A 124,720-nucleotide genomic window follows, 5' to 3' on the forward strand; every position below is an offset into this window, starting at 1 on the left:
TTCCAGAGGGGGTGGGAATTACATTCTACCCCGGCATCTACCACAGATTCCCTAGGATGATTATTAAGTCATTAAAATTTTTCAGGGGTGCTCATTAATTGTAGGTTCTTCATTTTCTGGGTATCTGACTTGGAAGTCTGAAGGTTAAAACACAAAAACACTGAACATTCCCAGCTAAAATTGAAGCTGATAAAAATTGTGTCTTGTACTTAGTATCTAATACCAGTTACTTTGAAAAACACCCAGTCCTTGGTATCTCAGAGAGGGCATCCAAAATTAACAGATACTTTAGGTGTTATTTTTCCTTTGCTTCAGTGGAACAAGTATATGTCAATAATGAAACCTTTTCTGGCTTGGGTATTATTCAGATTTTGGAAGTACTGATATACTTACTGTCTTTGGAAATGATATGGAATAGCTCAGGAGAAAAAGACTGCTGCTGTCTTCTCACAGGGTGCGAGCAGCAAGCTGCAAGGATACCACCAAATGTGCAATGAACACAGCCGCACACTGGTCACATCAACACTCCTCCTTTCTGCACGCAGTTATGTCAAGGGATGGTAAAATAGACTACTTGGACAGTTAATTAAAGACTGTTACAATGTATCTGTGCAACATGGGAAAATTTAAAGCGCTATGGGCAAATTTGAAGGACTAACTTTGGGATCTTACGGTTGAGTGCTCCCTGTGTGAATTTATGTCCTTCTGTGTCTTCTGAATGTGTGTATATGCACATATCCTTGGGGAGTGTACATCTACGTATGTGTGCAAGAGAACACTAATTCTGTATGAGGAAACAGGTTTCTTTCAAGTTTCCAGTAGAAACTAAGAGAAAAAAAATAATTCCTGTGCATTAATCATGTTATTTTAGCTGCAAAGAACCTTTCAATCAAGTGTGACATAAGAGATAAAAATAAACGTGTGGTGTAGCCACTCTTGACATTTTAAGAGAAAAGGCTATGTTAGTCTTCCTAGGTTTCAAAGAAAACAGAAAATTTTCTAAAGAGGAGAAATAAGAAGAGTAAAAGAGACAAAAAAAGCTATTCAAACCTCTCCCATTTTCAGACCATTCTCATTCCAGGGGTTAAGGCAGATTCCTGGTGGCGCACTGTTTTTAGGATAAAGTCGAGTTCCTTGTGCCAATGCCAGCTGGCAAATAAGACTGGAACTTGGAGGTAAGAATGAAGTACCACTGTGCTTAGAAAGGCACAAACCCAACCAGCTTGCAGGTATTATCTTCCTTGTTTTCCTTGAAATATAAATTCATCTGTATACTGTGCAGGTGTATAATTACATTGCTTGGCAGCTCCTGAAAAACAGGATTGTTCTTATGTCTCTGTATGTGGAAACCTTGTTCCAGGTTAGTCCCCCCCCTTAGCACTTGTGAAAGTGATGTGGTTTGAAGGTTTAAATATCATGCTGGTAAGAACACAGATAGATCCTCTAATGGTGTAATCATGGCATCCAAGGAAATAGAAAGGAAACCTTGGTGCAGAAAAAAAAAAGAAGAGCGATATTTGTCTCTTGTCTGTGGGACACCCCACCTCCTCCATGCAACCTGAAATGCAGACTCATCTGAAGCCAGCAGAGTACTTTGCATTGTGGTAATCACAAAGCCTATTTCTGATTCCTGAGACAAATGTCTATAGCTGAAGTTCCCAAGAATTTCCATTCACAACCTCCGCTTCTGGTGCAAATCCCCTCTCCACAACATTCCTCTTGGTCTCCACTCCAAATCTTTCTTACTTTGGGAGCTGCAAGTCTCTGACCTGCTCCTAATTCATTTTTAACCCTTACTTTCATGCAGGAAACCTAAATCCATAATCTATTACAATACTTTATTTATTAAAAAAAAAGGCTGCTTCTACTCCAGCTAACATCTGTTTTAAGAAAGATTGAAAGAAAACGTCAAGGTCAATGGCAAAACTGCCACCACCCTCAACAAATTTGTGTTCAGTTTCTACTTAAGCTCAGGATAGATGCTTTTGTACCTAGATAAGTATGTATATAGACTTTCAAGAAAAAATCAAAAGCTGGATGCCACATCCTTGTAGTACATATTCCAGATGCTTCTCTGAGTAGTCACCACTGACATGAAGTTTTGTATATTTAAAACTCCAGGTAAAAGAAAAGTTACGCTAACAATCACAAAATTCAAATTTATTCACCAGAAAATAGGCCTAGAAGAGACAACCCTGGAGCTACATCACTTGTAAAATCCATATTCTTTTGAATCACATATTCCATTCTGTATATTCAATAACAAAATAGAAAAGGGGAAAAAGAAAAGGGGTTTTTTTGTCATGAATTGTACAGACAACATGGAAAAGTTACCAGGATTTCATTATGGGCTCACCCACAAGAGAAATGTATTCCTGAACTAAAAAAAAACAATCAAGCTTGTCCCTGTTTTATGAGATCAAAACCTATCTAGTTTAGCATCTCCTTTAGGATGTAGCAAATTGGGTGTTTCAGAGAAAGTGCAAGAACATTTCAATTGGTCAATGTGCACCCTACACATCTTCTCTTGATGTGACACAGTGATCAAATAGAGCTGCAAAGTCTAATGAAGTTTAACATGCTTTCCAAATTCTAATTACTTATGATGATTCTAGACTGTCTTTTTTGTAATCCATATACATTTCCTATCTTGCTATTAAAGATCTGGATCTCTGGTGAAGGCTGACCTACCAGTGCTTTCAGTGTACACCTTCAGATAATACAATAAACCTAACCATGAACCTAATGTGAACCAACACAGTGTCACCTCTTAGACCTTGCAGACAGCTCACAAAACTCTGCTGTTCCAGTTAGTCCCTCTGAAGAGCAGTGGAGCAAAATGACCATCACTCTAGACAGGTTCTCTGTGGCAACTCGTAACCATGTTGTTGGTGAGACTGAAGGCTGGCGTCAAGTCTATCTATTGGCAAGCCCTGAAACAGCAACATATTCACAGCATGGAAGAGATTCATCCCAAAAGCCTAGTGCAAAATCAGTGAGGGGAGAAAAAAGAGGAAAGAAATAAACATTTTTAGCACTCAAAACTGGGCGGAAAATGGAAATCTACATCAAGTAGAGTTAACTGAGCCCTGAAATGGCTGTTAAAAGTGCTTATAGGAACCCAGTACTCATATAAGATTTGCTAAGATGTCTTAATTCTTGCAATCAGTTTCTTGACATAAATATAAACTTGGTAAATCTGGGCAGGCTGTCATTCCTAATTTGCAAGGATAATAATAACAGGGGATTTTTTTAGTGAAGCATGAATTCTGTGAGCTCTCTAGTCTCAGCACATCTGCCCCTTCTCTTCTGCCAATCCAGCCACCTCGGCAGAAGTAATGCAGCACTGTCAAGGAAAAGGAGCAGAGAAAGGGCACAGAACGTTTCTCCCCTCAGTGTCAGCTGCAGCAAGCTGAAGCAGAGAGAAGAAGAAATAGATGGCATGTTCAAACAACAGGACCGTGGCCATGGTTCCTGTGGTAAGCAGCTTGCTCAGTCTCAGCACCTCAGCTGCTTGGGGAGAATGGCTCCTGGGGGCCGTCACCAAGTCCTCATTAAACAGGAAGAAATGAGTACAGAGTCACAGGGCCTCTTCCTTGCTTAAAATGTGATTTTATTGCCTCCTTTCGTCTGTTGCTCTAGGCAACTGCTTGCTTCACCTGCTCCTAAAACTGGGCCAGCTTGCTAGGGAGCTGCAAGAAAACACCCAGCTTTATGTTAGTATTTAAGTTACAGAAGATGTAACTCCACTAGGAGTCTTAGTTTCTACATGAAAGGGGAGATGCTGGTCAATTTGCTGACCCTTAAACTTTGATTTTTGACCTGATGTTAAACTTTGCCTTCCCAGCTCCTGCAAATCGCTACCATTCTGGAAAGAAGACAATAGGAAGGCCGAATGTGAAGCCCCTGCCAGAAACAGACTCTAAACATCTGAGGAGAACTGATGGGTATTTTAAGTACCTAGGTCATACTTCAGCAGCAGTATTTTAGTGCAAGGCAAAACGCTTTACCTGAAAGAGATATAAAAAAAACAACCCTCAGCTATTATGACCCTGTTACATACCCGATATAGGAAAGTACTAACTACAGGTCTGTCTTTACTTCAACAAAATCACTGAGCATGTCTCCACTGGTTGCAGTGAGACTGAAATTAGACCACTGTCAAGCACTTCTGCATGCTCCACACTATATATTAAAGTATTAGAGCGTGTCTGAATAAGAACAGAAATTTAGCTTGCAGACAAAATAAATTTGTTTCTCCTAGTTAAGTTTGTATCACAACACTGCCTAGAGCAGATCACTCAGGTCACTTGACCTTCAAAGGTCCCTTCCAACCCAAACTATTCTAGGATTCTGTGATTCTATTCTAGCTGACCTATAATGCTCAAGACTGAACTCCAAAGGACATGTCTCAGAAAGTCTCTTGTAAACTGCAAACCCTTTTTCATGCTGGGTTTAAGCCAAATAATGTGGTACATTTTCTACTGATCTCCATGGGTTTGGATCAGGACTACTGAGCTAGACTTCATACCTCCAGTGTCTTACCATTCCCTGTGGGACTGCTCAAGAAGGAGAACACTACTTACTCTGTCTGAATTTCAGGACAATCAGGCCATCAAGAATAACTTGGATTTACTCATATGTTTTACCAAGGGAGATATTCTGTAGCTTCATTTAAATATATCTGAACTTGAAACAAATGAGGTCAGAATAATAACCAAAAAACCCACCATTCAGACAAAAGGGAAAAAATATATACTGAGTATACATTTGAGTAAAGATATGAGTAGGAGCAAAGATTCCCTGCTACTTTACTGATTTGTGTTTTTTCAGTACCAAGCTACTAGCCATGTTTATATGAGGTCACTTACAGGATTACAGATCTGGCTTTATTCCTGTTCAACTTGATACTTCTTGCATTAACTTTAATGATAGACACTAAAGATGTGCTCCAAGTGCAGTAAAGTTCGTGTGAAAGTTTGGGGATCAAGTTTTCAGGCAATGCTCTGCAATCCTTTCTACAGCATGAGAATCTCTGCTCAGGTGACTTCCACACAACTAGTTTGGGACTCAGGTACAGACGCTGATTCTAAAATGTCACTTCTAAAGTAGTACATTTTGCTAAATGAAAAATCTACAAAATCTGTTACTCAACAGGATAACTTTGATGTGTGTTTTGCAATGAAAACAGCAGAATCTTCTTTATGATTTGTATTTGCATTTACATAACATTCTTTCATATTATTTTTCTTTTTGTTGAATTAACAAAATAATTACTTTTAATTTAAGGAAATCTAACAACTACTCTCCAAACTGAGTTAACCCAGAGTGCTTCCATACTGATAAAGTCTCAGGTAAAGCAATAAATAGTTTATCTGTAATCATTTCTCCATCCTCTCCATTTCAGCTTCATGGTACTTCATCCTCAGTATTTTTATATTAACAGGTGCTGAATCTGAGGACGTTGAGTCCCAAATGCAGGCAGCTTGAAGCTGGACAGCTGAAGAAATTACCATTCTGAAGCATCTGTCCACTTCAGCTTTTGCAGAGGTGGCAGCTACCGTGACAGGAAGCTGAGTCATGCATAAAGGCAATCCAGTTTTGAGATCAAAATAGTAATATAGATCAGCACAGGGTCTGAACTGCCTAGTGGCAGCCTGCAAGCTGCACAGACTGCCTGCTTCATGTGCAAAGCAACTATCCCTGCCGCCAGAGCAGTAACATTCAGGCAACAGACAGGGTGAGCAGTTGGAAATGATAGGCCTGGTCCCATTTCATTCAGCCTAGGTTCATGAGACAATATATTCAGTTGAAAGCTGAAGCTGTTGTCAACGCTGTCAAAGACAAAATTCCAAAAGAATTCAAATGACGCAAACTCAAGTTTTTGACTTATTAAAGACGACTGCCAAAAAGAGTCTCGAAAAACCACTGCATTATGGCTGGCATGGTAAAGGGGTAGATCAATGAGCCTCATCTTCAAAAGAAGCTGTCTGAGAAATTTGTTAATGATAACACTAAGGCAGCAAAAATATGAAGTTAGATTCTCTGTGTCCTTACTAGGAGCTGCTTCCACAAGCAAATTCGTATTTAAGAACTGCCTAATACTTCACGATAGAGAAACAAAGGAGATAGCCCAGCTGAGAGTTAGTCTCAGCAAAGTACATAAGACGTAATTCAGCCTACACTATAAATCATTTCTTTCGTGCATTCATTAACTGTCTGAAGCCTCAAGGAGCTGCTTTTCAGCTCTGTATTAGAGCAATTGCCTTTTCATCACGTAAGCCAGAAAAAGGCACATCTAAGCACACTGGCCATACAAAGAGTAAGAGAAGTGCAGATAAGATCAACAGTTTCTAAGCAGTGACATACATGAAGCCTCATATCCTAGAGAATCACATTTTTAGATTTTTTTAACCAAATTACATTATACCAAAGCTTTAGGCTTGTCTTAAATAGACCATCAGAGAATACCCAGAGAAGAGAAGTATTAATGTATATCATGAAAGTATATCATGAAAGGCTTCAAGTAAGATGTGCTCCTTACTGGACACTACAGAATCCTGAAGGAATATATATTTTGATTGAAAAGGGGATTTTCCCATGACAGTGGCCCAACCTCTCTGTCTAGTGTTGATATTTCAATATTAATGGTTGAAATGTACATTGCATATTTTTTGTCTTTGCAGATAGGCACACTGTCCCCTCACGTGCCCTGCTATCTTCACAGCACTTGCACGAGAATTAATATATTAAAATTCACCTCCGTTTCATTTGGTTGAAATCAGTCCAAAAATTTATGGGGTGCAGAACTAATAATGCAACTAATAAAGCAACAGTAAGCAAATGGCAACAAAATTACTCACATGCAAATGCACATGAGATACAAATTTGCATATTTCTTTAAGAAATCGGGTTTTTAAAAAAATTCTGCTCAGCAACACTTAAGGAACCCATCTGGTTGTCACCTTCGTTGCAGAAACAGAGCTGAGGAGTTTGCTTTTGCCTACTTTAGCAGCGTTACCTCCCTGAAAGCCAGCTCAGCCTTCCCTGTTGCTGACACTGCCTGCCACAGCAGGCAACTTGTCTGGCAAGGACCGCAGCGGGGCAGCGGGGAAAGTGAGTACCCAAAGGATGAGGGCAGGATGACCTCAGCTCTTAAATACTGTGTATAAATAAGGTTGCTTTATATACTTTATACATAGTGTAGTATGTATTTAATGCGTAAATACACGAACCAGTTTTGTGCCAGATATAGGGCATTAAACAGCCTATATAGATACTACCCACATTAAAGACATATCTCCAGCCTTTCAAGCACGCAGAAACACCTGCAAACCCCTCTGTGCAAGCCCGCATCTTCCTCCCAGGAAGGCACTCCCACGGCCGCCAGGCCCATCAGGCTAATTGAGGCCCCGTGCCCACCCCTCCCTTGTCCCCCCCAGCCCCTCCCCTCCGCCTTGCTGCCAGGTCCCTGCCCGCCCGCCCCTCCCTCGGAGGTTTCTAAACTCTGCGGCTCGCCGAGGCCCCGCCGCCCGCTGGGGCTGGGGCCGCCGCACCGCACCGCATCGCACCGCGTCTGGCCGCCACTCTCCAGCGGGGCCCGGCCCGCCGCCCCCGCCCGCCGCGGAGCCGCGACCCGACCCCGCCGCCCTCCTGAATATTTCATCGGCGCTGCCCGACGGGATGCCCCGCCACTGACTGCTGCAAAGGGACCGCATCCCGCCGGCTGCTCGTCTCGCTGCTTCCTTTCTCTTTCATTCTTCAAACCGGGGCTTTTCATTTATTCCGATAAATAAATAACTGATTACAAAAAAAAAAAAAAAAAAACAGCAAGAACATCCCTCTTTTGTATCGGAGCAGGTGGGACTCCTGTGCAGGCGATTAAAGAACAAAACACAAGAAGGGCTCTGAACTCTTCAGAACCCAAAGGATGAGCCGGCAGCAGTTTTCCTATAAAAATCCGATCCTGGGGCTGTGACACACTCGGAGGAGGGAAGGTGCCGTCAGCCTTGCCGGAGACGTCCCTGCTTTGGACATCGCAAACCCTCGTGGGCAGAGAGGGAACCCGAGAGACTCTCCGGCCCGACCGCACAGCAGCTCTCCGCGGGGCCGGGCGGCGCTGGGGCTCAGGTTGCCGCCGTGGGGCCGCCGTCCCGCCTGCGCCGCGCCCGGCACCGCTCCACCGCAAACTTTCTTCCTGCGCCCCCACGCCGCTGGGGAGCGGCGCGGGGGGCGGCCGACGTCTCGCCTTCTCGCTGCCCCCGCGCTCCGGTGCCGGGCGGCGGCCCCAGCCGCGCGGACGCCGAGGAGGCAGGCGGCGGCCCCGGGCAGCCGGAGGGTCCGCATGGCCGCTGCCGCCGAGCCGGTGGCGAGCGCCGCTGCCGCCGCAGTACTCCGGTGGCTGCCCTGAGCGGGGGCCCGGCGGCCGCCTGCGAGGATCGCCCTGCAGCGCGGCGGGATGTGGCCGGCCGGGGCGGGCGGCAGGCTGCCCTGCCCGCGGGACGCGGCGCTGCGGCGGGCGGCTTTCTCCGGCAACCTCGCGGCGCTGCCGTCCCACCTGGTGCCGAGCGGCAGGAGCGTCCGCGTCTTCATCAGCGCCAACCCCGAAGGTAACCCGCGCTTCGCTGGGCCCCGCCGCTCCCCGCCGCCCGCCCGCAGCTCCCCCTGCCGCCCGCAGCGCCCGTGCCGCTCCTCGGCCCTTCCCGCTGCTCCCGGGCGGCGCCGGTCGCTCTCGCTCAGGGGGTCCGCGGCGTGGCCGAGAGCGGCTCCTCATCCCTACCCTGCAGCCGGCCCCGAGGGCCGCCAGGGCGGCGCGTTCCGGGAGCGGAGCCGCTCCGCCCCACCGGGCACCGTGTGGGGCGGCGGGGCGCGGGACGGGGCGGCAGTGGGTGCGGTGGGGAGGGATGGCGGGGGGAGGCGTGTGGCAGCGCGTTGGGCGGCTCGACCTGCCGGCTGTCGGTGGGGGAGATCGGAGGGGGGTTTGGAGTCGCTGGTATACCCCGCTTCCGAAGTTTTATGCCTATAAACGACACATCTGGAAGGTACCGGGGGGGCGAGGGTGTCTCTTTTTTGCGGCGTCGAAGTAACGGGGCACGGGGTTTCGGACGTGAAAATGCGCTGCCTTCTACCTAAAGGGAAGCTTTTCTGGGGGGACGTCTTGTGTGGCTCTCCTGGGGCGGCTGGTTAATGGAGTTTCCGACTGATGTCATAGGACACGGAAAGCAGGTCTCCACCGGCTGAGGCTACAGCAAATGGGATCCTTTGATCCCGGTCACACTGCGCTTCGAAGGAAGCATGGACTGAAACCTGCAGTTTTAGCTCAATAAAGTCGGGATCGCATACTCGGTATCTGAACTAATTAGGCATCCTGCTACTTATAGCCTATTTTTAAAATTACCCTTTGATAGGAGGAATTTGCATACATTCAGGAGGTGTCATTCTGACTTGTAAGATTTAAGTTGCTGAAGCATATTCCTGCTTGAAGTACAGAAATAATAAACTAAGCGTTCACACCCATGACATTTCTTCTCTGTAAAAATGGGCTCACTGTATTCACAATTCTCTTTCACACCACCACCCACCACCTTCCCCCCCAACATTTCTAATTCAACAATACTGCCACCTTTTATGCAAACATCAGAGGTCTGAAAATCATGCCTGAAATGACAAAACAGTTGGAATTTTGAAGTGAAAATTGTCTTGGCACCAATACTTACGTGAGTATGACAAATAGCACTCACAAGCAAAAAAGTGGGCATAACGCTGCCTTGAAGAATTCCCACACCTCCAGGTCTTCCCAGTTGCTCTTGACACAAGGAAACTCTGCTCTCACATCCATGTCCCTGTTTGTTTGAAAATATGCCATTCTTTAAGGAGGGCATGAAAATGCTTGCAGTTTATTGTTGCAATCTAAGCAAAGACATATAAATAGTGACAATCGGGGGAAAAAATGTTTATTTAGCTCTGAAAGAAAATTGGTGTGGATTTTTAGAAGATATGTTATTCATTCGAAATGGGTTTCTGCCAGCATCGCCTTAACTGTGGAGCTACTGATGCCTCCGTATTTGATGTGAATGGCATTTATCATCAGGACAGCTTGGCATGTTAGCTAAGATGTTTGCTAAAAACCCCAACAACAATAAAACTAAGTTCATACTAAAAGTTGGGGTTTGAAGCCATATGTATCCGTTTGGAGGATTTTACCTTTGCATTGTTATCTCTGAATTTCACCTTTCAGAAAAACACTAGGAGGAAGAAAATAATTCAGTTGATTTATGATTATTTATATTAGCTTCTTTGTAGGATCATATGATCACAGTGATTAATGCTTCTCTTGTACCAAATTTTATCTGCAACATTGCTCCTGCCTTCAAATATGATGGTATGGGACAGGAATTTTGGAGTGGTTACAGATTTTTATTACCAACATAAGCCACTTATATGAACATTTAGGGACTCTAAATGATAAGAAACAACCATGACTATTTATCAATTATATCACTGGCACGGAAGTATTACTAGCTGCGTATGACCTTAAATAATATATGGATAAACAAGAAAAAGGAGCCTCCAGTGGGATTTAGATAGATAGTAAAGTACTTGGAAATAAAAATGCTGTTTGCAGTACCTAGAAGAGTTCACAATGCAAGAGTTCTGAAAAAAAAAAAAAGGTTAAAATTTTCCAACTTGGTAAACTATTTAGCATATTTAAGCCCTAAATCACAATGTATATTTTCATGACTAAGGCCTTTCTTGTTAATTTTCAGCATAGCAATATGCTTTATACCCCTTCTTGGTGCAGAGCATTCCTGAAAAAGGCTCAGAGCCTCCAGATTCCCAGTGGCAGAAGCGAACACCCTCTGGCTGGGCTCTGTGTGTATCAGAGCTGTGATGCCAGAGGCACTTAGGGATTAATCCTGCTAGAAGTCACAAGAAAACTTTATCTGCAACTTAAGGTGTACAATCTTAAAAGTAATTTTCTTAAATTATATCAAGTTAGTAAGTGTATACTGGAGAACTCTGGTGAATCAGTGTTTGGCCTGTTCTTTACGAACATACTTTAGTATAGCTGAAACGTATTATGGTTTTATTATGCAACTAGGAAAATGATTATTTGTAAAATTTCTTAAACAGAAATCCCTAAAAAGAACAGTAAATGGCGACGGTGAGCATGGGCAATAAGAACAAAAGTGCTTCGTTTACAGTCTCTTGTTTTCTAGAGGCGATTTGGTGGATCAGTGAAACTGTATTTTCCCCTAGTAGTTAACAGTATTATCTTGTTCAAATTGTTGATAGTAATTAATCAATGTCCATATCACTGAAGATTATTGCATCTTTAGAAACACTAAAGTTGCTTTATTCTTTGAATATAAATAAGTCTGTTTTCTCTTTTCAGTAGATATAAGCAATCAGACATATTTAAAATATGATTTTTGGTTAAAAGATTTTGCTTTAAATAATTTAGTGGTTTTCTTAGATATTTTATTGCTTCAAAGTGATAAGGAAAGTAAGTTATAATCGCCTGATTGTAATAAGTGCTTTTACTGTTACATGTAGTAATCTGTGGACTGTAACAGAGATCAGTTAATGACAGTTTCTCTGCTACTCAGTAATGCCTGTATAGATGCTTCCCATTAACACACAGTTTGTATTAAATACAACAGGTATAAACTTCCATATGCTCCTGTTACATGCGGCTGTGACATCAGCCCTAGGTAGGCTCAGAACATTCCATTGATTTGCATCACTACTTCAAGCAGAAAATTATTTGAGTTGCAAAGTTCACTATTTCAAGAAATTAGGTGGTGATATAAGGCAATAATACAAGCCCTGGTTGAAACTGATGCCTTAACCTGAGTTAGGAATTTGTCTTGAAAATGAAAACCTGCTAACTGGAATATACAGTCAAAACTCAGATCATTTTAAATTTTCTTGGCTTTTCTGAAAGTGGGGAAGATAGCCCTTTGCTAGTTTGACTTAAGGTCTTGTTTTTACTTCGATTAGTTAAGACATCAATAAGTTTTTACTCTGAGGTTGTGAAGGTGCCTTTCATGTCTGTAACTGAGCAGAGAATGCATTCACTTGAATGCATTCAAGAGACATATGTGTAAAGCCAAGTCCTGCACACAGGTGGTTCCATTTAAGGCACGATGATGATACCTTTATATAGCATCTGAGTGTGTCCTGACATAGGTGGTGATAGCCAGTCTTATCTCAAGGTGTAAAGAGGTTTGGATTTAACACTTCACGTGGCAAGGATGCTCCCTTTTGCAGCCATTGTATCAGCTGCATACAGCTCGCTCTCCTCTGTGCAGCAGCTCTGCAAACCTCCTGAGTTCCAACACAGGGTTGGTTTTTACTGAATCTTGACAGTTAATACTTTTTAGCCATTCCTAGCCATTCAAAACACTTCTGTTGTACAAACAGAAATAATCATGGTGAAATCATGAACAAGCTTTGTTTTAACAGCAGTTTTTAATAGAGAAATGCTATGTTACTCGTGGTTTCTGTGCCTCAAGTAAAAAAAACCAACTGCATATAAAAACCTAATTAATACTACTTTTGGCATGATTAAAAATCTTAAGTATGGAATCCTGTGTATACATGTAGGAATGTAAAATGAAGATCTTATAGGAGATGCTACTGATACTGCCACCACTTTAATGCCTCCACTGTACAAGCACAGTATAAAACTGATGTGTACAGTTAGTGGATTCACAGTGGATCCGCAGCAGGTGGATTCACCAGCTTCCCCACAGACTGCCCGCGTGAGATTTCCTCGCCTTACGCTAGTGAACGAGTTTGAGTTTTCTTGGGTTACTGTACAATTGTTCAGCTTAGATTAGTTTCCACTGACATGCTTCATCAAGAACATCATTGCATTAATTTGAAAAATATTCTAATAAAGTACAAAGGTTTGGTGCCCAATTTACATGCTTTCTCATGATACCTAAAGCAAAATTCTCACCTACAGTTAGTTTTGTTGACCAGATAAGGATTATTCCTATCAATAATGACTGCAGAAATTGATCTTACTAATGGTTTTGTTTGGAGCTATTGTTGTAGGCTGCTTTGCAGGAATTACATGTCTTTTTATGCAAGTTGATGTACTTCTGAAAGAGAAAAAAATGTTTGTTATATGCATCTGTAGTTTAGTGCTACTGAACATGAGGGTGAATAACTCATAACAGATGAAGAATTCTGATTGCTTTAATTACAAAGTTATTGCCATATGTGATAAAAGAAAGGTATAACTTTTCATTCTTAGGATGTTCCAGGTGTATTATATTATTTTTAGCTGAAATGCTTTTTCTCTTAGAAAAAATATAATTGAAGAAATTTTAATGTGGAAAAATACTAAAAAACCAGAATAATGCTTAGTTAATGATGGTCCATTTTGGCCAGCCCCAAAATGCCATATGGTGTCCCTACTTGGATACATTGCAGGAAGATCTTTTTTATAAAGACAATTTTATATAATCTGGGTGGAATTTATTCCTTAGCTACAGGAAAACACAGATGTTCAAGTGCATGAAATTGCAAGGGAGGTGTTGCGGAGATGTGGAGACAAATAACTCCAGGACTTTTTTTATGCTAAGTGTTAGTTCTGGTTACCTAACTTTGTACCTATTTATGGTTTTATGTGACGCACATCACTGTACTGTGTAAGAGCTACAAACCAAGCTACAACTGGGGGAAAAAAAATAAGAAGTTAAATATGTCAGAATTTGGGAGAGCAACATGGTTCAAGTACCTGCGTTTGGTATGGGCCTTGGTTTGAAATAAGTATTTCTTATTTCAGAAGGCCCAGAGTTGAGTGATATGTACAGTTCATTACGCTGAAGAGACACCTGCATTTTCAGTAGTTCTGCCTCCATGTGAAATTTCCTCTCTTTCCTCTTGTGCCGCAGAACAGCTCTATTGTTGGTGTGGTTGAGCAGAAAGCAGGATCTAACTGTTCTTGAAACTGTATGATCAAATCTCCTGCAGGCTTTAACTTACTTTGCAAAGCAGGGCCAGTAGGTCTCAAGCAGAACCACTATGAGGTAATTTTTACTGAGCAGATCCTCAAGCCTTTGTTCCCGTTAAAGGAAATGCATCTCTGGGGCCAAGGTGGACACTGATTTGGATCAAAGTTCATTCTGCTGGACAGATAAACTTAAGAAACTGTTGATAAACTGTATGAAAATAACTGCTCTTCATGTTGGCTTTTATTTTTTGTGGGGTCTTTACTTATGTAGTTTGGGGACTGGGCTAAGGATTTGCTCCAAATATGTACCAAATATGCAAGTGGAAATACTGAGAACTTTTGTTTACTTTTGAACAAATTTTTTAATGCACATATTCAAAAGGTAGGATGTGCCTTTAGGGAACAAGACTAAGATCAAGACGTGTGGGTTTGTTTGTTGTTTGTTTTTTAGTAAAACAGCAAGGTATTTGGTTTGTTGTTTGGGTTTTTTTTTTTCTTGATATTTAGAAATAAGCAAAATTACCTGAAACCCAGTCACCTCCCTGCTAATCAGCTCCCAAAGTTTGGATCCATTATTTATTCTATCTACTTAAAAAATAGCACTTAAAAATTTTAACTACGTGGCTACTGTTGTTTTTTAATCAGAAAAAAATTGTATTTTTCTATAATTTTTGTATATGTGTCTATAGCGTTTATACACACACATGCACACATATACACAAATCATGTAAAACAGTACAAACTGTATAAAACAGTATAAACGGAGGTATAAAATGGTACAAATGGCTGTATAAAACTCAAGCCCCACTATCACAGACAATTTTCGAACTTGCTAATTAGGACCCCTTGTGAGAACTGGGTATTTATGTTCAAAGGGCATCACTCAAGGTTGTAATTCTAGCATTACTGAAGAACAGCATAGGTTCTGTTAAAGACTACTGTAAAAGTAGCAGCTTTACCGAGGAGTTTAGATTTTATCCACACGTAAACTTGTAAATATTTAGGGTTGTATGCACCTGCAGCTTAGTTTTTATGACCATTTTTCTTAGCATTGAAGAAATAAAGCAGAGCAGATCCTACAATTTATTTTCTTCCTTTCTAACTTTGCAAATATAGTGTTATTTCTTCAGATGTATTTGCATGCTAGACTGGTTCCATATATTGTAGTTTGTGTATATATACATACGTATGTATGCATGCATCTTTTTATTAAACTAGAAATACAGGGTGGTCAAGATGCACCTGGGAAACTGGAGCGTGCCTCGTTCTTGTGCAGAGTGGTCATCCTTGCAATGACAGACAAAGAGGAGCTGGTGACCCCTCTACATTTGACCCAGTGTCTAGGCACAGTGAGGGACAATGAAACACTTGAGCAAATTCCATGTGATACAAATTTCTCAAATAGTGTGCTAGATAATGGACGGCAACAGTATTGAATTGCGTCCTTATTGTGCGTCCTCCCCTGAGCAATGCATGAAACCCAGCCCAAAGCAAGAGGCAGTGCCATGCAGGCTGTGCCACGGGGACCTCCCCAATCAGCCGGATCAAGGGCACTGGGCTGAGCTCTCAGCTGAGCAACAGGCTGGATTGCTCACTAACGAGGGTTTCAGAGGTTGTGGTTCAAGGATTCTGTGTATTCTGTGATGGCATTTCTGTAATTGCCTAAGAACAGTGTCATACAGAGGGTACATAACTTGACATCCTACCTCTAAGCTTATGCAGCAAAATAACTCCTCTTAGGCAAGTTACTTACGTACATGACTATGCAGGTGTATGTCTGTGTTCACAGATGTGTGAAGACACAAGAGAAAATCCTACATTAGGTTTTGAGTTTTGTTTGGAGAATTTTTAAATATTTATTACAGAAACAAAGCTTTAGATCAAGGAACTACTGAACCTCTCACTCAAGGTATGAGAGTAGTCCCTGAGCACCATTTTTTTTGTGTGTGAAATAAATTAAAAGTCTTTGAATTTTCATCTACTGAAAGAGTATTTTTTGATAAGGTATCCTTTCAGGCTGCAGTAATAATACATTAGTAATATTTAGCTACTAGTGATTTAAGGTTTTAATATATTGAAGGTGGTAGATATAAATATAATGTAGTCATAGATAGTTGTGTGTATGGAATACAGAGAAATCTGGCAGTTTTTAATATAGGCAGTGCTGTTGAAGTCAACTGCCTTATCTCCTTACTGGGATTTTAATTAAAGAAGGATATTAATAGACAGCATTAGGGAACCCAATTTAATCATGGTTGTGCCAGTGCAACTCTAAAATAACTCCACTGGCCCAGTGCTACTCTTATTAATTTAGGTTTTGTATCAGAGAGAGGCTTTTACTTGCAAAATCTTTAGTCAAAAGGAGAATAGGGCTAAATCACTGGTAGCTGGCAGCAGGGAGTGTAGCAAGGTAAAGAGGAGGGAGCCCCAAGTCAGTGCAGAGCTCCATGCGCATGCTGCTGTGTTGGGCAAGGAGGAGATGCACCATGTGCAACTCTGGTAAGCCACCCCATCCCCACCATAATTACCTGCCTGCCTTGATCTTTAACCTGGTCTTAAACTCCCTCTATAAGCATCTGCTGGTGCCCATTGTCAGAGACAAGATGCAGTGGTGGACAGACCTTATGCCTGGTGAACTACAGTCATTCTTGTACAGAATCTGGACATAGAGAAAAAAGTCGTCTTTATAGACTAGGTTTATCAGGCTGTTCAAAAGACAATCAGTGCCAGAAGCTGGCAAGACTAGCAGATGACCGGGCTTCTACACTGGGCTTGATCCGGAGACACACTGTTGCTAAGTGTCAGTCTTTGGGACTGATCAAATAGCTGAACAGCTCAGATATCAAATTATCAGAGCCTGAGAAGTAGTATGGTACCACCTGCTCCTAGTGTTTGCTTGGAGTGGCACAACTGCAGTCTTCAGTATAGTAACATGTGTCTTTAGTACGATTAAACATTCAAAAATGTTTACTAATAGAGTCCATATCACTCTACTAGCAATTGAGTACCTGCACAGTCTCAGCAATGCTTTATGAATCTCCATCCTGTCCTTCAACTGGTATCTGAATTGAAACATAGTTATTCTAGTGTATGTGTGATACATAGCAATGTTATTTGTAAAATTATTATTTAGAGTCTCTAATTTGTAACGTTTTACAAAACATGAAGATGAAATGAGAATTAATGACTAAGAGCTCTATCTGGACAGCCTTGGTTTCAGAGATCTCCCCAGCTGACACGTTTGCTATTGGCGGGCATTTCAGCAGCCCAGACCCTTTGATCTGATCATATTACTAAAGAGCATTTGCATTTCTTACAGCACTTCATAAGAGTACAAAATAGACGTTTAGAAGCATATAGAAGTTCAAAGTTAAAATCATTGGCAAAATAAATGGCTTGCGCAAACCATCCAAAACCCCTTTTTAGCATAGTGGTTTTAATAAATGTTATCTGTTAGTTAGTATTATTAATTTGTTCTGTACAAGATTGATGCCTTCCCATGTAGTGCAGGAAGAAATGACTGGCAATTCAGAATATTTGTAGCAGAATCCCTAGCACTGCCTGAGTGTACACTCGATGTTTATTCACAAGCAATCTCACTGACTGGATTTTATTAGGTTAAGATTACTTTAATTGATTGAGAACCATTGAATGACCATGCGGGCTTAATACTTTTAGGTGAGAGGAGTTATCCATATTTGTAGAGTTATGCACAGCAGCTATTATATGTGAGATAAACGAGAAGCAAATGCAGTAAGATTGGATTTAGTGAGTTAGACTGAGGAAACCCAATACTCCTCCTCTGACCCTGGCAGTTTCAGATACACAAGAAGAGATCACAACAGAGACAAAATGATAGAGATTGTATCTTTGTGTTTAATAATCTTTGCTTCCATTAATTTTTCTAGTTTACTAATTAGCCAATAGTCTTGGTACTTTTAAGAACCTTTGCAAGTCTTAAAATAAATTATTGCCCAGGGAAATGCCTAACCCTGCTAACTTCATTGGGAATTTTGTATGAGCAAGACTGTGTGTATTCAGCCAAAAAAGAGATCTCAAAAACCAAAAGTGGAAATATCTGTGGAGCAGGGGTACCTAAAAGCAGATCTCCCTAAAAGAGTAACTTTATCCAAAACGAGCTGTGTAATGATCCATTTTTGTCTGTCTTAATATAGAAAGAGAGGTTAACGGTGAAGACCTAGTTATCTGAATGTCCTTATTTCCATGGGATTATTAAAACGGAGCCATACTAAGAAACAAATAAGGAAATGACTGTTCGATAATCTAAAAAGCCTAAGGTATGGAATCTAATCTAAAGAAGTTCAGTGTGTGTGCAGGACTCTAGGGGTTATTGTATTACTAAGAATTTTTCCCACCTGCGTGTGCCAGCGTGACACATCTAGAGGATCTTGCTCTGCTCTCCTAACCAAATATAACATAAATCATCTATGACTGCTTTATAAGCAATTTGCTTAAAATGAAGGACTTAATATTTTTATTTTTTTCATACCTACTGTTGTTTAATAAAGGCCCCACAAACTCTAGAAAAAGAGATGAGAGGAAAAATATTTTCTTGCTTGATAATAGTGCTGGTGGCTAGATTTATAGTCCATGCTGTCCTGGTAAGACAAAGTTACTTGTTCTGATGAAAATGCCAATTTTTTCTCTTTCAATTTCCACCCTATAGTATTTCTAATAGCTCAGATGCCGACAGCAATGAGCAGTAAGCATCGATCCTCTTTTTAGGAGTGGTTACTGGAAAATACTAGGAAACTGATAAAATCATATTATTGTTTGATAATGGTCTTGATTTACTCGCATATTTATTGAATTGCATTTAAATGTGATGAAGAATTATGCAATGCTCTTGAAGCGAGTTATTGAAGCATTCCAGTTCATGTGATTCCTAATTTGGTATATTAAGACAGCAGCAAAGTTTGTACAATGATTTACTTTGAAGTGCAAGTCATTTATGAGATGGGATTATAAAGAATTAAGCAATCTGTGGTGAGTAAAATGACTGCCATTGAGTTAAATGACATGCCATTTAAACCAGGAATCTGTGGCCATAATAGAGGTCCAAAGGACCTTTGGCAGTTATTTCATCAGTCAATTATTTATTATTGTGCAAATCACAGACCGGCAGGCTGGAAGGGACCTCTTGAAGCCTTTGGATTTGTCCTTCAGACTGACGCAGGATCAAACACACTCGTGCCATTCCTGACAGAATATTGTCTAGTTCTTCATGAGCTGTCTCCAAACCAGTTAAAATACACAGGAACACAGACTGTACAGAATACTCCTGCACTGTGTCTTCTATAGCACTACCAGTAGTGCTTACAGCAACGTACACAGATACAAAATATGCTCCTTAGTCAATAAAAATGACCAAATGTAAAAAAAACTCCCTGAAAATTTCCTTTCTTAGAATTAGTTTCAATAACTTTCACTAGTGTATGTAATTACTCATAAATTTCCTAAATCCAGTTTCTGCCTTTTCATCCTTTTGCCATATCAGGAAGCCACTCTATGCATCCATGTGAAAGATAGGTAATATAAAGCAATAGACTCCCATAAAGATTGTATTATCATGGCTGTGTGTCCTGCAGTGGCCTGCTTGTTTCACATGAAGCTTTCCTGCAAAAGAGGCATGTTTGAAGTGTCTAATAGTTCATGTTACAGCTTTTCCTTTGGTGATTTATTTATGAATGGGACAAGGAAACTCATTTACAGGATTTCTTATTTTGCTGGTGATTTATTCTCACGTAGGATATTCATTATATTAGAGATTAATATAATTCGATCAGATTTTTTTAATGTCAGTCAATAAGTTAAAAATATTTTGCAAAAGAGAACAGAAGGCATGTAGAAGACATAAACTATAATTTATTCCTCCTTTCTTTAGAAAACAGAGCTAAAAATGCAAATGATCTGCTTACACTCCACCTGTTTTAGTTGTGAATGTCCTGTTTTATACTTTCTATAATCAACCATGCATAACACTATATGCTTGTACTGAGCAATTCCATTGCTGAGGTATTGTTCCAGTGTCAATACCACAGTCAGCTCCTCAGAGTCATTATGTAAATTCGAAATTGTTTCAAATAAAAGAAATTAGATCCTCAGTTGTGGATTCAGTCGTATTTAACTGTATGTAGGTGTGGAAGGTAAAAGATGGCTTGCACATGTTTTTATCTGTTCTGTGGCTAAAGGACAAATGCCTTCACAGGCACTGAGAATGACGGGTAGTGTCTGGCAGTGCAAGAAATGGAAATGATGTCAAGTTCACCCTTGGAGCCATCTTCTACACTGCCGTTGAGAGTATAGCATCATAGAAGATCTTTATCATTCTTAAAAGGGAATTGTAACTCATTGGGTACCATTATTGTGAAAATAAGAGCAAAGGGTTGGGGAAGATGGCTAAAGGCATTTAAAAGTACTAATTCATCCTTTTTCAATTACTAACTGCTTAAGGTTGTTAAACTGCAAATCTACTATTACCTTAGTATATATAAACAACCAAATATGGTTAGCAAGCTGAAGAGATTAATAAAATCTGGAACAAGAAAACAATATCTAGTAAAATCAAGGCTTCAGAAAAATATTTGACTCATACTAACAGATATAGAATTTATTAAAAATGGCCTTTTCAACTGGATTATATAATCTTCACTAAAAATAATGCTTAGATGAATCATTAAAATTGGAAAGGGTAAGGGAGAACTAGGATAAATCACTTTTCCTTTACATGTCAATCACTGTTTTCCCCTCAGACATTACATAATCCATCAAAACAAGCCAGTTTTGTGAATTACTTGCTCATGTTCAATGACTTTTAACACAGACCCCACCTGGAATACTCACTTTTAAGAACTGTTGTACCGCAATGCCTGGAAGTGGGTGGTTATTGCTAGGTAGCAGTTGTCTGTCGGCATGTGAAATAGTCCTGTCAGAAATGAGCTGATATTCTCCTCTTTAGGCAAGGCGTGGTTGAGTTTTTGGCATCCCTCCCTCACGTAGTCCCGTTGTTCTGGGCTTAATGCCCTGTTGCAGCTGCTCTCCTTTAATGGGATTGTCATTTAGTTTCTTCATCTTTGATAACTGTGTCTACAGCAGCCAAGAACTATTCTGACTCTGCAGTGATGTTATTTAATAGTCCTCTCCATTTAGCATGAAGAAAAAAAGTGTTGCAAAGAAAATTCCTACTTTATTGGTGCAGGTTTACTGCAGTGATAGCAGGCAGCATCTCTCACTTCTTCTGTGGGTGTCTGCACATCCACAAGTGTCACGTTTGAGACTTGTTCATCTTCTGGCATAGAAGTCTTCACAACTTTCACTTGAAGCCCATACAGTAGGCTACATGTATCAGTCATGCTTTTCCAGCCGGCCCCATTGACTTCAGCAGGTTTGTAGTGACCCAAACCATGGCCACATTCCACCAAACATAAGGAAGAGTCCGGTCTGGATTAGAACTTTGTGACTCGTGAACTTAGAAAGTTCAGAGAAGGGAAGGGCAACTTTACCAGAGCGCCAACAGTGCTTGCAGAGCTCATCTGTAGCTTTGCAGCTCTGCCAGATGGAAAGTCACGTAGGATTATTTATTGGAATTTCTTCAGAATGAGGTGTATTTAATGGGCCCGTGCTAGCCTGTACCGTGAAGTACGTGTGTGTGTGTTTATGAGCCTTGCTTTCTTGCGTTTTTTATGGTTCATCTCTGCTTTATGCCTTCTCAAAGCCTGTAACATACTACTTCGTTAGCTTCCAGCACTTGAATCTGCAGTCGAGTTAGGAGACAAAAAGTCTGTGACATCCTGTTGCTTTATTGATTGCCACTGCCTCATTACCTCAAGTGCTTTAGTAACATACCCTGATTGTTTTCTCTTTGGTCTAGTGATGTTAGAAAAAAAACAACAGTAAAGCTACTGCAGTACACACAACTTAATTGTTAAAAATGTTTTCAAGTGTTGTACAGCTCTTTTTCTGCTTTCTAGGTAATTCCATGATTTTTTTGAAGAGTGATTGACACCTCTAGATGAGTTAGTAGGATTTTTGCACATACCTTTGTTACTACACTGGCCCTTTTAATGTCTTCTGTTATGCATTTTTGCTCTGCTCACTCAGAAGTCCTCTTTTGGATTTCACAAGAAGTTTTTCTTTCACGTTAATTTTGATTTTAGTTGCAAATTCTTGTCCTTGCAGGCATTGCTGTTTTCCAGTGCTTAGTTGTAATAAGCTTTGGTGTTCTGCAGAGATAATTTTCAGACTTAATTTTGGTGTCTCTAAACATGCTGTGTCTTCAGTTTCTCTTGTCACATCATTTAATTGTATGACAATAATTGTTTGTAAATTGTTGTGTTTTCAAGAGTTTTTCCTAGTTTGCTTTATTAAATTAAGGAATTAGGTTTTGTTGGATTCTTCCACTTGTATAGCTTTCAGAATGCAAAATTCTCCCCCTGTAGAGATTCTGCCTTCAACCCATGGTGCTGCTAAAGCTCCCGCTGTGCATTGGCATTTGCATGCAGATGCATTTGCGTTTGCGGTCTTGGCCACAAATTATAGTCAAGGGATGCAAGGACGCCCAGGCAGCCAACCTGCAATCTAGGGACCATTTGCAGGATTGGGAAAGGAGTCCAGGTCAACCTAACTTGTTTAAGAAAATCTACACGTAAGGGGGCTGTGTTCCCAAGGGGTGATGTCAGGTTAGTTATTAGGATACATCATGAGATAAAATTCTGCTTAGGGTCCTCACCCATACCACACCCACTAGATTTAATGAGTATGTAGTGTTTGTTTATTTATTAGTTTATATATGGATTGAAGGATTTCATCCAAATTCTGTGGAAGTTGGTAAGGCATCAAAAGGTATGGGGTTTCAATACATGCCGCAAATGTAGAACTTCATTTAAAATCCACTGAGATTAACAGATCTTTCCATTGACTTCACCAACCTTTGGATCAGACTCCACATTTGCTTCATGTAAGCATACTGTACACATAATAGAACTCTCAGAAACTGACGTGTTTTAAACTGGGAACACAATAATGTGTGAACAATTAAAATTTGAATCTTGGTATTTCGATATAGGAACCACTTCCCCCTCTGTCCTGGCAGTTCTATACTGATGTTTCCCATAAATTCTGTATTTTAATGTGGGTCCTGACCCCTTTGATTTTACTAGTTTCCTCATTTTTTTATGTGTATAAATTGACAACTGGGTGTTATTGTTAAGCCAATAGGTGGCACTGGTTAATCATATTAACAATCAAGATGCAGGGTATTTTATAAGTAAGATGTCACTGTGAAATATGGCCAGTTATTAAACATTATAATTTAAAAAAAATACATATTCTATATGTGTTGTCTTAAATTTATCATTTTACAGAACTGGCAGTAGGGAACATTTCAGAGCAATAGGTTTTAAAACTACACTTCATTTTTCATTGGATGTTGTTTGATTTTGAGCTAAAAAGGAAGAGCTAATTGCTACAACTAGAAATTTTAGTCTTATAATTATGCCCTACATTTTGAATCCTGCCTCATATAGTTAGGTCTTTTGTTTTGCAAATGTGTTTGTTTAAATGTTCTGGTGTAGACCACAAATTTGTAGTCACATGCTGTCATTTCTTCACAACTGAGAGATGCATTTGAGGATTACTTACTATTTTAATGTTATTTTCCATTATTTCTTCTGACTTTCATGCCAAGCAGCCATTCCTTTGGGCTGAAATGCTCAGCCCACTGTTGTATGTATTTTTTTAAGAACTGAGAAGGTTGGGGAGATGCCACCAGTGTTATTATGCAGTATCCTGGTGGCTAGAGCGCTGAACTCTGAGCTGAAGGGCTGTGATCTCAATCCCCACACTGTCTGCACATCTTTTGAGGCAACTCCCACCATCAGGCTGGGTGAGGACAAGCAACCGTGTACAGCATCGCGGTGACATTGCAGTATTTTGCTTGTCAGAATTAATTTGGAGCATTACAGCCAGTTATGGGGTTTAGTTTAATCAAAGAATGGCCTTCAGTCGATCCAGTTTCTCAGTTGCCTTCTTAGGAAGCCAACAGAGACCCGAAGGTTGACAGTGCTGTTTGGGGAGGAGACAACTGGAAGAAGTGACCCAGACCAATCAGCTCCTGTTCCCAGTCTACCTAAAAAGAGTCTTGGGGAGTGCTGGATGCTTATTCTCATGCTCTTTACTCACAGAAACCCAAACAGAAGGAAATGACAAGATAGTCTTTGAAGTTAATTTTCTAGGAAGGCAAAGGTACTAGGTAGCTCAAATCATTTTCTCTCTTGTACCAGCTACATGATTCAAACTCATTGCTTTCAAAGTGCTCTGAGATTATCAAATGAAAGGTACTATAGAAATGCAAATGACTTGTTATCGTCGTATTATTTTCAGAGATGAGGTTTCCATAATATTTAGGGACATTTGTTACCTGCTGGTATTCAAAGCTTTTAGTAGCAGGGGTAATACACAGTGCTATTGTGTGTTATTCGTAAAAAAGGCAGTTTAAAAGGAATAATTCAGTTAAAGAGTCATGTGTGACAGAAACATACTACTGTTAAGAGACTTGGCAGCCACTTCCATATTTGATATTGCTCCTAAGTAATTTTTAACCTTATTTGCATCATATCCTTAGATAACTCAAGTGCATGATTTCTCATTGCAGTTAATAGACAATGGTTATATCCACTTTTTAAAATAATGCAATGCATTAAAATAATCCTATGGCAAGAATCTGTCCTACCCATCCATCAAATCTAAGCATTTAGAATAGTTAGAGGAAGCAAATATTTGGGTGTCTTAGTGGATGTGCATTGAGGACTAGATTAGAAGATGCTCTCTGCTCATCTGGGGCTTCCATAGTTGCACAAGAAATTCCAACGTTATGTGTTAATAAACGTATCTGTGTGCATTTCTGCAGGAGACTAAACTAGCACACAAGTAGGCTGTGAAAGAGGTGAGGTCAAGACCCCCAGGAAGCTTCTGTCCTGACCCTCTGCAATGTGTGGGAACACCAAGAATGGAGGGATGACACAGAAATTGCTTCTTCTGTGTATACGAGGAGCTGCTGTTTCCTGGGAGATGGGCTGGAGACGGAACCTGCGGGCAGCTCTTTGATCCTATATGATGTTCATTTCTGTGTTGCTTTCAACAGCTGCAAGGGCAGCTGCCGCGATTGAGAGACGGGATGGAGTTTGATGCAAACAAAATGTCCGCTTTGTTAGTGTGCTTCACATACATTTATACTTTTCCTCAGCAACGTGCTTCGAGCTGATTGGTGTTTCTGTTACCGTGTTACAGACTGATTGGTCTACACTGCACACTAAACATTCACAGACTGGCTGATGCTAAGACATTTTCTTTAACAGTTACTGCCTTAACTCAAGCAATCTTCCCTGTGCAAGAACAAGAGTCCCTCTTTTACAGGACAACCTTACTAACTTGTGAGCCTTGTCTAAACATAGAATCAACACTCTCCATTCCTTCTAATTAAGGTTCTCGCCTCTATCCTTCCCATGGCCTGTGACCAACAAGTTCCAGCACATTTCCTTTTACCAATTGATAAGTGCTGGGAGTTTTGCTGAGGCCTGCCAAATCCTGTCCCACAGGCAGCTTTTTTCTTCTTTATTTTTTGCTTTGGTTCTTCCAAGTTCAACTGCCTGCCTCAACCCATCAACAATTTTCCTGCCAGCTTGCATGAGCCGGGTAATGCAGCTTTCCTCTGTCAGCCAAACAGGGGCAGTGCAGTCACCCTCCCTGCCTAGGACTTTCCCCTGCTTGAGGGCCTTAGCTTGCATCATCCATGGATGAGGTTACTCATGAGTTACATTTCTGTGAACAGACTGTCAGCGTGAGTGTGCTGCCCCTTTCAGGGTGGTCAGGTGGGGCTCACTGTCCCCACATTGGCACCCTCTGTGCAACACACAAGAGCAGGGTGAGGCTGAACAACTTTCTTATTCAGCTGCATCAAGCCTTGGTTGAATAAGAGACACCGTGTGACTGCAGCCCACCTGTGTGAAACCACCATTCCCATCACTGTGGCTGAACTCAGACCAGTATGACCACCAGCACGAAGAGAAACTGTTTGGTCGTAGGGCAGAGTAACTGGTGCTTGAAAATGGGCAATTTCTGTTAAGTTTCCATGTTAACTCTTTCTGTTCACTTGCATATATGTTTTGAACTAAGCTACTTGCCATGACTTATTTTATCCCAGATTTGGCAACTGTTTGTAAATACACATCATTTGTTTACTAACACAAAAATGTAAAATGTACTTTCCCTATTAAAAATAAAACAAGTGACTTTAATAGCAGAACAGCTTGTGTTTGAAGGTCAGACTTTGGCATGGAAATAGTTCACGCTGAGAAACAGCACCTAGGAGCACTCTAATGAAAACTGGCAGTGATTTGACGGAGCTGCAACCCTTCAGAAATCACACCTCACACAAACATTTATGTTTAAACAGTGATTGCATATTATGTGGCAGAAAGGCCACAAATGCAGATGCGGCTAATTCTGTTCGGACGTCAGTGTTACACACAGACAGGGACACACAGAGAGAGGGAGGGCTGCAATGGTGCTCTCCGTCGATTCAAAGGGTGGAGTGGTTATGGACTGGCTCAGGAGGGCACCGTCTGCAGGAGTCAGCACTTGCAGGGAAGATGTGCATTCAGCAAGTCACTGTCTCACTCAAGACAGGCTTGGGTTTTGGCTTGATTTAAATGTTGGAGATTAATTTAGGGTTGGGGCTTTTTGAAGTCTTTCAATATTTTTGCAGGTGTAGTTTCATTCCCACAGTTTATTGTGGACGATCATTTGGATTTCAGAGTATCAGAATTAGCATTAGGAGGTATATAAAGCTCATCTTGCAGCTACTGTCTCATTTTGTCTGTTAGAAAAATGTCATTTGGTTAATCTGTTCATCTGCAGCAGCAGTCTGGAAGGTGGAATTTGCCTCTGTGACATTTTTGTTGTTAGGAGCTGCCAGCTTCACAGATTTGCTGTCACTGTAAATCAGGTTAGATTTTATTTAATTATACCAGCTTATCTGCCATCCATACTAATTGTTGTAGTTAATTGTAACTGTATGCTCTTCTGTTTCCTGAAAGTTTCACAACTTATTACAAATACAGAAATTCTTAAAATTCATTAAAATAAGCACAAGACTTAAATTCCAATTAGATAAGCACATTCCATTAGATTTGGAGGTTGGAATAAATACACAGGATGGATATGCCAAGTGCCTTATCCAGAACACAGTTCTAGTTGAAGGAATGTTTTACCTCTATTTATTTTATGAGGTACTAGAAATGTAGCACTACTCTTGTGGTGTGCTCTTTCATTTTCTGAACAAGACTCTACAAGTTATGCCACAGTGAACAGCATCATGTTCTAAACTAGAGCCAGTGGGGTTTTGCAGGGTAAGTCCTATGAGCATAAATGGAAAGCAGCAGAGTATGGTCTTATCTGTTGTATACCTCAGACAATATATTTCTCATTTATCATTAATAATGTTTACTCTTAATTTCTACCCTTTTCCAGTAATTTTTTATTTTTGCAACTTAGGCTGTTTTAGTTCCCTAGTAAGACTGCTCTGTCTGCTGTCACATTGATCATTTAAGTGACTGCAAACATTACCTGCGAATTGTTGCTTTCTTATGACAAAGCTGCAGTCATGACTAATTTTAGTTTAGAGAGTCAAGAATCATTTTGGTTTAACTCAGTAACTGAGTAGTAAGTTTGTTTTCAACGGAGGTTATTCTTCTAAGTTATGAAGATGTGTTATGGCAAAGAATATAGAATATACAGTCTTGTGCTAAAGGCTGATCCAACAGCCTCACTGACTGTGAAGGTAAAAAAAAAAAAAAAAGAAGTGGTATATTGCGAATGAGGCAAAGTACTCAGGTAGCTTTTATCACAAGGTACAGCAACACTGTGCAGAACGGTGACTCCAAGGTAGCACTGAGAAAAGTTGCTTTGGAGCCAAAATACTGCTGCATCGGCACAGTGCAAGCCTTAGGCTAATTATCCTGGTTAACTGTGTACTACATTCTGGAAGAAAAGGTTGACTGAGGTACTAAAGCATGAGAGAAAATTAATGACTGTGGATCCCAAGGAAGGAGCAACTCGTCTGTCCCTCTGTGCCTTATGCACTAACTTGGGTGGCTCTGGGCTGGGCGCACTGGTTTTTGCACTCCACTCTGAAATATTTGTAGGGTGTGTCTGTATTCATTCAGATCTGGAGTCCATTTCTGAGATGAATCTCTTGATAGTCACCATGTAATATACTTTGACTTATAGCATGGAGAGGGCTTGGTGTGCTTGAACTGGGTTTCTTTTGGATTAAAACCAGGAAGATAACTCCAGGATCTATTCTGATGCACTCCAAGTATTTGTGGGTGTTAGGACCAATCCAGAGTCAAATCCCCTGAAATACATAAGGCATGGACACTGTGTCCTTGGCACCAGTCATTTTACTCTAGAGGTTTGCTCCCATTGGCCCACACAGTAGCAAAAGTCTCCTCAGGCACTGTACGAGGAGCCTGGATGACTAAGCCAAACTTGCAGGTTCTTCTGAGAGACAGGGTAACTGCTGGTTGCAAGAGGGACTCGGGAGGTCGTCTGGGCCAACCTCCCTCTTGAAGTGCTGTCAACAGTAAATTGGTCAACCATGAACATGTCTAGTCTAGGCTTGAATAGCTCGATGGACAGAGGAGCTTCTCCTAATGTCCAACCTGAATTTCCCAAGCTGTAGTGTGTTGTCGTTGCCTTTGTTGTACTGACACTGCCACAAAGAGCTTGGCTCCTTCGTCTTTGTAACTGCCTAAGAAGCAGTTGTAGGCTGCAATTAGGTCCCCTTCACAGTCTTTGCCAGACTAAATAAACCCAGATCTCTCAATCTCCCCTTGTAGGCCATGTGTTCTTGGCCCCTGACCATCTCAGTAGCCTCTGCACGTTCCTCTCCATCCTCCTCCTGATTTGGGGTGCCCAGAGCTGGGCACAGCACTGCTGGTGCAGCCTCCTCAGTGCCAGGGAGATGAGGGCAGTAACTTCCCAGGAGGGAAGTGAGGAGAGAGAGTGAGGCCACATGCCTCCAAATGTCACCCAGACCAAGGCCTGTCTCATTGGCAGTATTCTAGTGGGGTAGATAAAAGCTGTGCACTGCAAATTAAGCTCTCACCTTGAGTGGTGTGCCTGCAGTCAAACAGAAAGCTTGCAAAGGAGCAAGGACTTGACTAATGCTTCTGGACTGTTGTCTTCAGAACACACTAGTAAAGTTAGTATATTTTAAAACATGAAATCAGAGATTTATAATGTTGTTGCACATAGAGAGGATGTTTTATGAAAACTACTACATCTTTGACATTTTTTCCCCCAAAAGTTTGTGAAGGAAGAACTGTGGTAATTCAGATAAAATGGATTAAGGATTTGGTGTATTTAATTAAATTATGGATTTCAAACTCTCCTAGAATTGTCAAAATAAAAAAATATTATAAATCTGTGACCATGATTCTATGAAGAGACCTCTGGCTTAAATGTATCAGCTGTGGCTCTGATAAACAAAACATTGTTAGATTTGCATACCTATCTCTGGTTTACAACAATATGGGGATTATTAGATCAGGTTTAACCTATTGTTTTGTTTCAGTGCAGTTATACAAATCTTGCTTTAACTGCAGTAAATGTTCTCCATCATTCATAAGTTAACACTTTTTCTTCATGTGGGCCTCAGATCTAGTGATTTACAACAGTTGTGTTTTATTTTTGAAAATAACTTAACAATGGTGGTGTCCCTCTATGTCTTAACTCAGTCAACACTGGTCACAATCTAGATGTAGCAAAATCTATCACATATCTTGGTCTTATTTGGAGAGACAATAAAATTCATTATCTATACAAGATTTCATTACTAACCAAATATACTACAAATTTGACAATATGTTTCTTGAGTTATATGTTTCATATAAACATGTTCAGATTAACTTGGACAGACAGAACTTACTAATAATTTTTATGTAATTGCCATGTTGTACTTTCATTATCAAAATACGTGCCATTTTGCATGGTGAGAATAACATGATGTCAGCACTGTGCATTTAGTATGATAGCAGGAATCACCTGGACCAAAAGATACCATAATTAATGCTGTTAACTGCTTTCTTCCTTTTAAGATAGTATCAGATTAAAGATGGTGAAGAAAGTTATATTGTTTGACGCAATGTCATTAATTCATGTTATTGATTTATTTCTAAGTGTAGAGTTCTGTTTCATCTTTGGTAGATCTCTTTGTTCCATGGTGTTTCTAATTAGTAAAATTCAGCTTCCTGAAAACTAAACGGAAGTCAAACTGATAAAGAAATTCTGACTGTGGAATTGCAAGATTAATTTGGCTATGCTTTATTGAAATATGCTGCAATATTAAAATGTGCATGAAGCCTTTATGTTGCACATAAAACCACATTTATGTGAAACATCACAAAGTGCGACATAAAGTTTGAAGATTAAATCCCGGCACTTGATTTTTATTAGGTTTGTGTGTGTGTGTGTGTGTGATTTAAGGGCTCTTTTTTATGTGATACATGTGTATCTCTGACTAAAAGTTCATATAAATATTGTTAGTAACATCTTTCTCCCCAACACAGATACAATAGCAGAAAGGAGCGCCTTACGAGAACATGTGTATCCTAAACTGCGAGAATTCTGCAGGGAAAACTACGGACTGGAATTTCAGGTAGGTTTTGTTGTGTCGAATCTTGCACTACTTTTTCTTGAAATTAACTCTGTTTAGAACAGAAAACTTTTAAAATATTGTAATTGTTGTCATATCATTGGTAAAATACAAAATTGCAAAAAATGTATTTCACGTGTTAATTGTACAGTTCAATTTACCTCAAATCTGACTGTACTCAGATGTACTTAAATTATTTTACAGGCACATTTGAGGTAAATTCTGAATAGATGAAAGAGAACACAGGGTTTTACAATGCAACATTGCACTGGTGCTAATAGCATATGGCAACAAACTGACAACTTTCACCTTAGAAATTTAATCGAACCACCTCTATTTTAGATTTTCAAAGTATTTAAAAAGAAATAATGTTACATCTGAATTACCACGTTCTAGAAACTATACTGAAGTTAATGCAACCTGTTTTTAATGTAATCATTGAAGTAGCACCATCTGTACATCCACATAATTGTTATATCTACTGTAACTATGGGTTTGTCTTCCACTGTAATGTGGAAAGATAATTTAACCAGGTGAATACTGAAACTGATTAACAAGAGGGATTGAATATGGAACATTTCTATTGAGATGATAAACAATGGAATTTGCTTCCTTTAATTTCAATTGTAAATTCCCATTGCTTCAGTCAGTTCATTTTTTCCTTTACATTATGGAAGACGTAGACCCATCCACATCTTTGATAAGACCCAATTGGTAATAAACATAGTTGCATTTTACTTAAAACACATGAATCTGGCATCACTGTTAAAGTCAATGGTACTTTTAAGTCAGGGATATCTTAATTCACAGTCTAGTGAAGTCATCCAGTAGAGTCCCATATATGTCAGGAGCCCTGGAACTGGCTCTCTGCTAAGAGAAAGAAATACAGTGTGTGATGCTGTAAAAATGTTCAGTTTTCCAAAATTCTGGTTCTACATTCTCCAGCCTTCCTCAGATACTAGTATTAACCTCCCATCTTAGTGACCCCAAAACTCAGCTCTCCAGAGTGTAGCTTGCTTGGAAACAGCAAATGCCTTTTATACAACATCCTGTTCCTCCCAGTGTGTTATTCTTGATGCACATGCAGCTGGTTTTTAATCAAAATAACAAGTTCTTAAATTAGGATTTAATTCCCTGAATCGCAGTGGAGTTGCTGAATCTGCATGGTGGTAAATTCCAGAGTGATTTTTGATTATGGCTATAAAAGAATTTCATCTGCAGGTCCTAACTCATCAGCTGATTGGGAAGTCCCAGCTGCAGTGATACATGCAAGGAATAGTAAAACATATTTAAATAATAAAGATTTTTTCCCCTGTGATTACCACATGATATTAATGGAAAAGATAAACTCCTTATTTCTCAGTCATCTTTGAGGAGACATCTCAGTGACAGTCTCCTCCAAGAGGATCATAATCCACTGAATTCGTGAGAGGAAGCATGTCTGTCTTCAAATGGATTGTGATGTAGTCGCTAGGGGAGGAATGAAGTTTACTTTAGTTGTTATTCATGGAAGCAAATTATTTTATTCTATAGTTTGAACACCAGGAGCGTCCTTATGTGATACGAGGTCTGAGAGACAGCTCCACTGACACGTTTCTGAAAACAGCTGGAAAGCTATCACATTACTGTGGAAGCAAAGTAGGAAAGCATGTACAAAAAATTACTAAGTGAAGGTAGTAGAGCATTTTGGAAGAAGCTCTGAGGTAGACTTTATTAAAACTTTTTTTTTTCCCTATTCCATTCCTGGTACACTGAGTTTCTTAGGTTAGCAAGCAAAAACAAGACTAAACTTTTTAGTGCACTGGTGTCAAGAAAGTATTATGTACTTTTCAAATACAGGGTTGAATTTTTATTTCCCTGTGCAGAACACATAACTTTTCATCCTGATCTGTCATTTTCTCCTGACCAAACATGAACTACCTTGTGTGTGACTACCACAGATGCTCTATAATAGAGGGTGTCCTGAAACCACCCTCTTCCTGGTAAATCGTGGCCCAAATGAAATGCGCCTGAGGACGTTCACTGCTCCAGCTTCCGCAAAGTCACCTGGCTGCATGGGGACGTCCTTCAGTTGTTGCAAAGCACAAGATCTGTCAGGCATCCTCAGGCTGGTGGGAGCTGTTAGGGAACATAACCACCATGTGTGAGGAACTAGAATGAATATATTCAATCGCTCTATTAATTTCTTTGCTCAATGGACTTTCTTTTCCATAAAATCAGAAAATATTTCTGAAAAATGGACATTGGTGAAGACAGTAAAAGTAAGCAAGCTGAGAAGAAGACTTCCTGATTGCATTTTGTACCTGAAATACAGGATTTTTTTTATGGGAGGCCAGAGAGGTTAAAGAAAGTAGTTGTAATAGAAATTTTTTGGAGGATAACTAACTATAGTTAATTAGCAGCATACTCTTTTCTTCTTGGGAACAATGAACTGTGTCAAATCACCTTCACCATGTGATATATGCTAGAAGGAAGGTGTAATTTTGCAAGAATGAGATTTTTTTTAGTGTTTTTTTTAGCACTTGGAAGTGATAAAGATAAAATTATTTCATTTCCTTAGAAAAATCTGTGAAACTGTAAGATTGGTAGGACAAAAATTGAAATAAGCAAAAGGAAACACTAAATTATGAACAAAAGGTCTCCAGTAGGTGACCAGTGTGGAACTGAACTCAAGCAGTGCCAGTCTGGTGTGAGTAGCTCTCACACAGAGAACAGCCCCACTGAAAGCCAGAGTGGGTATTTGTCACCCAGCTTTTCCAAGCATAAGCAAAAATGTACTTCAGCATCAGATTCGGTTGTCTTCTCGTTCCATTTCTTAAATTTTGTAAATATTATTTATTTTAGTTAGCATAAAGAATAACCAATAAGCCCCTCATTTTGAAATTCCTGGTGTCTTCAGAGGCTTAATGGCAAAAATATATCCTCTTCCATGACAAAATTATAACATGTTAAGCGATTATGTGCTGAAATTTTGTTAGCCCATAAAAATAAACTATGATTACACACTGAAGGCAGCCGCTGAGCCCCTACAATATCTGCTGTTCCAGAAATTTCCTCTTCACAATTACAGAATTAATGTGATTTCTGAATAGTTAATTAAAAGAGATATTGCTTTTATGATTCCGATAAACTTGAGCAGCACAATAAATTCATTCAACCAGTAACTCAAAAAAATTTTACTATATACCAAGATGCTCTAATTTTATGACTAGAATACTTAAGCTCTATCATGCATCATTCAAGTAATCAGACAGCTGAATGCAATGTGAAGTTCAATAATGAAGTCATATAGATAAAAAACAGAAAGGAGAGAGGAAAAAGGGAACACTTTTTTCCTAATGAGAATAAAAGAGAAAAAGAGAAGAAATCAGTGCGAATGAGGGAAAGAGGAAGGCTGTTTGAGATGCAGTTTTGTAATGCAAAAGCTGCTTGTTCCAGCAAAATTTTGGAACCCAGTTTCCATAAAAAAGAAAGATATTAAGTGTATTTTCTTGGCAGTGCAAGGTACAATGCATACTATACATTGGGCTGTTTAACTCATTATCAGACAGATGGTACATTACTTTTTGTGTTTGGCAACAGCGTGCTTAGTCCAGCAGACACTGACACCTGTCTCAAACTTTTCTAACAGTAAAAAACAATAACACTCTTGGTAGTGAAATTAAACATGGGCATAAATACTTGCAGGATTAGGTCTTAAACCCTGGCATTTATTGTTATGAGAAATTTCCCAAGGAGATTAACCAGCTGTAAACTGATGAATTAATTTTACTTTTACATCAACCCATTGTTAGTTCTTATATTAGGTCTTCAGGCCGATTTTATGATCTCTGTAGACAACAGCTAGTTTTATGATTCTGTTTCTTACGGAAACAGCAGAGTTCTTCCAGAGTACAAATAATATTACAATAAACAATACTGTAATATATTCATGCTTAATACAATTTTGATTTTTTTTTAACTATCTCTTTGGACCCCTTTTTTATTCAAGTTACATGCATGATGTTAACAATCAATAGTAGCTTACATGAGAGAGTAGTAGCATGTACCATGTTTAATTCCAAAACAGAAGCATGCTTATGATCCCTATTCTTTTAAATTCAATTTCCCACAGTAAGAATTCGGCCTTTTAGTTAAAATGTGTAGTGAAATCACACTTCATTATGTAATCTCTGCAAATAAGTTTAACATCCATACGCTGGTTTCTTCTAGGAGTTTGCAACTAATTACCATCACAAAACTGAGTCTGTAGCTACAGATGAGAGGTGAAACAGCAAACTGTCTGCCACTGCATATCTGTGAAATCTCTGCTTCCAAAGTAACAAAGACCAGCTAACAAAGGAAGTACAATATTAGAGAACCACACATATTCTTGCTTTTGAGCCATGTGCACAGGATGAGTTTATATCCTGTGGATAGAAGTGACACAGGATGTCAAGTCATGGTCTTGACTGTGATGCACAGCAAAACTGCCATTAATTTCCACAGAGCCAGGATTTTATCAATGCTTTTGTCATTATTGTTACCTATCCATTATATGCAATCTTGTAGCAAATAAAGACTACATCAAATCAAGATCTTGTCATGCTAATCTCTGCAAAAAAGTATGAATATGAAATGAGAGACTGTCCCAGGAGGGACTGTCTGGGAGGGAACATAAAAGACTAGATTTGTCATGTATTAATACCTAAGGAAACCCTGCCAGTGTCTGTAAGGACCGGATATAGACCCTACTGCCTTTTACTGCACTGCAGAGCAATGAGTAGCAGTACACAAAACGTTGACAAAGCTAAGTTTTAATTTGATAGCCAAAAAGGGCAAATGATAAAGTAACAATGTGGCATACTATGTTCCAGGTCATAGACTTATACTGGGGAGTTGAAGCAGACGAATGGGACAGTCCTGAGCTGCAGAAGACTCGTATGAAGCTGTTAGAAGATTGCTTGAAAAGTTCTGCAGGTCCATGTTTTGTTGTGGGTATAAAAATAATGTTTTACTTTACAACAAAAATACGGTGTTAGATATCCTAACATGCATGATTCAGTAACAAATGTATTCTCTTCTTTCTAAAATATTTTATATTCCTCACATTGCATCCAAATGTTTCCCTACATGGCACTGTAGATTGACAGTGATCACTCAGTATTAGCAGAGAGGAAAGAAGGATCTTTCCTGATCAGTCCCCATAGCAAGATGGGTTCAGAAACCACAAGGTATGACTGTGCTACTATCAAAACAGAAGTATGGACTGCTTGTTTAAGGAGGCCACTATTAATTCATTCTTGGCACTCCTCACACATGCATTGTTGGCCGGCCTAGCAGGAATCACAGAAGCACAGCAGCAGTGAAGAACTGTCTGCTCTGATCTGCACTTTGCTGTGCTGTCGTAAACCCAGGACAAGTTAGGATGCCAGATGTTAGTGTGAAAAGACCGGAGGTCACTGACAACATGAGGACCGTCTGAATCTTTGTGTTTTTCCTACTCTCTGCCTTCTCTTTACTGTTGCCAGAACAAGTGTTGCTTTTAGGATTCTTCAAGAGTCAGTAAAGCTGACAAAAAAAGATAGATCTTCACTGGCTTTTCCTGTTAGGCCTAAAGAAGAGACTGAACCAATTTTACAGGTTTATAAAGCTTTACATATTTATTTTAATGTCTGAGAGGTATTTTCTCTAGAAGAACCTGTTGTTTTACATCAGGCTCAACAGTCTGCAGCTCTCCCTCACAGCTTTTACAGCTGAAGCAGTATGATTTATGAAGTCATGCCAAACTTTGTGTAGGGTTATAATAGCTGAAAGGCACTGGAAGGAGGCTGTATATATAAAGTCCTGCTAGGTATACTTTTCCCGCTTCCAATGAATCATATACAATAGATTTTGCTGTCACTGATTTTATATTAAATATACAACTCAGAGCAGTGCATTTTTTTCTCCTCTGTGCTTAGAAAGATTCGTACCATGTTTTACGATATACACAGTTAACTTCAAAAATATTTAAAGGCCAGTTTAGTGTATGGTATGCTGACTGTATTAGTTGTCAGTGCACAGACAAAAAATAGATGACTTTTGGTAAATGCCTTTTCCCAGCTGCTTAGAGAGTAGCATATCCTCTTTACGTGTGAAGAATAAGGCTGTTCTATAACTTTCTGGGTAGATCTAGATAGAGAATCTCTCTAATGAGATTGGCTAGTCACTGGTATGTACTGCATACTTAGCAGCATCTAGTAAAGCATCAAAACAAAAGACAAGATGATTTGGGAAGGATGTGGATTTATTTTCTATTTGAGAAGTACTGTGTGCAAAGGAGACTTCAGTGAAAGTACCAAAATGGCCACAAGGAGTAAGATTTGCTATGGTCAAGGATGCTTCTCTAAAAGATAAATATTTCTGTTATTCAAAAATGTGTTTAATTCTTTATCAGCTATCTTGAGGCTCCATCTTTGTGAGAAATAAATGGGGGATGTGTCACAATTATTTTTCTGTGCATAGTTCTAGTACCACAGAGCTATTAGGATAAATCTGAAGTTAAATTAGCCTCTGTAAAACTCTTCATTTGTTTTTAAGATGATGACCAACATTATTTTAAGTGTTTGCAGAGAACAAAATAGATATCCTGCTTACATTAGATAAATTTAGTTCCAGTTTCATTCTAGTGCTGTAGAAGTACCAGAGCATACAGGGCAAAAGACAGACTCATTCCGTATCTATCCGTCAGGCTGAATGTTTTCAGTTAAACATGCCAAATCCTGTGTTTTGATGTTAGACTTCACTGGGAAACAATTTTAAGACCATGCCTTTGCTATTCCAAATTTTCTTTTGTGTTATATATTTGCTAAGAAAATAATTTAGAAAAGGTAGATTTCTCCTCCAAACCTAAATGTAGCAAAATGCATACTAACTCTTACACTAGTCCTAATAAGGCAGAGAAGAGTTCTGAAAGAACTGCAAGTCCTTGATTATTTTTTAAGGGAAGAATTTTGAAGATTTAATGAACTGAAACCACAGAATCCCATGGGGACAGAGGGGATACAAACCAGTGCCTGCTGTGAAGGCTGGAGATCATTTCTCTCTCTGCCAAAGATGAGACAAAGAGCGAGCTGTAGCATGTGCTGCTCTGTACTTTTATCACACCCTTACAACCATCTCTCTGTCTCTGTTTCATTCACCTCCTTGCCTCTCTCTGTTATTTAGTGTCAGAGCCCTGGGGAGCAAAGGCCATTCTTAGTGCTTGGCTGTAAAGTCCCTGGAGCTTGGATTACTGAGTCTGTGCTGGGTTTGATGTTCTCATGACACTTTTTCATAAGCACACACTGGCCCAGATCTCTAGAGAGTTTGGGTAGATTCCTTCTTACATGACTAAATTTAGTTTTCTGGGTTTATTTTTCTACCTTTTATCTTCCCTTTGATGAAAAAGAGTTGGAACAGAAAGGCATGGTGTTTTTCCTACAGCAGTGTCCGGTGTCCTTAGACATGGATGTTCTAAAATCTCTTGACAGTGAAGGAAACCTCGTCATGTACCGTTGCTGCGTATTTTAGCAGCTCAGAATTTTGAAGCTGTTAAGAGCTGCTTCCCTGATATTGTTCCTAAGGAAAGAAATCAAGCCAAATCAGAAATTTGAAACAGAACAAAACAGTTAGCAGAGAGGTTGCAGTGAGATGACGACTTCAGTATTTATTCTAGCTCTCCCAATGCCTAGACTGGCAAAACGACAGAAATCTCTTTATGCACGTTTGTTTTTTGCTTTGCTGTGCATTAGTGGGAAGAGGTTGATTTCATTTACAACACAAATTGAAGATGATACTACTCCAATAAGCATAATTACTTTTAATTTATAGTAATGTAACTAAAAACTGAGTTGGGCACTACAGGCTTTGGGCAACATCCCATTTCTTGAGAAAGTTCCATCTATCAAATGTGCCACTTCCATTCAGCTGTTGGGTTTTTTTTATTTATTTTTCCATTGCCACTTATTAAATTCAGACACAGATCTGGGATTAAATCAGACTATTCAGAATTAACTAGCAGATATGGGGTGATTTTAGAAAGTGTTTCTTTATGGTATTTTGTGCCTGCATTGTGCTATCAGGTGAAGAGAAAATGAAATTCAGCTCTTAAGTTAGTGCAATGCATAAATTGGAAGTCTTGAGCTTTTCTTCAGATATGAAACAACAAAATCCAAATTAACACATATTCATAAACACATAGTAGGAGACAGTTCTGATAAAAATTGGTCATTCATTTCCTGTGACACTATTTGGGAATGTACGGTCCCCCCTCACCTGCTGCCTGAGCTCTGTCAACACTTGGTGCAATCAAGAGAGAGGAGTTGTTAGGTTGTTTTGTTTGTTTGTTTTGCTGTGTAAAATCAGTGCCTATTATACGTGACCATTAGCCTTTACTGTAGGCAAATACATACTTACTATTTTTGATCTACAGAATAATTTATGAAGATGATACTATTTCTGTGGGGAAAAATACTTTCCATATGAATTTTATGCAGAAATCGTACTGCTGGTCTCTGGAATGCACATGGGGAAACTGAAATGCAGTATATTTATGAAATTGTGAACTGCTTAAAGTCTGCATTGCATATCAATACCAAAACCAAAATACATTCAGTGCATCACTGGAACCTTTACATTTTGTTGGGTTATGTTTCCTGGTAAATTCATAAGAGATAGAAATACAGGCAGGATAGTAGAGTAACAATAAAGGTTATATTATCATCCTCAAAATAGTACTGATCATGAACAGTATTTACCTGTTATGGATCTAGTCTCAACACCTTTAACAACTAATAGAAAGATACAGGTACCTCCACTAATATCTGAGTCATCTTCAGGATGACTGTTTCTCCATTAACAGCAAGGAGACACTAGGGAGTTAGACTGCTAATTTAGGACAGTGCTTGAGATCAGGTAAGGCTTTTAGCTATCGTTAGTCTGTAGTGATTATTTGCAGAAAAAGTTTACTGCCCTTTTGTTGAGATTCCCAAACTAATACTCCAGTACTAACCTGCTGTTGATTACGCCTTAGCACAGATGAGAGATCTGTCAGGCTTCTGTGCACTTCTCTGCAAACACAACCTGTAAGCTGTGGCAGTGGGTGCTCCCTTCCATCTGTGCGGCACCACGCAGTCTCTGCCCAAGCTGCCGTTCTTGCATGACCGTGTCCTGAAAAATTGTAAAATGAAAGGGAGAAATGAAAATGAAATGTTAGTTTGTTGCCTGTAACAAGTTGCTGAAGTAAATATGTTAGGGTTTGTACAAACCTAAGAGATTCTCTCCACCCGCCATTCAAATTTCTGGTCCAAAGAATAGTAAAAAACAATTTCTACCTACTCTGAACAAGTCATTGTAATTTACATTATCTCTCTCAAATTATTGACAGCTTGTTGCTAATTTCAGCATTAATGAACCATTAAAAGAGAGCTAGCATTATAAAATCAGGGTTCCAGTAGGATTTTAAAATAACATTAACAATTCACAATATTTAGCATGTCCTTGAATCACCCTAAAATTGAAGACTAAATGTGGTAAATTGAGGAGTGAAATGTTTTTTGCATCTCTGGATCTTTTTGTTCCTACAGTACAATGCACGCTGTAGTCACTCCATGAAGTACACTGCTACTTGGTTGTCTTTGCTTAGTACAAATGGTTGATAATTAATTCTGAGCGCATTCCAGCTCAGAGAAAATTCAAAATTATATTACTCCAGCTCTGCTGAATCTCCTCAACTCCCATTTCAGTTCTGGTGGTGCTTTAGGGTTTATTTGAAATGTGAAAACCAAATATATACAGGTTCTGGAACACCTGAGGTACATTTTGGTTTTGCTCTCCTGGGAAAACTTCCACACATTTTAATTTAGGGAGGCTAAAGCCAGTCAAATGTGTCTATATTTAAACAGGCAGTTTAGGGAGAACACTAAGCACCCAGTGCTCTTGGGAATTCAGAAGTTATGAGTGCTTGGTACATTTCAGAATTTAATTTTCCTCAAGGAAGCAACTCTATAAATAGTTTTTAAGCGAATGAGGAAAAATAGCTGGAACCAGACAAGGCACAACAGCCTACCTCTCCCAGTAAAGTGTATTCCAAGAAATAAATGTCAAACTGTGAATTTTCTTCTCACTCTGCATCTGATTCAAAACCTGTCCAAATAGGAACTCCCTCTGGGGTCACACAACATATCAGGAATGGCTCCATAGGACTCATTGGCATTAATCTGAAGTGTGTGCTTGCGGACACTAATCCTGTTTTAGATGGACTTGACCGACAGGAAGGATTTTTCTGTGAATGTCGAAGTAGAGCTTTGTATATTTTTTTGAAACTTCTCAAAATAGATAAAGTGGTTACATTTAAAAGACCTAGCATGCAACTTTTCTCTCAGCAAGCCTTGCTCTTCTTTCACAGTCTCCAGGCTAACAGGCAAAGGCTCTATATCCCTTTCCGCGCGGTTTGCCTCTGAACAACACAGAATGGAATCAAGAACATAGTGACATTATATGATTAAGCTTTTGTGAGTTCCTTGATCTGCTTTAGGACTGGAAATGTATTTTTCTGTGAATCATCTCTGATTCTCTGAATCTAAAAATGCTTACCCATTTTTTAAACATATCCCATTGAAAATAGCTACAAGATTCATCTGGGAGGTTTTCCATAAAACACAGAAACTGCCTGGTTTTTGGTGCAGTCTCAAAATAACATGCATTTTCAGCCTACAGTCAGAAGACTCTACATATTTTCTGCTAAGTCACTGTACTTCTTTTTCTTGACATAAATAGAATTTTTGGTGCTGCCTTCCAGAAAGGTTAAGTATTCTATTTAATAAAATATATATAATAATATATATATAAAAATGACTATACTAGTGAGAACAAGATTATCATAAGCTCGAATTTCTATCATTCTATGTATAATGTGTAGAGGAAGAAATAGGCTGCATCAGATTTGTGAGTTTTATTTTCTCTTGACCCTCAAGAGCTTTACTAAACCATCTTCTGAGGCAGCACGATAATCAACTAGAAGTAATGATCTGCAAGTGAATATGTAGATCAGAAAGCCAACAGCAGCATGGGGCTGGAAATCCTAAACCTTGCAATTCTACTTCTGTGTAAAGAAAGAGCATACTTTACAGTATTTAGCAGGCAGTTTTTAAGTCCGAAGAGATTCACTTCAAGGATCCTTTGGTTCTCCAGTAACAGACCCAGAGAGAAACAATCCAGCTAGCAGTACCTGGGGGGTTTTTGGTTTTGTTCATTTTGGTTTTGTTGTTTTGTTGAGGGTTTTTTTAGATTTTGTTGGTTGATTGGTTAGTTTTTTAAGATAATCAGTGTATTATTTCATAGGGTACCTTTTTTTTCAGTGAAAGAGATAGATACTAATTTATGAAAGTTAAAAAAGAGGGAGTATCAGTGTTCATCGTAGTGATACTGGTATGCATCCATAAGGTATTGCCTCTTTTTTCTTAAAATATTTGCTTTCGGCGTAACGTGTTTTTTTGGAGTTACTGCTCTGTTAGTATGCAATGTAGCAACTAATTATCATATGCTTCTTTCTTTCACAACTGCAAAACATCACGTAATGACTTTATATTCCATTCCACCTCAAAAAAAAATGAAGCAGAGAATACTTACTTAGAATGCTGTGGAAACTGCAATTAGTAGTAGTAAACTTCATGTTCTTTTCTTGTTAACTGTTTTGCATAGTGTAGAAATTACATATATGTTTCATAATGTCTAAAAATGATTTAGAATAGTAGTGCTACTCATGGCTGGAAAAATGGCACATCACCTCACCACATGTTCTGGCAGAGCAAATTCTCTGCATCTCAGTGATACCATCGCATGGCACAGGAAAGACTGTTTTTACTGAGAGAGGTGTCATGACCTGATGTTCTTTACTGAATTTCTTTCATTTCCCATGGGAATTTGCTACAGAATTGTTAAACGTTTGGCTGATGACCTGACCTATTACCTTCAGGTGGTATTTAGTATTTAGTGCTTATACATTTACCATTTATTTTAGATCTGATTACCTTTCAGTTAAAAATTAGTGTTAGAAAAGGCTTGAAGATCTCCCAACAGAAAGCTACTATAGGTAAGGTTTTATTTTAACCTATTTCATTCTTGAAGAAGTATGATAAGTAAAATCTAAGAGGATTTATAAAGGTGATTTTTTTCATCTATATTATAAATGGAAAACTAATATTGGGTAGTATTGAAGAACAATAGGTTTTAAAATGTGACAGTTCTGAAGGTGGCTTTATGAAAAGATGGATTTATATTTCATATAAACCAAATTATTAGAGTTGGCATTTTAATTGTAATATATGTTGATGTGAATTAACTGTAAAGATTGTTGACGCTCTGAATACTTTAAGTAATGCTATTTGTTATAAGCTGCTGTCAAATGTGTAAGTGGTGTGCTTCATGAAGCCAAGGAGAGCTTTAATCTCTGTTATCACAGTGCTTGCTTTAGTCTTTATACTGCAGTTCAGATCTCTTCCATATTTTTCTTCCTCTTCTTAACTGTTATTACAGTTTAGATTATTAGTTCCTTTCATAGGAATTAGTTCCTTTCATCCTGCAACTATGCTACTGTCCTTTCTAGCTTCCTACAAATTTATAATTATTTAATAAACCAGAAAAAACAGTTCTTCCTCTCCAAGCATGTGAAGAGTAGGGAACATATGCAAATAATTTAAGAACATACAGAAGGGACTGATACTTCCACATCGCTCTTAAGTTTACTGGGCCATAATACTGCTAGCATTTTTGGGGAAGGAATATTACACTCTTTCTATATGTGTCTTCTTGTGCAAGGAATTATCTAATAATTTCTTTTTTATCTTGGAAGGACTAGGTTGATAAAGTATCTGTTCAGAGAACACCAGTCACTAACGGTACAAAACAACAAGCCCTGAAACCTATGCCAGCTGGCTTGGAGAAAAGAATGTTTCATTACAATTGGAACATAAGGATACGGAAATCAACTACAAGTAATCAAAATCCAGGAGCTAGTAAAAATAAATAACACAGGCCGTTCCATGTGTAGTTGCAAAGCAAATTTGATGTTATGCAATGCTACTTGTTTCGTGTACTGTGATAAAAAGTGCATTCTGGGTGCTGTAGAGAGGTGGCACTCTAATCTGCTAGAGCTAATGTCCCTTATACTAAAAATTTGTCTTTGGGCCTTCGTTTATTTTATATTCCTGCAAAACATGTTTATTGATGATGGTTTAGGTACTTCACTACACACTACACAGTCATGGGTCATATCAGGCTCATGGGGGCTGTATTATTCTCTGCAAGTTGTGAAATCATTTTCTTGACACTTAATTACAAAATCAGATTTTCATTTGTTGAGTCAATGAATACCAATCTGTTTAGGTCTAATAATAAAGGGGAGGAAAAAGAAAAGCAGCAAAAAGAAATTTGCAGCAAAATCTCATGTCATGTTACAACTAGCTTCAGTTTTCGTAAAGTCTGGAGGGGTGTTAGAAACTCTGTTTTACCATCAGTGATCTCTGCCTCTGATAATCCTCATTAATTAACACTTTTTAATAGCTTGCTACTGGCTATATATGTTACCGAGAAACATGGCTTAAGTACGTTACACAAAAGCATAAATATGTAGGTCTATTTCCAATAAAGAGTGTATGTGTGTATAGTGGGATTTAGATAGCCTTTGCAGTCCTAAAAACCCCTCCTCAGCTGCTGCAGCTTTGGTGGTGACTAGAGAGTAGATGCCTCTCTAATAATGCCTTAGTTGCCTAATTAATCTCTTTTTCTATGTTTGACATTACCTTAATCCAAGGTCTTTGGCTCATCATCCCGAAACTGGAGTTTAGAAACTAACCATCCCTTCTGATAAACACTAGCAAGATCACATTTCCCAGAAAACAAAGATATGGCCCCTTCTCTTTAGAGGGTGCCTGAGTGCAGTGTGAGGCAGCATCCTTTCTCACATACGAAGAATACCAAAGAGGGCAGTAAGGTTTTTAACTCCTGGGGCTGGTACACAGAGGCCAGTGCCCTGTGCTCCCAGCTGGTGACACCGATGGGCTCATAGTATTTTCTTCCTTTCTGGCTCCATGATGCCTGTAACTCTGGACACATTAAGCAGCAACAGTAAGAGAAGCTTTTCTCCATTAGCCAGACTTCACCTATGAGATGCAAGACAGGATTTCAAACCCTTTCACAGTTCCCTCTTGCTTGGGTGAGTGTTGTGATTGTTTCACAAAGCAGGGGAGATTTCACCACCATGCCCTCCTCTGAAAGACAAGATTGATCTCCGTGCTGTTTCCAGGGTTGGTATGTTTCCCACTCACTGTAGGAAGGGTAGTGATTTCCACAGACAAAGTTATTGATCCCAGTCTGGACTGGGTGCTAGTCTTTCATTAAACCTAGCCCTGGTAGCCCTTGTTTGTTTTTCTACCCAGCCCTGCTGTTATAAAGTGTTATGGGACCTGTCAGAGAGCTGTCAGGAATCTGGACTGCAGTAGGAGTTACCTGCAAGGTCCTGAGCTTGATGTGAGAGGAAAAATGTACACACTTGTCATGAAATCTCCCACCCAATTTCAAAAAAAGAGCAAAGTGAGAATGATACATTTGTTTGGAAGAGAATCAGAGTGAGTAAGCAGCTCAGATCTATAGCCAGAGGTAGGCATAATCTACAGTCCTTTCTCAGTCCTACCTTTATTCACAAACCTTTTTCCTAATTTCATTCTTTTTGACTGATTTTTCCACCTGCACCCATGCTCAGGGAGAGCAAAGACCCAGCAATGACAAATGGTGAAGGAAAAGTCAACAAAATGAACTAAACTGATGCTTCGTGATCATGTACAAGACAGGAGAAGAGTGTGGAGGAAGACCATTCACACTTTCAGAGCCAGGAGAAAGGGGAGGTCTGATGAAGCAAAGTGTATCAGGGAAGTAGGTCATTAATTCTTCTGAGGAAGCACATTCACTCTACATGATGGACTGTTTGCTCCTACCCACTGTGTCCTGAGAAGTTGCTCATCAGTGTTTCATATCTCCCTCCTGCTAGGGAAAATCTTTGAGATTTAAAAATATTGCACTGTGGGTGAAATTCAGAGTTGAGGAATGAATTTACAGCTGAATTTGGCTCTTCTCTTTAATTTTCTGAAAGAGAGTCAAGCATCAAGAAAATCCACCATAATTTTCTTTTTGTAACTTAGGTCAGGGGTACAAACTGGAGCACAGGAGGTTCCACTTAAATGTGAGAAGGAACTTCCTCACAGTGAGGGTGACGGAGCCCTGGAACAGACTGCCCCGGAGGGTTGTGGAGTCTCCTGCTCTGGAGACATTCAAAACCCGCCTGGACACCTTGCTGTGTAACCTCATCTAAGTGTTCCTGCTCCGGCCGGGGGATTGGACTAGATGATCTTTTGAGGTCCCTTCCAATCCCTAACATTCTGTGATTCTTTGTGAATGTTACTCCCAGCAAGAGACTTCAGCACTTGCACCTCATCCTTCCAGTTGCAATGCCAGACAGTTTTCTTCCAAGGTAGTTCAACAGCCCTTTTTTGTTCTTCATGGAACTGAAACCAATACCTGTCTCAGGTTTCTGTAATACCTACAGCCTGCCACAGTGTACTTCTGCAGTGCCTCCAGGTAAAAAAGGATGAGAGAAATTAGGGCATGGTTTTGTGAAACAATGCACAGCAATATTTCTCAAGGCAAGGAACATAAATGCATATCCCAGCAAGTGGGGAGAAAAAAAATCTCAGCAAATGAATGTGTTTATTATGCTTTCAGTTTTCTATTAACTTCAATAATTTCAATTAAAAATTATATTCCTTATTCTATGTTTTGTACAATCAGCTGATATTCTAAAACTAAATATATTTACCCATAAGCTTCAACCAAAGGATTGAGGTATGAACATGATTGATTACTATCACAAAAGTCAAATGAAAATGTTTACTACTTCTCTATGGTATCATTTTTCCCTTAAAAACTAAACAGAACAAACAAGGTAAAGCAACAGTCCCATCCCTGCTGAAAGATAAACCATTGCATATCAACACTCAAAAGAGAAATGCTTATTTTTCAAGCTATCACTAGCCTCATTTTACAGACAGGTAATCTGAGGCAGTGGCAAAAGCATCAGGAAGTTACCAGTTTCCATACTGAGATGAAGCAAAAGTGGAAGAATTGAAGAGATCTGCAGCAGCTCAAACGTTCTGTCTGCTAAGCTGCCCTGCCTTACAACTGTTGGCCATAGAAGAAGAATGTTGTTCTGAAGGCACTTTGACATGTACATCCTAGAAATCACAGATTACAATTTTTTTGGCCTTCTTTTCAGTTTTTTTATTTCTAATGGAAGTATTTTTGGGAGGCTTAATTCCAGTGCAACATAACTTTTGTCCTTTGATCATTACCATGAATAGACAAGAAATGCAGTTAAATGTATTTAGTTGAAGAATGTTCTCTCTGTGCATGTATCTGGAGGTGCTCACACTGTTCTGCATTGTAGCTAAAAGGAAAAAAAGGAGCAGAGACAGCTATTCTCAGGACATCTCTTGGGCACCATCTACTCTGGAACTCCAGCTTCATAAAATTTGGTGTAGATAAAGTGTGTTATTACAGCTTTCTCTATCTTGGTTTCAGTTGGTCACTTTGGGTCACCTTAATGGCTTGGAGTTTGCCCTAACAAGGAGTTAACATATATACTCCACTGAGATTTTCAATTAATTCATATATTTGTTTCTCTTCTTATTGAAATCATTAGTGCATCGAAAATAAATCTAAGTAAATATACTGTTCTGGTTTCAGTTCAGATGATTCACTGTTGCCTAGCCATTAGCATTTTTGCTTTGAGTTTGAGAAGAACTGGCTATTGGTCCCTTAAGGAACAATAATAATAATAAAATAGGACATACTTTTCTGTTTGTTTCTGGTAATAAATTCTCAGTTTTGATTCAAATCATATTTATTCATCAGAAACATGGTTCCCACTAATCCTGTTATCTTGTTGGAGTTTTTTTTCCCAAAAAATGTCTCTGGCTGTGTCTGAACATCTTATATTTTACAACTAATTTCTATAGGATAGTGTTACAATAGTGTTACAGTATATCGGCAACAAATTAAAAGGACCCATAATTGTACTAAATTTCTTTGAATGGTGCGTTAAATAGAAGGCCCGTAAAAATTGATATCCTGGCCATTTTTTCCAGATTTTCAAGGCATGATTTACCTGTATATTTGCTTCTGTCAGTTAACCCCACATTTCTGCAGACCAGAGGGTAAATATACCTACATGTTATAAATTTTGTGTGCCTTACCTGACTTGAATGTGCTACCTAGGCAGGTTTGCAGATGCTAATGTGCTGTGTTACCACCTCCGAAATCAATATGGAAGACAAGACATAGAATGTAGCCAGTATACTTATAAAAAATAAGACTTGAAAACAATGGAGCATTTTTTGTAGCTATGCTAAAGTGATTCTGTCTTTAATTCATACATATATGAATACATATATATACATGTATATACACATATACATATATCAATATATCAATTGAAAGAAATTGATGAGTATGAGCATCTGATATAAATGTCACAGTAAGCCATGGTACAAAAACAAGATTTCTCTGAGCAAAATGTCTATTTGATTGAAATATATGGCTTTAAAGATGAGAAAAGTTTTTATTTCACAAGAAAGATTTAACTACAAGAGGCAGGAAGCCTGGAAGTGCAGGCTGGGGAAGCAGGGAGTTAAATCTCCAACCCCAAGATTCACAAAAGGCAGTGAAGAGCAAGTGACCGCAGGAGAGACAGGGATCCAGAGGACTGACTTCGTAGCCCTTGATTAGGGCAGTCATGCAAACTGTGGAAAGATGAGGTTCATGTTCCTGGTGCAATTAATATTCAGTTACTTATACAAAGCTATGTGATTTCATGTAGAGAGGAAGCTGCACCAGCAGGAGCTTTGACATGCTACTGTTGCCTCATCATTGATGCCCAGAAGCCTGATGAGTGGGTTTACATACTGGTGACCACAGACTTATCCTTCTTCCAGTTCAGGAGAGATTTTTAAACAGGCCTCTTGCTTAATGGGTGAGCTCCCTTGTTATCTACCTTGCTCTAGATTATGACCCACAAGCTACAGCCTGGTCCTCACCAGTTTTCTGCCCAAGGCCTCCTGGTGAGGCATGGCATGGGTTTCTACCAGACTACAGTCCACAGGTTCCGTGGGGATGGTAGAAGGACATCTCCCAGACATCAGTGAGAGCAGCTTTTCCTAACCCTTGATAACAGATGAACAACATAACATGCCAAGGCATTTTGACAGCACTTAAGTCCCTACAAGTTAAGCAGCTGCTGAAGAAACACTTGGTGCATCTCAGTGGCACCTGAATGCTGATGTCAAGTGCCTGCAGGCAATTTCAGCTCAGAGCATGAAGCATTCACTGAATCTTCGGTAATGTGAGATAGTCTCTTTCTCCTAATGGAGCTGTTCTACTTTGAATAAGTGATCTCAGTTTAAGCTTACGTTAATTTAGCAGGCTGAAATGTGAGCTACTCGGGACTTAGTTCATGAGTGGGCAAGGCTTTCCTCCTTTAGTAGTGAGCAGTTTCTGTAAGAGGACAGGGCTGAGAATTAGGAACAACAACTTCCACTACCCAGTTGTAGCAAAGGACTGAATCTCTGCCCAGGCTTAATTCCCTGCAACTAATTCCTGTGTTGAATGAGGAAAACAATACTTCCTAATCACTCATGGATCTTGCAAAATCAAATTAAGAGGTGCTTAGATCTGGATGCACCAAGATATCTTAGGTTAGAAAATTGCGGTTAGATTTAATTGCTTCAAAGATGATTTCTTGAATGCTTATTCTTCAAGAAGCTGGTAATCCAGGACTGCTCTAAGAAGAGGCAGAGAGGATATATGTATGTGCTTCAGTGTCACATACAAAAATTCACAAAGACCGAGAAGTAAAAGTGGCAGGACTGACCCCATGAAGCCCAGCAAAATATCATTGGATCAGATCATTCACCAGGTACAAAACTGTATTTTCAATGAATCTAAAGCTTTATATGTTGGTAAAACAGAAAAAAAAAAAAAAAAAGTTGCTCTTAAGTTGACAAGTATCTGGAATTACTTCACAAAACATTACAAATCTGACTTTTCAAATGACTTGATTTGCAAGTGTTGACATATAATCTATTAAAAAAAAGAGTAATGAAACCAATCACTAATGAATATAACTTGCTGTTATTTGACCACTAAATATTCTTTACTGGAATTAAATATATCTAAAATTTCAGCTTGTTCTGTATTAATATAACGTATGGTATTAGGATTCATGAACATTTTAGTGATGATGTCTGAACTAATTACATGAGATGCACTATGAATCCATCATATCAAGATCAAATCCAAATCTGGTTAGTTTTCTCCGTTTGGTCACTATTGTGACTGTGCCTATAAATTTAATATCTTTCTGTACCAAGAAGATCAGAGGGAAAAATATTTCCCATCTGTATCTAAACAGTAATTTTTTAATCTTCATTTTATAGCAACTTTAGCCTGAGGCTCAAAAAAGCTAACAAGACTACTGCTGAGGTTGCTCCATGTTAATTCTATAAAGTTTTGTTAGATACGAATGGTTGCTGAGGGTTTTATACATGTTTCCCAGCCTGCTGGCTTTAAACAGTTCAATCACTTTCAATCTAATGAATCTTTAATTTGTTGTTTTACTATGAAAGGAAAATGACTCGTCAGGTGGGAGATTTTGATTCACAAGTCTGCATATAAAACTGTCTCTTGGTACTGAGCATAGTGTAAACATTACTCTTCCCTTTAAAACATGATTTCCTATAATAATTATCAAAATGCTGTAATGCTGTTATCACAATTTGAAGGTTGATGTTATTACTGTAGAGTACTGTGATATTTTTCATGAAGGCATGAAATAACAGCTTTTTTATTTGCAGACTTAGTATGAAACAACATTTAAATTCCATTACTTCATTTTTCTATGAAGAAATTTGCATTTACCTCAATGTATAGGAAATATGGAGAGAGAGGCATATATTTCCAGAGGCTGCACAAGCCTCTGACATGGACGCAGTTCAGACACTGAAGCCTCTGGAGGAAAAATGCTATTCAGAGTGTCACCTTCTTAGAGGAATACCCCTTAATTCCTTTGAAGTATTCAACCACTGTTTTCCTCTTGGCTTCTGTTACCTCAGGAGCTCCTGGCTCATCTCTGTAAGACTTCGAGCGTGCTTCAGTGTGACCAACACATCTCAGGGCCACCAGCTGAGGACCCTCAGTGGCACCCTGCCCTTCTAACCTTGGCATCTCATCCCACAGCTTGTCACAGGCAAGCCTGGTATTGTCCCCCTCCCCATCATGTCTAGTTCAAAGCTCTGTCAACGAGCCCCGCAAGCTCATGTGCAAAGATCCTCTTTAAAGTCCCTTCCAATTCAAACCATTCTATCTTTTTATGATTCTATAAGATAGAGTTTTCACAGCCTGTGTGTACAAATGCACCTGTCCTAAGGCTGTCATTTAGCCTTACAAATAGTTTGTTAAGATTCCAGCAAACACATATAGTCTGTTTACAATCCTTAGTCTTTTTTTTTTTTTTAAATAATGAACACTGTTAATGGAGAACATACCATGCATCTCAAGGAAAGTGTGTTTAGGTGAAGAACTGTTCCCCAGAAACCTGGTGTGTTTATGTGATGTAACCCAGCATTCGAACATTGGTCTCTCAGCAGCGAACAACTGCACTGATTCAGCATGCCTCTTACTTCCAGCACTGGGGTGTGATAGCACAGTCCTTTAGAAAAACAGCACCAGTTACTTTTGTCCTCTCCAGAAAAATGGAAAGAAGTTGTGTTTCAATCAGTTAAATGGCCAGTGAAATTGGGCTGCAGATTTAGGCTAGTCTGGAGTTATTGGAAAGCACAGGAATGACTCTATGAAGAGTCTTCTACCACATGAAATTTTTTACCGGAGCATTTTTTCTTTTACCAGAGTATTTTTCAAATTGCTACACAGAGTCAGGTGCTAATACCAGAACCTCAGATAACTTGTGTTGGAGCACTGAGAGAAACCACACTGCAGTACAGTGCCTGGGATTGCCCTGCTCTAGATGATGGACCTGCTCAGTACAGTATTTACGATTCGCTGGTTCTACTTGTGTAATCAATTCCCTTCTTCATTCCAGTGCTGTTCTTTTTATTCCCTGTGCTGCTCCTATTTCTATTTCTCTTTGTTTACTTGTCAGTTCTACTGTATTAGAACATCAAAGACACTAACTCATTTAATTGCCTTTCTAAATGCACACATTCACCAAGCAGGTACCACAAGTGTCCTCAGAATCTCTGTTCAGCTGCTGCTTAACTTTGCTTTAGTTGCAGAAATGCCTAAGTTTGGCTAAAACACGGAGCCCTTGCTCACTCCATCTATGTGAAGGGGTATTGCTGAGTTAAACACAGCCAGGTTTCAGGGATGTGCTCTCAGCCTGGCCAGCTCACGCAGCTTGTATGCGCAATCCCTATAGTAGGTTTCTGGTGTGTGGTGGGCACAGGCACAGCAGACTGACTGGCACCGTTCTGCCTCTTGTTCCCCAAGCAGTTCTCACACAAAAAGTACATAGCAGTGGGGCCCTGACGTGGGCTCTGCAGCCTTCTTTGGGCCATGGTCCACTTGTTAAGCTCTAAAACTAAATGTCCTAGCCCATTTAGATCCTTAAATGATGTTCAGCTGATGTGTTCCTTTCTTGGTACAGCTGTTAGCTTCAAGCTCTTGTAAGCACTAGATGTCAATGGTAACAAACTAGACTGAGGTTTTACCTTGCAGTGCAACATATAGTCACTCAGACTTCTCTTTCCTCCACAGTTCCTTTTTCCTTTTCTCCCTAGCTCTGTGCATGCATCATCTTTTAAGATTAACCTTAAAACTTTTCCATAAACCACAACCAAGCAAGAAGAGGATAAATACCTCAAAGTAAAGTGATACATGGCTTATTTTGTTGTTTATTAAGGTTTAAGGATGCTCACTGCCATTATCCCAAATGGAGGACACTCTTTTGTATGTGTGATACCTTTGTATTTCTGTTCTTCCCCCAACTAATGCTAGACTTCTGTTAATAGCAAAATATTAGCAATGCTGTCTGTAGCACCAAGGTACACCATGGTAACATATGTCCTCTGCTGTCAGGCTTTCAAATAGTATTTGCATAGGCCTCTGTTTTATTTAAAAGCTCATCATCCACAGTGATTCTAGGATTCTGATCACGTCAAAGTTCCTTTTTATTGTGTTTTGCTCTAGTAGCCAGGAGGATGATCCCTAATACAGGATTATTTACATAATGTCTGTTGCAATGACAGATAAGGTACAAGTAAAAAACATTCTGTCTTTTCATTTTAAAGTATTGCCTTTTGTTATTTACCTATAGTAGAGAGAGAACAGCACAAACTGTACCAGAGAAGCAGAAAAGTACACAGGATAATTCCAAAACAAATTTAGTTGATTAAATGCAGTACATTAAACCCAGTTATTTTAATGTTGACATTTTAGTATTGTTAATGAAGGGCCCAGCTATTGATCTTTGCTTGGGCAACTGTCTATTGAATCCACTGGACTTAAATTCAGAAAAAATGCAGCCTAATGAATTTCAAGTAATAATTGCTATACAAGGTAATTGCAAAACTTGCATAGCAAAACTCCTTTGAGAGAAATTTATGAGATTTCTACATCAATCTGAATGTGCAAAGGCTTGCAATTCAGCCTGATATGAATTATTAACCTCACTTATATAAAGAAGGAAAATTATATTATATTTGTTTAACCTCTGCAGCTTCAGAGTTCAAAAATTATAGGGCTCTTTGGATAGATCATAACAGTGAAAACTTTGAAATTTTCTCTGGTTATCATCTCATTATGTGAAGCAACGTAGCTTTCTCTATAGTCAGAATAGTCTAATAGTCAGAATGATCACATAGAAAAAATAAATTCACATAATGAAAATACTGGATCATTTAATTAAAATGACTATTATCTAATTCTAGTTACTGAACACATTTCTTCCTTCCTCCTGACTCCTTGATGTACACCCTGAATGAAGCTACCATGGGATATAATGGGCAGCCAGGCAAACCCATCTTTCCCCTAATGCCTCTCTATTGGAGCAGCTCCTTGAAGGACTTGGGTGCTGGGACTTGTCAGAGAATGAAACCTGGACTATATGAACTATCACAATTCTACATTCTTTCATTTCTCCTAAGCTGTGGACAGACATGGACTTGTTCCTGTCCACCAGCTCTTTGTCATAGAATCACAGAATAGTTTCGGTTGGAAGCAACCTTCAAAAGTCATCTAGTCCAAGCCCCCTGCAATAGGCAGGGACATCTTCAGTTAGATCAGGTTGGTCAGAGCCCTGTCCAGCCTGGTCTTGGATGTCTCCAGGGATGGGGCATCTACCACCTCTCTGGGCAACCTGCTCCAGCATTCCTGTCACTGCTCCTCTGTTGGAGGGTGCCAGCTGCTCGCCATCAGAGCCAGCACAGTAGTTGATGTGAGCTCCTCCCAGTCTGTTCCAGGAGAAAAACAGCCAAGTTAGTTGACACGTGAGCTGTGGGCTACGCTGACCGAGATGGTTTTGCCTGAAAGAGGTTGGTAGGTGTTTACATGCATTGCTCAGATGTCTCTGCTCCCAGGCTGCAGCATCCGGCATGGTGAGCTGCTTGAGCAGCCTCTAGTGACACAACAGGATATGGAAAAGGGGTCTGCAGCCTTTATAAGCGGTAAGGCAGGCTTCATCATCATCAGTTATTGATTTTCAGGTTTAGTTACAACATGAAAAGTTTAAAAGAGTTTCTCATTATGATGAGTGCTTTAAAAATAATGAATATTTAGATTTTTATTATTTACAAACCAGGTCATTTACATTTCTAGGGTACTACTGTATTTGCATTAGCATTACTTTACTAAGAGATCTTCCTGATCAAGATGCTGATACTGTTAGTTCCTCTCCACATTAAGTACTCCTTCTCATTAACTTGAAATCTTTACTGAATACATTTAAATGAGGAAAGAAATTAAAAAATCCTACTTTAAACAAAGTGGGAGTTCTCCCTGACTTCTGGGGAACAAGCTTGGAATGCTGAATTAATCTGATGATCACAAAGTTGAAAAATTTTGTTGGAAGAATCCCGGAATGTCCTGCAACTCTGTCTTCTGTAAAGTTTTTCCCAATCCCTTTTTGCATGAAATATTTACGGATAGCAAATTGTGGAAATAAATTTTTAAAAAATTTATTTAGAGCATCACAACCAAAATCTGAATCCTCAGTTTTGAAAGTGAAAAATCTCCTGCACCACAGTTTAAGAACTGGCTTCCACACACCTTTGTCTCTATGTCTCTGTGCTAGAGACATGCATTTAAGTGCTAATATTTCTATTCGGTATTTGATCCAAACTCTTTTCCCTTGCCCCACTGTTCACTCCGTGTACAGCTACTGGGGCAAAGACATTGAAGATTTTTTCAGCAAGGGAATATGAGACAGCAAAGCAGCTTGTGGCTCTACAACATTGATCCTTGGTATTGCTGGTATAAGCCACATTATTATAATACCCATATGAGCTGTATAAAACATCACGTGAATTTTGATTAAACAGAACATAAAATCTTCTGTTCCATTACTGAGGAAACCAAGAGTAAAGCCAAGAGGTAAAGAATCCCAAGGTGCATCCTTATCCTGAGTCCAGAGAAAAGGATTTCCACATCCACTTTTGCATGTGAGATTAATGCCAGCCTGTGACTAACAGGAATCAATTATACATGAGTCAATACTGTGTCTTGAAAGCATGTTGGGTATTTTTTAATTTCTTCTTTTGAATGCCTATGTATTTTTATTACCAGCTAATATTAAGAAAGACAATGAATCTACTTGAAATTTTACTTAGTCATCATAGTAGGATTCAGCTGAGTACAGTACTCTCAAAGTAATTCATCTGACACTGTATCTGTTTCCCTTCCTAGTAATTTCAAAGTCATTAAACTATTACCACGTTGATTTTTCTGAAATTCAGATCCTGAGGAGAGTTTTTGCGTAACTAAAAAGAAAAAAATTAATCCCTACTTTCCTTCAAATACACAGGGCCTATTGGGAGAGAAGTACGGGAACATCCGAATACCGGGGGAAGTTGAGTCAGCAGAATTTGAAATGATCCTGGATGCTGCTGTGGAGGCCAAGCTAGAGACAAGGATTTTAGAAGAGTGGTACTGCAGGGATGAGAATGCAGTGCCACCAGCCTATTACCTCAGGCCAAAATCTGAAATGCTGAAGAACTACCAGAATACTGTAAGTTAGAGTCATCTCCTTGCAAAATTCTCCATCAATTACAGCAGCAGGCAGACCCCAGGGCCAGGCACTTGCTGCTCTCTCTGAATTCGCTGCTACAGCCTTGACCACACCTGAGCAACTGGTGCTGTGATGCTCCTTTCCCACATGTGGTGAAGGGAGCAGCTGTGAAACACCAAGGAACACAACGGGTCATGCTCCTGCATCAATGCAGCCTCTGATGACAGCTCGAGCAAGCGCACCATAGTCATTCGTGTCACGTTGGGGCTAGTGGGACAGTTGGACAGATTTCGCTTCCCTGATGTTGGGATAGGGAATACCTGCCCTGGTCTTACGCTTTTTCTAGATTTCAGTGAGAGGAAACACACATTTTCACTTCTATCCTCATACAAGAAAGCTCTTTAACAGTCAAACAAGTGCTTAGTGCTGTCCCAAGTCAGATCTCATACTTTTAACTTATCAACTGTATTCTAACAGAAGATTTTTGAACACTGCTAATTTTCAGTTTTGAAAAAGGCATTTGTCTTTAATTGATGACAACTAAAACTGTATATTACCCAGAGTTCAGTTCTACCCTCCTACACATCCTATATAACCAAGGACAGATTTCAGTGGCCAAAAAATGAAGTCCTTAACAGAGTATTCACTTCATTTTGAGCGCATATTGTATTAGACAAGAAAATGAAATTTAACTGTAATACTGCATTCACATGTCATATGGCAGAATGTTTTCTCTGTTCCATTAAAAAAACATTGAAAACATTAAAAAATAGACACAGAAATAGTTTTAACTAGTATGTGGCTAATTCTGAAGTATTGATCACAAGGGAGAGAGCAAGTTTTGTAACTCTGCATTGTTTTGCTAATGCCCACAAGGTCCCTTTGAATAAAGCTTGGCTTTTTTGTTATTAAACTTTGTACCTTTCCTCAAGCTACTGATACACAGGAGTAAATAAAAAGATGTTCGTAACTTAAAGCTAACGTAGAGCTACATCTCATAAACTAACAGAAAGTAATAAAAGATACATAGCTCTGAATATGTCAAGAAAGAGTTGCCTTATCCTATTGTTTTTCCTGTCACACCCTCCAGAAAACTGGAGACCCCTCCAGCACTCACCTGCAGTCAGTAATGCAGCCGTGATCACCAGCTACCTCAGAGAAACCTCCGTTGTGACATCTGCGAGATGCCATCTGAAAGGATTAGTGAATTTATATCAGTCCCTCTCTGATGACAGCAAGATTACTGTTACTATAGCAATGAATTAACAAATAACATCACGAAGAATCCCATATTTTTCAGATATGGTAGCTAATATGAGGTGCTTAATTACACGCACCAAGAACCTCATTTTCAATTTTGAGATCCAAGTTTAAATTATTAGTATTATCATTATTGCTTCTCATGAAAGGAGTGATAATTTTAGCACCATTGCTGCTGCTTTTTTATCATTATTTCGGGCTTGGTTCTTAAAACACTCCTTCTCTAAAGGTGTTATTGGTCTTCTTCTTGAGAAATATTGCATTAGCATTACCCTACAGTAGGAATTCAGAAAATTCTCAACATAGCTAACTTTTATAATTCTAAAAAGAAATACATTATGATTATCTGCAGTCTAAAAAGTTAAACTATTTCTTTTTAGTGTATATGTTTCTCTGTTACTGTTTTATTTTACTTTGTTATTTTACTATGTTATTTTTAACCTTGTATATTAGACTTTTACTTTCTGAAGTTGTAGATGTGTGTATTACAGCTACTATTTAACTATGGATATTTTTAAAAGATGGAATCCTCTTCAAACTCGATGAATGAGAATAAATGGCAAGATATATCAGAAGAGATTAAGAAGATTTTTAAGACTGCTGTGAAATTGCTGTATGAGAAAGGAAAAATGAAACACAGCCAAGCAAAGAGATATCTTTCCTCCGGTAAGGTTCAGACTAACTATTTCTGTATAGTCATTTATTATCTTTTCTATCAACCTTTCCAAAAACATGAAAATATATTTCTGTTGGCATTGTGCATATAATTGAAGAGAGAAAAATTGTGCTTGCTTGAGACCAAAATCCCTATGAAAGCACCCAGTGATTTTTATGTGCTTTTTCTGTTTTTTTTTTACAGAAAACAGATGCAGTCATTTAGGAGTCTGCATGTTGGGGGTGAGGGATGTTCGTGAACTGTTTAGAGAGAAAATGTAACAGAGACTCCATGTTCTCTTTTCATCCTCAGCTATTGAAGATGAACTTGATTTTGCCTTGGGTAAACAAACACCAGCTTTCCTAAAGAAGTGTGTTTGCTACATTCGGAAAATTGCCAACATTGAACGTTTTGTTAAAATTCCAGAGATGGGAAAATACATGGATGTGGTACATGCGGCTGGGAAGTTTCTACGAGATCCTGAAGCCCATGAGAAACTAATCAAGCTCAGGGATGAATTCATTCCTACCATCGTCGCATCGTCCAATCTGAGAGTGTACACGTCTGTCACTCACTGTGACATGAAACTGGGCTACTCCCAAGAAGTGGAGAACCATTACATTGAAGGACTTGGTAAACAGTTCTATGAAGACATGATCGATATAATCCAAGCAACAGTGCAGCAGAATTTTGACACCGAGACAGACTTGCTGTATGATGAAGTTCTTCAACACTCATCGCTATGTAAAACGTACTCCACTTTTTATGAATATAGATGTGAGGCATTAAACATAGTTCACAAGTACGTTCTACCTAGCAAAATAGGACACATTAACCCTCTTATCATATATGGAGGACCATGCACAGGGAAGACTCTTTTATTAGCCGAAGTGGCAAAGAAGGTAAAGAACTACTGTACATAATATGGTGATGTTAGGAGCATTAATGTGTAAGGGCCAACTTAGTTTTCATTCTTCCTTTTGTTAACAGATCTGATATCAGCCCCTAATATATAAAATAAAAATAATAAGAAGTATATTCTGCATATTATTGTACACATATTCAGAAAAAGACTTAACTTTCAATAATGTGTATGTATCATGTACTTAGCCAAAACAAAAAGACTTATCAGAGCTTTTAATAACCCAATAGGAATCAATAGATTTTTAAATTAACAACGTATATTTTAGAAGGATCTCTTTCCTTCTTGTTCCACTATGGTCCTATGAATCTGAAACTGTCTAAATATCATATGCTGGTTTTGATCTTATTCACAAATACAACATGTTTTTCTAAGTCATGCCACCTTATATTCTCATCAGAAATTATTCCAGAATTAATCTGGTACACTTGCTACTAATCTATCTATAATAACCTGCAAAAATACCTGTACTTAGTTAGCTGACATATGCTGTTTAAGCCGTGGAGCTGAGTACTACAAGGAGATGAGTGAAACACTATATGCAAGGCAGGACCAGAGGTAGAAAAAGACCAAGCTGGCATCGCTAAACCCAGTTCTCCAGCTGGGAATCACAACTTTGACTTCTCTGCAGGGTGCTTAGCAAATTTAACACAGTGGGCTGGGAAACAGCCATATCAGCCAGAAGGAAATGGAGAAAGGAACAATAATGTTTAAAATCTAGTATCTTTCCCAAATGTGACTTCACATTAGTTGCTTATATGAAATTGGGATTTGTAACTCAAGATCTCACTTCAGATCTGCATACATAAGTTAACCTGGAGGCTCTGGTTACGCTTTTCTTTTAAAATATTCCGTAATGCAGTGAAGTGGGAAGACTTAGCAAGTAAGAGAACTGAGTGTGTTAGCCTGCTTAGACTGAGAGGATTTAAAGCCATGTTCCTCACTTGCTTAGAGTGTGCTAATCAAAAAAACAGCAAGAGATACTTTTTACCCATTTCCGCAGTGCACAAGGGCAGAAGTTACAGGCACACCAAGGCCGAGCGTGCTTCTGTGATCCAGGAATTAAGGTAACCAGCGAGTAAAAAGCAATCTGTACTCTGATCCCTGTCCCCCAAAACCATCAAGACATGCATTTATACTCAGCTGGGAATCAATGTTAAACAAGTTTAGGTGGCAAGCTGGTCTGGCTCACCAAGGATGACATTGTGTAGTGTCTGAGGAAGTTATTAAGAGAATCTGCCTACTGACTTTCAGAAGTGAGACACAGATTTTGCAGGGAGTGTCCTGGGATTTATGGACTACATTCTACTCATTTCCCCTTAGACAAAAGCCTTTTTGTGGATCTGGGTCTTAGTGTTTTGGGATATTATCTGTGCTAAACAAAGATGGCATATGATATGATTTTAATTCAAAGCACATAAATCAAACCAGTCTTGAACGCTGATGGTGAAAGCATTTCCATTCAGCCAGTAACATCTTAAAAGGTTTATTTATATATGTAGGCAATCACTATTTATAAACTCTGTTACTGTGCTTAATTTAGATATTAACTGAATTATGCTCCATATTTTAGGCCTATTCCTGGTTGCAAGAAGAGATGGGACCAGATTCCGACCCTGTGGTAGTTATAAGATTTTTGGGATCCACTGAAACAAGTACAGATCTGAAGAACATACTTCAAAGCATTTGTGAACAATTAGCAGTCAACTATCGTTGCCTCGTACAAAGTTACCCAAAAAAGATTCATGATCTTCGGGACTTATTCATCAATCTGTTGAATGAGTCCTCATTCCACAGGCCACTGGTGATAATATTTGATGCCCTGGAACAGCTAACAGATAGTGATGATGGTAGGAAGCTCTGGTGGCTTCCCATTCACCTTCCCCGTTCAGTACGGATAATTTTGTCAACACTGCCAAATAAGCATGGGATCCTGCAAAAACTGAGGTGCCTTATTCATGAAGAAGACAACTACATTGAATTGACTGCAAGGGACAGAAAGATGTGTAGCCAAGTACTGAAACATCAGCTGCTGCGAGTTAAAAGAAAAGTAACATCAGGGCAACAAATCTACGTCAATGAAGCATTCTCCAAGTGTACGCTGCCTATGTTTGTGAACCTAACCTTCAGAGAGGTCAGGAACTGGAGATCTCACAAAGATGTGGATGAGTCCTCTCTCTGTGTCACTGTCCATGAAAGCATAGAGCAGTTGTTTTGGTCACTGGAAAACAAGTGTGGATCAAGACTGTTGTCAAGGGCACTTGGCTACATCACTATGTCCAAATCTGGCCTGAGTGAAATGGAACTGGAAGATATTTTAGCCCTTGACAACAGTGTTATGTATGAACTGAGTGAGAATGTCAGAGAAAGTAACCCACTGAGAATTCCATATATATACATTGCAAGGCTTAAGGAGGGCTTACAGGGGTACCTAATAGAGCGACAGGTGAAAAATGTAACGCTGCTTCTTTGGGCAAATAGGCACTTGCAACTAATTGCCCAGAAAATGTATCTGCACAATGAAGAAGATGTACAAGAAATGCACACAGTCATGGCAGAGTATTTCCTTGGTGTTTGGTCAGGTGGACGAAGAAAACCTTTTCATAGCAATGACCAATATTTGGATGGTTGTCCTGACCATGACAGGAGAGGCCGGAATGAGGAGGAAAAGCACTGCATGGATCAGGCTGCTTTTGACAGGCAGGCACCTGATCAGCCATGGGTCTTTCAGTGTAATCCATTAGAGCCTGATATCTTTTTTATTAATCACAGAAAAATGACAGAGCTTATTCATCACTTGACAAGATGTGGAAGAACAGATGATCTTCTGTATGGAGTCATTATGAACTTCAGCTGGCTATACACCATGATTAGAATAGGGCAGTTTGATAAAGCACTTTCTGACATAGAACTGGCTTACACCTACTCACAAGAAAAGGAGCTGAAATTTCTGGCCAGTACCCTCCGAAGTATAAAGTTCAAAGTAGTAAAATACCCAGGTTCGCTCTCTGCTGAATTGCAGCAGAGGCTTCTCCCAGTAGTAAGTTCACTGCCCAAACTCAGACATCTCCTCTTAGAATGTGACAAGGATGGGCCCAAATACTGCTCTATCGTCCCTTTGCATTCCTCCATGGATGTGACTTACAGCCCGGAGCGCCTGCCGCTGTCATCCAGCTACATGCATGTCACTGAAGTTTTGCCAACGTTTAATCCCAGCACAATTATTGCTGCTTTAGAAAATGGCTCCATCAGCACTTGGGATGTAGAGACCCGCCAGTTACTAAGGCAGATTACAACAGCTCCATCTGTTATTTTAGGAATGAAGCTTAGTAGTGATGAGAAGTATCTTGTAGTGGCTACAACAAAAAATACTCTTTTGATATACGATAACATAAATTCCTGCCTTCTGTCTGAGGTAGAAATTAAGGGGTCAAAACATTGTGGAATTGGGGGAGGCTCCAGTTTTATAAACGGCTTTACGTTATCAGTCAACCATGCCCTTGCTTGGCTGGAGGCCAGCAAAGACGTTACTGTGATAGATCTGCTTTATGGTTGGCCTCTCTATCACTTCCACTGCTGGTATGAAGTGACCTGTGTGCAGTGTTCTCCAGACGGAGTTTATGCATTCTGCGGACAGTATTTGAACACCGCCACCATATTTCACTTGGGCAGTGGAGAGAAGCTGGCCACTGTGACCTCTGAATTTTCCAGTGGATTTGTGAAATTCCTTCTCATTCTGGACACAGCCCAAGAAATGGTGATGGTGGACAATGAGGGTAGCCTCTCTGTTTGGAATACGGAGGAAATTGCAAATCCCCAGCTTACAGATGACTTCGACTGCAGGAGGGAAGACACTGAAGTTGTCAGCATAGAGCTTTCTGAAGACCAAAGTGCAATTTTAATTTGTAAGGCTCTCAGCATTGAACTTCTTGGCACTCATGGGTGGAAGGTGTCTGAGAAGTTTAGAGCTAAACACAATGAGCGCTTTATATCTGCCGTGTTGTCCAAAAATGGCAATTGTATAATTGCTTCAATGGAAAATACCTCAGCCATTTTTGTTTGGAGAAGAGATACAGGACAGTGTATGGCAAGCTTACAGGAAATCTCAGGAACTATAGTCAGGCTAATTAAATCATATCATCATAACATGCTGCTATCCTTATCCACCAGTGGTGTCCTTTCTATTTGGGATATAGACATCATAACTGCTATGTCCAATATTGACAAATCTGGCAAGCCTATCCAAAGACTGGTGTTGCCAGCCAGAGGTGAATTAATATACACATTGGATGGATCGGATTCTGTCCATAAGTGGAACTTCAGCACTGGATTTATTGAAGCTGTGTTCAAGCATGAAGGTATTGTTGAAAACTGTGTGCTAACCTCATCTGGAGAGATAATGGTTACATCAGATGATAAATGCAGCCAGTATGTATGGCACACAGTTAGTGGCGAAAATATCTTTCGCATTAATGGACAAAAAATCTCAGAGCTAATGATTACTCATAATGATCAATTTGTAGTCTCTCTCTGTGAGCAAAATGCATCCAGAGTCTGGCGACTGGCTACAGGACACAGGGTTTGCAATATTTTAGTTGCCTTACAGAATGCATTTATTACAACTGCAAATACATTTGTAGTCGGAATGGCAAAGAATAAAGTGTTGGCAGTGAGTCTCTGGACAGGCAGTATAACCAAGAAGTTTTGCTGTGATGATGGTGCAAGCATTGTGGATATTAAACTGATACCAGACTGCCCAGATATTATAGTATTTATAACATCTACTGAAACTGTGAACATCTGGAGCCTAACAGAAGAAGTCATCTGCAGACGTGTACAATTGCCTACAAATTTCTTAAAAAATTTGGAAGACTTTGAAATATCCCCAAATGGGAAGCTAGGAATTATAACCCGTGGTGATGAGAACATCAATGTGCTTGATTTATACAGTGGAAAACTTCGTGTAGTTCACGCTCCAGGTGTCATCTGGCGGCAGAGGCTGTCTCGGGATGGCCGCTATCTCGTGTACATTTGTTTTCGCAGTGAAGAAGATGATGACAATGGCGCAGTCTCTAGTTTAATAGTAATGAGGCTAGCGGATGGCAAAAACATCGGTGCCTGTTCTCTTTATAAAACCCCCACTTTCCTTGCACTCTCACAGAGACATTTAAATATCATTATTGGATTTGATGACGGAAGTATAGGTACTTACACTGTAGTGGATCGAGTCGACGCTGCACTGAAAATCAAAATTGCTACTTCAAACAGTCGTCAGATTTTCAACAACACGACACAGGTGATTAGGCCAAAATGTCACAATTATAGCTTCAAAGTGACTGCAGACTGCATTTGGAGGGAGTCGACGGAAGTATTTGCAAGGGACAGCCCCATTACAGTTACAGAGCCTGAGGTGAGTGAAGCAACACCAACCAAAAAACACAACTATTGCTATGAGAGAGTGTGCTCAGCCATAGATTGCAGAGGACACAGTTTTGCTGCTGACAACTGAGTAACTGTTGGGACTAGCTTATCTGGATAATAGTATACATGCATAGATTCGCCTACGGAATTAACGTAAAAATCAGTGCATTTCTTGGAAGACAAACAAACAGCAGAGGGCAGACCAGCTGTTTTTTTCCTCGACAAATATTCTTACATTTATGTAAACAAAAAACAGCAAACATTAAGCAAATGGGCTGCAGGGTTTTTTAAATTTCGGAATACAAGGTTCAGTCCAGGATTTCACCATGGCCTTGATTAAAAATTTGTAGCAATACTATCAAAATTGTTATGCTATTACAGAAGTTAGGTGATCTTATTTGGGGTCAACAAACTGTTTTAACTTTGAACTACAGCTCCACGTCATCAGTGAGAAGAGGCAGACCACTATTTTATATACCAAGTCACCTAGGTGGGTCTATAGCTAACAGCCAAGTTTATACTCACTTGCAAAAATGTGTTTTTCTGCTTGATGGTGCAATGACAAGATATCACCTGCCAACCTGGAGCACTTGATACATTCCATCGTAATTTTTAAAATACCTACCTTTTTTTCTTTTTTTTTTTTTTCAATTGGGATTAATCTTTGGATTGAAAGGAGTAGGCACCGGTCAGCTGCTAACATGTCAACGTGTGATTTGTTCACTTCAGTGAATGGACTGAAAGATTTTTCTTTTTTTAATTGCATGCAGGGATTTCAGGTTTCTGTATTGTGGTAACTAATTATAAAAACCTAAATCATAAAAGGAATATAGGGTATGGGATTTTCTTTTTGATTTGGGGAATTTTTTTGTCTTCACAGTGTGTATTAGTACAGGTTGTAATTAAAACTGTTTAAAAGAGAAACAGCATTACAGATGAACAGTTAAACAGATTAATTTCTTTATGTTAAAAGGTTACTATCCATTTTGTCATAAGAAAGTCAAAAATATCTCCTATGTCCCCAAAGTAATCTTAACAGACAGTTTTCAGACATGCCATGAATTATTAATCTTGATAACATTTGCCTCACTATCATTTCTGTTCTTTCTCATGATAAATACAAATCAGATGACCAAACACACCGAGACTGCTTGTATATGTGCTGTAATACTTGACTAAATGTAAAGGCTGTCTAAAGGACCTTTACTGATCCAATTTGTAATGAGTTTTTCTTACTTCCACATACTTAAAAGCTTCACTTTCTGCTTTAGAACTATTCTGAGCCTTTTGTACAGTTTTACCAGTTTCAAGGCAGAAGTTGTGAAATGATGACAAATGCTTTAAAAACAATTATATTTTGCCCAAGTAAAAAAAATACTAGACAACATCGGAAAGGATAAGAAGAGTTTTCCCTCCTTACATATCTTACAGATGGCACATCTGTGGAAATGTTTTCAAATTATTTAAAAAAAACAAAAACTATTTTATTTGTAAAATCAGAACTCAATGCCACAAATTTCCAAGAAATGAATGCTAAGCTAGAACTTAATGTAGTGTGTGAATGTTCAATGTACAAGCCAATATAGTATATTAAGTGACTTGAATGACTTTTCCTAACTTGTTTGCAACTAATAGATCATATTGAATGTTTTTATGTAAACTTTGTATTGTTGGGAAAACCTGCCCACTCAGAGATTTATATTTTCATAAATGTCAAATTTAGTTAAATTTTGTTACAGAGTTGTTAAATTAGAAATATATTGCAGTCTTCAAACAATATACAGTCTTGTGTATGCATTGTTTGTACTAATAAACTATGGAAACAGGCTTGTGCGTGTCCCTTAATTTTAAGGAAATTTCACCCTGGCAGAGGGACACAAGGCATTTGCAACTCCCATTAACTCATACGTAAATCATTTTTAAGGGCTTTATTTGTAAGGAAAAATTCCAGTATTTTTCCCACTTCAGTTAACAAAATCAAGCATTCACCAAACAATAAGATTCACCAGAAAAATCCATGCTTAGGTGCTGCTTATGACTAGATGGCGTACTGCCAGTGTGCAAATCAACAGACATGAAGCCTTGTGTAACCTACACAGTAGAAAGCACAGAAAAGAGCGGAGCACCTGAAATCCCACTCCCAGTGGGGTTATATATTATATATTATATATTATGTATTATTTATTATATATTATATGTTATATACAGCATCACTGAAAACAGTGATGCTGTATATAAAAAGTCATGGGTGTTCTTGTCCTGCTTTGAACCTTAGTCTTTTACGTCCTAACCAGTGACAGCAAGAACAGGGCAGCACTACTATTTTTCTTAATTGTAAAACAATGAGAAAGGTGGACATGAACATGACTCCTAATACACTTAAACCCTTCAGCCAAGTATTGAGTTCCTAATCTCATTGAAGGATGCTCTTTAAGTCCTGTCCCTCCTTATAGTTTATCTAGGTCTTAACAGATAAAACCATCTCATTCAGCTTTCCAGCTTTTTGAATCCTTCTCAGCGGTCAGACCCCTCACCCTGAGCCTAAGCAGCAGACACAGGTTCCTGAATGGCATTAGGCTGCTCAGTGTCCAAATACGTGCTGCTGCAAGAGTGAGCACTCCACAGCCCCTCACTTCTCTGTCCCCAGGTATGTCTGTGTAGTGGTACAGGGACAAAGTAGTTTTTCTGATAATGAGCCATGCAAATGCAAAGTGCGGTTCTGTCCCTACAAAGGAATAGAGTAATTTACTTTCCTTTAAGGAGCACTATTTGTGTATCTAGAACAAAGCTTTCATTTATTCTTTATCTAAAGTGCATCAACAAACAGGCTCAGATAGGGTTCATATTTTCTGACACGAAAGATTCTAGGAATAGGCTGTAGCTGCAAGAAAGCTTTAGAGGGGAATTAGCCGGAAATTCTTTGGCAGGCAAAGGTAAGCCGGCGGTCAGCTAGAAAAAATATTTTTATCAGTCATTTCCTTTGCAGCACAGCTGGGGAATGCACAGGCCGTGACTTCATGTCATACAGCCTGTGGCCATTCAACTTCTTGCAAGTTATTATCAGAGTCACATTATTATCAGATAACATCAAAATGTGAGTTAACATGTAGCCTGGAAAAGGCATTCAGAAAGCATGAGGATTTCAGTGCTTCTGTAGCCCTGAGTTCTCCATGCTGCATACTTAAGCCCAGTTCATAAACATGTGGAAAGAGAAGTTTCAGTCATCTAGCAAAGGGAACTTAAATCAAGAATCCATTGCTAAAATGGTGTTCATATACAGGGGGGACTATTTCAGTCCCAGATCAGCTCAAAATCCTGAGATTTTGCCTTCTGTCAAAAACGTGTGTGTCTGTATGATACATCATAAAATGGATCCTTTGGGTCATTACCATTAGGCTAGTAGCAACAATCTGCATTGTTTTATTAATTTGATTAAGGATTAAAATATACCCGTTCTAACATAAAGACTGCAAAATTACAAAATTCTGAAATCTTTATTTAATTGTAAAACCAAAGACGTCTTATTTTTTCACACTTTTTTAAATGTAACTTAAAATGGATTATGTAATAATCCAAATGTGGTCTAGGGCATTTGAATAGTTTTGGTTATCAAGAATTTGTTATTAAGAGTCATTATCAGGCATTTATGCTACAAATACAACCTACTTCAAAGTTCTTGTAGCCTATTACAGATGTTACTTGATATCTCTTCCTGGAACAACCCATTGCTGCAGGAGAGTGATGGGCAACATTTTTTCCCTGTGGTTTACCTTTCCAGCCTGGTCACTGAACACCATTCCTTCCATTTTGGAGATAGTCCCCTGACTTACATGAAGTGAAGTGATGCACTGTGGGTCTCAATTCACAGTTTCAAGAGGGAGGTCAAAGGCTCAAGGAATAGTCATTACGATCCTTCACAGGGTGGGATGAGGCCTTTTACCATGTGCTTCTCCAGAAGGGACAGTTTGCACCACCATCCTTCTGTGTAAAAGGGACTTTCACTACCGAGGACCGGTTATGCGGTGCTAAATTCACTGGAAAACATGGGCCAATAACCAGAAGAGCATAAGGAAACATTCTCCCAAGATGTCCAGTCCCGCAGAACATGCTGTTAAAAATCACAAGTGGTTCCCACAGTGACTGTTAAAATCTGCCCCTAGCAAGCTCTTCTCCCTGCCTCCACTGCCCCATCATCCCAGGCCCACAATGCTCCCGCTCGCCAGGGTGGGTGATGCTCCCATCACGTTCCCAGACACGGCAGAGCCTCTGCCTGCGGCACCTGCCCTCTCAGCAGCACACCATTCCATCTCCAGCTTCACAGGGATACAACAGCAAATATAAGGCATGTTCATATGTTCCCGCTGTCACGGCTTTCACCACGCAATACTGCCACACCAGCATGGGTCTTACTTTTACATAGCATGTAACAGAGGTAAATAAAATCATCTCCCTGCCTTCATGTCACAGGTCTGATTCCAAATGCATTTCAGTGCATATGAGAAATCTTCTAGACTAAGACAGATCTATTCAGCATATTTGAAGTGAAATATACACACTTGCAAGGTGAGAGACCAAGCAAAAATCCGGACACACTGTAGCACAGATGAAAACAACATCCTGAAAGCAACAGGATAGTTTGCTGCTGTTTGTCTCCATTATTCCATTGCCTGTTAGCAAATTGCCCAGCACTTTCTGCTGTGATATCATGCTGACAATAGTATCTGAAGTTGCAAGTTAACTTTTTGGGCTGTAATTTTCCAAAGCAGCCTTCTATCTCAGCAGGAACATTCTCCAGAAAACCTCAGCCAAAACAGTCAACTGAGGTACAAGAGTGAGATCAGAGGAAAAAGAGGATTTCTGCAGGCTGAATCATAGAATCACAGAATGTTAGGGTTTGGAAGGGACCTCAAAAGATCATCTAGTCCAACCCTCCTGCTGGAGCAGGAACACTTAGATGAGGTTACACAGGAATGTGTCCATCTTGACTGCTTTTCCCTTGAAAAAAATGTTACACCCATGGTTGTGTGCTATGGATTGGTGAGACAAGTCATCACTTCATGCAGGACGTGTCTGTCAAAACCTGACCAAAAGATCAGCCTGAAAAATCACAGCAGTTTGCACATATTCATAGAAAACATTTCAGGACAGTACTACAGGAGCACAGTACGCTTGGGAGAGCAGGGACTGGGGCAGAATTTCTCTACTACTGCAGAAATACTGGGTGTGCATTTCAAAAAATACGAGAATTAATAACCTGTGGGGTGCCAAAAATACAGTAGCCCTGAAAAGGGTCTGATAAGGAGAGCAGATACCAGGAGAATGGGGGGAAGGAGCCTCCCCAGAGTTGCTTCCAGCAGCCTTCTGGCCTACAGCACAGCTTTTGAACTGAGGGATTTCTCAGCTCAGCCCAATCACCATGAGGGTAATGGCAAAATCCCAGTGGCTGCAGAGCTGGCCCATGGGGGCTGGCTCCAGCTTGACAGGGCTGTGAGCTGGGTACAGAGCATGTGCCATGAGTGGGTCTGCACAGAGCATCACATCCCCCACTGCAGAGGTGGTCCCTCTTCCTCACCTCTTCTAACAACTTGGGAATATGTGAGCTTGACAATGCTTTACTCACTGACCAGAGAGCCTTTGGTTTCATAATAAGACATTTCCTGGCCCTTGAAGTGCATTTTCAGCTAAAGGTAAAAATTTGCAGGAATAAAAAGAAAAAAAAAAAAAGTCTGCCAAAGAGCTGTTGCAGAGTTTTGCAGTTATCTGGCTCACAGATTGTAAAGAATATTTGGTCTTTATGTTATGACATAGCTCTCTGCTTAAAATAAGCATACCCAAAGCAGCTGTTATTAATTTGTGTCAGCTTGGGGCACGCGGCTGGGCAGAGGGAGGCTGGGGCAGGGTGGCACAGCTGAGTCTCTGTTCTCAGCCCACTGCTGACATGAGTTTGGCAGCCTCAGCTTCAGCTCACTGCCGCACATGTGAGGGGAAGCACAACAGGGAAACCCAGCCCGCCGCTGAAGTGGGATTTTAGGAGGATATTTTGCATGAGAAAGGCAAGCAGGACTCCAGCCCAGCTCTTCTATGAGGAAGGCAAGGATGCAATCCCCCACACACCTGCTCATACAGTAGCCAAACTTCATGTAACTGCTTCTGTGAGGCTTAACACCACAAACAAACAAAGGATTTAGTAGAACATTTCCAATGTACTGCTGAGTAGGCTCTTCTAGTGCTGCTTTGGACCCCCCAGCTGTGATAGATGCAGTCAGATGATGCAATATTAGTGCCAGTTCTTTCCAGGAGGTCTTTTGGTTTGTTTTGGGTTTCTGTTTGATTGTTGTTGTTGTTTTGTTTGTATGGGGTTTCTTTGTTGTTGATTAGTTGGTTGTTGTTTTTTCCAGTTACATCGATACACCTTACAGATTACATCTGGGAAACACATGACCCAGATGTTTACAGACATTGCTTAAGTTAAATTTCTCCTCCTGCACAGGGAACACTCTCCTAACTGGATTTTGGCAGCAGAAAGTCTTTCATATCACTTTTGGAAACATCACACCTAAAGCAAAATTATTCCAGGAAAGTCAGCAACCTTCACAGATAAATGTGATGCGATGCCTGCAAATATACCTTAAAGCAGAGTTCCTCCATAGAGCATCACCCCAAAGAGCAGGGATTAATTGTCATTGCTATGCAAAACCACCTGATGTAACACAGGAACATTCAAATCCTTCCAGCACTGTTTGTGACATAGGGAGATTAAATTTTAAGAATATGCAAATTATATCATTCATACACTGATGGGCTCAGACTTTGTTGTGGTCGTTGTAAACGACTGTCCCAGAGGAAAAGGAGTTATTTGGCACGTGTTCTTCCTCTTCTCCTTTTCCTACCCCTGGCCAGAAAACAGTAAGCTCTATCAGATTTTTATCCAGCTTGCAGGTAAAGGGTTACAGATTCTGGGAAGTATTAAATGCAAACTGTAAAGGATTTTATTTTCATGTACGGTCACATGATGCCTTAATACCCAATGACACTAACTACAGTGTCTCATTAAGAGGTCATGCAAACTCCCAAGCTAAACAAGGCATTCTTACATATTTAACATTCAAATGCAGAAGCCAAGCTAAGCCATGGAAGATTGTAATCAGAAAAAAGCTACACTTCCTGATCCGCACAACAGCTACAGGTAGGAAAAGTTCTCGTTCCTTTAAACTTGTCATGTTGTGCTTTCAAGAGAAACTGTTTACAGGTCATATTTTGCACTCTCTTTCTTTTTTAGCTTTCAAAATAGTCTAATATTTTTATCCTGAAAATATCTGATCTCCCTTGTTCCACCTGTTGTAGAGTCAGTATTGGTTTTATACTCAGAAACAAAGTTGGCTCAGCAGAAATTCAAACAGAACAATCTTTCGATGCCAAATCTATTTTAAATGTAATACTTTTAAAGATTTCTTTGTTATTGAAACATTTGTATGAGAGTATGTGGGGGCGAAGGGGAGTTAACATGTCTTTGATATCTGAAACGAAGGGATTTAGAATTCTTCCAACTTTCCTTATGCCATGAATTACACATTGTTTCAGTCCCTTCAGTCAAAGTGTATTTTAACAGATGTGGCTTCTTCACTGAACTTACATGATTTCTGATTTTCGCTCCTAGAATTCGGTGCATTAAAAAAAAAATACAAAAGCAAATGAAAGGCAGATGGGAAGGGTATTTCAGTGCTCCATAAAAGGAGAAAATTTTACAAAATAGGGAGTAGGACGAAAGTCACTTAAAGCCCAGTTAACTGAGAATTTAAACAACATTAAATCATGTCCATTTTCACATGGAGAGATAAAGTTTCACTGACAATTTCTGGCAATATTTCAGTTCATTTTTTTTTTACTTGTGCTGAAGGATTTTTCCAGGGTACAGTGTTAGCATTTTTATAACTAAGATCTTTTTCTCATCACAATTTTTCTTTAAACTGCAATTGTTTTCAGACAGTGTTCTAAATACTCAGTATTTTAATCTCTTTATAGGAGTTTAGTTGGAGACTACATTCTATAAAGCTACAGAATCTATATTTACTAAAAGATCTCTAGTGCATTATAAGATTTCCACTCCCTGGGGATTCTCACTGCATAACAGCAGCAAGCAGTGTTTATTGGTTTGCTCCTACAATGGTTGGGTAGTGATTGCAAGCAATTAATTTTTTCCTCGGTTTATTCTATAAAGCCCATCTCTTTTTTTTCTTCTCACATAACACTAAGGGGATACTAAAAAGAAGTTGAGAATAATAATAATACCTACAGCACCTTGTTTCAGATAGGCTCACAACTTTCTTTGAGAAAAAAAAGTATGTTATCAGTACTTAAATTTAAGAAAATCTGATCCCAAACAAGTTTACCAGTAGTGCTTCAAAAATTTGCTATTGGCGTTCACTTTTAGAGCAACCATCTCAGGACATCATAGGTCTAATGTTGAGAATGACCAAGACCCCTCACATGGCCTAGGATGTTCAGCCTGAGACATCAAAACATTTTTTGTCAAACTAATTGCTCTCCTAACCCCCCAGCAGAGTTGCTCACTACTGCACTGGTGGGAACATAACAAAAGCCACTACATTTAAAACAACTGTTACAAATTTACTATAACTGACCTTTGAACTTACTTTAAAAAAAAAAAAAAAATCTATTTAGAAACTCTTATAGATAAGGGGATTATTTGCTAAGCTAAATTTAAATCTTAAGGGAGTGAGGGGAACGCACCAGCTCCCAAATGAACAGCCAGCCTCTTACACAGGTTTTCATGGAGGAGGGACAGTGCACCTCACACGCTGGGAGCAGCTTGCCAGGGCCACGCTCTTTTAAGAAATGTTTGTACAAATTGGGTGTGTCATTGTAAACCAGCTTTAGTAGCGCAGTATTTAAATCTGTTGAATGTTAATTACACAAAGTAACTTTGTAGGGTGGGAGGTAGAACAAGCACTAAAGTTACTCTGTGACCAGAAAGACAGACTCACCATTGAATGAGAGGCAGCAGTAACTCCTTTCCTAAAGAAAGGAATACAAATAAGGCATTTGCTGTCTAGCTCTCTAGTACAATTTTGCACTCACTATAGGAAATTGCACTGCTTTAATTATGACTTTTTTTTTCTGATGAAAAGATCCAACCTATTCTCTTGCTTTATCACATCAATATGGAGTCAGATATGTTGTTTCATGGGGAAAACACACAAATCAAATATTTCCTGCTCACAAACAAGGAAAGAAAAAGGTTCTTGGAAACTGAGATTATTGTAAATCTGTAAACCCAAGAAAGATTTTTTTCACTCGGATCTTCGGGGAAATCAAGCAAACATAAAAATCAAAATACTACCAGAAGTCTGGAATAGTTTTCCCTTTACCCTAAAATCAGAGCTAAGCCAAGCATTGCTCAAAATCCAATCCAGGTCTTCCAAAAGACTTGCAAATTTCAGGAAACTTGTACCAGATTTAAGGTTAATACTGCAAATCATCTACCTGGTGATTTTTGTGCAGCTCCAGGTCAGTGAGAAGACAGAGCAAAACCTGCAAGTGGAGGGAATTGTGGCTTCCTTGGAAAGCCCAGCTGAAAGGGGTTACTGTGCAAGGGATCGCTGAGGCCCTTCTCTAAGCACATGGTTGTTTCTATCTGATCTCAAGGAAATAAACTTACTTAAAGTAAGTATTTGCTCTCAGGCTTTACTGAATGAAAGCCAAGGAAAGCCTTTCCTCACATCTTCCAGGAAGGGATGGTCTTTCACTATGTTTGCACAGTATCTAGTTAAACACAGCGTCAGCATTGACTACACCTTCCACTGATACCGTTTCACAAAAGACTTGGGGCGGGGGGGACTCAACACACGCAACACGCTGCAACATGATGAAATGTAGTCAGGTAATAAATATTTGCTTGGAACTTATAATTCCTCCTTCAGACTCTATTTATCTGCAAACGACATTTGGTCACCTGTCAGCAGAGCATGCTGGCCGTTTCCACACAACAAAGTTGTCATGTGGAGGGCATGGCTAATGCAGAGCAGGAGGCCAAAGCCCTGCTCCTTAAGTGGGAGCACCTCATTTAGCACCTGATCATGCTAGAGAATGTCAACACTTCTAAACAATGATGCATAGAAATGGCTGGTATTTGCTGAGCTCCAGAAGAAGAGTGCTGGCAAACAGGATGTATTGCTAAGGAGAATAGGTATAAAACACTACGTAGTTCTACTTACTGAAAGTCTGATATCAAAATAATAGACAAAATAAATGAGTTCTGGTAGAAAGGTCAAAAGGGATTATTGGAAAGGGGAAAAAAAAGCAGCAATTTTCCTGAGAGCTCTCCTCTGAGTCACTTTCACTTAAACATATGGAGGAACCTTAAAATTTTATTAAGAGCCAAGTACATTGTTTGGCAACTAAAGATTTAATCACTTACAGCAGGAAGAAGGCGAAAAAAAGGTCCAAGTTTTCTTTTTTGTGTGACGGTTTTCTGTCTGCAGTTTTTATACAAGTTTATTTAACTTCCTTTTTTTTTTTTTTCCACTTTAACCACAGATGTTTGCTGCAAAGCCAAAAATGCTTTCTGTTTAGAAAAATATTTTTGGTAGAATATTCTATTATTAATTCACATGAATTACTTTTCCATTTGGGAGAGTGAGGAGTAAGCCATCTCCTTGGGGCTTCCTTTTTTTGGTGTTACCAACTGGGCCTGGCTAAACTTTGCATCATTTCCCAAGTATTTAATATAGTTGTGTATTTCTATTTAAAAGCAGTTGACTGACTGATTTTGTGTAAACAAGGTCCAATGCCTTGCTATAGCAGGCGATCTGCTTTTCTGAAAGACATGAGTAACAAAGACAAGAGTATCCCATGTCAAGAACACACACCCCATGACCAAAAACCCTTTCAACTTGTAGTGCACCCTGGGAACTTTTCATATTGGCTTCAGTGGGATTAGTATCAAATCCTCACACTGTCACCAGAGGCCAGGAAAAAAATGAATAGCCCAACGTGAGCTGTGCCAGTGCTACCCAGCAGAGCGCTGCCAGCAGAAATGGCAGCACGGCAGCAGCACAGGTTTGCCTGTCCACGGTGCATCACAACAGATCATTGCACTTCTGCCTAGTCACCTGTGCTTGGGACAAAGGCGTCTGGATGTTTAGGTGCTTTGCCCAGGAAGGCTGGCATTAACATCCTCTTACAACACACTCTGATGCGAAGTACATGAAGGCAGCTTTAAGGCAGAAGAAACAGGGAGTGTCACAAATAAGCCGTAAGGAAGCACATTCCCTCAGACTTTTCAGGCTGTAGGTCTGTTCCTTCCCTGACCACCTATCCTCCTCATTGTATTTATTGCAGTGACTGTATTTATTGACTGAGCTGGATTTATTACACTCACCTCTCCCTTTATCCCACGGCCACTTTGCAACTCTATTTTATCAACGGCAGGTGTGGGAGTGCCCAGCTTTATCTACCTTATTAAGCACCTGAACTTTGTGCAGGAGTCCAGGACGCACGAAGCACCATGTCTGCCCTGACACAGCTGCCCAACAATTTCACCCTCTCCCCTGGGCGCGCCCTCCCAGGCCGCAGGGCTGAGGCGGGGCCCCCCCAAGGCCCGCCCTGCCAGGGCAGCTCCCGGCCTGGGCCTGCAGCCAGCCTGTGCCTGCCCTCACCCAGCCAGCAAACCCGCACTGCTCTGTGCCACAGGCAGTTTCTTCTCCCCCCCAAAAAAAGTGATGTCAGCTCTTCTCTTACAGTGTACAAGCTTGACAGAGATTGCATTTGCTTGATTTTAACACTACAAATTTCTACAGAGCTGTTCTTCTCCTCTACTTCTGATCTAGTAACAGAAGCATAAGTCTCGGGCATATTCAGGCTTTTGAAGTAAGCTGGCAGTCTTTTTCATATACAGCTCAGTAGAAAACAAGTAGTTACTGGCAGCTGTCAGGAACCCGAATAAAGCTTTGTTAAGGGCCCCTCTGTCTCTATTTTTGGTTTGGGTGGGGCATGGAAAAAACAATATTTACCATCTCAGTAGCTGTGCCCTTTGTGTATTTGTTCTCGTATTCTCTTTCCCCATGTGAATTTAGCAGATGTTGCACGGCTTGATATCAGCCCTGCATTTCTGTTGTCAGAGTATGTGTATGTCTCCACTGAACATTAGCACTGAATGGGCAATGTCTGTGAAGCAAAGATACAGACGAAACTGCCAGGCACCATTTCAGAGGCAAACATGGATAAAGACCAAAAATACCGTAAGATTTCATTTGCAATGTAAATGAAGTAAAAGCTACAGTCCTCAGCCCTAAACTTGAAGGCCTCCAGGGGCCTGAGAAGCTACAGACATGTGCAATGTCCAATTTCTGTCCTTAACATCTCTTTTTAAATTAAAATCACTTGGGAATATTTTCCATTGCTTTGGATGAATGCACAGAGATTGCTAAAAGGCTAGTCTACATTTACCAATATACATTAAAAACTAATGCTCAGTGCAATTATCCGAGTGCAATTATCCAATTAATTACCTTCTATAAAAAACATTTCCATTCACTTTATGTTTATGTAGAGTACAAACATACAGATTCGCTAATGCACAGATGATCAAAAAGCCCCAAAGGCAGTTTAAGAAAACAGAGCAAAGCCAAGGACAAGGAGCTCAATGCCAAGGGAAGGCCAGCCCGCTGCTTCCATGGCCATGCCAGCACCAAGTATTCAAATTACACCATCAGTTTTGTTTCATTTCTCTGCCATCCTTCCAAGACAAAACTTCACAGTGATACCACTGAAATCAATGCAGCTGGACTTTCCTCCTGGAAAGCATGAGAATGCACCTATTTAGCTCAGAGCACATATTGTTACCCAAAGTTTGCACGTGGGGGGAAGGCCAGGTTTGAGAAGCAAGGGCTAAACCAGCCCCAAGGTTCTGTGCACGACACAGAATTTCAATCCAAGTCTCCCAAATGCTTCACGAGCCAAATCTGCCTCTAGAGCCTAACACCCTTTGAAAATGCAACCCACTGTCAGTAACTTTCTTGTCATGGAGCAATATGTCAGAGTGACCAATAAATCAAGTTCTAAAGCACAGGCAGCATGCATTTGCTTTATGATAGAGCTACCCGAGACACACTGTTTATAGCCATGGCATAAACTCTTTGGAACAAGGAGTTCTGCTGGAAATGTCAGCCTGTTGTCAGCATACAGCATCATGAGCTGCTCCACTGCTGAAACACAGTTTCACAATTCAGACTTCATTTTGTAATTTTCATTGATAATTTTGCTGAATACAGCCCATTCTTTTGCACAGGATTAAAAGAAAAAGGAAGGAGGAAGGGGGAAGATTACTGACATGGCTTGATGCCAGACAACACTAAGACTTTTAAGGCAATAAATACTTTTCTATAGCTTTCAAGTATTGTTCTGCTGAGAGACTGGAAAAGGTTGCAAATACAATCAAGATAAGCAACTCAATGATACAACAGAAACGCAGCTGTATTTCACTGCTATCTCACCATTACCATGTCTTAGCCACGGTCAGACCTTTTTAATGCAGTGGTCAATACTTTCGATCTGCCTTGTGCTGAGAGATAATTACTGTAATTATAACATAAAAACTCTTTGCTCTTGTTCACAAACTTGTTGTGTTTAATCATTCCCTTAGCCACCCATCATCACACAATGTCTGTGAAGGAAATTGGTTTAAAATAACCAAATGGAAAAGTTCAAAGGCACTCTAAACAGCTCTAGATTAAATTATCTCTATGCTTTACACATTAATGTAAGTGCTGTATTTAAAAGAAAAGAAAAACCATTCGAGTCAAAAAGAACTCATGTAAGACAAAAAGTCACATCACATAAAAGGGTCTTTATTAAGGTATTGTATCCGAGTCTTTTCTTGAAGATTTTTGAGTGCGAGTTTCAGTGTTTTCTGTATTTTTATCTTTTAAAAGCTTTGTTATCCATTTTTTCTTTGAAATTTTGGCCCAAATAATCCACTGCTTTTCTACTCTCTGCTGACCATTCTTTATGTGAAAGGTTCAGGAACAATGAGGTAAAAATTGCATCCTAGTATGCTTCCCACCTTTGTTACATAGAAACAACTGTGTAGGGGGAGCATCTTGAGCAATGAAGCCCCCCAAAAAGACCCCAAAAGACACCCCCCCACACACCAAAAAAAAAAAAAAAGGGTGAAGGAAAAAGAAATGCACCAGCTGTATTAATGTCTTTCAGGTTATGTCTGATCTGAGCTGATACAGATATCACCTGCTAAAAAAAATTATTTATATGGCTTATACTGTTTTAGAAGGATTCCTATTTTTAGCGTATGTATTTGATCCTTCTCAAACACCCCCATAGCTGAGCGGGCCTAAGCAGTTCTGCTTACAGGCTACAAGATCATCTCAGAAATAACTTTCTAATCCAGGCACACCATAGTCTTACCATTCACTGAAACACCACATTCTGAACATTTGGTGCACCTACATGCTAGGCCTTCATGGAGCTGTGGACCACCAATAGCTGTCATAACTAACAATATTACTATTTTGCTCAGAAAATAATCTAACTCTGCTCCCACAATATGTCAAATGATTCTGCTGAGGAAAGGAACTTCTTCAGGTCTCCCAAGACAAGCTGTATTACTTATCTGGATTTCATGTTGTGATCCAATTAAAAAGCAACAAGGATAAAAAACCATTATCAAATTGATAACATTTATTTTACCACTGAGTGAGGAAGGTTTGAGTTTGAGGTTTGCTTGCTTGTTTTTTCTAAGATGGGAAAAGTAAATTTTTTTCTTTCAAACCCATCTGCACCAAGTCCATTGTTCTCCAGGCTTTACATTTACTTCTTCCATACCATTCTTCTGCATATATCTTAGCCCAAAAACTGTGCCCTATGCACGGCATTTTGATTGTCAGACCTGCTAGCAGCCATGAATTTGGGCAGGAGGGTGAGTTGTTAATTCATGGTCTTCCCAGGAAAATATACGTTTTAGCTGAACAATTAATTTATAGCATGTATTTTGTGGCTTATACCTACTCTTCTGTGTAGGATTCACTTTGGGCTAGCAGTAAAAAAACAAGAACGTAACTGTTGAAAACCCAAGCTGTTTATAAACAGGTTTCAGTATTGTTTCTGTTTACATCCCAATTTGAAGATTCAGTTATAACTTGAAGTCTTTCCAAGTGATTTTTCAGCTTGCTAGCCACAAAAAAATACATTTTCTTTTCCTGTATCAACCTAAATTTCCTTTGAAACAATAGAACCAACATTGATTCTTTCCTCTGTGAGTTCTGTTTGCCGATAGTGAATAAGTTTCACATTTTCCCCACAAATCTGTTGAGTTGCCTTAACTGTTAAGCTGCCAAAGATATTAAATTGCCTTTGTTGCACCATTCTATAGTCCATAAACCATTGATTCTTTTAACCTTATGAAATTCTTTTCCATTCTCTGTATCATTCCAGCTTGATGCAAAAAGACAAATCTGCAAAAAATTGTTTCTTAAGACCAGTATCTGAGATGAGCCCCAAAAGCATGGCTTATTGGAAATCTGTGGTTTGCACTGCTGTAACAGCTGCTTTAAATGAGTATTTGTTAGGATAAAGTAAACCAGACTGAATTTCTCTAAAGTACGTTTAGGGCAGATAATCCAGTAGTGGCATGCTCTCCATGCTACAGGGCTTTTATTGTTCAGCATCATGCCGTGAAAGAGCCTAGATTTGTATGTTCTACTCTGGACATGAAATTAAGTTAATCATAGACTGAGATTTCTTTGTTCAATAAAACAGATTTTTTCTGGCCTGTTCAATTCTACTTTAACCCACATTCCTACAGCCTGCAATATTCTTCTGCCCACAGAGCTCATGTGCAGAGCAGCACAGCATCAACGCAGTTGAACAGCTCACCTAGATACTGGCACAAATTCCCTAGCCCAAGGCCTGAGTCCATCAAGAGCCACGTGTTTTCTAGGTCTGGCCTTCTGTTTCCCAGTCTATGCAAGTCTCTATTGTTACCCTGCAGGTTTTGTACTTTATTCAGGTTGTTTTGGTTTTCCTCATCTCCATGGCATCCCTGGTAAGGAGCATAACATCCAAAGATATCATTAAAAAGCCCTTTGTGCTCCAGGAGATATACAGGGTTTCTTGAATAAGACTGCTGGAAACTTTGCAAAAAAAACCAGGTGAGTAAATATGCTACCGCCCAGAAAAAAACACGTTCCCTCTCCCAAGCAAAATGAAAGGTTAACTCTATCAAGCCCTGCAAATTCAGGAGCCCTTCATCCTCAAAATTTCCTCATTACACAGCTCTCACAGGTCATTTGATAAAAGGAAAATTCAACTTACATTGGCAAAGACCCCATTCATTTATGCCAAGAAAATCCCACACAATTTGGAATTAATCAATAGCACAGAAATTCTCACCCACCTACCACATGGAGCCCGGTCTCTAAAAATCTGCAGTGTCTCTCTGGGGTGGTATTTGAAACAAGCCTGTTTGCAGAACCAGTTTCATCCTCCACCCATGCTGCCTTCCCACACAGAGAGATCTTTTGCTACTTTCCTCCAATGGAAAAAAATAACACACCTTTGTGGAAAATGAAGACTAGAGCATCATAAAGTCTGGAAAAGCCTGATAGGAGGAAAACCTTCTCCCCACTGAGCCAATACACTTTTCTCCCACTAAGAAACACTCTGTTTCTAGGCCAGCAAAAAGTAATACAAGCAAGACTTAGAACTTGTGTTAATGAGCCCTTTTGAAAGGCCTGGTAACAAACGTATGCCTGAAACAGAGCCTGGGCTTCACCTTTCTTTCTCTAGACATTTCCTTCGCTTTCCAGGAGGCCTGAACATCTCTGTATGAAAGCAAAGATTGCAGTTGATTGCTACACAGCTTTCCACAAATGGCCTTTTTAAAGTATTCAGGTGAAATGCCTGGAAGACTCTGAGGTGTTTGTTACTCACAGCGTGCAGTTACCTATCTCCCATTACACTTCAGGACTTTTTCCCCCCGCCTTCCCACAGGATTTCCTCGTATAAAGAGGTTAAAGGTGCTTTGCCTCTGAGTTACCTTCATTTTTTTGCAGTATTTCCTTGTTTGTGTTACAGCAGCATCTACAGGCACCAGAAATGATAAGGGCCTCATTGCTCTGGCTGTCACTGAGACACCTAATAAGATGTATCTTATTTAAACACTTAGAAATTAACTAGACCATTCCAGACTAGATCCAGATTTCTGGCACTTGCTTACTTTAAGGAGAATAAGGAAGCATAACCCAATCCCCACCTTGTTTATTAGTAAAGACTGTACCATCCTTGGGAAATAAATGCTCTGGGTTTTAATACCTTTGGATTTAGGAGGTACTTAACCACAGGCACCTGAAATCCCAAATGATGGGTGATGCCAGGAGGTTATTACACAATGCATGCTGCTGTCATGCCCAGTAACAGGACTTCAGGCAGCTATACAGTAGCTGTAATAGTCACTAATATCCCATACAGCCAGGCAGGGCCTTTGTGAACTGTTCTGCTGTGATGTGACACTTCACCACTGCTGGAGCTGGGTTGGAGCTGTGTCCAAATGACGACTATCGCAGTCGCCCCGCTGCTGGGGCAATGGAGAGCACAGGCAGCGCCGGCAGCGAAGCCACAAACAGACTGCTGGGTGTCAGTCAGGCCTCTTCATCACAAAGCTGTCCTCCCCAGTCATTGCTCTACCCAAACCACACAGCCAATTGCCCTAATATTAATGTTTGCCACCTGTTTCCTTCTTCTTAAACTTTGCCAATGGAGACATCCTTTCCCTAAGCTCAAGTTCCTAAGGTTCCAGACTTTTCATGTCTGCACAATTTTCTCCTACCCAAAAAAAGTAATAAATGAAAAAAAGAAAACAAAACAAAACACCCAAAACCAAAATAAAACAAACAAACAACAACAAAAAAAAAAGCAAACACAAAACAACACGGGAGGGAGCTTTCAAAATAGCTTGAGCTAGCCAAGCTTTGTTTCTTTTGTACAACACTATGCACAATGTATTCCTTTCCAGAGGCAACAACAGTGAAGTTTCCTCTCTCCTGTCCCCACACAGGCTGCAGCAGGGCTGACACTTTAAGCCGCCGTCGCAACAGCGCAGGCATTGCAAATCAAACAGCAGGCTTGTTTTGCAAACTCCCTTCTTGGTTTCTGACTATAAAATACCACCTGAATAAGGACACTCCATTGTTAGAGAAAGAAAGGAGGAAGAGGCAGAGAGCTGCCTCTGCACCCTCTCACCTTGGGAAAACCTCTCCCCCCACTGCTGGGGCCACCCGATGCCATGCTCGGAACCGAAGCCCAAAGGGACATTTTCAAGACACTCTCAACTCCAGCTGTCTCAGGACAATGCAATGGTTTCAGAGAGTGTCAAGGTCTCTGGTTCACAGGCTCTCCCTTTATGGGCTCAGATTAAGCTCTAGCCACAACAGATTGCTTTTTGTTTGTTTGGTAGTGGTGGTTTTTTGTTCATTTGTTTTCAGGACTTTTGTTCATTGTGAATCTTCAAATTCACTTTTTTTCTTTTGAATACATACAGCACATCATAACAAATAGGTGAGAAAAGGGCCATCTCCTGTTAGAAGTTCAGCATCACAGAAATTTAGTTGTGACAGGAAACTACACTGCAAGTCACTCATAGGTTACATTAGCTGGAAGAAAGGTTCACTACAGAGAAAATAAATGATAAGCTTGATACCGTCAAAGCATTTCAAGAGGTAATACATCGACATAGCACAATGCAAAAAAGCCTTCTTTTCTGTAAAGGACAAAAATATCTTGTTCCTTCAGAACTCTCCTCACCTCATCACATTGAGCTATGTAGACAAACTTGATCAGATAGCAGAAGGGTTAGGAAAGCACTGACAACATTTTCATGCAGATTTGCCAGTCCATCCTGGCTGAAATGAATTCTGGTGTCTTTTTGACAAGAGCAAGGCAGGACTTGACAGAATCTATCAGCTATCTGTGTCTCCATCAGCAACTCAACCACTTTCCTGTCGCTTCACCATTTCATCTTACCAGCACTGTGATCCAAACTGGCAAAGAAGCTCAGTTCTTTGGAAATCAAACTGGCAGCCTGACAAGGAGCACAGAAATTAGGGCCTGATGTTTTTCCCAGGGCTACAAGAACCTCAAAGCTCTCTCAAATACAGAAACACCACCACAGACACCATCCTATAAAGCCAAGGGGGAAATGGTCTTTACACAGAGAATTAAAAAAGAACAAAGTATGTTTTCTCAACCAGAACAAAGCTATATTTTTAGTGACTTCTGTAAACCAGACTTACTATTCCCCACTCATCCTTATTACCACACGCCATTTGAAAAAATGCATACAATAAACATGAATGTCTCTAAATGTTGAAACGTTGGGAAGTTTGTACAGTGGATCACAACAAAAGACGTAGAACACCGCAGTGCAAGGGACAGCGCAGACCCTTATGGGCTCCCGTGTCCCCATTCCACACACACATCCCTACCACTGGGACCTGAGAAACAATTTAAACAGTTGAGGGGAAAAAAGTCCTTATAGGGGACAAGACTCATTTTTAGTTCCCATGGATCATTGTAAAAGAAAAGCATTATGTCAGTGTTGGCTTTGGGATGTGTAATGGAGGTCCAGTATTTTCATTTTAACTAATTTTAACATTAAAAAACTATGTTTTGTCAAAGCTGGGGAACTATCCATTTTAAGAGTCAAACCACATGACTGAAGGACTGATACCAGTCATATCTCATAACATTGCAGAAAAATGAAGATTTAACCATCCTCAGCAACTCCAGAATTCTAGCTCGTTCAAGATGTGACACTCAGCATTTGTTAGTGTAAAAACAAAAGGAACACCAATTAACAATAACCTTTGCATTTTCTGCTTAAAATCCCAGGAATATATACAAATCATGCCAGTTAAGTTAAACCTACAACAGAAAAATAAATACCTGAATTTGAGACCTTCTTTACAGATGAAGTGACAACAAACTGCTAACAGTGAGGATGTCTCTCACCATTTAAACCTACCCCTTTGGTTTCAATCCTGCATATGTAGACCGCAAGTAAATACCAAGAGCTGGCAAACACAGAGGAAGGCAAACCCCTGCAGGGGTCTTTCGGCACAGGAGATGTGAGAATTAAATGCCGCAGCGGCACTGCTTCAGCTGCAAAATCATTGCTCAGAGCAGCTCATGGAAAGCCCAATGTGTACTACACACACAGCTCTAAAAGTGTGGTGTTGCACTGGCACAGTTAAACTGAAGCAATTTCATCTGTTAGAATGATGGGCTGAGTCAAAATTGGTTCATCTTGATTAGTTTACTCTTGCTCCACAGCAGTGCTGTTTCTGTGGGCAAACCGTGCTTCAGTCTTAAGCAGATGCTTGGACTGATGGTCTCACAGGATTAGCGATTTTAAATTAAGGAATAAGTTGCAAGAAAAAGTAATTTCATGCTTTGAAAAGAACTTTTATTTCAAAGGCTTGGAACCTAGAACAATCACTCCATAATCTTAACCAAATGTTGATGTCGTCAATGCATTTTAAAGCAGCTTTTAATTAAGTTAAATAAAGAAAACAGATGCTGCTGAAAAAATGCCCAATAAAAATTTCTATTTCTAGATAAAATTGCTTTAAACACGCAACCATTTCTGCTGTGAGATGTGATGCACAAAACTGAGTTTATAGGTGTTTAGCAAGAGTTTTGTGCCATGTGACTGTGATCAGTCAGCATAAAGATAATGGTATAAACATAGTAGAGAGGGCCTATAACATCCACATCTTCTAATTTAAAAAGTATATAAATCATGTAAGTCACACGCAGTAGCATTTGCTCTGGGCTACGACAGCATTTACTTTCCTTCTAAAAAGTTGCATCTGCCCAAATAAAAAGTTTTCTTAGCTCAGATGAGCATACACTCAAGACAATCATTCAGGAGATGTTTTCTATATTTAAACTCTGGCTGTTAATGGTGCTGTAACCCAAGTCCCATCCAGGCCATAATATGATTTTAAGAAAGTTAAATTGTATCAGCATGGAGATCCGTAGCAGAGGGAAGAAATAAAAATTAGGTCAGTCTAATTGAATTGCAGTAGCTTATCTGAAAAACGTGTTTGCTACCCACTTTGAAAGGGCGTTAGAGATCACATTAGGGAAAGGTTTTCATTTTCAAAATCATCTTCTTTGTTACTGCCTGCTTTGCTCAGAGAACTCACTGCTGATACACCCTCCTGAGCTTTTTTTTTGACTGGAGGATGAAAATATTGCTAGTAGTAAAGCCAGAACTTTCAAATGGACCAGGAGAAGCTAGATGCAGTGGGATTTCATGTGCCTTTTAGGTCTTTACATGCACATTAAGGTTTATCAAAAATGCCTAAGTTTGTCAGCCAGATGAGCTACTGTAACGCAGCCCAGTCTTGGTCTGTTTTGTGCAGCATGCTGTTGACTACTTTGGCAGTGGGGCTTTTCTGGCCTTTGGGGACAGCTTTACCCCTCCTTCACACAAGCTGAGCAACTTCAGGAAAAGCACTAAGCCTCATATTAACGCTTCACCTTGCTGACAGCAGCTCCAGCCTTGGCTCTTCTGTGCCACAGGAGCGACGCAGAGGCCAGGGAGCTGCCAGCCGAGCTCCCTTGGGGAGTGACAGCCCCAGGGTGTTCGTGCTGTGGGTGCAAGTTCTTAATAGCAAATTGCAAACGAATATATGTGTCATTTTGAGCATATATTGGTTACATTGATTACTGATGTGTGATGAGCTACATAAATGCACACCAGCTAAAAATAAAGGTCTGCTTGCTCTATTCAGTATCATGCTTCCTGAGCAAGGGAGAAACCTGGCTCCACCCTCTTAGTAAGAACTCGTATTCAAAAGGAGGATCTACTCTACCAAAAACAGAAGAAAGAAGCAGCAGCCACTGTGACTGACTTATCTAACTAGAGGAAAACACACTATTAAAAACTACATTTGGTAGTGTAGGTCTCTCTACACACTAACCACAGCAAGCAGAAATATATATATATATATAAAATGTATGTGCACATAACAAAAGGGGAAAATCTCCTCCCAAGCCTGTGTTTGCTAGCACTGAATATTCAAAATCTCATCTGAAGCACCTCTGTTCCACATCTGTTCATTCTATAATTGTGTCGGTATAACATTCACGCAACTACAAACTATAATGAACAAGTTCCACTCTGAAGTTGGGGCCCTGAAGGCTGAATATGTTATCCAAATAGAAGTGAATGCTAAGCACATCGGGATTCTTTCAACCACAAATCTACGTAATGACAATTTCAAATGTTGCAACAGAAGAGCCATGGTTAACTAATTATAGCTCAGAATATTTTTCTACTACATCTGCTCAAAAAGAAAAGAAATACCATACCTCAAAGTTTCCCAATTTTCTTCACCTTCAGCAAAATAAATTTCTTACCTCTATTAGCACAATCTTTACTATAAGCCATTTATATAAAGTTTGGTTTTGACTGAATTGCTAGTCTTCTGACTGGCAGGATTATAGACATAATGTGTTTCCCCAAGGGATTTTGCTACTTAGGGAATCAGCCTGCAATCTTCTCACTGTCTAAATTGTAGCCCATGACTTAATGTCATCCATTCCCACATCCTCAAAAACACGAACAGAGGGAAATCCCGTTTCTACAGGAGGCTCCTCATGGCTCTTTGCCGATAGAAGAGCTTACGAGCTTATGACAGTGCATTACACTCTTCGGAAACCTTCATAATTTTTGTAGCGAAATTGAAAGTGTCTTTGTCACCACTGCCTCAAAATAGTCAGAGGCTGGGAGATGACTGGGTGTCAGGGAACACCACTTACAGAGCCAGGTCCTAAGCAAGATAGCTGGGGATGATGTTTTACTCTTTTGGTCATTCCTATGTAAGACCTCAGAGCATGCAACACAGCCTTTACAGGAAGCTGTGCTGATGAAATAGGGCTGATGAAGATTTTTTTGTACATTATAAAATGCTGCCAGGCATAGCTTTAAAAATAAGAAATTATTGAAGTCTTTTTACTAAAGCTGTTATATATAGATGAGAAAGATATAATATTTATTCAACAGTTAAATGAAAAAATGTTCTCTTATAACGAACACCTTGTGCACCATTTGCCCAGTGTCTGGCATTCCTTGTGAATATTTCCAAGAATTACTGATGTCAGTACCTGACTAGTACAGGTATGTGTGTTTAAATACTCAGGAAACTTAGAAAAAAACTTAGAAAAGAAGAAGAGTTTTTTTTGACTGAAATTTGTTATGTATGTTCATGTTTTGGCACAAGTGTTTAAATATCAAGAATTGTGGATCTTGTCAGGATGTGAGCATGACAGGGAAAGGAAGAGAGGTCTGAGGATTTTGCCTGATTAAAATGTGCGGTGCCTTGCACTCAACACTCATGCTGAACCTAAATTTCCAGATAAATATTCATAGAGGCACTCACCACAGGTCTGGTAATCTTGTTCTCAAATTTAGAGGAATCCCCAGATAGAGTTTGGGGGCAGGACCTAAGCAACAAGCAAAGAACAACAACAACAACGAAACCCCATACACTAGAGTTGACACTGTCAGTACAACCACACAGGGCTCAAGCAATCATAGGAGAGTGGATGTCATTCTGCACCTAAAGTTTCCAGGATGGTCTCACACCTGTAGGCAACACGGGGAATATAAGGCAATGTGCAACCACTTTTTTTTGAGTATTTTCAAGCTTATTTTTCAGTATTTGAGTAAAGCACCACTGTTTTCCAATTTTCTTTACGTAAGATAACCTCCACATCTCAGAGACATCCATGCTAACAAAAAAGACCCATTCATATAGAAGAGCTCAAATAATGCTCTGAATAACTCTTTCATCTAAAAGAAGCAGCATTTCTCAGTATACGTTTTCCAAAGTCCTCTAGCTGTCTAGACAGCAAAATCCTACACTGCACTGTAGACTTAAGGGGAAGTGCAACCATCTTGTTATATGCTATAAATACTGGGGAACATTCAATCAGATCAAAAATTGATGTGTTCAGAGTGGAACAAACAAAATTCTTCCTCCAGCATAACTATCTGGACAATTGCTATCTGTAAATTTGTTACCGAGAGAAATAGTGTAATGAGGTCTCCATAGAAAATAACAAAAACTACCCAGTATCACAACAATGAACATGACAAAATCAAATATAAGTTCTAAAAAGTTAAAAGTTTTAGGAGAATATAAGTCTTCAAACTTGGATACTTAAGCCGTGTTTGATGTGTTGTAAAAGTTGCATCACCCCCGCTCTCCAAGGGGTGTTTGTGCAAGTTCTCCTGAGGTATCTGATGCTGACTACAGCACTGAACTGGGGGCTGATCCAGCCTCACAGTTTCTGTGCCTCTTTACACATATAAAGTCAGAATGAAAAATACAAGAAAAAAAAAAAAATCAAACAATGCAGAGGTATTCCTGGTGATCCATTGCAGTGACAGCTTTAAAAAGTATACATTTTTTTGTTTATTTTAAACAAAGTAGTAGGATAAATCTGCTTCATTTTTTTTCACGCTATAATTAAATTTCCAATCATGGAAAACAGACAAAAAGCACTCTTTTTGTTTTCCCCTAGAGTTTTCTGTAGCAGGCGTTATTAATGCCTTTGTTGAGCAGAACTCAGGTGGAACCACACAACCAGGAGAGGACCTACTGCTCCCTGAGGCTCTGACCTGGGTGTCCAAAGAACAAAGATTTGTTGCAGTGATTGGCCTGGCACCTGCCTGAGGCATCCAACTGTATCTAGCACAGTGATGCTGGAAAGCATTCAGGAGTTAATAGACAATAACATTTGTGTGTTTACAGCATCTGCAAAAGGTGTGCATAAGGTCATTTCTCTACTGTGTGTTTTCAGAGCAAGTCAAACGCATTAATTCAATTCATGCTCTTGTCCTGCTTCAAAAGGGAAAACACAGCTGATATATGGACACTGACAGCTGCAGGAACCAGGAGCTGGTTTTGCTCATCCCCTGCCCTTAATTAATTTTTAAGCATCTGGGCAGGTTGATTCATCATATTCTGATCATACAAAAGGCTGCATGTCCTCATCTTACAAGGGAGGCAAAGGAAGCTGCTGCAGGCAGAGTACTCTCTGTCGGACTGTGCTGGTTTCTCAGTGCTGGCTTCAGAGTGTCTGCAGGAATCGGGTACCTGAACATCTCTGTGTCCTAGAAACTTGCGTAAAATGACCATTCATATGACATTTCTTATCTAGTCATTATTTTGCTTGTCCCGGCAACAATAAATTTAAAAGCAGTCCCTGAGGAACAGTGTAATCTACAGCAACAAAAAATACTCTTTTTAACAGACGCAAGTAAATTGCCAGAAATACCACCTTCTAGAGGGAAGATAAATGTCTCTGTATTGCCACAGCACATAGGGATATATACAAATAGCAATATGCAGCAATACATCACTATGTTCATTTCTTCTTCCAGGTTCTTTAAACAGGAGACAGATTGCAAGCATTTTGGCCTGAAATCTGGAGGTAAGTAATCCGAACACATTTAACAACCTGAGCTCAGAACAGGAAACTGTTCAGTAAATGGAAAATTTTGGATTATGAACTTTCACCCTAGGCTTATGGGAGATTTTTACTAATAAAGAACTATATAAACATAGACAGAGTATATTGACACTGCATCACATGGCCAGCAGAGCCATATGCTGCTGTTGCAGACACCACCAATAAAGATCAAAGCTTCGCCAGCATTAATGAGCTAAACCTGGGTGTTACATGTTTTTTTACTATGCTGCAGACCTATATTGAACTCTACAGAGTGGAACGTTGGGCCAGATGAACTCTGGAACTCCCTTTCAATCAACTGTTTTATGATTCTGTACCACACTTCATAAAACATAAGTCAAATTTATTTTGTTGTCATTCATAGTCCAGACAGCAGAAAGCCTGCTAGGAACAAGGATACCACCATCTAAAACAGCTCATGATCAGCAGTTGTCAGGAAGAAAAAGTAGCCAGCATGGTCTACAAAAGTGATGGAACAAACAGAACATAAAACTATCTCTTTCCGCCAGTGACCCGAAGGGTTGTCACTAAAATACAAGTATGGCTAAGAACCTGTATCTAGACATAAATGAGCACGTGATAATGGACTGCAAGATCAGCTAGGTAGACAGCACTATCCTAAGCTGCCTTAGCTAATGGGAAGGTGGTAATTCTCCAGAAATCTCTTGTGTGTGTGTGTGTGTAGATATATATAAAATATATATTTGAATATACCACTTCTTACCATCCAACACACCAGCAATTTATGACATTATCATTCTATGGCAAAATGAGCAAAGCTTAACTCACACAGGTGGCAAATGGAAGTTCAGCCCAAGCAACCAGCAATTCTAAAGACCTCAGAGCTCTTCCAGACAATTACTGCCTGTTTTCAGCTGTGGATCAAGATCTCTTATTTTGTCAGCTTGTTTTTACCACTCAGGAAACAACCAGTGCCTTTTCAGTTACTGATCAGGCTCCCCACAAATCACAGAGACTGAGGGGTGACCTTATTAATGTTTACAAATATACAAAGGGTGAGTGTCACGAGGATGGAGCCAGGCTCTTCTCGGTGACAAACAATGGCAGGACAAGGGTTAATGGGTTCAAACTGGAACATAAGAGGTTCCACTGAAACTTGAGAAGAAACTTCTCAGTGAGGGTAACAGAGCACTGGAACAGGCTGCCCAGGGAGGTTGTGGAATCTCCTACTCTGGAGACATTAAAAACCCACCTGGACACCTTCCTGTGTAGCCTCATCCAGGTGTTCCTGCTCCAGCAGGGGGATTGGACTGGATGATCTTTCGAGGTCCCTTCCAATCCCTAGCATTCTATGATTCTGTGATATCCCAAAGAATCGTTAAACAGTGTTCATTGAAGTGTTAACTGGTGTATGGTATCTCCATCCCTTGCTTATGTTCTTCATTGTTAGTGACAAGTTTGATATTCACAAGGAACATCATGGCCAGATTTAAGAACTAGTGTACTGATAATTACATAAAACCTCTTGATAACCTCTTTGAATTCAAGAAAGATTGGTAGAAGAATGAACCTCAACATGATTATATTTCCAGGCGCTTTTTGAAAGAAAAAAAAAAAAAAAAAAAAAGACTATCCATTTCTCTTCATCCTCAATTACCCCAATAAACCAAGGAAGTTATAGTTACCTACATTTTTGCTTCTCCACATCCCTACAGAACCTAGAGGATAAACATGCAGCTTTATAGTTGAAAGATTATTTCTTTACTCTAAACAAACAATTGTTTCAAATAAATAATTTAGGATTTTAGAATTTCCCCCTTTCATGACGTTGCAACAAAATCTGAATGGCTGTGATTCCACTCCTAGCAAGGTCAATCACAGTTTTACCATCAAGATGCAATAGGCCTACATTTTATACATTATCCCACATACAAAACACATCTCAGCTTGCCATGCACAAAGAGCACATTAATATGACTGTATGTGAACAATTTTAGTGAAACACATGGGCAGAAACACAAAGAACACATGGAAATCAGAGGTCTGTGCCACTGAAATTTCCACTGAGATATGAAGAGTTGAACTGACCAAAAAGACCCAAAAAAAAGCTTTTGGACAACATAGTCTGCAGCAGAGAAACTGTTTGAACAACACTACAAAAGTACACATGGGGCAGGGCCAAGGCTGTTAGAGACAGAAAAGAAACTGTGAGGGGAATGCAAACCTAGGGGCATAAATCAAAATCACTGTTGACAGATGAATATTTTCTGAAGCTGTGAAGCACAGCATGGAGTTCTAGTATATTTGACCAACAAAGGGAAACAAATATCTAGAACCAACTGATCTTCAGATCAGCTTGGAAGACCAAGTTAAAAATTCTGTAAAGAGCTAAACCCTGTGAGCAATATATACGTTAGTTCTCTTTGATCCTTAGGGTGAGAGAGGTTCTTTGCTTATGAGAAGTTCTGGTCTGCTTCACCCAACATTACACACCAGGGAAACTGTGTATGGTGCTTGAAAACTTCAGGGTGGGAGCTCCTCATGGAGGGGGACAACAGGTGGAACGAAGCAACGAGTGTCCAGCCTGAGCAGAGGCGGCAGCACCCCCCACACACTTCGAGCAGAGGACAAATACGGCTTCAGGAAACAAACCTAGGAAGGGATTCAACAGCAGTACTAGAATGTAAATACTGCTCAGTGTCCAAAAGGCTAATTTTGTCTAGCACAAAACACACGCAGGGTATGAAGTGTGCCCAGGGTCTGTGCCAATGCAGGCTTAGGGTACTGCATTTAGATTTTAACTAGATAACTTGGAGATAGCGTGTTTTTCACCAACTAAATGAAACATGAAATGCAAGTAGGAGCTTCTGAGAGCCTAATGATTTTGTTCAAATTCCAGGTTATTTTGGAATGTGAAAACTACTTCCTGCTTGGACCTCTGACAACCATGTAGATATTATACACTTGCTTGAACAATCTACACCAACATGGTAAGCCATATACCAGAGATGGGTCTCAAGTCCCTGGTAGTTGTGTTGTGCTATAAGTTGGAGTGACTGGGTGTGTAAGGCTTCATATTTCCGTCTCAAAAGGAGTAATACAAAAAGTATTAAAAAACATAAGCTAGCAGGGTGTGGCAACATTTTTTATTTACGAACACTGTTTTACATACCAGACAAGTATTAAGTTTCCCAGAATATCTCAAAAGGGATGTTGCTAAGCAAAGATGATGGTAAAAAGAGTATTTAATTAAGCTGTCTGAGTGTAATTTGCAGGACTAACAGCCATGTTCCAAACCATCACCAAGCAAAAGAGGAAAAATCTCCAAACTCAATGAAAAGGGGATATTTTTAACTCAAGTTTAAGTACAAATATAGAATGCTTTATGCCCAATCCTATCTGACACGGAGAAAAGGAGCTATTGGTTCCATTGAAAGCCAGCTTCTGCACACATTCTTCTGTTAAAAATCCAGCATTTGGGACTGACTTCTCAGTATTCATAGCATTCATTTTAAGATTATAGAAAAATAGTTTCACTGATTCACTGCTTTTCCTTAAAGAAAAAACTCACCCTACTTTTGGGTCAAAAGCCAGTCACACATATCAGGCAGAAGTTCACATTGAAATCAGTTATCACGTGACATGATATAATGGGTAAGCTTACAACTTACCTATAGCTATGACTCGCGGCAACTTCCTTTTTGGCATATTCATTTTAAATTTCCAGGGAATTATAGAAGCATATTTCCTAGAAGATTTAAAATAAACAAACAAAACCCGATTATAAATTAAAAGAAAACCCTATAGCTAACCTACTACTTCAAAAATTGTTAAGCAGAAAAAAGCAATTCACAGGAGATGAGAATGCACTGTAAGGTTTGGCTAAGCAGGCTACATTTTTCGCATTTGTTAAATAAAATCTGCATCCTTTTAACACATGGCAGGAGGCCATGGATTTTATTTTTCATTTTACTTTCATTGTATGCATAAATATTTAGGCCATGGCTTGCAGAAGACCAATAGGGATATCAAGACAGAATTACACTGTAAATAAGATTGATTAGATATTGGAACAACAATTAAATGGAAAAATCTACTTGGTAATTAATAACGACAGCTATATCAAATAAGAAAATAATTAAGGCAAAAAGAGATGCAAGATGACCCAATTAAAAGGTTGCATAAAAATAGGAGCACACAATGATACACTCTTCATAAGTTTTATTATTTACTCCATCTAAAGCAGTGATAGTACCTTTAACAGATGCACAGAAACATTCTCAACCCTTTGCAACGGTATAATAAGATTGAATAGGGCTATAAATCTCTGAAGTGCTACATAAACATTAAGCTCTAAGAAGGATACAGAACAGCAGCATACAAGACAAGTTAGGTGCTGTAGGGCAGCAGAGCAATGCAACGAATCAAGGGTTCCCAGGCTCTCCTTAGCAATGTATCACATCAGATATCTGGGCCACCTCAATTTGCACTTAGTTTCCACTCATATTTCAGGTTTTTAATTAAAAAAAAAATCTTCTAAATATCACTTATGGGTTAGACACTATGCATTGTTGTCGTCTTGACTTCGTATGCCAACAACAACCATGAAACCATCTATACAGTCAATTTCACTTTCAATTATGAAAGCTAGTTGTGAAATTTTATAGACCTTTTCAGACTCTACTCATAAATTAGTATAAAAAGTATAGTTGCAAGGAATATGTATGCAAAGACAGAATAGCAAAACCAGCAGTAACATTGCCTTGTACTGTCTCTCCCCAGCCCCATTACCTATGGATGCTGAATTCAGGAATAAACTGCTTTGGCTCAGATCCCAGGAGAATTCTGCTGAAAGGGATCTCAAGGCCAGTAAAAACCTCACTCTCTCACAATAAAAAAAAAAAAAAAAAACAAAACAAAAAACCACACACAAAACTTGCAGATTTTAAGCAAGCTGCAAGCAGAACTCTGACTAGGTTTGTGGTGTGTAATATAAGATGCGCTGAGATTTTTCAAGTTATTGTCGCTAAAGCAGAGAGATGCTGAGAGTGAATGGAAGCACATGGCTCATTCTAAAGTGCACTGCAAGATGAATTGCCTGTTTCACAGAAATGAGCTTGACTTGGTTATTAATATTCAATACAGGTTTGCGTGCACACACAGATCCACATGGGCATATGCCCACATTCCACTCACTACAAGGAACACAGAAAATATTGATATTTTTAAAGGAGAAGAGGCATCTGCATTGTTTCATTTTAATTCTATTGTTATCTCATGAATTCATCTGTCTTTCTGCAAATTCTTAATTGAAAACATTTTGCTGAATTTTCCATTTAGCCTGGAGCACACATATCTGAAAGAACAATAGCTTTACTGATACCTAGAATGTTACTGCAATGCCAGAGGCATTTCTTAAGTTCCAAAGTTTGTGAAAATCTGAAAGGGAAACTTCTGACAAGCACAGAGTAAAGGTAAATTTTTAGCTGATACTTTAAGTATCCTGGCTCCCAGCAAAGAAAGGATGAAATCCTATGATACTACATATTTGAAAATTTTCTAGTTTTATAGTTGTCATTTAAAATATAAACATTTCACAAGTCCTAATCCACTGTAGCAGGCAAGCTCATGCTCACTTTAAGCAGGTTAGCATTCCAGTTCAGCTCAAGGGGACAAGCACACTACTCAAGTGATTTGTTTGATCAGTGTCTAAATTAAAAATTCACAATGGCATGAAGAGAAGATTGTTTTATTTCCACGTTGTTTGCAGTATACAGCCTACACCTCAGAGCATCCTTCTTACTTGTGTGGGCACATGAAGAAACCACTTGGCAAGTGTTGTTTTACTATTGCAGGATCAAGACATTTAAACCAAACCTTTCAAGCAGTCAATGGAGGACAATCTGAAAGGTAGGATTTTATTTTTTTTTGATTGTCCTTGTGTAGGTATAAAACTTGCTGGCCATTCACTACCGTAACTTCAGCACTACACAACAGAAAACATCACTAGATTATTTTTCTCTCTGCCATATTCCACCATATTTTCTAATGATTATATTTTATTGCATTGGTGACAATGTCGAGGGTTTGATTGCAGGGTGACAATAAAACCATGGCAGATGTATTGTTAACCTCCTCTCCCCCACCTTCCCCGTTCAGCCCTTCCCTCTCCCCGCATCTCACTAAGGACAGGAGATTGGGAGGGAAAGAAGGACAGAGAGAGGAGAGTTGGAAAAACTAAAAATGTTTTATTAATGCTACTAATAAGAATAGAGAAAATAATACAAAAGATACAAAACCAATCTTGAAAGTCTCAGCAACTGCAGAGCTGGCACCAAAAGTCCTGGACTGGACTCTGCAGCCAACTGGAATTGGATTCAGTCTCTCACTAGGCCTCTGTTCACAGGGACGACTAGCAAGGTCCTCTCCTAATGTCAGCCATAAGGAAAAAGGGACAAGATCCTCGTGATCTCCCACTTTAATATGAAGTATTCACGTGAATGGGATGTTATACTCTGTTGGTCAGTTTGTTGGTCACCTGTTTCTCGTTGCCCCTCTCACAAGATGTGAATCTGTCCTTATCTGTCCTCACATTCCATTGCTATGTTTACCAAAACATGTATCTGGTTCTCCAGGAAAATGCAGCCAATATGAAAGATTTAGCTGACAGGTAAATTCACTGAAAGAGAAACTTGTTTTTTAGCAAAACCAGGACACAGAACAGGTTCTGAACTGTGTGTCCTACCAACCCTGAATATCTCCGTTGTAACAAATAAAAACTTGCCAGCTTCCACTTTGAAATTTAGAAAATGGTACTGTAAAGAAGAAATACAGGAATACAAAGTTGACTCATTCTAAATCAGTTAACAGTGATGGAAAATGGAAGAAGAAAATGTGGAAATGCAGGCAAATGATAGAAGAAGAACGGGGCAAGGGAGGAAAGAAACACAGAGAATGGAGAGGGAGAACAAACTGGAAAACATAAGGATTGATTTGGCTGGAGAGGGAGCGCATGCTGACTTCTAACAATTCCCTTACAAGGAGCTCCAGGTTCTTCCATTAAATGGTCAAACACAATATCCTGACAATTTAAGAAAGCTCCTTGATACATTTGTTGTTCAGGGTTTTTTTTACAGAAGAGAATCACTGACTCATACTAACTACTTATAGCTTTATCCAATTTTCTTTGTATTAAGAGAGGCTGATGTTCTGATACGTACACCACAACCACCACAATACCTGCCACTAGCAACATTTCAGATGAAATAAACAAATCAGAAGCATTTGAAATATTCAGGGCAAGATGATTTTTGGGGACACAAAGCTACAATTGAATAACACAGCTGAGATCACATATCCTACCTGGCCTCAATCCTGCCTGAAGGCATATACACAAAAAACTCCAATTTCTATTTGAAGCAGTCTCCATAGACATCTGAACCTACTTTCAGAATATTGCTTACTTAAGTAAGAATACACGGCATACTTAAGGGATGAAGGCTGCTAAACTGCAGCTGTGTCTCTTCATTCCCACTTAAAAAAAATGCAACAGAGAAAAACAAACTAAGAATCTCTGAGTCTATCCATAAAACTGGTGTGCAAACAACAAAGAAGCTTTCAACAATCTAGAACACCAAAATTACCTGAGTTAACTTGTATCATTTAGTGTACTTACACTTAATCATTGTTTTCATAGGTTTGATTGTTTATTATTTTAACTTACAAGAATTCTACAACATCTAAAACATACGAGGTCTCCACCTTCTCTTCTTTCCCATCTTCACGAATTCACAAAGTGTTTACTAGATCCAAAGCCTTTCAACAGCTTTTTTTAAAGGTTCTGCTATTTACAGCCCCCAAATTGCTACAGAAGGCAAATAAATTGTTTCTGGGTTTTCACTGCTGCGCAGAACTTGCAGACAAACACAAGATGTAACAGCTTCCACCAGACAAAGGCCCAACAAAGACCTTGGTCTCCCAGCAGTGCCCAGCATGCTGCCACACTGCACACCAGCAGCCACTGCTGACAGTGGACATGGTCCAGGGTACACAGCACAGTCACACAACAGAGCTGGGAGCCAGGCTGGCTTGCCAGTTTTTCTCCTGGACTTCATCCTGTGGCTTCATGCTCACTGTCTGATATTTTCCATTTTTCCTAATGTCCCAAGTAGAATTTCTCATTGATGTCAGTATCCATAACACTCACACAATAAAAATGAAACTATTCCAGAAGGCTACAAAAATAGTCTTTATATGTGTTCATATTATGTAAGTATGTAGTCAATTGAAAAACAATCCATATCTAGAAAACACTTCGATGTTTAAGCAGGCTCACGGACTTCAGTGGATTCTGCAAACGGAAGTCTAAGGAAAAGTGACTTTTGAGCCAGAAGTTACAAAACAAGCAGCTCCATAGCCAGTTGTGCTGACATACCAAATTCAAGTCAAAGGATTTGTTTGCTTTCCTGTCAGCACTGGAGAAAAAAAAAAAAAAATTGAACTGTGCAGTTTCTGGCCCATTCAGCCCTAGAGTAATAAACATTCTGAAAGGCAGATTCTGTACTTCTTTGTATTCTTCCTCTGGTGAGGGTGCAGGAAACTAAGGCCGCATCACGGCCAGGAGAGAATCTGCTTTCTGTTTGCACTGCCATGTGGATCCTGCATTGCTACAGGATCTCAGGGACCACCACACCAGTTCAAACCGGTGGCCTGAGTGACCAGTGATACCCCAGTTTTCAGTTCAGTATCTGAGTTTAATGCTATTTAGTGTTTAAGTCACACACAGGTATTGAGACCCCCCCCCAAGCTGTGCCTTGTTAGGCACTCTAATTCATCAGTTTGCTCAGTAGCATCTCACACACAGCCAAAAAGGGAAAGAGCCAAAAGTAAATCTATCAAGGGCTGAATGCAACTGCAAACTCTGACATATTATTGTTTTCTTCAGATATACCTTTCTGACCTCAGCATCTGCCCTTCCTCAAATTCAGCTAAAATTTCAATCTGCTCTTTCACCAGGGACATCATCATCTTTCAACTATTGCTATCTTTAACAGGTGTCTTTGACCTCTCAGCAGCTGTTGAATTTTCTAAGCCCTCAAAATTTACCCAAGCCTTTAATATATCAATGGATCAAGCAGCATGCTTCTGTCTTCTCTCTCTACTCTTTGAGACCTAAATTTTTTGAGTCTTATAAAGTTAAGTCCTTCTTGATTATGTCACCTTTCATCCAAAGGTTGAAATATCACTTCTTCAGCTAGCCCTGTAAACAGAACTAGAAGCATCTGTAAGAAAGCTACCACAAAACCTCTAGTTTTTCTCATTTCCTTAATATTGTAAAGATAGGCATGAAAGATGTACTGGGAGAAACATAAAACAAACAAAACCAACCACACCATAAAACAAACCAAAACCAATCAAACAAAAAAAATCCTACACCACAGATTTGGAATTGTATGTAGTTTTACACCAAGAGAAATTGTTCAGTCATTAGGAAAAAATGAAAGTGTGAAAAACAGTAATGTACATATAAAATCCTCAGTGTTTCCAGTGAAACAGACAACTAGTCAGAAATGGATCAATGGAGGGACTCATCAAGATATTTTTTGAAGTGAACTAAAATGTCTCCACTGATTTCAGTGAATGATTGTTTCTCAGGTAGGCACACAGAATGTGGGTGCACTCGGTGTAAAAGGCTCGTGGTCTTCAGGATGCTCAGACCAGGCCACTGAACAGAAACAAAATTACAAAATTTCACTGAAGCAGGATAGAACAGCTCAAACTGAGGTTTGATCTTCCAGCTAATGTGACAAGGGGAAATACCTAGGACTGGCATTAGGTAACACCTCAAAGTACAGGTATTTCTACAAAGAACCAGAAGAAGCCTCTTGTGAAAGTACAGAATAGGAACTATATGAGAAGACAGTGAACAGAGGAGTACTTTGGAGTATTTAAATATTTCAAAAATTATTAGAAGCAAAGAACAGCTTTTAACAGCTACACTAAAATGATGCAAACATGGAATAGGATTTCCAAGTTATAGCTTTTATTTTTACTGCAACATCTTTTTAAGCTACCTGATATTCTAAAACAAACATTAAAAACTGGATGTTGAACTTTTATGTTCTGCATCGATCACCACGCATTTTTCTTTCAGTAACCTTATGCAACCAAATCAAACAAGTTCTCTGTATGATGTCTTCCTACTAGTCCTTGAGAAGTCTCTGAGGCATAAGAGCAATGACTCTTTTTATATCACAACCAGGACTTCAGTAGTTTTGTTTCCAAAGCTGGGGAGCAAATAATGAGACAATTTTACCAACAGGAAGACAGAAGTGTTCGGACTACCATTGACCTATTCCCTGTTTAAGACCTTTTTATTTATCTGTACATATATGTGTATGACACCTAAGGAGAGGTACATTTATAAATACCTAAGAAGAGGCACAAGTATATAGAAATACAGCCTTAGAGCCTAACCTGCCATATCATTTCTTTCTCACAAAGATTATGCCACAAAAATGACAAGCCACTTCCTCTAGCTGAATCTGAGCTGTCCTGCAAGACTGGATAAATGAGGCAAATGAGTCATGTTTTTCTCCTGAAAAAGATTCAGTGCATCATATATATGACACACATGAAGTCTCCACTGTCCTCAGGGAGGAAAGTCACAAATCGGCTGCCAGTTTCTACTTGTACCACTGCTATGCCAGCAGGACCCAGATGCTCTGCAGTATAACACCTAGCTAGCAGAAGTTACCCATTCATCAGACCCTATTCAAACTTTCATTTCACTAAGACCAGGTCAATCTACTGTATATCACATGCATATATATCACCTGGTCAAGACAGAGCCTTTTAAGTAGAGCCAGCAAATAAGGCATTTTAAAGGATTTCTTATTCCAACTCTGTTACTAATTCTGTTCACTCTAATACTTTCAGCATCTTGGTGACACTTTGGTGACTTTTAAGTGCCTGAGTGCAAAACTAAAATCCACAGCACTCTCTGCAAGTCCACAGGCACTGCATTTCCCCGCAGATGCCTAGCTGACTAAAGCTCTTCTGATGGATGTACCAGGGCTCCTACCATCTTGACAGGTCTCAGCAAAATACCTCCTGATAAGCTCATCTGGGAATTGTAAAATAAGCAGACTATTTGTATTAGGAATCAGGAAAGGCTGTCCAGCCAAATACATGATAGAGCAAGGAGTCCAAGTTAAGAACAAAGATTTGTAATCAAGTATCCACATGTGTCTAAGTGAGGCAGCTGGATACCCAGCCAAGGCTGCTGAAAGCTTATGAACCCCTTGCCCTGGGGGTGATTACCCCAGATTTCCTATGGCCTGAAACTGCAGGGTGTTGCTAAGGCTCCAGAGCCTGGCAGTTGTGTTAAGGCCACATCTCACACAGACTGAGAGCACAATGTTCAAACTAAAACACAGCAGCCATAGCAGCTCCCAGTAGAAACTACAGGGGAGATTGGTGATTATTTCACATAGTATTCAAAGGTTTCGAAAATTCCCTCCAAAACTAGGAGCCCTGGTTGAGTTTGACCCTTGGCCTCAAAGCCGTGTCTCCCATATGTTGAAGTCACATTCTTGGTGGCATTCTGTGCAGAAGGCCACTGAAGCCGGCCACTGGGAAGTGAGCTTGTCCAAGCAAAGTGTAAGCAAAGGGTCCTGTGAACTGTAGCCCTGTGACAGTACTGTCTCAGCCCCTGATTCTAGGGCTCCTAGTGTTTTTAAAAGATATTGGATAGAACCAAGAGTTTTCAGACCAAGGGCTGGAAACCAACAGTCCAGGCTACAAAGTGCAGAGTTGCACAAGGTTGCAAAAAGACACTTTAACCTTCCAAGAAATATACAGTCCCTCTTCATTACATAAAAACTAGCTGTAGTTATTTTGAGGCTCTGGCTGTGCTTCCAAACACAGATCTCTGCACTTGGTCAGAATACTGAATCAAATATAGATTCTCTGCTGGTTGTTTCTGTCACGTGTACACGACTGTCTGTTTATCACACCCATTTTTGCGTCATCACACATTTAAACCATACATCCCTTGTGAAGGAGCACATGTCCATGTTTGCCTCTGCACAATATGGACTTAAACATGACTCAAGTGTTTAAGCCCCACTAGAGTACAAACTATATTATAGGATTAACAACTTTAAGAGACGGAAAACATAAACTTAAGTAACTTAAACACCAGACCATGATGTAAGTTTGGGAAGATCAGATGCAGGGGAATAAGCTTGACTGAAAAGGAAATGAGTGGGTTTGTGCTACAAGCTGTATTTGTTTTTCCTTTGTACAAACTGGCTAATGATTGTGATACTTTTACCCTTTGCCCCACTCTTCCTTTTAATCATCAAAAAATAAAACACTTTGTATGGTAAATAATGGGGGTAGGGAAATGTTCTGTGACCTAGCGCTGTGAGTAATGAGGAACTAGTGAGAGAGAACGCATTTCCTCTCAAATATCTTATAAATATTTAAAATCAATTGCAAAGAGCATAACAGGGAAAAAAAAGAAAAGAGGACACATTCAGATCACCTCCAAGTCGTAGTCCACGTGCCCTCTAGGGCACTCCACAGCAGTAATAAGGGCCCCACAAAAAGATCTACCTCCCCTGCGAGCTTGTCAAACCTTCTCAGAGGTGTTTACAAAAAAGCTTAGAGCTACCAGAGAGATTAGTCAGTGAATAAAATATTAATAGTGCACAAGAGACTCTAAAATTTAAAAAAAAAAAAAAAAAGGCAGAGTGGAAATGGAAATCTAGGATGAGAATAAAACAGAGGACTTCATATACTGACCAGTACTGTACAGTAGGGGTAAGTGGAAGACCTGGCTGACCTTACTGGTTTGGAAAGAAGGACATTTTGAGGAGGAGCTAGTAGGACTTAGCATAGCTAGGCATATTATTACATTTTTGGGAAGATCAGCTTAGGCAATAACCAACAGTTACAACTCAAAACAAAACACTTTTTGTAAAATTGATAGCATCCACTTTTCCTTACCTTCCTCTTCCACCAGCACACCTGCAAACAGCAAGTGCAGGTGTGCTCCAGCCAAACTGACCACACTCAGGCTTCCCTGCCCTGAGACCTGCTCACCACTGCATCTCATGTGATGCAGAACAGCTGCAAGAAAAAGCAAGAAGGTGGGAGCAGAAATACCATAAGGATCTGATAAAAACCTAGCTAGATGCCTGGGGTCATGGGGAAAGAGCAGCTGTACAAAAAGGGGAGCAGGTTCTGATGTTGCATTTGTATCAACTCAGATGCTGTCCATTTCAGGTAAAGTGTTTACACGGACACATAATGACTGCCAGGTATTGCCAACTACACTGCTATGGTTTCTTGGTATCTCACATACATGAGATAGCACATATTTTTTCTAATATCAGTAGAATCTGGATAAATATGGCCTTTTCTCATCTCTTTGAGTGAGAATATGTAAGCAGATAATTCCATTATTCTGAGCATCCTGTCTGTCAGAGTCACTTCTCATCAGACCGTAGCTGGATATCATGCTGGTAGGATGGTCTTCCCCAGAACTGAGAAATGCCATGGCACACACCCACAATCAGAGGACATAATTGACTCCTGCACAGGAGACACACCTCTCAGCTAGGAGTCTGCACTCTCCCTGGGATGCTGTTATGAATAATCCAAAGATATAATATGCAGTTTGTACTATTTAATGTGCATAGTAATGAGTGTTGACTGCTAATGTTGTGATCCTGGGACAAATAACACAAGTGCAAATTTTTGCCAATTACTATTATTGCAAATTTCATGGAAAAACACGATACATGCATAAATGTTCAGATGACACCATGCAGACAGAGGTTAAACTCATGATAACATTACTCCCACTGATTATTTGGTGAGTAGGCCATCATTTGCTGATTAGCTAATGCTGTATTGGTGTTTCATCTGGCAAGCATAGTGTTTGTTATTTGGGTGTTTGATACTAAATCAATTTGCTCTGTAATCTCCTAATTGGAAACAATTCTGTTTGTGCCACTTAGTTTGTTTTTCCCCTTGCTATGAGCACTCGAATACCTTTGTCATTTAAAGATTCTGTTATCCTGTCATTTATTACCTCACTGAAGGAAAAACATGTTGTGGTATCAGAGCTGCTTCCTCAGTAACAAAAGAACTGCTTTATGTCAGAATACAAAGCATCAAAGTTTACAAAGCCATAACTGAACAAGTTCTATAAATTCCCAGATAACGAGCAACACATGCTTCTGAGGCATGAGAATCTCCAGGTTTTGATACCTACCCTTGTTAAAGCCACTTTTCTGTCTTGACAAAACTAAGTCCCTACACACAAAACCAACCCCAAACTTCATGCCTTGAATAGCATACAAAATACACCAAATTCTTCCCTCACAGAAACAAACGGCCGTTGTCTGTACACAGTGCCGGTGTGTAACATCACCCAAAAGTTTGACACTTCAGTCACAGAACCATTTTAAGAATCAGGCCGTTGCCTTGAACAACATACAATATATGGGCTCAATTGAGCCTGGCCAGGGAGAAAAAAAAAAAAAAGGAAGAATAATCTTCCAAAAGAATTATAAATGTTCTTCTCAACAGCTAAAGATAGCATGAGGATTATTTGCGTTCCTGCAATTATGACATTTATCTGTGAAAAACAGGGGATCCCATTTGAAAAGGAACAAGCAGAGAGTGGCAATCGGAATCAAACAGCAAAAGCTGGCTGCCTAAGTCACCACTGCCATTAGACTGTGGCTGAAGAAGTTTTATCCACGTCTTTGATGGGTCCCTCTGTGTCAGCTTCTCTTATCTTCACAGGTAGCTGTACTAGAGATGCATGCAAACTGTTCAGTGGGCAAATAAGGCCTCAGTGAAGACTAAAAGTGGCTGGTAGATCTGCGCAGCTCCCCAACTTTGTTTGTAAAGTAAATGAGAAGAGCACATTTGGGGGAGGGAGGGGAATAACTAGGGGAAGGACAGGCAATTATAACCATGACAATAACCTTGTGCCGGCAGGATAGCATAAAGCTCTTTCTGGCAGACACTGACACTCCTTATTTCAAAATATAGAGCCTCCCTCCTTCAAAACAGAAGGGTAAATCAGGCTGCACCAGCAAAAACATGTGCACAGTTCTCTTCTTGCAGAGCACCACAGACAGCAGGGTCCGCAGGGTGACTCAGAGTCCATCTGCGGGTCACACTCTGTCAGCAGGACAACGCAGCCAGGTATTCTCACCAGGGCTGGATATGCAATGGTAGATGCGTGGAAACAACACTTCTGTGCTGCACTTGAAGGAAGTGTGAACAAAGAGACTGAAGTCAGAAAAAACAGACAAAAAAACCCCATGAGGTAGGACCCACTTCCTGTAAGGGAGCATATTATGCGATTTCTTCAGGTTAGTTCACTTATTTTAGATTATATATGACAACTCAGTTGTTCCCTGAAGCACTTTTAAAGCAAATTTCCAGACTAAGAATCAGTCGGGAAAAAAAAATGTAGACAGATTTCAGTCTACCTTTAAGCACTGGTCTTAATGCAGAGTTAAATTGTCACCTCTGTAACAACTATGCTAAGACAAGAATTGACAAAGGCTTTAGACACTCACTGAAAAAGATGAGACATTCTACATGGTTTTATTTTTCATGATTTTTTGGCTATCACCTATATGATAAATGTGACTGATCCAGCTAAATTGGGCTTTACTTTCAGGTACAAGAGTAGAGCTGATCTGGAGCTTTGTGAGAAAGTAATTTGTTTTCAGAGGACTGTCAGCTCCAAAGGTTTCATCAGTGGTCTAAGTCTCCACAGAGCATTAGCAGGAAAGGATTCTGGGCCCAGAACAGGTGGTTTGGATTTTTTTTTCCTCTCTCATTTGAGGTCTTCTGGCCTCAGAATAGCGACTAAGGTCAGGGAAAAAAAAAAACACCACAGAATTTGCGGAGTTGCCTGTATTTTAAGCAAAGTGAGACAGTTCTTACAGATGATATTTACTCCAAAGTAGTGATCAGCCCACACAGTATGTGGTTAATGAAGTTACGTCCCTGCTCTTTGTTCCTTTACAAACTTTTCCCTGTTATCTTCTCTCTCCCTCTATCACAGGCTGGTCATTTTTTCTGCTGTTTGTTTACTAGTTTTCTAAATTTCTAAATATAGTTCTTTTCAGCTCTACCATCTGTCCCACAGTCTTTCTGTGCGTCTTTCCTATTATGTGTCATTCAGATCAATTGTTCCTCAGCCTTCATCCCTCAGTAACACATTGCACTTTCCTCCTCCAACCTAGACACACCTGACCCCTTCTCAGACCTCGCACATGCCGAGGACATCCTCTGAAATCTTCTGAGAGGTGCGAATGCCTATTCAGCACAGAAGGCAAGCCGCACCTCCTGCTAGGAGAGGCTTCCCAAGTGCTGGAGCTCTCTAAGGTTACTCTCAACTGAAATTCTTTATATTCCCTCTGTACAGTATTCTTCTGCAGACACTTTGCCACACTTGCTGCTCTGAATAGCTCTCCTAGCTGGTATAGCATTTGGCACCTATAGGAGACCTCCCTAGCAAAAAAAAAAAAAAAAAAACCACCACTAAGTAAATTGTGTTTGTTGTTTTAGCAGTGAGGCATTCAGGCTTAATTTTGATGAGTGATGTGCCCTTCACAAAGACACCAGTACTCAGAGAATGGACAGGTTCCACTAAGGAATGTAAAACACAGCAGGGAAGATGTTGAAGACACTGGCAGGGTCTAGCAGAAAGGTGTCTTTACTGGAAAAAAGTGAGCAGAAAGAGGTGCCCCCAGCCCCTGGGTGATGCATCACTCATGTGCAGCAACCCAGACAATACATACATAGGAAAAAACTCCTTACTTAGTAATCTGGAGTAGGAAAGGATGGAGAAGAGAGAAAAGCTGAAGAAACAACAGAAGCTCATAAAGCATAAGGGTGAGGGGGAAGAAAAACCCAAACAAACAAAAAACCCCAACTGGTTTATAAAAAGAATGACCCAGATCAAAAGTCACCAGTTATCAGTTTGAGACCTACTAGAAAAGTTAATTTAATATGCTCTTTCCCTGCTTTTCTGCCCCTGCTTCTGGAGGGGTTTAAAAAAAAAAAAAAAAACACCACACAAAAAAAACCCACAACAAGACAATTAAAAACACATCATGCACAAAAATAAGACTGACCTTTTCCTGTTTCTATGTAAACTTCCAAAAATATCAAGAAAGGCTGTCAAGCCATTTTTATTTCTTGAAAATGTTTGCCCTTCCCTTTTCATGACACTATCTTTATTTGACTTTCGTTTATTCATAACACAGCTACAGTTTAAAGACACAACAGAAGCTATGTTATTACATAATTTAAAATCAGATATGTTGTGTTTCTCAAGTCTGGTAAAGCAAAGCAGACTTCTCTTAAAGCACATTGTAGTTTGTAATGCAAAGTTACATTTTTGGAGTCAGACCATATTGTTGTTATCCTCAGCAAGGTCTCACAATTTAAGAAAAGTACCATTTCATTCTCTTAGCAGGTGCCACCATAAAAATATTTAACAGTCTCCACTTCTTCAGCATTTGCTTTATTAATAGGATTGGTGTTCAGCTCTCATCAAACTAAGTCTAATTACTACCTCCTTTAATAGTAGCATTTTTTTCTTCCAGCTGGTTTTAAAATAGTTGTTCTTCTGTATGATTTTCTTTTAAAGGAAGAAAGTCACTCTCTCATGACATCAGGTCTTCCTGGTGTCTCTGTGAACACTCATTGAATACACTGCAAGGACATTATATCTAGACAATTTTTTGCATGGTCAACTAAAGGCCTGCTGGGATGGCCAAGGAAAGTGCGCACAGAGTTGGGCCTCTTCCATCTCTTTCACTGAATTATCATGACTTCAACTGAATCAAGCACTGACCTGGAATAGGCAAACCACAAGGCTATCATCCTGCTCTCTCATGCTGCAAGAATCTGATTCTTTTGTAGAAACTGCTACAAGTTCAACCTCGGTGACACATTAGAGGAGTCATAAAACAGAATCAAAGCATCATTTATGTTGGAAAAGACCTTTAAGATCGAGTCCAAACATTAATCTAGCACTGCCAAGTCCACCACTAAGCCGTGTTCCCAAGTGCCACATCTACAGGTCTTTTAAACACCTCCAGAGATGGTGACTCCACCACTCCCCTAGGCAGCCTGGTCCAGTGCTTGACAACATTTTCCGTGAATAAATTTTTCCTAATATCCAATCTGAACCTCCCCTGGTGCAACTTGAGGCCATTTCCTCTTATCCTATCACTTGTTACTTGGGAGAAGAGACCAAAACCCTCCATGCTACAACCTCCTTTCAGGTAGCTGTAAGACAGCAACGAGGTCTCCCCTCAGCCTCCTTTTCTCCAGGCTGAACAGCCCCAGCTCCCTTGCCTGTAGACCCCTCACCACCTTTGCTGCCCTTCTCTGAACTCTCTCCAGTACCTCAATGTCTTTCTTGCAGTGAGAGGCCTAAAACTGAACGCAGTATTTGAGGTGGGGTCTCACCAGTGCCAAGTACAGGGGGACTTCCCTAGTCCTGCTGGCCACACTACTCAGCTGCTGCTCAAAGCTGTAGAGTGAAAGTTCAGAATCAAGCAGGGTAAAAAAAAAAAGTTATTTCTAGGCCTGCCTCATTCCTCTCACCTAAACAGCTCTGTCTCTGTCCTGTAAATCCTCCAAGTATTCTGTACTTAACACTTTAGTAGAGCTTTAATGCCAGATGATGTGTTGGTGTTCAGGATTAAGTGACTGCATAATAACCAGTGACAAAAATTTACAGGCCTTCAAGAATTTCATGACTGAGAAAGAATGATGTCTAGGATTAACGGCAGTTTGATCTGAATTCTGCAGAACTAAATGTGAAGGTCAAACATTTTACTGCTGCTTTGAACAGACAGAGTTTTTTCTGGGGGAAGCAGCCCCAAAAGTGTTCTGCAAGGGAGAATTCCACTTCATATCATGTTCATCTGAGATTTCCTATTCAATTTAGCAGCACAGAATATCTAACAGAATAAGTCTTTAATAAAAAGGCAAAGAAAGTTTGAACATAAAAGGATGCAATGTTTCTAAACCCAGTATCAGATAACATTGTTTTCCATTGCTTGAGCTCTCTAACCCTTTTTTACTGCAAGTCTTTAGCATGTGCTCGATTCAAACTTCTCCAGACAGGAGCTTATTAAAACTACTTATTCGTTAATGGAACTATGAACATCACACAACACTCAGGTCTTTAGAGCAAGGCACCTAAAGATAAGTAGGATTAAAGCATGCCTTTTCATGCTACAAAAGCAATTTGTTCCTCAGACTTATTTGCCAACTTGACTTGAACGATTATTATAAATATGGAAGAAAAGGGCAAGGAAAACAAACAAAACCACACACAAAAATACCCAACAAAAACAGTGTTCAGACAGTGACACTGTAAAACCATATTCCTATTTCAGGAATACGAAATAATTTATAAGGTAATACAACATAAAGCATTTTCCATATGTAATATTTTATTCATGCCTGAGGACAGATCCAGTTGTAACTAATCAGTGGAAAAGCTTCATGCAGTAGCTGCAGAGAAAATTCAAACAGTAACTGTAAGAAACAAAGAAAACCACACAAACAAACAAAAAACCCACAAAACACACGAAACAAACAAACAACAACAAAACCACAAACAAACAGAAAAACCTCACCAAACAGGAAAGTGCTTCCTATGAAAGCAACAATAATTTCCATTTATAATGACCTATGATGATCACAAGCATTTCTACAACAGAACAAAGGACAACAATTAGCATCTCCCAGTGGTTAAAACCTCTAAACAAGACATTTTAAAAATCAAAAAGAGTTATAAATAAAAGCACCGAGTAGAAAAATTGTCAGAGAAGTTTAAACAGAAGCAGCCTGAGCTGAAGTGCCCACACCCAGTTAGTCACAGTATCTGTCCTCAGAACTGGTCTGCACACAAACTGGGACTGGTTTCACCAAGCTGATAAAATTAAAAGGCAAGCCAAAGGCTGTGTGGGCATTTCAGTGGGCTCACATGGCAACTGGCAGCTCTTGGAGTTATCGTGATTTAGCAGAGCTGAAATAATACTTGCATGCTCTTACCCATGGCAAGCATGAGAGATCATAAGGGTATGTACAGAAAGAGGCTTAACGTAAGCCAAGCTGCATTGCCTTTCCCATAAACAGAAAACACACGGTCATTTATCTAACACATGATAACCTGCCAAACACCGAACTTTGAAGGTTGAGTCTATCAACAGCTGGTCAACTTAATGCAGTTTTTGTTCTTCCAGTTTAGAAGCCGGTTTAAGATAAATCTAAAGATGTCAGTCAAACCAAAACATGTCCATACAGGGCTTAGTTCAACTGAATTAGCTTAGAATCACTCTTAATCTAAAGAAGGGCTATAGCTACTTCAGCTTTTAACACGATTAAAGCAAATTGTGTTAAGAATTCTTCTTTGGCGGGAAAAGATGGCTTTGCCAGGCACCACAAATAAGCCCCATATCCAGTCAAACCTGTCCAATTGCCTTTGCACTGTAGAGCAACTGCAGATAAGGGGTCTGTATACATGACCACCTCACCAGTTACTGCATCCTCTTCAGATGAAAAGCCCGGTATCAGAATTGCTGCTCTGACGTTGTTGAGGGATGGGGGACAATGACGCGCAGTATGAGATCAGCAGAAATGTGGAACGAAGAATGCGTTTAAGGGAGAGAGAAGCAGTATCAAGACAGAGGAGGCAAAGCAGCTGCAGAAGTTTCTGCTCCAAAACAGCTGACGTGCAGATGAAGACAAAAAGCCTAGCTAGGAGCAGATACAGCCAAGCTGATGAATGGCTGTAAGACCTTAGAGGCTCCAGGAGTGAGGGGCTTGACATCAGGCATTTTGTTCAGCACTAACACCAAAGGAAGTCAGATTTCAGAGGAAAAAAAGTCAGACAATAAGCCCATACAGCCGAGAATTGTGATTGTAATTTCTGCTAGTGCACATCACTAGTGCACAACTCAAGCCATGCCTGGTAAGAATAAATCAATACTACATTCCTTCCTTGTTGTTTTGTGAATAAATCACTCTAGAAAACACCCAGACTTTGTAGGATCAATTTGTTTTACGGGAAGCAAGCTGCTGTCCTTAGGCAATGGCGAAAGTATATGAGGTTGTAAAACATCGAGACAAAAAGAAGCAGCCTGAATAATGATAGAAAAAACATTAACAACCTGTACTGACTTGATTAACTTGAAATAAGATAGCCCCAATCCATAGATAATAACGGTTTTTTCTAGGATTTTGGGATGTTCAGATCTGTGTCTTCAGTTTAGGTTCAGAACATAAAAGTTCTCGAGGGTCCAAATTAGCAAACTATTTCTTCCCATAATAAAGGACTTTGGCATATGAACCATTAAATAGCTCTTAGCATTTCACTGGGTCAGGTGATGATACATATACACAGAAAGTTTGCAATACACAGAGATGTAGCAAAACACAAACACCCTGCTAGCTCTAGTCAAACTCTAAAGAATTTATCATAGTAAAAAACAAGTGCAGCACTGCATATAATAAAGTGCCAATCCCAGCAATATGCCTGTGTCTAACTAAGAGATAGCTCCACAAAAATGTCACCTCAGTGCTCAGTAGCTGTCACAGAGCAAACTGAGTGGAGACAGGAGCTATTAGGAAAGAATAAATCTGTGGTTCCCCACAGCTTGAAAACTCTGCATTTGTGGTTCCCACATCTCATCTAAGAAGGAAGTTGAAATGTAAAAGGCCCAGACAAGCACCACAGGACAATCTATAGGCATGAAAAAATGTCAGTGTAGATAAGATTTTAAAATAGGATTCTTCACACTGGATATGATAACAGAAGGAGCAGTACAGGACCTGTACTACAGTGACAAGAAGACATGATGCTCATCACTTGTTATGATACAAGAACTAGAAGGCATCAAATACTGCTATTAAGAACCAGGTTCAAGCCAAACAAAAGCAGGTGCTTCTTCACACAGGCAAGGCTGGGCTGTGAAACTCCTAAATAATGGGTGCTGTGGATGCAAACAGTTTAACAGAGTTCAGAAAACAACTGGACAAATTCATGGAAGAGAAGTCCTTCAATAGCTGCCAAATTAAAAAAAAAAAAAAGTGCAACACACACACACAAAAAAACCAAAACACCAGCGAACCACTACTGTCTGACTTGGGAGTCTCCAAATCATAAAATTGTTTAGGAAAATAGTCTGAGAGAACACCACTATCTGCTTAAGAAATGTTAAATTCTTCCCCAGATTTTTCCCCAACTAAAAGCCACTGTCACTGCAAAACCATAACCTACAAAGACCTTGAACTGTACTGCATCCATTCTTGTGTAGGCATCTTTCTTTTTAGCTAATGAAACTCTTCTAAACATCGACATCATTTTCAACACAATTGCCCATACATTAATTTCATAATGCTTCACTCACTTCCCCTCTCCCTTGCCTCCCCTCTCTCTCTTTTCAGATTAAAGAAAATCCAGATGGGGTGCAGGTGCTGCAAAATGATACAAAGGTACAACAGAACAAGAGTTGCTTAGACTGAATAAAACAAGTGTATTAAAACATGTGTTTGTGCCCCACTACACCTGTTGCTTAAATTAAGCCTATTTTCAAGGTTGGAGTTTTCCCAAAGTTTACAGTATCTTTAAAGTCATGCCACAACATAGGCATACTGATTTGCTGTGAATGTCCTTTTGATTTACTGTAATTGAGGTCCATTGCTACAATTTCTATCCCACCAAAAAAAAAAAAAGTGCAGTATTGAAAATTCACCTTTTAGCAAAACTTTTAACTTTTTCTCATTTCTGTAGCATGAACTTCTCACAGCCCAGTAGAACAAGGACCATAAACTTGGTCAGACCCTCCCTCTCTCCTAAGCAATGACAATGAACTACAGATCCTTGCCTCCATCATAACTTTTAAATATAGATAGTTGTGGGAACGATTCCCACATGAAGTCTCCCCAGAGAGAGGGACTAGCTAGTTTTAGAAAGACAACACTTCAGCCCAGCTTGATGGTTACTCCTCCCCTTGGCCACATCTTGAGAACAGGTAAGAAGTGGAAAAGAAAATTGGTGGTATGGGAGAAAGAGGGGAGATAAAGAGAGAGGTTCTGGAAGAAATAAATCAAGGAAAAGTTAAGGAAAGGAAAAGCTAAATAAGAAAGGAAAACAGGGGACCAACATTTTTAAAAGTACAAAAAGATAAAACTTGAAATGAAGAAGACCAGTAAAAAAAGTGATATTTTAGCCAGTACATGAGAATATATTAATTAACGATATATGCGATGACTACCCCACAGAGAAAATGAAAAATAAAGCTGGAAACATGCAAGAACCAGCACAATGTTCTCTGACATCCTCCTCTTATGCTCCCGGTGAATCTCAGTACAGGGGTTAGCTGTGGTCAGTTCGAGCAGACAGCACAGTTCGGCATTTCCATTCAGTTTAGCTCACCCTCAGGACCCCAGGTAAAGCTTAGTGACACCGGTTCTCAAGATCTCCAGCTTAAAAACTAAGCTTAATCCTTTTTCTAATTATATTGATTAACAGTACAACTAACATTTCATCTACAAATTTTCCTCCCTTCAGCTATATTTTTGATCCAGAAGAAGTACAATCACCTGGACACGTTCGTGAAGTAACCAGCTACAAGCACAATGAGCAAGGCAGCAATAAATCCAAATTCAAAGAGAACAGTGAAATTCAGGAACACAAAAATGAACTCCAGAAGGATGAGTTAAACAGAACAGAAAATAAACCCCAGGTAAGTAACACAAAAGCAATTCTCTGGAACCATGGAGGCAATGATTTTCAACAGGATGGTCTTGTGAAGTGTGTTGCAAAGCCTGATGTTGCAGTCAATGGTGGCAACTCCGGCACTGGAGTGCACCCCATGCTCAATCCCAACACAAACCCAGTGAAAGATGCCAATGAACAGGGACCCTCCAGCCAGTCAGCAGAGTCTCCTTCAACCAGCAGTACAGACTTTTACACCCAATTAAATAGGTCTGGCCAAGAACTTGACCTAGAGGCAGACAGCCAGAGGAAGGCAGTCTGCAATGAGTCAAACAGTATTAGAGATGGGAACTTGCAGTGTGCAGACAACAGAATCATTCTCAAAGGAAGTGCAATATTGAAGAAACAAAACAATGCCATACAACTGCCTGCTATTGATTATCCCCAAAATGGCAATCAAACCAGGAACTTTGTTGAAAAAGATAACTTTTCAGTCAACTGTGTACAATCAGACCAAAATACTGGGCCTTCAGAAATACAGGACCAGGACCTTTGTGTCGCCCCACCTTCACCTATGAAGAAGAACAGTATTGAACCTTCTAAAACTGACTCCGCAAGTCTGAGTGAGGGCATTCCTGCTGGTATCCCTGCCATGACCATTACCAAAGCAGCAGAGGCCCTCAAACACCCCAATCACAAAGACATCAATGGAGAAATTGAGGAGGAAGATGCAGAAGTAGCGGCAGCTCTGGCTGCACTGGAAGCTGCAACCGCAGGGGAAAACATGGAAGATGATGACGAGTACTAGATGAAGGCTTCTTTGTAATACACTGGGTAAGATCCAGATTTTATTTTTGGATCTATATAAGCACATGTACAGCACATGTGGACAGCTGTCATGAACAGCATATATAAAAGGAGTTGGGACTAAACCTATGTCCCTTCAGTTGTTTTATACAGCCTTTGTAATTTCTGCTGCCCTAGGCAAGGAAGTGTTCCCTTGGCTAATGACAATACTAACATTCTTCTGTATGGGGCCAACCAGGAGGCCATAGCATCATTTCTTCCACACAGGATATTCTGCCAAATACTCACCTCACCTGGATGCATGCAAACGTTTCCTTTGGTTTTGACCCTCAAGAGGGTCTGTGCACACTGCATGTTCCAGGTTCAGAAAACTTCCATTATTTAAAACGGAATTATAAAAGCCATGGAGGTAGAAACCACAGATTCTTATCATGCTAGCACAACAACAAAACCTGACGCAAGGTTCTATGATACAATGAAGGCAGCTTGGCTTGCACTTCACTGCAGTTACAGTTCTATTCCAGCTTAAGCCTAAATCCAAGCATGTGCAGCTGGTGTTCGGATGGTAACCTCATCTCTTACCTTACACCACCTGTGGACTTTGATACCCCCCAGTGACCCACTTCAGTTCATTGAAACAGCAGAAGCCTAGCCAAATCCAAGAGAGTGGGCAACTTTCTGTTGGTTTGATGAGCTGAAGTAGCTCACTTAAGAGTCGCACACACACTATCCAAGGTGCTAAGAGGGATCAAGACCCAGTCCTAGCAGTTTGGATAGATTAAAACCATTGTAAACTAAAGCATGAGACCTATCAACTCTGCTAAGTTTTCCAGGCACACACCACTTGCCTTAACAATACAGTTTGCAAACAGGTTGTGTCTCAAACTTCCCCAGCAAGATGTGTTTTGTTTATATACAAACAGCGAAAGCCAGTGTGGTCCCATCCCTGGCTGTGCTGCAGTCCTTAAATTTACAGCAGGAAAGTAACTGAGCTTTCAAATTGAGTTATGTGTAAGATCTGAAAATATCAGAGCTGCATTCCTGCAGTGTTTACCCTTTTTCTCATCTCCAGACCAGTATGTTATAACCTTTCTTGTGGGAAGCAAAGGAGATATAGCAGCACCAAGTTGGTCTGTTTCATCCAATGTGGGATTTTAACAATTGAAATAGAAAGTGCTTAATATTTTACAGTGAAATTTTGTGGTTTCTGAGTCTGTTATAAACTCGTAATAAAAGTTTTTGATCATATGAAAAATCATCTGGTGACTTTTGTGCCTTATGTATTTTCTGATTACATAGCAGTTGCATAAAAGTAGTACTACAAGATTTACAAAAAGCACCAATTATGTATTTCCCAACAGTATACGCTGAATGCTAGTCTACCCATTAACACACATAAGGATCAGAATATTAAAAGTGGGTTCTACATAGTGTGCAGGTACTAAAATTATTTCTGCATGAATGCAGATTCCCTCTTTTCCTCCAAATACTGCAAGCCCAAATCAAGATTTCAATTTCTCAAAACATTAATGATATCCCCAGGAGCAATTAAAAAAACTCTGAAGTCTCAGCTCAAAGAAAACTATATTCAGCTACACATGAAAGTCACCACATTCTACCTATAAAATAAAAGAGCTTTATATGTTGTTAAAGTATTGTAGTACTGTTGACTTCTCTACCACTTTCCTACTTTAGCAGGCCATTCTAAACACTTTCATAAGCACATACAAGTTTTACATGCACGTATGTGTATCCAAGATTACTATAATACTGAATGACTGCAGAAGACTACTTGCACATTGTGTATTCCTAGTTATGGTTACGACAGGACATAGCATGTGTCTGCTTTTATGGTTACGACAGGACATAGCATGTGTCTGCTTTTATGGTTACGACAGGACATAGCATGTGTCTGCTTTTATGGTTACGACAGGACATAGCATGTGTCTGCTTTTATATTGTGAGGTCACAACTGTCCCTGCCCATCCCCATGGGCTCACCCTGCCCTGTCCAGGGCCCAGAAGCCCATTTCAGCCCCTCAGGGCCATCAGGCCCAGACTGGCCACGGGCCCCTCTGAGCTGGGCCTACCTGCAGGCCCACAGCCCAGGCCGGCCTCAGCTGCAAGGCCCAGCCCTGCCGTCCCCATGTCCCAGCCCCGGGGAGCCACCAGCCCCTGCTGCACCATGACATGAACCATGAAAAATTATGTACATAAAAAAAAGTTAAGGCAAGAAATGCAACAAACACCGCAGGAAATTTATCCCATTTTTAAATATATAGTCAATTAGATTTTTCTAACTTCAACCTGAACTTTGAATGGAAATTACAGTAAGTTTTCACCTTGCTCCCCAAGAATTAAAATACACTAGAGGAGAGCACCTGGGCAAGCCCAACCAGTGGCCTGGACACCCAAACCAGGTGTCCCTTCCACAGGCACCTGCCCAGAACCGTGGGCCACCAGCCATAACTCCTCTGCAAGAGATCAGCTGGGCCACAAACATGGCATTTCTGTTAGCCCGTTTTCATTGTCTTAAAATCTAAGAAAGACAAAAACTAGTGTAAAGTAAGTGTGTCCACTGCATTGGAAATAACTGCTCAATGCTTCTCTTAACCAAAAAAAACCCATATGCATACCTCAAATCTGCAGGATATGGAAAACTTCCATAAAATAAACTGAGGTATCACCAACATTCAGACTCGGTTTATCTACTATCTAAAAGCATCCTGTGTGTTTGGGTTTGTGGTTTGGTTTTTGGTGGTAGTGGTCTTAGTTTGGGTTTTTTAAAGCACACACATACATATACATATATATAAAATTTTTTTAGATATATATTTATATATGTGCTTATTTCCCTCCAGCTCTACCATGTCACAGCTGAGTGTCAGACTGCCATACACTTTTCACAATAAATGTGAAAGAGTCAGTTATTTCAGAGATAGTTTTTAAATACCACACAGAATTTCCTCCATAAAAAGCAGCTTTAAAATAATTATGTGAAAACCAAATCTTATTCAGTTCCCTCAGATACTGATGCAACAGAACACAAACACTGCCACCTTGAACAATCCATTTTGCTCAGACAATTGTGAGAGTAAAATTTATTATCTTGAGAAAAACAAGAAAGTCACAGGAAAAACTGTTACTGGAATCAAGAGTATACTGTGTATTTTAAGAATTCCCTCCAAAACCACACAGCTTTTAAGACGTCTCTTCTTCTTTACCCCAGACACCATAGCTTCAGATAACCAATCAATTATGGTTCCTATACTCAGAGGGTTCACTCATGAAGTAGGGCTTAAATGTTTCCACTTTCCTCTGATACAAAAGAAATTAGAGGGAGCTGGCCGGCAAATATCTACTTTTAATGTTTCTATACTTAATTCAATTCTGTGTAGGTGAGCATGAAGACATACGTAGCAATAAACAACAAGCAACAGCATGGGAAACTACTGTAACACCTGGTATTTCTATGAAAGATTTTACATTTTTGAAGCTCATGTTTTACTTGGTATTCTCCAAAGCTAGTAACACAGCTTAAAGAGAAATCGTAATCTTTCCATACATAAGCAAAGAGACATTGAGCAAGAGTAAGCTTAGCACCTCTCATCTGGGAGCGGGTCAGCACTAGGTTATGAAAAACCTTTCAGATCAGTGCAGAAATTCCAGACATGGCAACAGGTGTGGAAGGCAGCCCAGTCCAGCCAATTCAAGGAAGTTAATTATTTCCTAGACAAACCCTTATGGGGGAAGTTTGTTTACAGAGCAACAGAAGAACCTGAAATTTGATACTGTAGAATTCTTCAGTTCAGCCAACAAAACCCTGACAAGAAATCAGGAACCTGGAAATAAATAAATTCCTGTATACTTTTTTATTTTAAAGCACAAAGGTCATCAGCTGGGCAAGCGTTGCTATGGAGTCTTCCCATTAAAAATTTAAACCAGAAAGTCTATTATTTTCCAAAAGATACTTCAGATTTGATTAAAGTAATCTAAAAATACCATTTTTTATAATTTAAATAATGAAAAAAAGAAACACGGGTTTAATAATAATAAAAAAAAAAAATCTAAACCTTACATTGTACTTGTAGTTTCAATTACCTAAATGAGGTTTAATTTTCCAAAAGATTGATCCTTGCCAATGTATCACGTTTTGCTAAACGAGAATAGAATATCTTGCCATTTATTAAGGCCTGTGTGTATGGTATTGCATACATTTATTCAAATGTCTATTGCACATTTTAATTACATTGAAATAACGAAGCTTAATAGATTATCTTGAATTACGATATCTCTCCTTGTATGTAGATGGAAATTGGAATCCATCTAAACTGTGCAAGAGCATCACTTGAAATTTAAATATATTAGAACTCCTTTAACATGCTGAATACACAAGAAAGTAAATTTATCAAAGTCAGTCTACATTAAAAACTAATTTATTTTTAGAGGAAGTTTTATCAACAGAATTGTTTCAGACACTGTGTCCTTCTAGGTTTTAAAACACCTAGATCACACAATGTTTAACAGTAATTGTTAGAAGGAGGTTTAAGACCTTTTCATTGGTCTTTTTAACACAAACTGCCCTTGGCAAAAACAATTTTTCTTCATAATGAAATCAAACTAGAAACGCCTCAGCTCCTTCCCTGGCCAGGCTTTCCAAATTCCATGCATTCACATACACAGCTAGACATCTTGGTCTCAGGACTCCCTTCTCCATTAACAATTTCACTTGGCATCTCATGGAGATTTGGTTTTAAACTTTCCTTCATTTTGAGCCTTTGCAATCATTTTCTCAACTTCAGATCAGGCAATCCTTGAACTGAACTAGGTGGATAAACAGAAGACAGGGAACACTGCCTGCATCTCCAAATGATGCTACCACTGACTGATGACTGCTTCAAACTCTGTCCCACCTGCTTTGGGACTTTTTCCATTTCAAACAATGAGCTGTTGAAACTTTGGAAGAAGCTAAATGTGCATCCTGGATTCTATGAGAGACTGTAACAGATTATAGCAATTTTATGCATTAACATGAGCAGTCGCAACTTTTTTTACTATTATTGTTTAATACCATTTTAATCTTGTTAACGTGGTTTAATACAACTTCAAAACAGAAGTTTATTAAACAGACTTACTCCCCCACCCCGCACCACTTCCTCCTTTAGTCAGAGAAGAGCAATATTGCCTTGTACAACTTGTTTCAGAGAACAGGATTCTCTCAATGAAGCAGGAAAGACAATGGCTGTCTTGGTTTTGTTCTTAATCCAACTGCTGAAGTACAGATCCCAAGCAGTCATCTCACAACCATCACAAACAAAACTATGCAGGTTACACCATTTCCTGCTCTGAATCTTGACTGAAATTATTATAAACAGTACTTAACAGGTTTTTGGTGTACTTCATAATTCAATTACTGTACATTATCAAGTGAAAAACATTTTTTTTCTGTATCAAAGTAGAAAAAACAAGTCTTTTAGGAAATACAGTATCCCAATATTATGTCAGGTTGCAGATCACTTAAGCGCTGCACTGACCCCACAATAAAACCATGTCACATAAAGACTGCAGTTTAATTTGTCTGCTTATTGATCTCCCTTCTATTTACTGTGAGCCAGAGAGTAGCTTGATTTTTATGAGGGTGCAGAAGCAGAAAGGAGCAAGACAACACCCTCAGTTACTCACCTGAACCTCGAGCATGGCCAGATTTTCAATATTCTGTGATCACACATGCTATCCCTTGCTCTCAGCACTTGTCTGGGTAAGCTACTTGCTATTGCTTGTACATCTGCCTTATCCAAAAGGAAAGGAAGTGACAAAGACAAGAAAACTACCAAGCAAAATTAATGTATAAAAGGGAATAAAAGTTTTTTTTAAGCATTTGAGGACAAACTGTATGGATCTGGCCAAGAACAAATAATGTAGGTTGTTTCTACCTCATTTCTAAAAGTTGACATATAAATGAAGCTTTACTTTCCTTTAGTTCTCATTTGGGAACCTCTTCCAGAAGCAAGGCGATATCAAATGAACTTGGGGACATTCCTCAGATTAGGTTTTTCATGTAATTTTCAGAAAAACAAGTAAGATCCATGCTAATTTCTCTATTTCCAATATGTGTTACACGAAGAGACTCCGCTGTGGCCAAGAGTGGCACATGTTTCTCCGCAATCCATCTCCAGAACTGAGGAAATATTAGAGACTTTTAATCCCACAAATTTTGGTTTGGTAGATAAAAGCAGTGCAGGGGTTAATCTAACAAGTATACAGTGTACTTCGCCAGAACAATGCCGCTGTCTGATTTTGGTTATTGTTACTTTTTAATGATTAATCTCCTGTTTATGCAGACTTGCATATGAAAGTAATCCAGTTAGCATCTGAAAAAAAGAACTGTACTGAAGATCCAACATTAATCAAAATCAAGACAAATTATCAAAAGCACTACAAAATACTACACATATTTCACCCTGACTGGGAATTACTTTCCCAGAGCCATGCATGAGCGTTAATTATCAGTCGACGCATGCTGCTATTGTTTTGACATACGCCACGCAGATCCTGTTCTTCCCCAGTGCTTTGATTAAAAATTTGGCTTAGGGAGAAGTTTATGTTCCTTTTAATAAGTGTGGCAGGTAGTTCCAGGCCACGGGCAGGGCAGGGGCCCCAGCTGCACTGCCGGGCCGTGTATGGAGAAACAGTGAGGCACCTCACATCGCCCATTAAATTGGAGCTTGTAATTATTTCTCCCCCACACACATACACTCCCAGTTTGTTAAATTATCAATAGAAGCTTTAATAGCTCCCTCTGCTGCCAGAAAATATATATTACAGCTGGTCTGTGCAAAACCTCCTAACAGTACAGTGACATTGCTGCCTCTCTATTCATATACCTGTGTGTGCATATACACATATAGATAGGTAGAATCCTTGAAAAATAAGGCTTAGGAAATTCTATGGGTATTTTAATTGAACATTCTCCTGAGACTGCTGCATTTAAGGGATAATTATTTTGACTGTAAATCAAAATACCGAAGCCAAGTACTTAAATATTCATTATTTTCATATGGTAATTTCAAAATTACTATCTTATTCAATGCAAAAATCATGCTATATTACGTGAGTATCTAGTGACGTTCATGGAGCAGAGGCTAATTTTTTAGGACAGTAAGAGACAAGGATTTGTCTTAAACTGCTGCTGCCCTGACTGTCACTACTCTTTGTTAGTCTTCCTCACATCTTCCCAAGTCCTCCACACTCCGGTTGCTGCCTGCTCTCCATACCTGCCCACTCACCGTCAGTGCCAGGTTTGTTAGTTGTTTTGCAGTTGCTTTTTTGCAATAGCACAACGGCTGGTTTTGCTGCACGCCAACAGCTACGGGAGGTTTACGGAGGCAAACACTCCCTAGTCCCCGTGACCACCGTTCCCAGAGGGGGACAGCCCCGCAGCACGAGTGTGATAGCCGCCTGCCCACCCCCAAGTGCACAGGGAAACACCACAGGCACGAGTAACTGAAAGTAGGTGAGGAAACAACAGCTAGCAGGAGAAATGGGGAGCTGGGGAAGAGAGTTTACACATATAAAGTGAGTTACACTCATATGAAAAATATATCTGTCAGCACTAGGGGTTGCACAGTTCTAATTTAAGAGTTCTTTCACTTAAGATTTAACAGGCCTACCCTGCAAAGACTTTACACAGACACAAATCAAACTTGACTGCATTTCCAGAAACAGATGGCCAAGCGCTACCCACATAACAGGCTCTGGACTAAGGCCCATCCATGTCACAGGTGACTTGGTCTCTCTTCTTACCTAAACTTTTTAGCAAAATATACCACCAACCCTCTCATCCCCCCATCACAGATAACTCAGGGGTCGCTTACTCTAACAGCACAGCTTTCGGACCTCACCGGCACCTCTCCTCACAGGCTTACGCCATCTTCACACTTCCAGCACTACAGCCCCGGGGTCTCTCCTGGATTCATTCCTCTCTCAGAGAGTTTGAGGAACAGACTCCTGCTTTCCCAAACCACTTCCTTTACCTCATCGTGCTCCAGCCTTACTTATCCTTTTCCCAGTTTTGCCTCACAGGTGATGTTGGCCTGCCAGGAAGGCAGTGCGAGGCTGATTGGCAGCACAGGGATCAGCGAGCCCTGCCACAGCTGCTGTGGAGGGGAGGAGAAAAGGTGCATCCCAAGCTAGAGGGACAACCCCATCATGGCAAGAGTAAATACACCAGCAGCACCTCATTGCACACCACCTACAACTGAAGAGGAAAAAAGTTTAAACAAAAAAACAAAAAAAATCAACAAGGATACAGAAAACAAGAGAGAAATGGAAACTGCATCCAACATCTGCGAGTATTTTAAGCGTAAGTGCAAACTTCCCTCAAACAAAATTCAAAAATACAGCACATCACAAAACACTGAGGGAAAAAAAGTAAATCTAAATCAGTCTTTATCTAGCCAAGTCTTACATGTTGTTCACTAATATTAGATAGCCAAGGCTTAACCACTCTGTTTTCTTGTTTATTCAACAGCAGCAGTGTTACATGCTTAGCAGGAAAAAGAACAGGCCTAACATGCAGAGAAACTCTAGTTTAATGGATACAAATTGATTTGCACTTCACACTGCATCTGGGGCATGGGTGAGAGTACTCAACATCCACTACACATCCAGGAAACTTAATTCCTTAGGAGAGACAGTCTCACATTTCAACCCAGGAGGCACTTTCTGCATTACCAAACCAGAGCAGAGCATATGTCCTTCTCTCTTCAAAAGATGAATAATCTCCTAAAACGACACTTTTTAACCCACATCAATTTGTACCAGTACACAGTAAATAGAAGCTCAATTCATTTGGGGCTGGGAGGGACCACCACACAAACCAAAACACAATAAAACCACCCCACAAACAAACAACAAAGAAACCACACACACCACAAACCAAAAAACACCCACGCAACAAGAACAGACTTATACATTTATCCAACACCTTTTTCCCCTGCCTTCCTCTCACACTTTTTGTGCGCATCTCCCCCTTCTGCATCTCCCCATGAGGCTGGAGAGCCCTGCTCCGAGCTGTACAGACACACACACACTTCAGGGATTGTATAAGGTACTAATTTTGTCAAGGTTTCTGAGGTTTCTGTATCTGTGAAAAACAGGAAGACAGTTCAGAAATAAAATGGCAAGGAGCTACCAAGAATGTTATGGCATGCTTTCCAACTGAGGTTGTATAAAGAGATTTAGAAATAAAAGAAATGCTTTAATCCTTACCATGTTTCAAAAATACATCGCACAGGTGCTCTGTGCTCTTTACAAGTAAAATCAGATTTTATTAAAAGATAAAATTAGCGCTCTCATCTGTTTTGCTACAGCAGTATGAGATAGGATCTGAATTTTGGCATAATGCTCTACTAAAAAAAAAATTAAAGTGTCTAAATTGGGGAAAAAAAAACAGAAGTATTACCCATGTAAAAAAACAGTCTGAAAAAAACCTCTTTACATTTCTTTTGAGGACTTCTCTAGGTCAGTTGAGTTACAGGAGAATTTTTCAAACTTTATTAAAGCAATCCTCTTGTCTTTCAATATATGCGCATAATATCTAATAAAAACTAAGTATTACACAAAATTACCATCTTCTATCCTTATATTTTCTGGTATCAAAGTTTATTGATACAGTGATATTTGCATTCAGTTTTAACTTCAATATAACCTGAAGTTGTTACTGAAAGCATTAGAGAGTCAACTAAAAGGGGGCAGGAGGAAATAAGGAACAAGTACTATAATATATTACTCTCAGGTTATTTTGTTATGTAGAAGAAAAAAGGAACAAATCCCTGAAAATGAGAATCAGAAAATGTGTTCAATATCCAGAAGCTTCACAATCTGCAGCGTCGCAATTACCTTTGAAAATTATGGTCCACAGGGATTTCTTTGTTGTTGTTCTCAATAACCCCACAGCTGTATGTAAACCTCTAAAATTCAAATACAGGCCACAAAACAGGCCTTGCACGATGCAGCTAGGAACACTGCAATAAAGAACAAACCACCTGCAAACAGGGTGCCACACTGATATCTACATCTCAGCTCGTCACAGCAACTTGCTTTGAGCCTCCTTCACATTTTTGATCCAGGAAAACTCATTTCTAGTGCTATTTACAGATCATAGTCACCTGTAAGAATGTAATGTAACAAATTAAGCATTGTAGTATCACAGAGGTACACAGGCGGAGAGGAAGAAACTGCGAAGAGCTTCCTGTCATTTCTCATTTTTCGTTCCA

General features: G+C 39.6%; 2 protein-coding genes across 4 annotated transcripts; both read left to right on the forward strand.

The window, feature by feature from the left end:
- Nucleotides 1–7,517: 7,517 nt before the first annotated feature.
- Nucleotides 7,518–66,134, forward strand: NWD2 (NACHT and WD repeat domain containing 2). Of its 2 annotated transcripts, XM_065837354.2 has the most exons (7): nucleotides 7,518–8,609; nucleotides 30,619–30,707; nucleotides 35,561–35,677; nucleotides 55,846–56,049; nucleotides 57,831–57,975; nucleotides 58,277–58,866; nucleotides 60,460–66,134. In XM_065837354.2, the coding sequence occupies exons 1-7, from the start codon at nucleotides 8,459–8,461 to the stop codon at nucleotides 64,393–64,395; spliced, it is 5,232 nt and encodes a 1,743-aa protein (XP_065693426.1). In that variant the 5' UTR covers nucleotides 7,518–8,458; the 3' UTR covers nucleotides 64,396–66,134. The 2 variants fall into 2 exon arrangements, with proteins under 2 accessions (XP_065693426.1, XP_071663488.1); XM_071807387.1 differs by lacking the exons at nucleotides 7,518–8,609; nucleotides 30,619–30,707 and having other exon boundaries at nucleotides 35,577–35,663.
- Nucleotides 66,135–71,361: 5,227 nt separating this feature from the next.
- On the forward strand, nucleotides 71,362–115,670 carry PGCKA1 (PDCD10 and GCKIII kinases associated 1). 2 transcript variants are annotated; one of them, XM_071807388.1, is made up of 6 exons: nucleotides 71,362–71,493; nucleotides 89,797–89,846; nucleotides 92,746–92,836; nucleotides 95,702–95,756; nucleotides 112,365–112,412; nucleotides 113,491–115,670. In XM_071807388.1, the coding sequence occupies exons 5-6, from the start codon at nucleotides 112,381–112,383 to the stop codon at nucleotides 114,443–114,445; spliced, it is 987 nt and encodes a 328-aa protein (XP_071663489.1). In that variant the 5' UTR covers nucleotides 71,362–71,493; nucleotides 89,797–89,846; nucleotides 92,746–92,836; nucleotides 95,702–95,756; nucleotides 112,365–112,380; the 3' UTR covers nucleotides 114,446–115,670. The 2 variants fall into 2 exon arrangements, with proteins under 2 accessions (XP_071663489.1, XP_071663490.1); XM_071807389.1 differs by lacking the exon at nucleotides 95,702–95,756.
- Nucleotides 115,671–124,720: the final 9,050 nt, after the last annotated feature.

Source organism: Patagioenas fasciata, chromosome 4 (assembly GCF_037038585.1).
Source record: "Patagioenas fasciata isolate bPatFas1 chromosome 4, bPatFas1.hap1, whole genome shotgun sequence".
Classification (NCBI taxonomy): Eukaryota; Metazoa; Chordata; class Aves; order Columbiformes; family Columbidae; genus Patagioenas; species Patagioenas fasciata.

Coding starts and splice junctions, on each gene's coding strand:
- NWD2 (XM_065837354.2), top strand. CDS start 8,459: ATGTGGCCGGCCGGGGCGGGCGGCAGGCTGCCCTGCCCGCGGGACGCG. Junction 8,610..30,618: donor CATCAGCGCCAACCCCGAAG/GTAACCCGCGCT, acceptor TCCCCAACACAG/ATACAATAGCAGAAAGGAGC. Junction 30,708..35,560: donor ACTACGGACTGGAATTTCAG/GTAGGTTTTGTT, acceptor ACTATGTTCCAG/GTCATAGACTTATACTGGGG.
- PGCKA1 (XM_071807388.1), top strand. CDS start 112,381: ATGGGGTGCAGGTGCTGCAAAATGATACAAAG. Junction 112,413..113,490: donor TGCTGCAAAATGATACAAAG/GTACAACAGAAC, acceptor TCCTCCCTTCAG/CTATATTTTTGATCCAGAAG.